The sequence below is a fragment of the Gobio gobio genome (assembly GCF_949357685.1).
Source record: "Gobio gobio genome assembly, chromosome: 4".
NCBI classification, from domain to species: domain Eukaryota; kingdom Metazoa; phylum Chordata; class Actinopteri; order Cypriniformes; family Gobionidae; genus Gobio; species Gobio gobio.
Window position 1 is genome coordinate 42,282,356 of NC_137100.1, and position 130,324 is coordinate 42,412,679.

At 37.9% G+C, this 130,324-nt stretch overlaps 2 protein-coding genes across 5 annotated transcripts in view; both read left to right on the forward strand.

The window, feature by feature from the left end:
• Nucleotides 1–6,725, forward strand: part of spns3 (SPNS lysolipid transporter 3, sphingosine-1-phosphate (putative)) — a 20,490-nt gene extending 13,765 nt beyond the window's left edge. For all 3 annotated transcript variants that reach the window (XM_079814718.1, XM_079814720.1, XM_079814719.1), the window contains 6 exons: nucleotides 1–89; nucleotides 398–587; nucleotides 1,361–1,426; nucleotides 1,728–1,826; nucleotides 2,103–2,274; nucleotides 5,997–6,725. The exon at nucleotides 1–89 is cut by the window's left edge and continues 64 nt beyond it. In XM_079814718.1, the coding sequence (XP_079670844.1) occupies nucleotides 1–89; nucleotides 398–587; nucleotides 1,361–1,426; nucleotides 1,728–1,826; nucleotides 2,103–2,274; nucleotides 5,997–6,040 (660 nt within the window). In that variant the 3' untranslated portion in view covers nucleotides 6,041–6,725. The remainder of the gene's footprint in view (nucleotides 90–397; nucleotides 588–1,360; nucleotides 1,427–1,727; nucleotides 1,827–2,102; nucleotides 2,275–5,996) is intronic.
• Nucleotides 6,726–34,069: 27,344 nt separating this feature from the next.
• spns2 (SPNS lysolipid transporter 2, sphingosine-1-phosphate) lies at nucleotides 34,070–121,472 on the forward strand. Of its 2 annotated transcripts, XM_079816209.1 has the most exons (13): nucleotides 34,070–34,562; nucleotides 56,688–56,753; nucleotides 84,376–84,512; nucleotides 90,775–90,926; nucleotides 95,186–95,252; nucleotides 98,156–98,298; nucleotides 99,210–99,362; nucleotides 99,453–99,642; nucleotides 102,719–102,784; nucleotides 103,301–103,399; nucleotides 113,474–113,637; nucleotides 116,755–116,791; nucleotides 118,579–121,472. In XM_079816209.1, the coding sequence occupies exons 1-13, from the start codon at nucleotides 34,331–34,333 to the stop codon at nucleotides 118,588–118,590; spliced, it is 1,518 nt and encodes a 505-aa protein (XP_079672335.1). In that variant the 5' UTR covers nucleotides 34,070–34,330; the 3' UTR covers nucleotides 118,591–121,472. The 2 variants fall into 2 exon arrangements, 1 of the variants encoding a protein (XP_079672335.1); XR_013816435.1 differs by lacking the exons at nucleotides 113,474–113,637; nucleotides 116,755–116,791; nucleotides 118,579–121,472 and adding an exon at nucleotides 111,281–111,649 and having other exon boundaries at nucleotides 103,301–104,668.
• Nucleotides 121,473–130,324: the final 8,852 nt, after the last annotated feature.

Sequence of the window (130,324 nt, forward strand, 5' to 3'; positions counted from 1 at the left end):
TTCTGGACCCCCACCTTTCTGTCTCGTGCACAGGTTACACAGCGTCTCAGACCACCTTGCAAGGAGGAGCCCTGTAACCCTTTAGACAGGTATAGCAAGCCTCTTGCTTTTTGACTATAATTGAACTGATCTTAAAGGAAAGCAGTAGACTAGTAAAAGTGAGATTAACCAAAGATTGGTTAAATGGCAGACGTCCTCTGCGATAGTGTTCATATCTGCTTGTTTCTTGGTTAGATAGTACACACTGTTTACTTCAGCTGTTTTTGCTCTTGCAATCCTGTCAATATATCTGATGCAGTATGTTTTTCAGCCATTTGTACCTCCAAACTTGAGAGTTGAGAGAGTATGAGGCCAAAATTGAATAATATCACACTGTTTTTTCTTTCTCTTGTGAAAGTTACATCTTTGGAGCAATCACAGTGGTGACAGGGGTTGTGGGAGTGTTTATGGGCACCTACATATCAAAGAAGCTGAGAGTCAGATTGCCCAACGCAGACCCTCTGATATGTGCTGTTGGCATGCTCAGCTCCTCCCCCTGCTTTTTCATTGCCATCGTCCTGGCGGGCACCAGCATCCCGGCCACATACGTAAGCAAAGTTCAGCCACGTTTCTGCAGTTGGCTGGTGATTCAGTATTTATGTTAATATTAAAGGAATAGTTATGTTATAAAACCTGTATGACTTACTTTCTTCTGTGGAAAACAACAGAAGATAATTTAAAGATTTTTTAAACTGTTATTATCCATACAATGAAAGTTGTATGGCCAGACACAAACCTGGACCCTGTCGACTTTGATTGTAAATACAAAACAAAACAAAAAAAGTCATAAAGATTTGGAAAAAAGTCATAAAGATTTGGAAAAAAGTCATAAAGGCTTGAGGGTAAATGTGATGATATATTTAATTTTTGGGTGAACTTTAAAATATTCCTTTTAACTAACTTAAACAATTTACTTAGGGACATAGATTGAATACATATAGAACAACGTATGTCCTGATTTTGCTAAGTTATTTAGCAAATCATATTTTTGTCAACATATTTTGTGGATCCTAGAATGACATTCCTGTCTGAAAATGTTGTCCTAACTACACCTAACCCTAACTATACCTTAGCCCTAAAATCAGAGGGAAATGATGGGTGAATAACACTGATGTAGAAGCACCTAACTATGGTTTTAAGCTTGAACTTGACATAAACTGTAAACTTGTCTCTTAAATTGAATTGGTTGTTTGGAATTTTGTTCCAGGATGCTGAAATCAGGTTCTGTCAAAAGAACAGCACAGTGTGACCACCACCAGCGTTCATTATTTTCTCTAAATATACTGTACTCTATGTTTCTGATGTTTGTGCCATTTTACAGACATTCATTGCGATTGGAGAGACTTTGCTGTCCCTCAACTGGGCTATTCTGGCGGACATTCTGCTGGTGAGAGGTTTACACTTCTCATTACAACATAAAACAACATAAAGAATGTGCAGAAATGAAACACACTCTCTTTTAAATTAGAACAGGGCGACAAGCATGTGGAAACCTGCTAAGTGATTCAATAAAGCTAATAGTATAAGAGTAAAAATTCCATTATGCTTAAATTTAGAAATGTTGAGAACAGTGATGTATTGTTTGATTACTGTTTTTCATTTTCCAGTGTGTGATTTATTAGATTACAATTGCTGCCAAAAAAATTGTGTAAAAGGCATCTTTTAAATTGTATTCATATTATTTGTAGTATGTTGTCGTGCCTACCAGAAGAGCGACAGCTGAGGCATTACAGATTATGGTCTGTCATCTTTTGGGAGATGCAGGAAGTCCATATCTTATTGGTGCGGTAAGCATATTTTAATCCGCTATACTTTCAAAGGCTATGCTGTCACTATCCAGAAGTGATATAGAACACATGGATAAAAAATTGCGAGTAACTATTTTGGCGTAAATAAATGGCTTTTTTCACAGTGTGATTTAAAAGTAGTGCTGTCAGTAGTGCATATAGCATAACATTTTATACAGTATACACACACACACACACACACACACATAAATTATATACTTACAAACTTACAAGCTTAATCGATTTGACTGTTATCTTTTTGTGTGGTTTATTCAGATCTCAGATGCTCTGCGTAAGTATAAACCAGACTCTCTCAGCTGGGACTTCCGTAGACTGGAATATAGCGTTCTTCTGTGCCCCTTCATTGGGGTCTTGGGAGGCCTGTTTTTCTTAATGACCTCTCTGTATATCAAAGAGGACAGGAAAGCAGCAGAACTGCTCACTTCAGGTAATAACAGGTTATTACAGACTGTCCAAATTGCTTGTCTTCTTGGTACCTTCTGATAATGCTTGTATATTCTTGGACATAATTGGCTGATTCGATTTTAAAAATGAATAAATATAAAGCATTTAATGAATACAAGACATAAATCCAGTAGTAGGCAGATTTAAAAAAAACTGTAAAATATTAAGTTAAAAAGTTACATTTATTTAAACGGCTGGTTGATGATGATTTAACTTTAGTTAGTGTGTAATGTTAGCCTGACGTTGTCAACTCAATTCTAGTCTGAATATGAGTCTGATACCGCTCCGTTGGGCTGTGATTATGGGGTGTGTTTCAACCGAACCAGGAAAGACCTCAATTGGATAGACCTACAACCAATCAGAGCAACAGAGCGACACATAATGTTAGTTGCCAAATGTCAACAGAACTCAACTGCACTGTCTGCACGCATGCTGGAAGAAGTAGAGGAAGAAGATGAGTGTAAACGATCTTTGCCAGTGTTGTAAAAAAGAATTTAAGGATACACAGAGAACTTCCCAACACGATCATCATTTCTGAGAGAAATAGTAAAGGTGAACGCATAGACGAACAAGTTCTCCGTTTAGGATTTGAACAAATTCAACCCAAGCGCTCTTTGGTGACGCTTACGTTACTGTTTATCATCTGTCCATTATCGTCTAAAGCCCGCCCTGACAATTTCATTGGTCCGAACAGCTCCTGTTCGGACATAGTTGCTCCACAACGGATCAATTCCAGACCGAACTGCCCGACCTCAAAAGTTGTTGGCGGGGTTAAGTTCGGCTGGCATCCAGGCTAGTGTAATGTTGCTCTTTGAGCATAAACAACATCTGCAAAGTTACAACGCTCAAAGTTTAAAGCAAAGGGAGATATTTTCTTTGAAAGAAATCGCTTTTTAAAGACTACAACAAACGGCTGGTAGGGACTACAAAGAGCTTATTCACAGGTTAGTGACATCACTAACCCTAAAATTTACATTAACCCTGCCCCCGGGAACACACAGCAAAGAGGGTGAGGAAGGCCATATGGAGAAGAGGAAGAGTTGTTGTAGTAGAGCACATTTGAGAGTCTGTAACACGAATGCAATCAGAGGCGGACAGTAGTGAAGTATTTTTACATTCTACTCAAGTACATTTTTCAAGTATATGTACTTTATCATTGTTTTTCTTTGGAAAACTTTTACTTCACTACATTCCAAATCATAATGTCGTACTTTTTACTGTACTACTACTTTTTTTTTTTTTTTTACTTTAATAGCTACTTAAAGGGTTACTTCAGTGATTTAGCATTAGGCTTTGTATCAGTAGAAACCCAGTATATTCAAATTATGGTACTTTCCCCCCTCATGTCCCCCTGAGACGAGAGAATTATGCATTTTATTTCTGGAAAAATGTTCCATTGCCCTTTAATTACATTACAAATTTAGTACTTTCTTACTTGTCCTCAAGTAAAACTTTGAATTACTTTTACTTGAGTAAAAGTATACAGTACTACATTTTTTATGTAAATAAGTATTAAATGATATTCAATATGAAACGTTGTGCAGTAAAAATGATAATATTATGTTTTGGAATGTTGTGAAGTAAAAGTTTTCCAAAGAAGAACACTGTCAAGTACTGTACTGTAAAGTACATATACTTGAAAAATAAAATTACTTGGAAAGTAAAAATACTTCACTACTGTCCGCCTCTGAATGCAATAGCATGTCATAAAAGTAAAATGACAACATAACTTATAACTGTTATTAAATTGAACTATACCTGTTCTATCTTCATGCAGCATATATTCTCTGACTCTGTAGGCATTTTACAACAGTTCCCAAGCGAGCGATTTAAAGATTATCATGACAGAATATGCCAATCAATGACTGGAAGATAGTTAACTCCGCATCAACTAACCATTCAGAAACATCCTGTTGCATTCTACATGTTGTCACTTCTTTTTTAGTCTCTCCATCATTGTCTGACTCCAGTTTGAACATGAGGCTGACCAGTTTCTGACATTTTCAGTGAGTGTCTGAGTGAAGTAATCAGAGTTTCGAGCTCTTCTAGAAAGGGGGCCGTGAGCAGCATCTTATTTGCATTTAAAGGGGGACACACAAAAACAGCGCATTTTTGCATACCCCTTTAATTGTTTGATTAATTGTTGAAAACAAAAGCTGGTATGTCAAGCTATTAAATGATCAAATCCACAAGTTTATTTAAATGTGAAAAATGAATTGTAATTTAAGTTCACAAGCTTTGTTGTTTCCAATGTGTGTTTATTCTAAACACGCCTTATGGCATCTATTAGCTAACACTCTTGGCACAGATAATAAAATCTCCTAGCTAGTGACAAAGTATAAAAGATTACACTGTAATCAAATCTTTGGCGAAACGTGATGGAATTTTCACGCAAGGCTCAAAGTTGAGTCTGGGACAATGGTCTCTTTTTAAATTATTATACTGTAGTCGTCACATGAATGAATTAATTTTTTTTTAAATATAATAAAAATGGAAAACTGTACTATTTCACAATATTACTGTTTTCAGTGTATTTTTGATCAAATAAACGCCGTCTTGGTGAGCATAAGAGACAAAAACATTTTAAAATCTTAAAGGGTTAGTTCACCCAAAAATGAAAATTCTGTCATTAATTACTTACCCTCATGTCGTTCGACACCCGTAAGACCTCCGTTCATCTTCGGAACAGAAATGAAGATATTTTAGTTGAAAGCTGATGGCTCTGAAAGGCCTCCATTGGCACAATGGCACGGTTCTCAAGAATCTTAAAAGGTACTAAAGACGTCGTTACAAAGTCCATCTCACTACAGTGGTTCTAAAATAACTTTATGAATCGGCGATAATAGTTTTTGTGCGCAAAAAACCCCTAAATAACGACTTACATAGTGATGACGATTTCAAAACAAGGCACCATGAAGCTTCGAAGCGTTATGAATCAGCGAGTCGATTCAGCGGTTTGAATCGCCAAATTTCAGCAGTTTGGCGGTTTGAATCGCCAAATTTCAGCAGTTTGGCGGTTTGACACGCGATCCGAATCATGAATCGGCTCGCTGATTCATAACGCTTGAACATCTATTCACTTGGAAATTGTGCTAAATGTAGGCTACCTGTACTTAATTATTTGCAAAGATTTACTGAGACATTGAGACATGTACTGGGACATTTGCAATTTGATGAAATGAATGAGTAATGCTATTCTGTTGTGAACAATTGCTTGGTTTGGAGATTTGTCCATGTTGTTTTGAGAAAGTAATTTTTGTTTCAAGAAATGAGCCAAACCAATGGAGAAAAACTGTAATGCACAGTGTTTCTTTGTTTTAAGCTTACAAAATACTGTATATTTTCATATTTTAAGTATAACAAAGTACTCCCATATATCTATAAAGACAGTAAAAACTATTAGCAGGAAACTGATGTAAGTGAGATTAATTAGAGATAGGTTAAACGCCTGCGTGCGGTTTCCTCTGTGTTCATATCGGCACATCCCTTGTTAGAACAGAAGATACTGTTTACTGCAGCTCTTGTCAATATTTTCGTTTTACTGAGGGTCGAACTCTAATATCAGAGTCCAAAGCTCCCATTTTAAAATGTGAAAAGCTGTCACATTTTATGCCAGCTTGAAGCTGGTTTTGGATGTTACTCCATAGCGGTACATAAATGCATGTATTTGAATAATTTCCTTCCTTTCTGTCTTCTTCAATTCAGGTCAGGCTCCTGCACCACCAGAGACATCCGCAGACTCATTGTGACCTTTTACACACCAACCAAGTCCTTGGATGAGCTTTGCTACATCAATCAGACACTTGTAAATGCATGTGAATGAATAGAGAGAGACATGGACAGATTTGAGAAACTTTCAAATGACGATGAGCACACGTTGTAATAGGATACAAGTAATGTATAAGTTTACATCACAAAAACACTGGCCTGCATCTTACTAAGAAAAAACAAACAAACTCATTAGGCTGCATTTTTATGTTTTAACATTTTTGAATTAGTCATGACTCACACCTACATGTGTGAGCGACTTATTGTCTTGCTTACATATTTTCCATTTGGGAAATTAAACTGCTTGCTATGATGTCATTTTCACCCATTTATGCCAAACAAAAAGTTGGTAGACAAAGCTTGGCATACCATGTACGTGTCATTAGGAACTTTCGTCCTGCTTTCTTCTCTCGGCAGCTGTGTGCTACTAATGAGAGCCTCAGGGGAACAAGGGGAGAGAACGTCCCCTCCTGGACTAAAACTCAAAGCTTGAAATACTGTGCGCAAAATGAGTCCTCCAGTGTACACCCTGAGACTGGAAATGTGTAGCAAATGAATAGGCCATTTAAATGTCTTTTTTTTTTTTACAATTTTTTTCTATTGTTTATGTTTTTTTAATTTCTTTTTGTGCAACAAAAAACATTTAAATAAATGTATATGCTTTTATTTGTATGCTTTGGCTGCAATTTAATTTCCACATACAGTAGTTGTTCAATTCTGTCATACCCTTAAGCAACAGTAGGTGGCAGAATATACTAATTTAAAAAATAAAAAAAAACACCAGCGCCTGTCGACTACAAAACATTTATGACCTGAACAGATGGAGTCTTACTGAGTCAAACCATGAATCTTTTATTCAACCCTGTTTTCAAAATATAAGATACAAGTACAAATTAAAACCCTGAATTGTTCGATTTACACCCAACAAACAATAAACATTAAATAAACATCAGAATTTAATTGCATATATATATATATATATATATATATATATATATATATATATATATATATATATATATATATAATTTACGATATTATATGATTGCAGAATGGGTTGCCAACGTTGTTCTTTTTTTACAATAAAAAAATTACTACTTGGGTGTAATTTTGCGGTAACAGGATTGCACACAAATAGTATACAACTAAATGTTTTTTGAACGTATTTACTAAATTATAGTTTGACTATAATGAATCGGATTTCAGGAGAAGTTTAAGATCTCTGAGGTGGGACAAAAGAATAGGTGTCATACTGAGAAAAAAAAAAAAGTTAGCCTATATTTGTGCCAAGAGACACCAAAGTGCACCATGTGCCATTACTGTTGAACGTGTGGTAATTGCCTTGGTGGTCATAAGAGAGAGGCTCATTAGTACACCTGATAAAGGTAATTAAAAATCTATTCCAAATATTAGCAAAGTCCTGTACTGTGTGTTAAGCAGTTTCATGAGCTACCTGTACAAGACATATCATGTCATCTGATACCAGTAGAGTCATGAATGTTCATTTATTGATTATTGCTTTAGTGGGACTGAATGACTGGTGCTGATGTGCGATAAGAAGTGTAAAGTCTTCATGAACCTCACCGTTTACGTCCCTTAGGGTTAGGGTTAGAAAACAAACCATAAGACCAATCCTATTTATGTCTCCGTGTCTATCTGATGCCTGTAAGGCACACTGCCTGTTTTGAAACAGGGAGCTGTCAATCATCCAGCTAAACCAGTGTCATTCACTCAGTGCCACTTCTAATGGCATGTTACACATCAACACGCACACAAACAAGCCCTAACACGCCAAGCCCCCAACCCCTCTGACACAGAAACCATAAAATATATTCCGGCATTTAAAAATAATACAGATACACAAACACAGACCTCCAAACATAAACTGAGACACTTTCTAAAGTTACACAGTCATTTTGTCATCACTTACAGTATACAAATAGACATACTCAAAGCTCACTCCTATGGTTTAAAATTAGTTGTGAGCGTAATAGATGTTAAGATGTGTAACGTTGCTGTTTTCCAGTGTTGAAAGGACAGATAACATTGTTTTCCATTTATGTAACCAGTAGTCCAGTGCACACCCTTTCAAATACTTTCCTCAAAACACTGAACTTAAACTCGGAGTGCTATTGACCGCAAAAGGTCAAGGTAATTGTATTTAAAGCCATTGCCGCTCATTTTTTTGCCTTTGGCTGGAATCCATTTCCTTTACCCTGTTTTGTTCATCTCATCCGCGCTCTCTTGTTTTTTTGACCTTGTGTTTGGAATTTTTAAGCCCTTCTAGCGACAATCTTCATTCTTCAGCTTGGGTGGATAGGGAGGTGCATACGTAACCACACTGAGAAAACATGGCCACACGTTTATAGACACGAACGTACACGCATACCTGAAAAACATTCCATTTGGGGTAATACTTTGACCCGCAATTAGGACACAATAGGTATTGTGTGCCCTCCCTTTATCTGAGCAGTTGTGTGTTTCCCCTGATTGCCTGCTGAACCTGGCAGGAAGCTGTCACAATGGCTAATAAATTTGCAGGGCGATCAATGAGAAGCATTATGGTGTGCCAAAAAGAGAGAGAGAGAGAGAGAGAGAGAGAGAGAGAGAGAGAGAGAGAGAGAGAGAGAGAGAGAGAGAGAGAGAACGGACATGGTCAGTGTTTACTTACTGGTGTGCATTTCATAATCATAAATAAGAGGCACACACATTGGCGTAGGAACAATATTTGAAAATGCTGCATGTGTCCCACCCAAAAATTTGCCTGTACCGCAGGGACAAAAAACTGTACATTTGGAACTTTTATTTTGAAAGCGTGAGTGCAACAAAGATGATATTCGGTTTTGCCAGCAAGTCAAAGCCAGAGTGATAGGTCCCATTTCATGCTATACAGTATTTTAATAATCACCATTCGCCCACCAGCTTCATATTCTTCACTTTTCACCTATAGTCGGACTCGGAGCATCTGATTGGCAGAGAGAAGTTAAAGGGTTAGTTCACCCAAAAATGAAAATTATGTCATTAATTACTCACCCTCATGTCGTTCGACACCCGTAAGACCTCCGTTCATATTCGGAACACAAATGAAGATATTTTTGTTGAAAGCTGATGGCTGAGAAAGGCTTCAGATAGGCCTCCATTGGCATTCAGTACATTAATACTCCCAAGACCCATAAAAGGCACTTAAAACGTCGTTACAAAGTCCATCTCACCACAGTGACTCTACAAGAATTTTAGGATGCGACGACAATAGTTTTTGTGCGCAAAAAAAAAATCAAAATAACACCTTTATCCAGCTTGTTAGTGTCTTCCGTGTGTGCCTCCATGATGCATGCGCGAGAATATGACGTAGCGCCAGCGTCCGGGAATCCATGAAATGCACACTTAAGCCCCATTTTCAGAACTACGCTGAGACCTAAAGCACGATCAATGTAGAATCCAACAGCTTAGACATGCGCGTCTTCCTCTGCTTGTAAACAAATCGCTTCTGGGTCATGTGTCCGAGCGCCGGATTTTTTACATTAAATCCTTAGACCTTTCTAATGATTTTTAGTCATATGCTGTCTGTATATTAACAGGTAACCCAGCAGTTTTCTGTAAAATATAAATGTTATTATTATTAATATTATTATATTGTTTTGTTTGTTTGTTTGTTCAATATTTGTATTTATGGAATATAATAATAATTATTAGTCTCATTAATATATAAAAATGTATATATAAAATGTTATATGCATACATTTTTCATTTGTAAAAAAAAACAAAACAAAAAAAAAAACATTTTAACCAGAATAATCGCAGTTTGGAGTAGCCTGTTCAATCTCTATTAGGCTATTAATATGCTGTTTTTTCTATATCTATTCTATTTGAGGGCAAGGTTGTTTTAGCCTATTTTCTGCCAACAGAATAAAAGCCTATTAACAAAGATTGCATCATTTTATAGTTAAATGGCAATGGGATTAAAAATTGCAGTTTTAATGGGTTCCAATGGTGACATTTTTTGTCCAAAAGACGCTGAGGGGAAGTATTTTGTGTACGTAGTGCAAAATAGATTTTTTTTTAAAGGAAATGGGGGTGAAATAAATGAGCACTAACTGCACATTTCAATATGCAGAATGTTGTTTTCCCGTTACATTATCACATGAGCAAAACATACATGTTGTACCATGTCACCATACTGTATGTTACTATTATGGTGGGATGGACGTTGATTCATAGTGGCCAAAATGTCCCCCCCAAAGTCAAAGTCGTTCCTACGCCCCTGGGCACACAGTGTGAGTACCCTATGCACAAACAGCTCATATGCTCATACTTTCATAAACAGTACTTATCTGGAACAATATGAAAGAACAAAGTGCCTTACAGTAACTCTCTGGGTGAACAAGGGGTAGGCCTGTGCTATTTACCTTTGTAATTTGCTGCGCTGTTTATTAAAATGCCCTTAGCTTTGCGTATATGTATAATTATGATGATACTATGGCCTTTATAACTCAAGTTCTGCTTTACAGTTCTGTAATTATTGTTGAATTGCATTTTGCCGTGCTGCTCTAAGCTATGCAGCATCATGCTCAGTCATGTTAAGTATAATGTTGAATAACTAAATAAAAGGCATGATGTTTTTCAGTAAGCTTGACCACATAGCCTTTTCTGCTTTTCCATTAATGTGCTACTTTTTTCAATAAGCCGCGTAGCACGACCGAAAGCTACATTGCTCTTTGGTCTTATCTTGTTAAGCTTGTCTGCCTGTGTGTGTATATATATATGCTTGTGGTTCACTTGTCTTTTGTCGGTCGTTGTTTGCTGTTAACCTGTTCGTGTCTTGGGTCTTGAGTTCCTGGATGTTCCTGAATAGTTTCATTATAGTTGTGCGTGCAAGTGGATTCCATCTCTCTGCTTCGTCTCTCAACATTCGTAACATTAGGGTAGTTTAGTGAATTTGTCAGGCCGATCCAAACTGGTCACTTATCTTTTTGAACTAGGCTATTCATTAAACCTGCTCATGAGTCATTTTAAAGGGAATAAAACACGCTCATCTCTAAGGTCATATCTTGCTCTCTTTCTCCATAACTCAGCATTATCAGCAACGATTTATTCTAGTGAATCGGTTCATCCTAAATTGTCCTCTCTCTCATTTGTAACACTGTAAAGTCAGAGTTATTTCAGTGAATTGGTTGGTTCCTCTCTTTCTTATATGCAGTGCTGGAAAGTTTAATCCACCGATTTGACACCCTGCAAGCATAAGGATTTGAGCGAGTTTGACAAGGGCCAAATTGTGATGACGACTGGGTCAGAGCATCTCCAAAACGACAGCTTTTGCGGGGTGTTCCCGGTCTGCAGTGGTCAGTATCTCAAAAGTGGTCCAAGGAAGCAACAGCTGTGAACCGGTGACAGGGTCATGGGCGGCCAAAGCTCATTAAAGCACATGGGGAGCGAAGGCTGGCCCGTGTGGTCCGATCAAACAGACGAGTTACTGTAGCTCAAATTGCTCAAGAAGTTAAAGGGTTAGTTCACCCAAAAATGAAAATTCTGTCATTAATTACTTATCCTCATGTCGTTCGACACCCGTCAGACCTCCGTTCATCTTCGGAACAGAAATTAAGATATTTTAGTTGAAATCTGATGCCTCTGAAAGTCCTCCATTGGCTCAATGGTACTCTACACTCTCAAGACCCTTAAAAGGTACTAAAGACGTCGTTACAAAGTCCATCTCACTACAGTGGTTCTAAAATAACTTTATGAATCGGCGACAATAGTTTTTGTGCGCAAAAAAACCCTAAATAACGACTTACTTAGTGATGACGATTTCAAAACAAAGCATCATGAAGCTTCGAAGCGTTATGAATCACTGAGCCGAATGATGATTCGGATCGCGTGTCAAACCGCCAAACTGCTGAAATTTGGCGATTCAAACTGCTGAATCGACTCAGTGATTCATAACGCTTCGAAGCTTCATGATGCTTTGTTTTGAAATCGTCATCACTATGTAAGTCGTTATTTAGGGTTTTTTTGCGCACAAAAACTATTGTCGCCGATTCATAAAGTTATTTTAGAACCACTGTAGTGAGATGGACTTTGTAACAACGTCTTTAGTACCTTTTAAGGGTCTTGAGAGTGTAGAGTACCATTGAGCCAATGGAGGACTTTCAGAGGCATCAGATTTCAACTAAAATATCTTAATTTCTGTTCTGAAGATGAACGGAGGTCTGACGGGTGTCGAACGACATGAGGGTAAGTAATTAATGACAGAATTTTCATTTTTGGGTGAACTAACCCTTTAATGCTGGTTCTGATAGAAAGGTGTCAGAATACACAGTGCATCACATCACAGAGCAATGGAAGAAGGAAGAAGGCCTGGTCTGATGAATCACATTTTCTTTTACATCATGTGGATGGCCGGGTGCGTGTGTGTGGCTTACCTGGGGAACACATGGCACCAGGATGCACTATGGGAAGAAGGCAAGCTGGCGGAGGCAGTGTGATGCTTTGGGCAATGTTCTGCTGGGAAACATTGGGTCCTTCCATCCATGTGGATGTTATTTTGACACGTACCATCTACCTAAGCATTGCAGATCATGTACACCCTTTCATGGAAACGGTATTCCCTGATGGCTGTGGCTCTTTCAGCAGGATAAAGCGCCCTGCCACAAAGCAAAAATGGTTCAGGAATGGTTTGAGGAGCACAACAACGAGTTTGAGGTGTTGACTTGGCCTCCAAATTGCCCAGATATCAATCCAATCGAACATCTGTGGGATGTGCTGAACCAAAAAATCTACGGAGGCCCCACCTCGCAACTTACAGGACTTAAAGGATCTGCTGCTAACATCTTGGTTAGAGATACCACAGCACACCTTCAGAGGTCAGGGCTGTTTTGACAGCAAAATGGGGGACCAACACAATATTAGGAATCATAATTGGTCAAAGGAATCATAGGTCATAAAGTTATGCCTGATCGGTATATATACATATATATATTTATATTATTTTAATGTACCTTCCCCAGCACTGGGCCATAGGCTATTTGTCTAATACCAGCTACTGTGTTCAGCTAGATAGGCCCCAGATGGCACAAGATGAAACACTTCTTATCAGTGTCTCTCAGGGAGGAAGAGGCCACTCCCTGTCTTATCACTCTCGTCCGGAGGGGTTATTGACATCAGAGAGGGCATCTACACGCATTTGATTACTAATGTGTCTTCATAATACTGACTCATCCCACTGTCTGTCTTTTCAGAGCACAGAGCATGAATGGAGTTATGCCAATGCAAATTTCAGTATCTATTTTTATAACTTGTGTAAATCGTACAGGCCACACACATGGGCTGACACACAAGAAAAGTTCCCCTGACACATGCAATAAAAAGGGAGTATTAAACAAACTAAAAATGGTCAACATAAAATGAACACTGGCCCCATTTATTTTTTATATACACATTTCGTGGCCTGTTTTTGATTGTTTCATTGGTGCAAAAAAAGGTCTCCTTTTATTGCTCTATATTATTTCGTGGCTTATGGATTTGAAGTTTTACTATACAGACATATATGAATAGTCCAGTCAGTGTAATATATTCAGTAGTGTAGTGAGCTATTTTCGACCTCTCCCGCATGTATTAGAGTCTCTTCTGCTACTCTAGGACCTGTTGTGAATGTGTTGATTGGGTTGCTTACAATTTGCTAATGAACTGCAGATCACTAAAACTCCTGCCAGGATTCACTGAAGAGCGCTGGTCTCAGATCAGCCCTCAGCACATGGATTCCTATGAACACTGGAATAAGGCAGCTTAGCAAACTGCTCTCAGAAAAAAGAAAGTGTTTATTGTTTTCTTCACAGATTTGCTTCGAGAAAATATAAAATGGGGAAATCGCAATTCCCAAGATTTTGGGGTTGCTTTTATATACTGTTTAATTATGTTTTTGAATTAGGAGCTTGAAAGTAAATAAATACAATAAAAAATATGGATTACACAAATTATAGAAAATGTATATAGGCTACAATACTGTGTTGCACTCGGACATATGCAAGGAAGGAATAGGCCAATATCTGAATTCATTACAAAAAATGATGAATGTCAAATGGACAATCAGTAAGTTTACAGACACAAAACATTTCATTTTGGCATAGACATCACTGAAAATAATGATAACCTCAGTGATTTAAGTGAGTCAGGTGTCGATTCAATAACCACTCTGATAGTTAGTTGGTTAAGTGTCACATGACTTTTACGTTAAAGTGTTTCCTGTGCTTTATTTTGTAGTTTTTCATGTTGATTAGTCTTCCCAGGTGTTTTCCCATTTACCACACCGCTGCGCCTTGTTATCTTGTTGTCTGCCTGTGTGTGTGTGTATATATATATGCTTGTGGTTCACTTGTCTTTTGTCGGCCGTTGTTTGCTGTTAACCTGTTTGTATCTTGGGTCTCGAGTTCCTGGATGTTCCTGTTTTATTTATGCAATAGTTTCATTAAAGTTGTGTGTGCAAGCCGATTCCATCTCTCTGCTTCGTCTCTCAACATTAGGATAGTTTAGTGAATTTGTCTGGCCAATCCAAATTGGTCACTTATCTTTTTGAAGGCTATTCATTAAACCTGCTCATGAGTCATTTTAGACATCACTGGTTGCGCTGTATGCTTTTGATTTACAGTTCTAAAAAGAACCAGACCATGGATTCATTAGTTCATGAATTAGACACTACTCATGTCAGGGATCGGACTCCTAGATCCAGTGAAATGATGTGGTTTATTGAGTTAAGGAGTTAAAGGAATAGTTCACCCAAAAATAAAAATTTGACGTTTTTCTGGTTACCCCCAAGGCATCCAAGATGAAGGTGTCTTTGTTTCTTCAGTAGAACACAAATGAAGATTTTTAACTCCAACCGTTGCCATCTGTCAGTCGTATAATGCATGTGAATGGGGTCTAATTCTATTAGAGTAAAAAAAACATGTACAGACAACTTCAAATTAAACCCTGCGGCTCGTGACGACACATTGATGTCTTAAGACACGAAACGATCGGTCTCTGCGAGAAACCGAACGGTATTTATGCTATTATTTCACCTCATATCAGACGAATGTCATCAGCTCTCCAGACCGCCATCACTTCCTGCGAGTAAGGTCAAAATACCGGAAGGGTCATAGATATATACATAGATACCTCATTAGTGCCTGCGCGGATCGCTCGAATGAGGAATCTACGTATCTATGACCTGGCCGATATTTTGACCTTACTTGCAGGAAGTGATGGTGGTCTGGAGAGCTGATGACATTCGACTGATATGAGGTGAAATAATAGCATAAATACCGTTCGGTTTCTCGCAGAAACCAATCGTTTTGTGTACATTCAGTACAGACCCTGAATTCACACCAACATCTGATTTTTTTCCCAGTTCAACATCACCGATAAGCAGCATTATAGAACATTATTGTTTACCTCGAAGCCACAACTCTGACACTCCTAACAAGCTGAACCCCCTAAATGACCGGTTAGGTGCCTCCGATACACTTCCTGATTTGCTAACAACTGCAATGTGAGTGATACAAATTCATTTATATTTAGGCCTACACAGGCACGGATTTAGAAAGCAGAGGCCCCTGGGCACAAAATCGGAGGCCCCCAAGAACTCGTGGCCCAAACTCACACAGCTTAAAAAACAATTTGTCCTAAACATGACACAAGCTTATATTAAGGGCTTCAAAATAAATGGTAACACAGTTAACAAGTTTTAAGCAGTTTGCCCTGTGTAAAAGATTTGTGCTGTTTAATGCGTTTGAGAAAATCAAAATTACAAAAATTTCTCAAAATTACATTCAAATATAGGCTACATTTGTTTGATTTCATTAAATAAAAAAAGTTAAAAAATTAAATTAAATTTTTTTTTTAGGCTATATATATATTTTTTTTTTATAATTTTATATATAAGAACATTTTAATATAACCGTAGAAAGAAAAGGCTTGCTCCCCCGAGAAAAATTTGATTTCTATGATCTAGCACATGTGCATTTTAAGTTGTTCTGAACGCCAAAAAATTTGATATAGCAAAACCTTGAAAACCATGTTAGTGGGTAGATATGAATGATAAAGTTTTTCCATTTTCGTCAGTGAAGACAGTAAAACATATGTTTTACTGATATTTATATGTGTTATGAATCATTTTCATAGACATATTAATTTACTGAAGGCTACTAGGAAAGCTAGGTAACTAAATGTATTAAATTAATTCACAATATGCACACATTCATTATTAATCTGCCCAATACAGGCTGTGAAAAAAGCAGAACTTTTTTATTTACTGAATGCTACAAATGGAATGATTAATTTACAATATGCACACACAATATGATTCATTACTATTAATCTTATGCCTAATCGGATGAAAACGGCTTTGTTAATATTTCTTATTTGTTAATTAGCTATATTTTAAATGACATTACATTGGCCAATTCAATTGAAAATATCGAAATTAGACAAAAGTTTATTAATTTGAGTGAACATTTCTGACTTAGAGAAGCAGCTGTCAAATATGAAATGTTTAGTTTAGCTTCATATCTCGCACTTGACGTCAAGTCGTGCTGCCAAAATTTGCGCTCAGCCTCAGCAGCTTCTGTGTGAACATAAAGCCCGCCTACTCTGATTTGATTGGTTTTCTCAAATATTTTGAAGCCCCCCTAAAAAGGGCCTATGCCCATGGACTAAAATATAGGCTACATATTACTAAATTATTTGTTGGAGAATTTTAAACCTACATGTATATTTTTTATAAAAGTGACCATTATAATGGGGTATTCAAATGAAGGCTAATATTTAGTTTGTGCTTTTGTTTTATTTTAATTTTTACTAAAGTTTAGCCTTTAGTGAATCTAAAAACAAAAGCATTAACCACCTTTTTGCACATAATATATTGCATAGCCTACATTCACTATATTTGTTTCCATATCCTTCAATATCAAAATTGTTTAGGCTATCATTGGGATTGATCATGTGAAATGATCAAATAGTTTATGTAAAATGCATAAATAAGCGCTTTGTAATCACATAAAATAATGATTTAATTAGCCTAACGATTAAATATTAGCTTAAAGATTAAAAACAACAAAGCGATACTTCTGCAGTGATCTGACGGGAAAAGACGAAAGATATAATTATAGAATTATAGAAAGAAATAAATATGTGAAATATTAGGCTACGTGAATAGGCTACCCTCAACTAGAGAATGAGTCCTACATATTAGGCTTTGCATTGATAACAGCCTCGAACGCGTATCAGGTCATACAAAAGAACAGTCAACATTAATACAACAACGTTACATGATTATAAAGCAACATATCGTACGGGGACAGATGGGTGGTGAAATCTTATGAAAAGTTTAGTTTATGAAAGGTGCTGGGCTTGCCTCTAGCTCGCTCTAAATCAGAAAAAAATATTTATTTAGGAGGTGGGTCGGTGGACGCAGATTCTGAAGGCTTCTGCGCCGATCCGGGCATTTAATCAGGGTTTTTAATAAGGGGGAAAAGTAATAGATGCCTACTGTAATGTATAGCCTACGTTAACCTACCAGTCACCGCCGGCGCGCCGTGCAGGCTCTTTATCTGCGTCGAGCCGACTTTTGAAAAAAGTGGAGATGGTTGGAATAATGCTAATTAAATCCTCTCTGGTATCCTTCTCCCTTTTTTACTTTCCGTTTTGTTGCTCCACTGTTTTTTTATCCATGTCGTTTGTTTTTTCGATGTCCTCAACTCTCTTTTTTTTCACACTTCTACCGCCTGTCTTGCAGCTATCAACAGTTTCCGCAGTAAGCTCATCAGAAACAGCCGACACTGGTTATGATACTTTTTTTTTGTGTGCAAATAAATTATTGTTAACACAAATACACACACACTCATTCATTCATTTTATTTTAATAAAAAAAAGAAGAAAAAAAAAGGAATGAAGCCACACCATTAGTGGGGTCTTGGAGGCCCCCTAGAGGTCGGAGGCCCCCGGGCACCGGCCCAATCGGCCCGGTGGTAAATCCGGCCCTGGGCCTACATCGTGTCTGCATCTTGTCATTAGTATTCAGTTTTCCATATGCCAGTCTTTAGCAAAATAAAAAAAAAAGCTAAAAAACCCAAAAGAATGAGACCAAATCTGAGGTCAGGCTCTTAATCACACAGTATATCTGTGGTGTGTGTTCTCCCATGTATTTAGCATTCCTGCATGCAAGTTGCATTTCTCTTTTCTGTGTTTCTCTTCTCTTTCCCTCTGTATGTAAGACAGACAGGCAATATAAAGGAATGCTTGTTGCAGTATCTATCTATCTATCTATCTATCTATCTATCTATCTATCTATCTATCTATCTATCTATCTATCTATCTATCTATCTATCTATCTATCTATCTATCTATCTATCTATCTATCTATCTATCTATCTATCTATCTATCTATCTATCTATCTATCTATCTATCTATCTATCTATCTATCTATCTATCTATCTATCTATCTATCTATCTATCTATCTATCTATGTCTGTCTGTCTGTCTGTCTGTCTGTCTGTCTGTCTGTCTGTCTGTCTGTCTGTCTGTCTGTCTGTCTGTCTGTCTGTCTATCTATCTATCTATCTATCTATCTATCTATCTATGTCTGTCTGTCTGTCTGTCTGTCTGTCTATCTATCTATCTATCTATCTATCTATCTATCTATCTATGTCTGTCTGTCTGTCTGTCTGTCTGTCTGTCTGTCTGTCTGTCTGTCTGTCTGTCTGTCTGTCTGTCTGTCTGTCTATCTATCTATCTATCTATCTATCTATCTATCTATCTATCTATCTATCTATCTATCTATGTCTGTCTGTCTGTCTGTCTGTCTGTCTGTCTGTCTGTCTGTCTGTCTGTCTGTCTATCTATCTATCTATCTATCTATCTATCTATCTATCTATCTATCTATCTATCTATCTATCTATCTATCTATCTATCTATGTCTGTCTGTCTGTCTGTCTGTCTGTCTGTCTATCTATCTATCTATCTATCTATCTATCTATCTATCTATCTATCTATCTATCTATCTATCTATCTATCTATCTATCTATGTCTGTCTGTCTGTCTGTCTGTCTGTCTGTCTGTCTGTCTGTCTGTCTGTCTATCTATCTATCTATCTATCTATCTATCTATGTCTGTCTGTCTGTCTGTCTGTCTGTCTGTCTGTCTGTCTGTCTGTCTGTCTGTCTGTCTGTCTGTCTATCTATCTATCTATCTATCTATCTATCTATCTATCTATCTATCTATCTATCTATCTATCTATCTATCTATCTATCTATCTATGTCTGTCTGTCTGTCTGTCTGTCTGTCTGTCTGTCTGTCTGTCTGTCTGTCTGTCTGTCTGTCTATCTATCTATCTATCTATCTATCTATCTATCTATCTATGTCTGTCTGTCTGTCTGTCTGTCTGTCTGTCTGTCTGTCTGTCTGTCTGTCTGTCTGTCTGTCTGTCTGTCTGTCTGTCTATCTATCTATCTATCTATCTATCTATCTATCTATCTATCTATGTCTGTCTGTCTGTCTGTCTGTCTGTCTGTCTGTCTGTCTGTCTGTCTGTCTGTCTATCTATCTATCTATCTATCTATCTATCTATGTCTGTCTGTCTGTCTGTCTGTCTGTCTGTCTGTCTGTCTGTCTGTCTGTCTGTCTGTCTATCTATCTATCTATCTATCTATGTCTGTCTGTCTGTCTGTCTGTCTGTCTGTCTGTCTGTCTGTCTGTCTGTCTGTCTATCTATCTATCTATCTATCTATCTATCTATCGTTCATTGCAATATGGAGGTAGACATCAGAATTGAGCACACAGATGTGAGTGTGATTGTGGCAGACTCTGAGACTGAAGCAGGGTTAGAAAAGGACAGTCAGTGTCTCTATCTCGCAGGCTGAAGTAGTCTGGAAGCAATGACGAACACATTACCATGACTGAGCAACCTCTCTGCAATGAGATGGAGATGCTTAATACATTATTAAACTCACTGATAAAAGACTCTCTCTATTCCTATCATCTATGTATCTCTCTCTCTCTCTTCTTCTGCAGCTAAATTTAGTGTCTTTGTTCCAGTACAAAATGTGAATAGTCCAGATGGGAATCTGGGGAGAGAGATGTCAGATCTAATATATCGGAACTAAACAGCTTTGCAGCAAAGAACACAGAGTGTGTCAATGTTTGCATATTTTTCATGCGTGTCTGTGTTTTCGGCAGAGTGTGTCTGTATAGAGAAAGGATAAAAAAACAAAACAAAGACTCAACATAAACAATTTTTGAGGGGCACTAGTCAAGTCAAGTCACCTTCATTTATATAGCGCTTTCTAACGCAGATTGCTTCAAAGCAGCTTTACAGTTATTAGGAATAGATCATTGGAAATTAATTTTGTTTTTGAAGAAAAGATTTTGATTAATTTCTGTTGTAAAATTTTTTTTTACTGTCACTTTTGATGAATGCATCCTTGCTGAATAAAAGTATTTCTTAAAACAAAATTGTACTGACCCCAAACTTTTGAATGGTAGTGTATATATATTTCAGTCTTGACAACTCTCAGAGTGGACTATTTCAACCAGCATTTATTGGCGTGGGGCATGGAATATATGGGCTACATAGGCTTGAATTTGATGGACGAGATCTGCTATGCTGCTGCCGAGCAAATACAATAATTTGTTCAGCTTAGTCAAAAAATAACAAACAAAGGAAAGGCTGCAGCAAGAAATGGTAGACCCCCTGTTGCAAATCTCTACAGGTGGCGCTTTGGAAGAGGAGGGATAACAGAACCTTTCATAATCTATGGTACGATATATATCATTATGTGGATTTGGAAGTACTTCTGATTGGCTGGTGCCACAGCGTTGGAAGAGTTTCATGCCTGAACTATGTATATGTGCGTGTGTGAAACATGACTCTGTATGCCTTTGTGTTGTGTGTGTCCTTACTTTGACCATGAGTGTGTTTTATGTGAGTGTTTTGCTGTTTTTTCTGATGCATGGTTGGTGGCTTGACGGTCTTGCCTATTGTGCCCCCTTAACGTGGTCACACTTACATCCTAAAACAGCAGGGATGAAGAGGTCAAAAGTCATGGAGGTCAGCTGTGACATGGTCTTTACCTTCCTGCACAGCACTCTCTAGACGTCTCCTTGGTTCCAAAAACAATAACAAAAATGTGTGTGTGGGTGTGCATATTTGTGTGTCCATGCCGGTCTTTGTCTAAAGCTTGAAAAAGACATGACCTTATATGCTTTATTTATTTCAGCTTCAGACATGCTCATGTGTATTACATGACAAATTTAGGTAATGCTTTAGATTATGGCCCGGAAAGTACTGTGTAAGTAAAATTATGTTACAGTGTAACTTCCGGTAATTATAAATTATGTATGTGTAGGAATAAGGGAACAATATGTAATATTTTTGGGGAATAAAGGGGAAACTACCAGGAAAATGAACAAATTATTTATACTGTAAGTATTTTTTAATTAAGGGGTAATTATTGGTGTAGTTACAGGGTAAATACCATACAAAACACGTACACAATATCACTGATATCACTCAGAAACATTTATTTAAAAACAGATTTATGACACTTCTTATTCATATAAAAAAAAAAAAAAAAAAAAAAACACCTTTTCATTTCAAATACTACGTCCTTAAAGAAAAAAGCATGTTTTGTCCCTTTTTTGTTTCTCTTGCTTGGCTTCTCCTCTTCTTGTTCTCCTTCATTTTCATTATTTCCACTGAAGGAATCCCATGTCTTTTACTATTGTGTATTAATATTTATTTAAATAAAAAGTAAACCCAGAAATGCTCTCATAATTGACTTATATTTTTCGCTTCTGACCAACTGTTACCAGCTCGTGCAACATGAGTAATGTGAAGCTTCAAGCCTTCAACTTTTAGGAACCCAAATGAGTTTTCATTAGCAGAGATTATTTATTTTTCTGTGTTCATCTGAAGAAAGAAAGTCGTATACATCTCGGATGGCATGAGGGTAAAAGACGAGTAAACGGTGTGGATATTTCTGGTGTTGTAAATCTGTTTTGAAAGTTGTTTTTCAAATAAAGATTTCAGAGTGATATCATATTGTGTACGTGTTTTTGTTTTTGTTGTACTTACCCTGTAACTACACGAAACAAGAGGGGAACAAGCACCACTTTAATTTACAGCCGCAGATTTACACTTACCCTGTAACTACATGGATAATTAACCCTTAATTAAAAAATACTTACAGTACAAATAATTTGTAAATTTTCCTGGTAGTTACCCCTTTATTCCCCAAATATTACATATTGTTCCCTTATACCTACACGTACGTATTTTATAGTTACACTATAATTACAGAAAGTCAGGCTGTAAATTCGTTTTAATTACACAGTACTTTCCGGGCCGTAATCTAAAGCGTTACCAAAATTTACAGACAGAAGCTAGCATTGTTGATTTGATTAAAACCCCAGAATTCTGCCATTATTAGTACCCAATGTTGGTTTTAACTTCCAATGTATGAACAAAACAATTGAAATTCAAAATATGGGTTCCACAAAAAAATAGAACCTCATACAAATTTGGAACTATAGAATTTTCATTTTTGTGGGAACTATCCCTTGAAAAGAGATCAGGGCAAAGAAGCAAAAGAGACCTAACATATTCAATCCACCTCATACTGACTTTGTGAAACCCACAGCCAAAAGTTCTATTTTCATTGGCCACTATGCGTCCTTGTGGTCTGGAAATGACCGACCTGGCCTGGAATATTGTATTCAGTCACTTATCTGTGTGACGGCATTCATTTGTATGGTCAATAGCTAGAATAACTCTCTTCAACGTGACGATGTAGTGGGAATGAAAAACAGTTTTGTGTTTACGTGTCCTGGAGTCACTCGGAATGACAAACATTAAGTGGTTGTGGAGGGAGGTACAGCAACAAGGAGTCAACTCAATGAAGATCAGCTGCCTTAATACTGATACTGACCTCTATGAGGCCATGGACAGGACATGTCCTGTCTGTTTGAGCAGTTTAAGTCATCTTAGAATTCATTTCAAAGTTCAAACCAAAACAACTTTGCCAAACTCAGGATTTTTTTCTTAGAACCACAGACATAGCGATTCACAGAGAAGCCTAATTCATTCAAATAGACTGAGATAACAGGGACTTAGGGACCTGCGAAGTGTCGACAACACATGCATTTTGGAATGTGCATACAAAATTTCTATTATGATTTTGATGTTTGCAGGAAAGTTTGCATACTTTCACTGTTAAAGGCAGTTATATTTTTGGACTTTTTTCCCCTTTATTTAGATAGTACAGCATGAGAACAGACAGGAAATCATGGAGGGGAATTAGAGTGGGAAAGGACCTTAAGTCTGGACTCTAACTCGGGTCAACTCGGGCCGCTCTGTATGTCGGAGCACATGCCCACATGGCAATGGATGTACAGCTACCCTCTGAGATTATTTACACGTATGCATTTGGCAGATGGTTTCATCCAAATAAATTTACACTGCACTGAAGGCATACACTTTTTATATACGTAAATGTATGTTCAGTTCACTGGGAATGCACTGTTCTTATTCAGGAAAGTGCTTTTATACACTTTATCTGTTTGAAATGGTAATTTGAAAAGATAGTTACTGTCTATAATATTCACAGTTTGTGACGAAATTTGTTAAAAAAAAAAATGCTGTTAAATACATTTTAAAATAGATGTTTGTTGTGAGAAGTATTACTGATTTTACCTGATTCTTTTTGATTTTTTCATAGTGAGTCAATTTGTCCCCCACCATAATGATCGTACCCAAAATCTCTTTTCTTTTTTTTTTGATCGTACCCAAAAGTTGTTCTGCTCCTCAAAAAGCAGTGTGAGCATCTGGAGGGAATGTTAAGCACAAAACCAGCAAAGCTAGATATGAAACTTGGTTTCAGCTTCGAACAGAATTTCAGTATAGGGTGTCGTGGCAAGTACTAAATAAATTGGCTAATGACACTGGTGGAAAGAGCTGTTAGCGATTAGCTTTGAAAGGGATGTTCTCAATCTCTGACACATATATCTTCAAACTGGAATTCATGGAATGCTTTTCCCCAGAGCAGGTGCTTCCCGAAACCTCAGCCAATTCATGTGCTCCTAATTGAAGATCATCTGTGCATGGGACAGTAAATGCAAGTCTGTATATAAAGAGCAAAACATAGTCATTATTTATTGTGTGTGTGTTTCTTACAAGAGTTAACAGTTGTAAGAGAGTTATCAGAACACTATTAATTTTAATGTAATTTTATTTGCCCACAATTGAGTTTTTTCCAACTAAAACGTGATAAATGGAACACACCAGAAGCCTCGTTATCAGGTTCATACATGGATGTGTTTAAAAGAAGCCCCAATTTATCAGTCAAAATGCACTTTGGCCCAAGAAATGATAATGTATTATCTGCCATATACAGCTCTGTGGCTCCACCACACAGGAAGGAAGGCATCAATAGGACCCCCCCGCTCTGTGGAATACTTGATTATGACTGGTTAATCATGGCATTTATTTGCCGTCATTCATGGCAATGCTGTACATCAGTCCATCATCGGAGTAACTGGAGTTACTTTCATGTCTCTCGTATCATGTACAGATCTTGTTTTATATGCAACTTCTATATGTTATTGATAGTAGTGAAAATGACCTTAATTAAATGTTAATATTACTGTAATATTGTTGCAGCATTCATCTTGTTGCTCGTTTGATTTTCTTTTTTTCTTAGCGGGAGCTTAAAGATAATATACAGCTAAGATTTAAAAATAACATTTCATGATCGCACATTTGTTTATTTAGGATCGAATAATAAGTGAGGCTGGAACACTTGCTGATACTTAAATCAACATGTGAACTAAAGGAGCATGTAAATATAATGTGTGTGGAAAAGTCAGCACAATTCAAAGAGATAAAACAGACTAGGAAAACTAGATACTTGTCTGTGTTCTTGAGTTTGATCTGCAAACACAGAATCAGAATGAAAAGAATAAACAGCACCAGCTCGAGCTGAATAAACATGGCCAATGAGAGAAAAAGAGACACAGAGAGAGGATCAAACAAATAAACATGACACGATGAATAAGCATTAGTAATAAGTATGAAAACAAAATATTGGAGGCTGGATCATACTTTTTAGTCTTTGCAAAGTCTTGGGTTTAAGCAAACACACTGTGCCTTCACCACTGTGACCTATTCCTTTTCTTTCCCTTTCTGTTAATCAGTCCTCCCCACCCCCCAAACCCCTCCAGTTTTATGCACAGGCCTTTTTAGCTGAGTCAGAGGCCATTCACCACTTGGGGCCATAACGCCCTGTGACAGCTAAAAAGCCTGTAGTGTCCCGGCTGCCAGAATCCTCTTTTTCACTGCACTGGTCTGACCCCCGCCCCTCTCCCGCTCTCACCATGGATACAGTCACCAGAAGCATCATCAGCCAGAGCTGTGCACAACTCGACCTCGACCCAGCGCCGCAGATGAACTATTAACTTTGATCCATTCCACGTTAAAAAATATAGTGCTTTAAAAAAAAAAAAAAATGTTGATTTTAAGAATCTGCTCTGGCATTATCCTTTAAATGACTGATCTACTGAAGGCCGAATTCCCTGTGTTGGAAAAAATGAAACATGAAATTGAGAGATATTAATTGTTATCAGGGGCCCATTTATCTTCCCACTGCAGTAATTGTGCAATTTAACTTAATGGGGAGAACATTTGGATCAAATCCTTTGAGGCACATTTAAATTTATACTAATACTTACATTGATGGGCAACTATGCAGGAAGTAATGCTGGACAAATGAGTAGTACTACATTAACACTTGAGCTACTATTAACTAATATAGAAACAAGCTTAACTAATCAGTAAGTAATATGACATGACTGAGATATTAGGTAATCAATCAGAATGAGATTGGCTTCATTAGGAATTAATAACTGTGACAAATTATAAAGAATTACTAATGAATTACTAATCACAACAATAACATGTCTGAGATGTGAGCATCTGAGATTACTCTCAACATGGTCATAAAATGCATACTTACTCAACTTTTTAAAGTGAAAAAGATGTTCCTGCAGAGTGATTAGTGAAGCATTTTATAACTATATTCAGAGTAAAAAAGATTGTTGATTTGGTCTTAGACACACAATAATGTTGAGATTAGTAATTCACTAGTTCTTTATCATTTGTCATAGGTAGTTGATAGTTATTAATGATGTCAATCTCATTCAGTAATTATTGATTACATAATAAGGAACTATCTCAGTCCTACATTTGATAGTACTTATTAGCTGAATTGTTAATGTAGTACTACTCATTTGTCCTGCATTACTTCCTAGAGGTGTAAAGAGTAAAAACCATACTTGAGTGAAAGTACAGATACCTTGCAGTGAAAATGACTAGTTACATGTCACCAATTCCAATATGGCTTGAGTAAAAGTCTATTTTTTAAATGATTGTTATAACACTACTTAAGTATTTTACTCGCGCTAACTGTTGGCTAAAAAATGCACTAGTCCTCGACACGCCAGTGAAAATAAGAAACATTTGATTTGTAAGATAAGAAATCATATTTATTTTCTAAAATCACATTAAAACTGAAAAACTCAAAAATTCAATAAATCACATTCGACACAACGACCTCTTAAACGTCTACAAACTCAAGTCTCAGTTAAGCTCAAGTGCTCAAAAAGAGCATAATAAACCAATATCCTTCTAAAAGGTCTCTTCAATATAGCATATAAATCAAACAATGTTAAGTTAAATTAAATAGTCAAAGTACTGGATGTGCTGGTTTCGACCTCATGACCGGCTGCAGTCATGATGATTCAGCAACTGCTAATGCACTCGCATTCGCATTCACGTAAAGTAGCCTTGTTGACATGTTTGGATGAGTAAAGGCAAAACACCCAAGATAATGCCCTTAGATTGTGAACTGGTGCAGAAAAAGTTAGGTGCCCTGCAAAATGTAATGTGTAATTGCATTACTCAACACAAATGTATTGGAGTAAAAATTACATTTACTTATTTAAAATTGTAATCAAGAGAGTAAAAGTTGCTAATATCTTTGATACTCAGTGAAACTGCCAAAAAGTAGCCAAAAAGATACTTAAGTACAGCAACTAATTACATTTACTCAAATACTTTACACCACTGTTACTTCCTGCATAATTACCTATTAATGATGGACCATTATTCTAAAGTGTTACCTTATACTTCACAAGTTCAACTTTTTCTTTTGTTCAGAGGCAATTTTCAACAATTACGGAAATGTTGTGATTTTGATCATGACAGTTCTTAACTACAGCTGTGTGCCACTAATATTAATATCTTGAAATAAAAACGCTGTTGTGCAGACAGTGAAAGAATCTGTATCAGGATTCAGGACCTAAATTCAATACAATTTCACCTTTGGGACACATTTTTTGTGATTCTGGCAGATGTAGATAGACACCATCAAAACCACAACCTGGCTTTCTGCCATTATTTTTTTTGGGGGGGATAATTGTTATGAGGAGCATATTATGTTTAATACACATTTGATACAAGCATAAAATAATAATTTGTTTCACTGTGACAATTATAATATTCTTTCACTCATATTAACCCCCTGACATCAAATACAAAGTATGCCATGGCTGTAATTCCATGAGGAATAGACCAATACAAATTAGTCAGTTCCCCGCTATGTTTTTCAGTGTACCACGGATAGGACTTTAAATGCCATTTTGACTGTTCAGGGTTTAATGATACATCCAAACATGGGTTATTACATCTGACCCTTTCTAATCATTTTGTATGACTGTATTTATCTGTCATTGTGGGCTTTTTTATTTTATTTATGACAACATAAAATCAACATGCTGACAAAAGCGGTGCAGCTTTACCTCTTTTTTCAGGGCACCCAGACAGGTAAAATCACTTTTATTTCAAGAATTTGTGTATTTGTTGTTTACATTCCACAACTAAAATAAACTGAAGTGGACACCATACATGTGTATTCCATTCAGTGTTTGTGGTGATAGGAAGGTGGCTATGCACCTCTAATCATTATTCAGTTTCTTCAGTTATTTAAAAAAATCATAACAACTGTAATGTAAGTTACTAGTATAACAATTTATAATTTAAATGGCCATTGACTTACATTACAACCCTAATTGTATGGTGTCCTCTACATGTGTAATTCTCTCAAAATGCATAATTTTGAAGGGGGAAAATGGTAATGATTATATAATTGTTTTGAAGTAAAACACAATTAAGATTTATTTGCGCTTAATGAGGGATTTTACCCACAATGCTTTTTTATAATCAAATGTCAACATTCAAACACAGTCAAAAAGCTTTGTTTCTACAGTTACACAAGTGAGCCTTGCATCAACATTGTTTGCTTAGGAGAGTCACCAGAGTTCATTCTTTTACATGAATTAAAACTATTGTTTTAACCTCTTCTCTCTCTCCCCTACATCTTCTCTATTTGTCATTCTTACTTGGTTTCTAACAGCTTCCCTATAGCAGACCAGCAGGTCATTACACTTCTCCATCTGTCTCCATAGTCCTACTCTCTCAATGTTGTCCTAATGCCTCAACGTTCTCTCTTTTTTCATTTCTTTTCTTTTTTTACTTTCTGACTGCTTGCCAAAGCACAGTTAGGCTATATGTTGTCTCTCTCTTAAGTGCTCTTGCTATTAATTCAATTCAATTCTATTCTGTTCCATAATCAGTTTTTCCTCTCTCTCTCTCTCTCTCTCTCTCTCTCTCTCTCTCTCTCTCTCTCTCTCTCTCTCTCTCTCTCTCTCTCTCTCTCTCTCTCTCTCTCTCTCTCTCTCTCTCTCTCTCTCTCTCTCTCTCTCTGCAGCTGATCATTCCATTGCATGGATTAGCTTTTCTCAAGCATGTTCTGTTTTTTTCTGTGTCATGGAAATTCAAACTAAATAGCTTGAGTGTGATCTCCTTCTTCTGATGATGCATACTATGCAAAAACGTCTGCCGATACTTTTTTGTTTATCTCTGATTTTGATGAAATCGGTATACAACAGCTTGCTTCTTTCATCTTTATTTAGCAGGGATTCTGTTGATTATTTAGTGCATTTAAAAAGTTCTTGAAATGAAACACACACACACACACACTTTTCTCTGTAAGTCCGAAGTTCAGCTGCTTAACAGCGAGGAATGTGAAGGAAGATAAATGAAATTGTGGAAGTCAAACAGGACTAGGCCCTTTCTGCTTATCACGTCATTATTTGGGGGACAGGAGTTACAGGGGCTTCCTTTAGTGATAATAAATGATAGGAGCCACAAAAACAAAATACCCACACGACTAGCCTATTCTTTTTCTCTGACTGTGTGTTCCTTTGATTTATCAGTCTAGGCATACAGCATACAAATACTGATAGCCCATGCAGTGCAGAGCCAAGCCAACCAACAGTGGAGGACAAAGATGCATTTGGTTTGTTTTACTTATCTGTGATCCAGCCTTTGCTAGAGAGCAACTGATATACAGCAGGAGGCAGATAAAGGATGCTTGGTTCCTTATTGCACAGCCTGTGACACATGACATTTGCTGGCATGCTGATCACTCAGAAGACTGAAGACCACAAGTACATTTAAACTGGCAGTATATTCTGATAGAATATTGCACAGCGCCACAAAAGCATCATGTATAAACGCATCAACATGTGCAAAAGTATCACTGAAAATAAATCTCGTTTTAGTCTCATTAGCCCTCTTCTAATCATGCACTGGGGCATGCATCAATTGACCATTTTGGTAGTTTTATTACAGTTTTTCTCGATTGCTAAGACACATTTCTTGAAAGCTGCTCTCCTTTTTTCTAAACTGTGAACACAAAACCCAATTTTCAAGCTACATTCACAAAACCTCAGACTCTTCTTGCGAAACCAAACTTTCACCTCAAAACAGTTCAATCTGTGCTCAAAACTGAACTATGTTGTCAAATCGTGCCCCGCGTCAATCAAAATTAAAAACACTACTGAACAGTCACTAAACACTACGTAGAAAAATAGAAAACGCAATGCTCAGGACATGAAGCTGGAGAAATAAATGTTTATTGTTCACTGTAGGCTAAATGCATGTTGCAAAAAAAAAAAAAAACCTGTTCATTTAGCACTTGTACAAAAAGACAAAACAGAAATCTTATGCATTTGCCACTTGTGTACAGTAAGCCCATGTGAAAATAAAGTACAAAAATATACATGGAATACTTGGCCTACGAACAGTTAGACCAACCCTCCATTACAATACTACAGTATATGGTACAGTGATGTACTGAAACATATATTTACTTACAGTATACTGTGGTACAGTATATAGTATGTCATACAGTAATTGCTGTCAACATTTACATACTGTACTATAATGTCAAAAAAAGGTAATTACCTGTTCTCTTGGACACAGTGGACACAGTGAATCTACTGATGTTTGGTTGTACCCTTTGTCCAGCCTCCCTCATGCTCATACCATGGACAAGAACATGGTCAATTACAGTAGCTCTAATTTCATCAGGAATTACTGTTCTTTGTCTTCGCTGATCACCTCGACCACCTTGACCTCCTCTCACACGAACTCTTCCTCTCAGATTTCTATCCATTGTAGGGCCTCACAAACCAGTGCTCTCTGAACTGGCTTACTGTATATGTTCCCTCACATCATTAGCCACAAGTGTGATCAATTTTGAGTTGTTGTGTTCAAGTGGTGACATCTGTGCTTTAATTGTGTTTGACTTTTGTCACCTGTGCTCACCATTTTGCAGCATGGGTGCATCACAATGAAAATGTATTGGCAAGTTGTGTCTAAACAGGTGAAAAGTGCTTATGGTTTTGCCAAAAGAGTGATTGATTCAATCAGTGGGTTCAGGCAACTGAGCATTTGGTTCAGACAATAGGGTTTAGTGTTTTAGCAATTGAGAAAAACTGTAATTTTTTTTAGTAGTTTTAAGGTGTTAAAGGGTTAGTTCACCTAGCAATGACATTTTCTCTCTCAAGATCCATTAATGTACTAAAACATATTTAAATCAGTTCATGTGAGTTCAGTGGTTCAATACCTGTATTCCAAACCTGTATAAGTTTCTTTGTGTTCAGCGGAGCAAAGAAACTCATACAGGTTTGGAACAACTTGAGGGTGAGTGAATGATGACATAATTTTCATTTTTGGGTGAACTATCCCTTTAATATTATAAAGCGACGAGAATATTTTTGGTGAGCCAAAAAAAACTAAATAACGACTTATATAGTGATGGCCGATTATCAAAACACTGCTTCTTGAAGCTTCAGAGCGTTGTGAATCAGCATGTCGAATCAGCGGTTCAGAGCGCCAAAGTCACGTGATTTCAGCAGTTTGGCGGTTTGACATGCGATCCGAGTCATGATTCGACTCACTGATTAATAACGGTTCGAATCTTCATGAAGCAGTGTTTTGAAATCGGCCATCACTAATATAAGTCGTTATTTAGTTTTTTTTGGCGCACCGAAAATATTCTCGTTGCTTTATAATATTAATATTGAACCAGTGTAAGAACTGATTTAAATATGTTTTTAGTACATTAATGGATCTTAAGAGAGGAAATTTCATTGCTGACATGCAGGCCTCACTGAGCCATCGGATTTCAACAAAAATATCTTAATTTGTGTTCCGAAGATGAACGGAGGTCTTACAGGTGTGGAACGGCATGTGGGTAAGTAATTAATGGGTTGGGTGAACTAACTTTAAGATGTAAATTTGAATAGAACTTTTGGACCCACATATTAGGTGGCCTTAACTACTATGTACTAACACTTTAATTAATAATTTGATATTACGATCACTTATTGTGTACATACATGTTTTACATTGTACTTACATTTTAAAAAATACCTGCATGTAGTTACATCTGTAATTAATTTCTGTAGTTACATTTGTAATTACACTGTTGACCCTTCCCTTACACCTAACCCTACCTTTAAACTTACCCGTACCACCACACCTGTCCCTAACTCTACTCATATCCCACCTCAATATCAGCAAAAGTGTTTTGCAATACAATTTGAACACAGTAAGAACATTGTACTTATTTTTTTTATGCAAGTGCATAGTACTTAAGGCCACCTAATATAAAGTGGGGCCGAACTTTTAAAGTGTATGGAATCACGGCCCCTTAAACCATTAACGTTAACTTAAAATAATGATTTACATTAATGCAGCTAAAAAAGCCATGAAAATCGTTTTTTTACGTTTTTAAGCTGTATGAACACTTCTAAGTTACTAAAAGAGGAAAAATAATTGAATAGGAATGAATGACTGGGTTATATTTACTGTCTAAAGTGGCAGTGCAGAAAAACATTAAGCTACTTATGACCCCGTTTAGTTTGATTTGTTCTGAAGTAGCATACCCTCTGATCTGGGATGAAGATGAAGGGAAAAATAACAAACGAATAACTTCCTTCTTTTCCGACAATTTATCTAGCATCTTTCAGCCTCTTCTCTCATGAGAATGACCCGCGTACTTCCTAACAGACTCTTCTGCGATCGAGATAAATCTTAACTAGCTACAGTAAAATCCCCTTTTTTGACATTTCCGAAACGATATTCAGAGCCTTGGGGAAACTGTTTATTTTATCAAATAAATGTTACTGTTTAAAGATGGGGCTAGACACGTCGCTGTCCTCCAGAGTTTCATTATATTTTAAGATAGAAGTGATTAGGGCATAAACAAAAGGAGGGGGAAACTAAGACGTAACATAATGACGTGATTTGATCTAATCTTCGCTAATTGATGGGTTTCGGTAGCCATGAAATCAAAGAGTCAAAGAGTGCTTGATAATATCCTTAATTAGTAATTAATCCCACACATAGGCCTGTAGGAAGTCTGTCTATGGTTACCTTATTCAAATATTAGCCTATACCAAAATTTTATAAGTCCGATTAATTGCATGTTTCCTAGTAGCCTACATATTTTGGAGAATATTAATTATCTAATGCAGTAATTTAAGTGTAATATATAATGAGGTGAAACAGTGTTTTAGATCTAGTAGACTAATAATGAGCTGTCCAGAGTGCTGAAGACCACGATCGCTTTCAGATGAGGTCAATTACTTCGTGTTACTTGAGTCCAGCTATTTTAAACCATGCAAACCCATTCATAAGAATTAGGATACTTAACTATTGTGTCCTAAATACGCTACTTTGTGTAATAAAACACTATACGATTTGGCAGCTAACCGCAGTGCTCTCTCAACTAACGGGTATCCGATTCCAGATGTTTTCTCAAACATTTAAAGAGGATATTTCATGTTTACGATACTTTTTCATTTTCATATCATTCATGTCAGCATCACTATTCTCATTTTCACCATTTTTCCTACTGACTTCTGCGAATTATACAATGAATTAGGCTATACCACGTAATAAACGTGTGAATGTCAGTCTGCAATAAAGTAATAAAATAATGACAGCAGGCTACTTATTTGCCGATGTATCCGTTTGATAGGCTATACTTGATCTTAACGCATTCTAACGATCCAAAGCCCTCGAGCGGCGTTCTGTTGCCATGGTTACCTTCCTCAGTCGAATGACTCTTCTCTATTTGTCGACAAGTGAGAATGTGCTTACTAAATGTTGTTGAACATGCCCCTTGTGTACAATTATAGAGTTAACCCTGTTTAATGTACTTTGCAAGATGCCCAACAATTTGTTTTGACATCCTTTGGAGGGCTTAAAGATTAGTGGGGAGGGTCAGACTCAGACCGCCCCAAAGCCCCCATAATTCGCACACTGCCATGAGTCCTGATACCATGAACTGCTGCTACTGTTTAGCTACACCTTTAGAGGAAGTTTCACGTCTGTCGAGTTTACTCAAAGAATTCTTCACGGCAGAAATAAACAACAACAACAGAGACAAAGCAACTCTGGGTGCGCTCTGTCACTGCTAAAATTCCCTGTTTCACATGAGCATTCCGTGCACACTTCAGTTCCTTCATTCGCTCAGTGAGAGGGCGTGACTTAACGCGCATCCACGCCTCCCTCCCTCACACACACACACACACACACACACGGTACGGAGTGAGAGAAAAGCGCGTCCCGAGCGCTCAATCCTGTCACTGTACAGACATGAACCGAGCTCAGCGAGCAATAATCACATCAATGATTTTTATTCTTAGCGATTAACCCTTAGTTTTTTTTTTTTTTTTTCGTTTTCCGCTCAAAGGTGCTACACTTTTCCCGTCAGAACCGTCCTGTCTCTGTTCAGAAATCGTTCAATCGGTTGCGCTGGAACTGTCGTGCAAGAAGATGTGCGTTGAGAGCGATGGATGTGAAATCGAGGGGTGCAGCAGTTCGGATGAGGTGCACACGCTGTCTGGAAGCATGAGCCCGACTCTTAAATCCAGTCCAGACCTGCATCCCTGCAGACCTGGGCAAAAATTCCGTGCCGCATTACTCCGATGCCGGACTCCACTCGTTGCCGCCGGGATTCTGAGTTTTGGAAATGTGCTCAATTACATGGACAGATACACCGTAGCAGGTAAGGCCAGTATTTCCTTAGTGTATAGACGTTTCGTAGAGCAAAAACAGCGATTTGCACTGTCTAATGTTTCACTTACAAGGAGGTTTCAGTTCAACACACTGACCAGTTTATGATCATCTCATAAACATTAACTTAAGCCAAGTGATCATTTGTAATCTCACTGCGCACGTGCTGAGTTTTATTGAACGGGTTAAGACCATAAAGGTTTTCCTGCAGTTCGTAAACTGTGATTTAATCAAACCATCCGGATAGGTAACCCCGTTGTGCTAACACTATATTGATTAGCCTACTATTGTGAGTGATCTTGGATCAATCTAATCTGACCCAATGTCTCGCAAAAGAGTCAAAATCCACAGCCTCATGACAAGTGGTCCCATGTAACGCTAGTGTAATTTTATGTCATTATGAGTTTTCCCCCCTTCAAATCAGGCTATCTATGTTAGGGTCCTATAATAACAATGTGACAATACAGCAGCTCCACACAATAATTAGCAATACAGATGTAGGCTATTATGTGCGTTTTAAATGTGATTCAAATCACAAACGTATATTTATTAGCTAATCGATGAATGAAGGCGATACAGCTCATGGACACTGCGTCCAAACAAGCCTTATAGCCTACGTTACAAACATACACAGACCTCATTTAAAGCGCTATAGCTACTCGAGGATATTACAGTCCAAAGTAATTTAGAGCAAACTTCTCGAGGGACACATCTTATATCCATGGTTTTATAAATAGCAACCTCAATAGCGCTACACACAAGATGCCCTTGAATCAAGTTAGTCAGGAATAAAGGCAGAGCGCAGCCGCGGTCTCACATGTTTCCATAGAAACTAGAAGAGATTTAATCTACTAGTTTTTATGTGGTCAAAAATTTAGCATCCCTCAAAAAGTGCGGATTAATTCGTCTTTTTGTTTGGGTACTTGGTGATCTGAGGCGACATGTCAGCTGGTATTTGCTCCAGCACACTCTGAGAGGGGTAATTTTCATGAATAACTAATGATAAGCGATTAGAGATTTGGAACAAGTCAAGAGTGCGCTATTAGCTAGGGATTTCTGGGATGCGGGATTTAGTATGGCCATCAATAGTGGAGATACGGCTCTTGTAATCCATTTCCCCTCTTTGCTTTACTTGTAAGGCTATATAACATTTTTGTGGGTTCGGTTTTCATTGATATGATGTAAGTTGCCTACTAAGAAATGTTCTGCACTGGCTTCTTTATCAAGTGGAGCATGTGAAAATATTTTTTAAATATTTTTCATTTTAATTAAATACTCCTATAGCCTATATAACATGATATGTAGAACTTGTCATTCATTACAAGCAATTATTAATTGGAAGAAGAAGAAGAAAAAAAAGCATTTTTACGTTATGACGATTCCATAATTGAAATGGAGATGTTCGCAGTGTCTGTTCTTTCTGCGCTGAACATCACGTTCTCTCTAGCGCGCGCTTCACAGATACTTTTGACAGCGCGAGATGCTTGAATGGCGCGCCTCTGCAGCATAGGCTACTTTATTGTAATGGGGGGGGGGGGGACTCTTCTCTCATCCTTTCATATAGCACTATACGTAAAAGGTGCGTTATTTTGCCAGAGGGTCGCGTGTTACATCACATTCGTGAACAATTTTAAGATGTCAGGTGTAATTAATGGTGTGAAATGTGGAAGACCTGAAAGGAGAAAATTAGACAAGGCAACGTTATCGGATCATGGCGGTTTGTGGCGCACGATTACTACAAGGTTCAGTAACATTACATAAGACACTCGAGCTTTGATAACATAATGAAAAATACGTGTTTCTGCGCGGTATAGGTATCTCATCTAATCTCCACATCTCTAAATCTCGTTTCTTTCAAAGGTTATCCTGAATAAACAGATTTATCATCCTCTTTCATAGATAAAAAATATCAATGTAAGCCAAATTCCATCCGTTTTTACTCAAGTGAGTCAACAGATACACACTTCTGTCTATGAAAAAGGTAGATTCTTTATCATGCTATAGAACTACTCATGTGAAATCAACCTCTTGGCTTTTGAACAGTATAGATGCTTGAATAGAGGGAAATTGAGAATATATATATAGAGAGAGAGACGTATGAGATGAATGTTGCAGGGAGATTGCAGCAATTCTCTGGAGAGGAGTTTTGTAAATGTTTAATATGTGAGTGTTGCACCAGCAGACTGAATGTTGTTGAGTTTAGCACAGATCTCTTCTACACCTCAGTGTCTGATTGATCATGCATTATTGGAAGTGTGTATGTGAGGGTGAAGCCCCCTTCATGGGTAAAGAGGAGAGGCTAGAGTTGACGCAGCCATCCTGCAGTGGTGACGGCCACTCTTTAGTATGTGAGTGTGTGTGTGTGTGTGAGAGAGAGAGAGAATGATCCACATGGTTGCTGAGACCTCCTCACCACTGCTGTTCAGCCATTTGTACTGCAGTCAGGCTGACACAGGTATTATATTAATGATGTTCAGCAGTGGTATGTGTGTGAGTGTTTGTGTGTGTCTGAGGGAAAATTCGAGATAGTACACCCAAAACAAAATTCTGTCATCATTTACTCACCCTCATGTCATTCCAAACCTGTCTTGACTTACTTTCTAATGTAGAACACATACACATATATTGGAAACAATGTCTGTTTTTTTGTTCGTACAATGAAACAGTGGGGTCCAATGTTGTTTTGACTTTCAAAATTCTGAAAACATTTAAATAAAATCAAATTCATGTAGGTTTGGAATGATTTGAGAGCGAATGATTTGAACAGCATTTTTTGTTTATGAGTAAACCATCCCTAAAGCAAACACAGATGTTTTGCCATAATTTAAAAGTAATTCATTAAGCCATGATGCTTTAGAATTTGCATTGTCCATACTTAAGTTTTAGTGCACACACTAACAAAATTTAATCAAATGTGCATGCAGCAAACTTAACATTACATTCTCAGTCTCAGTGTCTTACATATAAAATAATTCAGTCCCAATGACTGAAATCGGGGCTAATAAATACCGTCACTGTGAAAACACTTAATTTGAGTTTTTTTGCTATTTAAGTCATATCCATTTACTGCCAATTTCGCTTTTTACAAGTCCTCCTTCCAGGCTGTGGTTGTCTTGGAATCTTTTAGCATCAACCAAAGTCTCTCATCGCTGTTATCCAGAACCAAATGTTAATTCTCTAAAAAGAGGGAGTGTGTCTCTAAAAAAGCAGTGCGTGTCATTTTTGCCTTTTCTGTCTTATGTTTAACCGATTGATATTCTTGTGTGTGAAAGAGAACAGCAAAGCTCTAATTTGGCTGTTTTCTCCACCTAAACAAAACTGGTGGGTGTGCAGTTTTTATAGCAGAGGAGAGACAACCAATTCCTCATGAGGAACCACAGAGCAAGAACGAAGCATGGAGGAAGAAAACCATGCTAGTGAATGTGTGCTGAATCATGGGGAAAAACTTGCTGTGTGAGGTGTGAGTGTAATATGGTCACTATAGGCTCATGTCGCGAATTCTTGGTGGCTCATATCTGGCTTGGCAAAGTCAAAGGAGACTTTATTCTTCTTAATGTTTAGCCCAAGGTGCATATGTGCAACATTGGGGCTGATTTGCCCTCGTCTTTCTCTCCCTATTGGCCCATTATAGTTGTCCACTATCTATATCTGTCTGTTTCTGTCTCCAACGCAGCCTCCAGTGGGACCGAAAGATCAGATTGATGGGACTGAGGTTGTGAACCATTTAGTTTGATTAAATTTGTGGTTTGGCTGTGATGGCTCAGACCCAGGGAGGCTGGCTGGCAACAGTCCCTCCAGCAGACAGGCTGAGCTCAACAACAGATTACGGTTAAGACAGGGATTAGGAGGCGCGGGGAATACCACTGGGACGTACAGACGGTGGCCACTTAACATTATTTGATCTAAGATCCTCCGTTGAGCCACTGGCCTGACGCCTGCTCTAATGAAGGCAGTTTGACTGGTAATCTGGATTATGAGGTGCAGCAGACACTGAAAGGTGCAGTTTTTTTCCTAAAGGCATCTGAGGTATGAGAATGTCTAATCTCAAGACAAGTGCTTAATTAAGTGTGATGGGTAATCCAGCTCCTTTAGGGAGAATAGGCATGTCTGCACATTCAGAACACAGGCTCACAGTTTATGAGGGGAAGTGGAGACTATAGTACTGTACTTTTTGCTGCATTGCTCTTCTGCACTAGATGGTCCAGTCTAGCTGGCTCAGCTCTAGTTCTGCCTGGACACACTCCTTGGCAGTACCTTTTTTGAGATACACATACACACACACACCCGCACACTGTCATTTCCAGTTGTGCCCCTTATGGTGTGAGTTGAAGGTGTGATAAGGCCTATCAGCAACAAAACAGTATGCTGTACTGAAGGAGGACAGCAGTAGTAGCACGTAGCACATGCGCTACACATACAGTAATGACGCTTTGTGTGCAGCGCATGTGCTAATAAATGTGTATATTATGTTTTTTTTTTTATATAATTACATATTTTTACAATTGTCCAGTCAGTTGGTTGCCCATAAGGGAGCCTTTTATTATGATCGGACATGTTTAGAGGCATTTGCATAAAGGTGCCATCACATTTACCATTGTTCAGCAAAGTTTCGCAGGTGCAATCCAATTTAAAGGTCCTGTTCTTCGTGATCCCATTTTTCAAACTTTAGTTAGTATGTAATGTTGCTGTTAGAGCATTTATAATACCTGTAAAATTATAAAGCTCAAAGTTCAATGCCAAGCGAGATATTTTATTCAACAGAAGTTCCCTTTCAAAGCCTACAGCGAACGGCTGGTTAGGACTACATCCTGGTATTTCCTGCTTTAATTACGTCAGTAGAGCAGTATGTCGAAGACAGACGTTACCTAGCAACACGCACCAACACGCCCCCTTTCCTCGGATTTTGCCGCTCGGAAGTTTGGACAACCGTCCAAAAAGGGTCCTGTACCCGCCTTTTTCAAACTGGCGCAGCGCTGACTCGCGGTAGGTAACGTTAGAAAATGCATGATTTGATTTGATAACGTTAACCTAGATTATTGTTAGCTATTATTAGGCGCATAACCAAGTGTGTGTGCGGAGTGTGGAGCGCGCACTGCATGACGAGGCGCCGTCCATGTTTTTCTCCGACTCGGACACGCAAAACATACCAGAACGCTTGAAGTGTGGAAGTGACGTCATATCCGAGGGCCGAGTCGGATCGTTGACCATAATGGAACGCGCGAAGAGGGGGCGTGGTCTTGTTGCTCCCGCGTGGAGAATAGGAAGTGTTGCGTTCGGTTGCGTTCGTATAGTTTGTTTGTTGCCATGTCGTCGAGACGCTGTTATTTTCATCCCGGAGTCAAGTCACCTTTGTTTGGCTTTCCCAGGGACGCTGTACTTAGAGATCATTGAGCGCATGCATCCCCGTTATGGTGAGAGGCGTGACCTTTCCGGTAACGTGCGCTCTGCGTGTGCTAAGCTGCTGTCCAATCACAACACGGGAACCGCTGGCACAATCAGAACTCGTTACGTATTTCTGAAGGAGGGACTTCATAGAACAGGGAAATCTTTCAAGCCGTTTTGAGGACAGTGAAAACAGCGGTATACAGATAAGTAAATTGTGTGAAAAATACTGTGTTTTTTTACACGCGAAACATGAACACATGTTATATTGCACACTGTAAACACAATCAAAGCTTTTAAAAAAACACGAAAAACGGGACCTTTAATAGGAATTGACGCAACCTAGAATTTCGTGTGAAGACGAAAGATTTACCCACACAGATTTTGCAAGAAGTTCACAATTCCTCTCCATGGCCATTGTTAGCTGAAAACTATTGATAAGGTTTATACCTTTAGCTTAGCCAAAGCTAATTACTATGACAGAATGTTAGCCAAACAAAAGAAGGCAAATGTGACAGGAAAAAGTGTTTATTTGTGAAGGAGCTTTTAGATATATACAGTATGTGGGTAAGTATCACAGCGGTTCATTTGAAATATACCTGCAACAAATTGTCTGTCTGTGTTGAAATGAAACTTTGAGGTTGGCTCAGTCACTTTAGGCTTGGCTGTCGTCTCTCTCCCCTTCCCTCACTTCTTTTACTGTGTTCCTATTAAAGGACTCGCAACAACAAAAACATGAAAGTAATGAAAAACTCTCAGTAATTGAGTTTATAAGCTTGTCTCACTCTTCTGAAACCCTCATGAAGAACAAATGGCTTCCATTTCTCCCAACGTTGATTCCCATATGCACTGTAATTGTTCCTCGTAGAGGCAGTTATATAGCTGTTGTGTTTACTGATGTCTTTCTCAAACCTGAAATTTAAATCCATTAAAGTAAAGTCGTTAAAAGACGATTACAAGTTTAGCTCTTAATACTGAAATGTATTGATGAAGCCACAGAGTATTTAATTTTCTCCATAACCGTGCAGTACAATATACATTAGTGTTTGAGAAACGATTGGCATACTTTAATCCTCAGGGTGTTCGCTATTAATTGAACAAATTTCTCTCCTATTCAGATCCCTTTTTGGCACGTGTGTGTGTTTTTGTGGGATTGTATTTTGCTGATGTACAGTATGTGCTGTCTGTGATAGCAGTGGCTGGAATTAGACAGCAGCTCTTTCTCCTTTCGACAGTGCTTTTCATGTGGTCACGGCATCTATTACACAAGCACTAAAAGCCATTTCTGTCACGGCCGCTACTTCCCTAAAGACAGCTTGGCTTCTTAAGCCTTGACCTAGCCCTAAAGTTGGGCAAGAAAGTGAGTGAAAAGAACTTCCAGCCTTCCTTTATCGTTTATTTTCATTCATCTGCCTCAGCAGTTTCCTTATAAAGAGCACACAACCATGACCGCCTATCTGACCTCAACAATAAGGTCAGTGTATAATATATATATAGACACGAATGGTGTTCAGCGGGACAAATTCTCATCTTGCTCCGGAGAGGCTGTATTGGGTGAAGCAGCCTGGTGACTCTCAAAATAAACACTGACACAATCATGTCCGTTAACAGCCTCTGAGAACCGGGATGCGATTTGTTCGGTTTATTTTTTAACGGGCTTGTCTTTCATTTGGCCCATGTGATGTTCATTTAATGTAGCATGGACGATCCAAACAAGGCACAGCGTTTGTTATGTTTTTCCACCAGAGAGACGGCTGACGTGCTTGTTTAAATGGCATTGACCCTGTTAATATAATTGGTGGCCCGCATTTAGCTCATTGCGTGTCCAAACAGATGCGTGGGTGTTTGTCTGTTTAAAAAAGGGATTCACTGTGATCCTCAGCCTCAACATGTGTCTTTTTGATCGAGTGTGTCTAAGGGATTAAGGGCGGAGAGTTTGACAGACAGCTGTAGAGGAGGGTGGAGGAAGTGGGGGGGGGGCACCTAAGGGGGGAGCGCACCTGTGAGATTGGAAGTCTCAGGTATGTCACTGTGTATTAGATCAAGATCATTCAGAGTGTATTAATATGAGTGTGAGAGACATCCTCAAGCTGGCCCATGATGGCCAACACGTACATTTATATTTATTCAATTAGCAGAAGCGTTTATATAATGCTATAATCATTCATATGACCATTATTTTACAGTAAAAGTGCATGATGGTACATATAATACAGATTTTCTTTCAACACTTTCTTTTTTTACAGACATTTTACATTTTTTGGGGGGGTCTGTAAGATTTTTTAAAAATCCTTTGATACTTTTATTCAGAGAGGATGCATGTTGTGTATCTGTACTTTCTAGTCATCAAAGAATAAAAAAAAAAAAGATTCATGCTTGCCACAAAAATATTAAGGAGCGCAACTGTTTTCAACAATGATTATCAAATTAGCATATTAGAATGATTTCTGAAGGATCATGTGACTCTTAAGACTGGCGTAATGATGCTGAACATTCAGTTTTGCCAAATAAATTGCATCGATGAGAAAACAGTTTATCCTAAACGTTTGAACGGTAGTGAACAGTACCACTAAATTTATGTTTTTACACACTGTAGCATTTTTTCATTCATTTTCCATTAAAGCGATGAATATTTTTTATACCGGACACAAAACCCCGTCCTCCATATCTCTACGCACAGAGAGGGACAAACACAGTGATCCTGACATTAATGTTTCTGGATGCATCATAACAATGGCTAAATCATTCTGAAAGCAGTGCAAATCCCCATAGGTGCTACAGCATAACTGAGAGATACCGATCTAGATATGATTTAATAGTTGTTCTAGTTATATGAGGATAGATCATATTCATGGATTAGGCTGATAATCTGTTCTGTTTTTAGATAAGACTTCTGAGTAAATATTGACCTAATAAAATCAAAAGAAGGGTCAGTAGGGTAAACTACTCTACTAAAGCTTAGCTTTGTCTGTAAAGTAAGCCTTCGGAAGCGCTTTATATTGCCAGGACAAATATTTAAACTGGACTTTACTGCAAGTCTATATTTGTAGAGTCTTATTAAGGAGGAAAATATGTCATATTTCCCTCTATTCAATAGTGATTGAGTAAATAATCAGCCACAGGTATTATGTAACATGTTATTTCCCAGATTATAGCCTAAGCGTGTATGTGTGTGTGACTACACAGTGTGACACACTGTCAGTGTCTGTAGGTAAATAGATGCTCAGACCGGTGACTGTATCTGTCTGTTTTGTGATATCTCTATTAATGCAGGGATGAAAGGACAGGCCTACTGAAATATCATCTCGTATTTGCAGCATTCTTCCAAAGCTTGCAATTTAGCACATCTGTCTTATATTGTATGTGTCTCATGTGTCATTGTATGCAATCTATTTATACTTGAGAACATATGGTTTTGATTGTCACCCCGACACATTACATGGCAGAAACACTTTCACCTCAGCAGGAAATCTCGCCCTGGTGTTTCAGTGCGTGTGTGAAGTGTAGATGTCCAGAGTTTAAAGGCTCAGGTGTGCACAGAGGAACCGGCTGTGTTTTCTCAAAACCTCAGGGTGACAGTCACACGTCAACATCCTACCTTGTGCATGTTTGAATTCCAGTGATTCTTAGACCCATTCATTTCTTAGAGCCATTCACCAGTCCTAAAAATAACCCCTTGCACACTATGGAGACAAGTATGCCTTTATTTATGCTGTACAGAACGCCGGGAAAGAATGGTCATAGGGAGCCCCGGGACTTTTCCTAGTGGCCTGGTTGACTTGTGGTTGGCTGTTGAATCCAAATTTACATAAAAAAAAAAAGAAATTAATACTTTTATTCAGCAAGGATCAAAACTCACATTTACGTTGTTACTAAAGATTCCCATTTCAAATCAATACTGTTCTTTCAAACTTTTTAGTCATCAAAGTAGGGTGAAAAATTGATCACAGTTTCCACAAGCATATTAAGCAGCACAACTGTTTTCAACACTGATAAAATGAAATGTTTCTTGAGCACCAAATCAGCATATTAGAAGGATTTCTGAAGGATCATGTGACACTGAAGACTGCTGGCTGAATATTCAGCTTTGCCATCACAGGAATAAAATATATTCAAATAGAAATTTTGAATGGTACACTATGTAACCTTTGACACTCTGGCGGTCACGCAGCTACTGTGCTACTCCACAATGATTGTCGTCCAGCTCAGCCTGAAATAGTCTGAATATAAACACTTATTATAGGCGTACCATTGTTATTCAGATTAAGACAAAAACAAGGTTTGGAAGATGGATTCATGACGTACTCACTCATTAAATTTCGAACCAATTTTTTTACATAGTATACCTTTCATACAATTTCACAATATTACAGTTTTTACTGTATTTTGGAATGTTTTCAAAAACATTCAAAAGAAATATTACAGGCCCCACACTTTTAGTTATACACATTAAATATAGAGATTTAAAAAGAAAGAAAGTTCAAACATTGTAAGCCCATAAGCCACAGCATTGCAATTGTAGGATAAGTCAGTGTCGTACAACATTACATTTTATTTAACAACAAAGAGTAAAAATGACTGTACATGAACTAGATAATAGAGCTATAGTTGTTGTTAAACTGACGTAAGTCCCTGGCTGTTTCAAGCACAGTCCATTACTTGCTGTATGATAAATACTTGAAGACCTTAGTTTCCTTTAAGGATTAATTTGGCATTCTTACCAGGTTAGCACAATAGTTTGAGTTATTTGGCCACACCAGAATAATTACCTACAACTAACGCCTAAAATACCCGTGTGTATGGGAGGTGTGTGTCTCCACCTCACTGCTGTGGAATGTGGAGGTAGAGCTGGAATTCCAGTGATGCGGTTGTTTTGTTTTCCCACAGTTACCTTCGATCTATAGTTACCCACGAAAGGTGCTTATCATAACAAAATCAATACAAAGCATCTAGATTTAAACGGCCAAAACCACTTCTTTATGACTCTTATAATCTCACACCCTTTTTATTTCTTGAATGTTTCTCTTGGGTTTCTTTGGCGGAACATTTTAGTGGGACAATGTTTTTATTTGTCTGCAGGATAAAATACAAATCTACGACATACTGTATCCTGAACGTGTCTTCCACTGTTCCAAGAAATGAGATTTATCTCTAATTCATGAAGGAGAAAGTGAGATGGATTACTATTCTGGAGACTCTCGGCTGTTCTCAATGAGAGTGGATGAAAATAGTGCTTTGCATAGCAAGAAAATGGATGTAATAAAAGACACTGGGACAGATAAAAATGATCTGCGTGATTGCATGGGTTTGTGTCTGCATATTGATTGCATAGAATAGAAGTTTTTCTGGGGCTACAGTCGATTACAGACTACAGTAGCCCTTGAATACATGCCGCATGTGGATCTCTGGTAGCTATTGATTTCAAGCAACCCAGTTCTGATGCTTTCAATGTGTTCATCACAGGGTTATATGACAGGGTTATGTACCTTTTAAATTCTAGTTTAGTTACTAAATGTAAATTGAATCGACTGTGAATTTTCCGCTAAAAAAAACTTCTAGAAAAGTATTCTCCGATAGTTAACTGTATATGTATTAACTATTGTAAAAAAAAAAATTTTAGTATATGAGGTCCAGAAGCTTTAAATACCTTTAGTATAATGGTGGATCATATCAATACTGCTTTGTCCAGCTGTGGGACGCACTTTTTGGTTAATTGTCTCAGAATTTTCATACTTTGCACTGCATTGGAAGTCCAATTGAAAGGAGGTTGAAATTTGAATCAGATAGATAGATAGGTAGGTAGGTAGGTAGGTAGGTAGGTAGGTAGGTAGGTAGGTAGGTAGGTAGGTAGGTAGGTAGGTAGGTAGGTAGGTAGGTAGGTAGGTAGGTAGGTAGGTAGGTAGATAGATAGATAGATAGATAGATAGATAGATAGATAGATAGATAGATAGATAGATAGATAGATAGATAGATAGATAGATAGATAGATAGATAGATAGATAGATAGATAGATAGATAGATAGATAGATAGATAGATAGATAGATAGATAGATAGATAGATAGATATGCTGTATGATATGACATAGGAATAAAGGTTGCACTAGGTGTCTCACCATAGGTGTCCAGTGAGAGATCAAAAAGCAAAGCCTGTCCATGCTGAGTCAAGAGGGGTTGATGACAACTTCCCTAACATATATAGCACTTATAGTTATTATTGTCCTCTGTATGGTTCTCTTATGCATGTTCTATTTCTTCTGAATCAGATTTTCTGATTTTGACCCTTTGGTATTAAGTTGGATGAAGAATCTTAGCAAGTAGCAAGGAGTCATATCTTCTTTAAAGTATAGCTAAAACTGGTCTGTACAGCATAAATCAAAAGAGAAAACCGTGAAACATTTATGTGTGTAGTTTTACACTCAATTGGTTATTATAACTGACTGAAAATATCATTTTTTTTCTCATCTGTCAGTTGTCTAAAGCTCATGGCCACTCACACAGAGCAGTATGGCTACAGTCTAATGCTAAATTGAGCTTGAAAGACCAGCTCTCAACATAGGCCTTTTCAGACCAAAGTGTGCTGAAATGCCCCATCCAGTTTAGCTCTCTCCTTTTCTCCCTCTCCCTCTTTTCCCTCCGGTTTTCATTTACTCAGTCTCATGACACCTCTTGACTCTCTTCTCTCTGTTTACTTTCACTCTAGGTTGAGAGTGAAACACTGTCAATTGGTTCATTGAGAATAGTTGGGCTCGTTGTGCTGTTTGAAGCTTTATTGATTGAGCTCTTCTCCTTAGACATTTTCTGAACAGCTTCAAAGATGTTTCGCCCAGAGTAGACAGTGAATCTTTTTTGTGCTCAAATGCAATTAATGGACACAAACTTTAAAATTCATTAAGAACTATGTTTGGGATTAACATGATGCTTTAAATCAAAATTTTTGGGTAACACTTTATTTTAAGGTGACATAGTTCAATGTTACTGCACATACTTACTATAGTAATAACAGTAAATTATGCATAATTACAACTAGCTAACTCAAAACCAAACCCAAACCGTAACTCTATAGTAAGTGGTACATGTCGTTATTTGAGTAAGTACAATGTAACTACGCCACTTTAAAATAAAGTGTAACCAATAACCATTGGTTAAGACTAAGAGATTCAGCTTACCATCTCAACATGTTTGTCAGAGGGATATGGGCTAATTAATGATGTTTCACTATAGGTTTACACTTTGAATGGGAATGGCAGTAATTAAGAAAGATAATCAAGCACTTCAGCACTTTTATTCAGGACTAATTATTATTCACAGAATCGGGCACTGTTGACACCCCCCTGGGTGAGACCCACCCCACTCCTACACAGCTCTTAGAGAACAAAGAGAAGAAAAGGAGAATAAGCAAAAGAGGCATAGCGAGTGAGAAAAGCCAAATTAAATCTCGTTACAGGCAAAAAAAAAAAAAAAAAGCCCCCATAATTACAGTAATCCCTTTCTGTGTTATGTAAAAAAATACAAATAAAAACAAAGCATCAGGATTAGGCTACAAATGAAGCTTGTCTAATGTCAGTCAGCAAAACGTTAAGCCAGTTAATGGCTCTACGTCATCAGATGATGTTGGTCTTAGTGTATCTGCTGTTCAAAAGTTTTGAGTCAGTACAATTTTGTATTGTTTTTTTAAAGAAGTCTTGCTCACCAAGGCTGCATTTTATTTGTTAAAAATGACAGTAAAAACAGTAATATTGTAAAATTTTATTATAATTTCAAATAGCTGTTTTATATTTTAATAACTTTTAAAATGTAATCTATTTCTGTGATGGCAAAGTTTAATTTTCAGCAGCCATTACTCCAGTCTTCAGTGTCACGTGATCCCTCAAGAAACATTTCTCCCTATCAATGATGAAAACAGTTGTACTGCTTAATATTTTGTGGAATCCATGATACATTGGATGAATACAAGTTCAAAAACAGACATTTTTGTGACAATATAACTTTCTTTACTCTCATTTGATCAATACAAAAATGTAAAAAGAAAATCTTACTGACCCCAAACTTTTAATTAGTAATTGTATATGCAGGAGTATGTGGAGTATATGCTGGTGGTAAGTTTACAGTATATTCACGTAATACCACTTGCAAATAATATTTATGGCTGTTTTAAAAAATCTCCATCCCAAATCTAGTTTCAATTGGAAATACGTCAACAAAGGAAAGAAAACTGCTCGTCAAGTGACTTTTCATTAGAATCTGAGAGAAGGGAAGGTAATTGAAGCTTCTGGTTGGCAGTTAACATTAGCATCCAACAGGATGGTATCAGATCAGGCTGATTAGTAAGGGTGGCCATAATTGCACTCCAGCGTCTGCCAACTGCTTTCTGTCCAGCTAAATGTGATCCACAAAATTGCTCAGTGTAGTCAGTAGCTCATTTAATGAAACGAGCAGCTCATTTAAAGCCTCTGTTGAAATATCCCCTATATAAATTTAACGTGAACATTACTGCCAATGTCTGCTGTTGCTAAACATCTTTACTCATGTGTCTCAGAAAACCACTCTAGTTCTGTACCAGTGTGTAAGGAGTGAGTGTACTGATATTTATCTGCTACCATACATTTACTGACCATACTCACTCCGACAGTGATGTTGAGTATCTAAGGGGGAATCAGGCAGCCTGGAGATTTTTCTACGCTCCAGTGCATTCTGACCACTGCACAGCTATACGTCTGACACATGGGCTCACACTCCAGAGGATAATTCTCTTATGAATTATTTATGCCCAAATACTATGCTGTTTCTGCATAGCACCTCCGGACGAGCAATATTTTTATGCAATATTTAAAAGCAGTCTAGAATAGCTGTGTTTGATGAAGACGCCGTGCAGTGCTCAGTGTATTTACACTCTTCGGGCAAGTATTTATGTACACAGGGAATGTGTCTGGGAAACATTTTCTGTCCATTTGCGATTGCATATTCATACATCCTTCCATTTTTTTATGCACACACACCTTAAAACCAGTCTCAGATCAGCAGTGCAGTGTACACCACGATACTCTGACAAGGAACGCTGGCAGCCAGCCTGAGGGTGAGGCAGTAATGAGGAACTACTGGTATAAAATGGTGAGGGAATTCCAAAACACCCACACCCGCAAACGCCCGCTAAAACACACCCCCGCTCCTCTGACATCTGCATTGTGTTTATACGGACCGTGTGGTGGTTAAAAGGCTGAGTGGAAAAAGCATCCGTTGCTCTGCGGGATATCAATGGACCCGGCGGTCAGGAGCTCGCCAAGAACAGACAGGCATATTTGTGGTCAGCTCTTACCCGGCCACTGCACTCTCAAAGGTTTGGCTCGGTGTAAGAGGGCAGACATTTTGCAGAGACGCTGGGAAGGGTTAACATGGGAACAGTCTTTTTCTCGCTTTGGCACATGTGCAACTTCTCAGAGCTGAGGTGTTGTTACATCGATTCCTGTGACACTTTAAGAAGGATCACCCCTAGTTGATGAGAGAAGCAGAGAAGGGGATGGGAAAGGAGGAAAAGAAAATAGGAGGAAGAGAGCTTCAGGATGTGTCAGCAGCCGAACAGTGTACCAGTGGTTTGGTAGAATGAAAAGAATGAGGGAGAGAACTTCATAACAGAGCGAAGAGGAAACATTCTCTTACCGCAAAGAGTAGCATTACACAGGATATGGAAATGTACATTTGTACTGCAGTTTCACCTACCACACACACACACACACACACACACAGGAGCAAATTAGAAACAGTTGTGCCACTTTTAAATGCAGTACTGCAGCGCAAAACCCTGCATTTTATTTACTAACCATTTGCAATCTAGTTCAAGCAGGTACTCAATTATAACATTTAAAGTACATTTTCTTGTTTTAGTTTTTGTCAACATTTTGTATACATGTATATTAGCCTTATTATAGATGTTACAAAGTGTTAAAGGATCAGAAGGAGGCCGGAACCGGTAAACGGTCAACACTTCAACATAAAATAAACAAACACGTACACGAAAGTACGGACGACTGCCAGACACACGTAAACAAAACATAACATAAATGTCCCAGGCCTGGTCCTCACTCATCCTTTACTGTCGTTGCTCTTCCAGAAGCTTCTGAAGCTCCTCTGCGAGAAATTCGAGACCGGTGCGGCGCACAGGTGATGCTCATTATCAATCACGCCACCGGCCTCGCCCCGTTCTCACGGCCCTCGGCCTCATTCTGCTTGCCACAATAGATTTAGCTTTTTCTGCATTGTCTTAAACTGCGTTTCCTTTAAAGGAGATGTTGGTGTATCTATTGTATCTATTGACCATGGCAGCAGTGATTCATCAAATAGTAATCAAATGATGGAGGATAATATGCATTGTCCTTTGAATTTGATCAGTTGCATCTTTCTTTAGTTAATTGCAGTACTGCAATGCAAAACTCTATGACTTATTTACTAACCATCTGCAATCTTTTGTAATGTAAATGTACATGTATTATGCATTTGGCAGACACTTTTAACCAAAGTGAATTGCATTCAAGTCCTTTTATCAGGTCCCATGACCTTGGTGTTGCTTGCGCAATGCTCTACTATTTGAGCTGCATGCATTTATGTCTTACTATACATTGACCATTACTTACTAAAACGTCTCGGTTACGTATGTAACCCTCGTTCCCTGAAGGAGGGAACGGAGACGTACGTCGGAACTGACCGACTGAAAGGGAACTCACTATGTGTCTGGTGTTTCAATTAAACTACATTTAATTGAAAAGATATGTGTATACATTTCTGTTGATCATGGCGCCAGTTGTTTATCAAGTGAGGATCAAATAATGGAGAAGAATGTTATAACTTGGCATAATACAAACATAAAAACCTATTTCAGGTGTCTGGATTGCAGTGGTGGAGTGTGCAAGTAAACAGCGCTACAGAGCAGACGCGGTTCATTCTCAGTAAAATTTCCCCACAGAGTTCTGAATATGCTGTCCTTACAGTTGCCTTTCTTCTCACCTATCGTCGTCTTCTCAGTTACATTATATAGGACGGCCGGCCTCTGTTGCTATGCCGTTATCCTAACCTACTTCTCCTAGCCCTGAAATAGCACCGGGGGTTGCTCAGGTCTTTCGTCTCTCTTTTGGGGATTGTAAAATGAGGTCTGTCCTACGACTCAATGATCCTCGTTTTCGTTCTCTCTCCCCAGACGACCAGACAGTCCTCTGGGTCTATGCGGTGACGTGTCTGTGTGCAAAAATAAGAACAGGGTGTTGTGTGCATTAATGCAGTATCCCCACCTTAATGCAGTTTTGTGTCTGGATTCTAAGAAAAATGTGTGCCATTGTCTTAGCCTCTGACAGATGAATAGGTGAGCCTTTTTAGAATTTGAACGTATTGGAATTTCAGCCGGTGAACCATTTCCTGTTCAAATGAATGTTGTGGTTTATACATAAAGACTGTTTCTCACACACTCAAAAATGTGTTTACATATCGCCAGCTCAACTTAGAGAAGGTTAGTATATCAAAACTCAAACCTCTTGGTCTTTTTTTTTTGGCATGGATGAGCTCATACTCTTTAAGAACACACTCTCTACCCAAACAAGCACTTAAACTCACAGACTGGCTTCCTCTTATCAGATCAGATGAAAATGGGTCCAAACAATGTATGTCAAAGATAGCATCAAACGACTTGTGTAAATCAAATGCAGGAGGGCTGCTCCTCCAGCTTCCAGGATCCATTAAACAGCTTCACTTGAATGGACTCCCCTGAGATTTAAAATAGCTCTAGACGCATTAACAAAAATGATTTGCTCATCCTGACCCACAGAGCTTTCATCAAACATGCTATTGGTCAGTCCACTGGTCAATGTCCAGTGGGTCTCCTGGGACCGTCACTTTGAAAGCATTATAGCATAAAGCATCATTCATATGCTCTGCATCTTACGCAACAGCGTCAACATTAGCATATCGCCATTTCACTGCTCCAATCAGCTGATAAGATGGAGAGCTACATGAACGGGTCAATGTTTCATTAGCATTTAGGATAATGAAACTAGTGTGCTAGAAAACAAAAGACGCTTTTTCTCACACCACAATCTGTTTGCATTGCAGTTTTACCATGTGATTTGTGAGCAAATCTGAATGGGTTTAATCTATTTTATTTCTAATCCAAGACTTTCTATTTCTAGTCCAAGAATTAGCATTAGGGACGTTTGCATTAATTATTTTAAAGCTAGGGTGAAATAACAATAACTTACATCATTCAGTTTCTACCCTGCAGTATCATTCTATCTATCACCAACACATTACATTTCAAAATTATTAATGTAGAACATAATTATTAATTAGATACACATGCACACACACACACACACACACACACACACACACACACACACACACACACACACACACACACACACACACACACACACACACACACACACACACACACACACACACACACACACACACACACACACACGCGCACGCACAATAAACTAGTAAACTAAGGTTTGGTCAGGACAAATTTGTCCCCATACAAATAACTGCCTCCATAAGTACATTTAGCAGTTATCAGGTAAAGCAAGTTTATTTATTTTAGATGATCAGATTTCTTTATCTAGAATACTGATTATATCTCAGCCAATTTTATGTGGCGTTGTGCTGTAACAGAATTTTACACTCAATGGCTGTTGGCTTTTCAGTGATGTGTTTTGAATGCAATAGATCAGTCACAACAGGCAGGACAGCATTCTTTTGCCGCTTAGTATCTGTTGCGGTTTCTGCATTTTAGTAAAGCAATCATAAATAAGCTGCAGAAAAATGCTTTGTAAGTGACCGTATCAGCCAAACCTGACATATATCAGATAACGTTTTGCTAAGCAAGACAACTGCAAATGTGTGTGTGTGTGTGTGTGTGTGTGTGTGTTTTAAATCAGTTTCATATTTTATAGTTTTTCCACCTTGGTCAGCAGACCTTTCCCTCCTTAGTGTGTGCGCCCGTGCCGTGTTACTATGGCAACACCTCAGGGCTGGCGGCATCAAGGCGGACACTAGAAGGTCGATGATTTTACTGGTACCATTTGGGGCATTTGCATCACCTTGTGTGGCATCGCCTACCGTTTTACAGTATGATGCAAGATGTAGTCAGAGCTGCTGCACCTCAGATGCATAATGACAGCTCTTTCTGAAAAGTTTTAAGGTGTTGCCATGTTTTCACTGAGCAGTGTATCTTTATGAGAGTGCCAGAAGACAAGATAAAGAGAGAAGAATTTAGGGCAAATCGCACATGGACGGTATCGCTTGCCAAACACAGAACATAATTTACTAATATGACAGTTGCTCTAATGGTTCAGCATTAGGTTGTGCACACACTGACCTACTAGTACCAGTCTCTTCCAGTTAAAAGTCTTGCCTTTATTATGTTAAATATGGACGTACTTCACAAATTAAAATCAATCATATTTCCAAACAGTCATTGCATCAGTTGTGCTTGTGGGAGTTTTGGTGGGAAGAGCGTGGTGGTTGAGGTTGTGTCTTTGGCAGGCGTGAGGGTGGGCAGGTGCAGTCTCGGTTGAAAGAGGAGAAACGCAGCACCATCTGGCACAGGGATCCCCCTCCCAGTGGGAGGAGAGGGAGAGATGGAGGGATTGAGGGATAGGGGGCAACGGAGGAGTGTGACCAAGGTAATTAGTACACTGCCTCAGATTAGACTAATGGAAAGAGGGCGGGACCACCCACTCCTTAGCATAGAGATGGACAGCGGAAGCCAACACCTCCGTATGCAACCTATGGCTCAATGGAAAAACGTGCCTCTAACTATATTTTTTACAAAATTCCAAAAACTTACCTATGCATACAATTCACTACAGTTTCTAGCTGAAATTAACTCTAGAGGCAGTAAAACACCAACAACTTTTATGACTGTTCACACAAATTATGATTAATAAAAACTTATTTTCACACAGTTCCTTGAACAGTATGTTATGAACTAAAAAACACTTTTACCATATAGTGCATGATTTGTAGACTAATACAGTTTGACACAACCTTTTGATCAGGGCATTACTCCCTTTTTAGTGTAATTGCAGTGCTGCTGCCTTCAAATCATCAGTCTCTCATCTCCACATTCCTTTGACACAACCTTATCCATATCTATGGCTTTTCTGACATAGCAAACTACCAAGGTAACTCACGAGTGAATCACATTTTATGATAAAAGATCTCCAAGTGTTGTAGAAACAAGCTAAAATGGTTATTGCTATCGCTTAGGCTTACTGTAGGTGGTATGCTATTTTCAAATGCGATGGAGCATCACTTTTAGTGTCACCCACTAGGCATTTAATTTCTGAACTGCCACGGTACATAAAAAAACCAAGATAATAAAACATTGCCAGATTCACATGTATCTGTTTTGGATAAAGCTTAAGTGTGGCGGAAGCACAATGTTGCCAAAGGCACATTTTTTCCAATGAACCCTGGCTTCTCATATCTGCTAAATCAAGATTCTTTGCTAGGAACTGAAAAGAAAAATCCATCATCTTTCAAAGTACTTCAAGTTCATTAGCAGCTTTTTAAATAGCAAGACAGCTAAACAAAATATATGACATACAGCTAAACAAAAAATTGTATTGTGTTTTTATTTATAATGATTTCTTAATTTTAATTAAATATTTTCATGATTTCATTAATTATTAGCGTTTCATAAACTCCCTGTTTGAAAACACCTGTTATTAAATTATTAGTTGTTTCTTTAAGATGAACTTTTAGTGAGCGTTACATGATAACAAAGGTTATCTAAATCTCCACAACTGATTTCAATCAATTCAATAGTGATTTTTTTTTTTAAAGATTCCTTGTGCCTATGTATCGTTTGTTTAATCTTGCTCTATAGTTTGTTGCTGTAGTTATGTGTGTGTTGGCCAGGAATCGCTCGTGATCAGGGCATTACTCCCTTTTTAGTGTAATTGCAGTGCTGCTGCCTTCAAATCATCAGTCTCTCATCTCCACATTCCTTCTTTCTGATGACTTTAAAGTGAGAAATGAAGCCTCCGGAGCTCTTTAACTGCCTAACTCTTCTTAGACAAATGCTTTGATCTTCCATTTGTGAAAAACACACAGCATTTAGACACTTCTCAATGCAGGAGAGGCTGTAAACAGAGTCTGTGACTGACAGCCAATGGAATTAGACAAGAGCGATAGAGATCAAACATGCTTGAAGTTATCTCTGATGTTACATCTTTCTAAGTCACTGAACAGTCTTGTACGAGCAGAGGTAGAGAGAAAGACCTCCGCTTCACAGGCTTCCCGCAATTTACACGCACCCAGATCAAACAGCTAATGCCGCAGAAACGTCTCTTAATTAACTTCTCAGAGCTGCCTGGCTAATTACGTCATGCTTTTTAAGGTCTTGTACAAACACAGACACATAACACAGGAGTGGCTGTGAGAAATAAAAATAGCAATTTGTTTTTGTTGCTGTGGTAACTTTAGTCATCTTTGAGTTTCGTCTCGATCGCTTCGCGGTTTCCCATCGCCACCCGTTTTGACTTGTCACTGGCATGTTGTAGCAAAGACGTACCGAGAAGAAGCACTTTGGCAGGTGCAGACTTGTCCGCACATAGTGACATATGTAACATTCTTGTCACACGAGTCACGCCACCTGCTCGCATTCCAGTTCAGCCAGTCTCTTTCCTTACTGTCTGTAAATCAAGGTACATTCACACTGTTTCTTTCTCTTGTCTTTTTTATTCAGAGGACATACAAATGCCGTTGTTACGCTTCAACGGGACATTTCATTTTTTCTTTTATATTAGAGCATATTTTATTTATATTTGATTTGATTTATACACCATTTGATCGGACCACATGGGCCAGCCTTCGCTCCCCATGGGCACCACTGTTCCTTCCTTGGACCACTTTTGATAGATCCTGACCACTGCAGGCCAGGAACACCCCACAAGAGCTGCCGTTTTGGAGATGCTCTGACCCAGTCATCTAGCCATCACAATTTGGCCCTTGTCAAACTCGCTCAAATCCTTACGCTTGCCCATTTTTCCTGCTTCTAACAGAGCATCCACTTTGAGGACAAAACGTTCACTTGCTGCCTAATATATCCCACCCACTAACAGTTGCCGTGATGAAGAGATCATCAGTGTTATTCACTTCACCTCATAATGTCATGCCTGATCGGTGTATGTTCATTTTTATATTTTATTACATTAGATTAAATTATTTATTTGATTCATATTTGATACTTTTTAATATAATCTTTATCAAATGTCAAAATTAATACATATTTTTGCATACTGTACATTAATGTTTAGATTCCTAAATGCACCTGCAGCATTTCAAATTAGCCCCCCCCCCCCCCCCCCAGTGTTTTATTTTTCATTTATTTAAAATAGCATAGAAATTTAATTTTGGCTATATTGCCACTATTAACTTAAAAAGAATTAGCAGTTTAACGTTATGGCCAGAATTGTAATATCAGTGCATTCATAATTTTGATGAAAGATTACAACTCAAACAGTCCAGAGTAGAAGTGCGTGTGTTCATCCATAAGCCTTTGATTGTTTGGTTATTGAGCATCACAAGGAAATGCAATAAGAAACACTTGTCAATAATATTTTTAATTCTTTCAATTTCTTTAAAGAGACTCAAATGCTCTACTCAACTCAAATTGTTGCGCTTAAAGGCCAACATTTACATCAGAAAACAAATTCTAATCTCTCTCTCTGTCTCTGTTTCTCAGGCGTCCTCCTTGACATACAAAAACACTTTGGCGTTGGTGACAGCGGAGCAGGCTTGTTGCAAACAGGTAAGTCTCTCATAATCCTATAATTACGTGGTTTTGCAATCATGCAGCGTGAACATGCAGAGCAGACTCACTGACTTATATCACTGACACCAGGTGTAAGAGAAGACTAAAATCCATTAAGCTTCTTGCAGCCGGAGTGAAAAGGGAGTGAAAAAAAAACTATAGATGAGGTGGTCCAGCTACACCTCCCTCCTCACCAAAGCCAGTGTAATTGACTGTGCTTGAAGCACTTGTTTGGGGTTAACAAAACAGAGGACAGCCACAGTTGTTTGGATTAGATGGAGACCCACCCGTTATTCAACAGTGCAAGGAAATTACATAGATTTTCCTATATTTCTATTAAGGAAAAAGACCATAGTATATGGTCCACTGAAACTGTTCAGGGGAAGCTGTAAATGTTTTTAGACTGGTTGTTACAGGAAACTGTAATAGTACTGCAGTGGATTCCCAACATGCAAGTCCACTCTCTGGTTTCTTTTAATGGGAGGAAAAGACTAGTTTATTCTGGAAAACACACAGAGCTGTTGTTAGCTCAGCGATGCATGTGGTTTTTTGCTAACGTTTATAACAGCTAAAATTAAAAAAATGACTAATAATCGTCCACTCATTATATGCAGAAGACAGTGATGTGTAGCGCATTATGACATCATTAAAGGTTATTTGTGGTGGGTGAGGAATCAGTGGATGTATACGGAGGGAGGTGAATGAGAGGTTTCAGTGTTCAAACAGCAGGTTTGCGCTTGGTCAGGTGGGGGGTTTTGGAAGCTGTTAGGTTGGGCTTCCTGAACTGGGCTGGGTCCACGTCAAATGGCTTTTGTGAAGGAGAGCACTATTGGAGTGCTTAGCGGCTCTCTGAACGCTAGAACACACAAACTGTACTCGTGTGCATATTCACACACATACCTGAGTGTGCACACAGAGACACTGTCAGACACGTCATGTGCAGAGGCAAGAATATACAGCAAGCACACATGCTCACGCACACACACATGCTCACGCGCACACACACACACACACACACACACACACACACACACACACACACACACACACACACACACACACACACACACACACACACACACACACACACACACACACACACACACACACACACACACACACACACACACACACACACACACACACACACATACATATATACAGAGGCTCATTGAGCTGCAGCATAGTCGGGGATGTCTGGGATTCAGATTCAGCTCAATGTTTATCTATTGCCCCCATTCATTTGGTTTAAAAATATTAGAATAACTGGTTCATAGAGACCTCAGCACATAAATCTTTCAGTATTTAAGAGTGGGATGTTTTGGTTCTGGGTAAAATAAATCAAAAAATCTACACCTCTTTAAACAAGATAAATTTACTTGAGAAGAACAATGAAATGTTTGTTTAAGATGAGAAAAAAAGAAAATGAATAATTTATTTATATTATTATGTATATACACTACTGTTCAAACGTTTGGAGCTGGTAAGATTTTTTCATTATTTTGAAATACTGCTCACTAAGGCTGCAGTTTTTATCTATTTACAAATATTTTAAGCATGTTTTAATATCTAAATTTGATTTTAGTTTGTAGTGTTTTAGTTTAAATTTAGTTAAAATAGTATAGAAAAGGGGGAAAGGTGAAATAATAAGACTTTGTTGGTACTTTGGGACTTTCTAAATGAGACATCTAGCTCTATTCAGCTTAATTATATTATATAACTGACTGTAGAGATGAATGAGGCGTACAACAGAAAACTTTCATTCATTCAAGGCAGTAAGCAAGAATTCTGTTTTTGCTTAGCTGACCAATTTATACTGTACTGTCACTCACCGAAGAAAATGTGTTTTTGATTAGCCTGTAATTGGTAGCAAATAAACATTACAATTCTGCTTGGCTCAGGCTAACCTTAAAGTGAATGACTGGTTGGAAACTTTCTATAGGTTGATTCTCAACAGGGAATTGGTGCTTCTTTTCATGCTTTGACAGCATGGCAGCCAATTATTGGTCTATATGCTAGAGGGATGGCACCTCTCATGCTGTGAAGCTGTCACAAGATTCTCTCTAACTAGGGGTTAAATTGGTACATTTAAGGGTGGGGAGCCCAAAAAGCAGCCAAGATACAGCCCCACCAAGACATACAAATAAATGTACAACAAGGTTTTTTTTTTCTTTTCATTTGCTAAATTTAGATGGAATAATGCACTGGACTGGAGCATGGAGAAAATGGAATGGAGTGATCATTTATTTTCTGCAAATGTGTTATTTTTTTCATAGCACAAGGGTTGCCATATAGACATTACTGGTCAAGTTTTCTTATTCTGTTTTTAGCAGGGGTTTTTTGCTGCGCGCATAAAAATGAAATAACAAAACATCAAAGCACAAAGCACAAACCACATCCTGAACCATATCCTATGCCACCTAGAAAAATACGAGCAAGGTAAAGTCCCTTTGTTAAGCATTGCATGTGGTCAGAGTTTAGACTATAGAGAAAGTGTCTGTGGTAGGTTTAGTTTGGCCTCTGATCCCAATCTGACCTCATTCTTCACACTGCGCAACGAAATTTCAGATGCTCTGGTCACTGGCTGAGAACCTCAGTGTGAAAAGTTGGTTGAAGGGATGGCATGAGATCAACTGGAGTGTGACCTATTGTGATAGGTGTGACCAGTGTGCTTTTAACTCACCTTAATGAACAATTTTTGATATATTTACTGTGAAACAAGATAAAAAGCCTGTATTTTTTTTCAGTGTTCACCTCTCTTAGACACACACACACACACACACACACACACACACACACACACACACACACACACACACACACACACACACACACACACACACACACACACACACACACACACACACACACACACACACACACACACACACACACACATCTGTTAGTTTGACAGAGGAGCTAACCTTCCCAAAATCTACAGACTATGGATGTCTTAAAGTGCACATGGCATGAAGAGATGTAGAGATTAATGTCTTAAGGAATAGCTGACTAAGGCAGTCTACCATAAAACAGGAGGTGAAATACACTGACAGTTTGGGAGGAGGAACCTTTTCGTAATATAATTAAACTCAAAGGCCAATTCTATGAGAGTCGATCTGTCATGACGTTGTGCCATTGTCATAACAAAAGGAAGTAAATATACAGTAAATCAGTGAATGATGGCCTGTGGGAAGACTGGAGTATCCAGTACCACATGAGGTCATATACCGCAAGCCTTAGCTCTACACAGGGTGATTCAGGCCTCATGCATCAATTGATCTAATGCGGTGAGTACCAAATCACTCATATTAACAAATCAGAGTTTCAGACTCAGTTCCTGAAAACTCCCAGCAAAAATATTTCACATATGTAAAATATTGATTACATGATACATGTCTGGTTTGTGTCCTTCAAGTGATGCCCAGTGTCATATTTCCTGACCAATGTGTGTCTATACTTGATATTGACACATAGGCCCCTCACATGTAACCTTACCAGGGCAATATTGACTGTACCGGGCTTTACACGATGTGCTTCTGCCTGTGGCTCTCATACCTGTCAATCACCTCCATATCAACAAAGACAAGCCTTCTAGATCTGATCCCACTCACAATACTCTCTCATGCTTCATTTCTTTTTGCCCTGGCTGAGTTTTAACCAAAACCTTTATCAGACTAAAAGATATGAATTTCAGATTAGTGGGAAAGAGCAATTATTGTCGACACAAAAAAAGAATCGACTGTTAGCTAGCCACAATACCTGCAGGCGGTCCTGGATGTCTGCAAGATTGAAAATGGAAATAATGAAGATGGAATGAGGAAAGAAGATAGGGTTAACTTGGATGTTATTACTGTCCCGAGGGCCTCCTCCTGCTCTTTTGTTTGTTAGGTGACATCGGCATTTTAAGGGTGGGTGTGGGGTATCTGGATGGTCTCTCTGCATCCAAAAGAGAAATATTTGCTGAAGATGGATGGATGGAGATGAGCTTTAGGCTGGTGAATGTTACAATTTCCTGTGGTTAGTGACGCAGTGGTGGGTGGTCTTCAGTCTCACACAATCTAAAACCTGCACTTGTTTTGCGGGCAATAATACTGTAAGAAACTAAATAAAAAATAAAAAAAACGTGTCTTGCTTGACAGTGGAAAACATGCCACCACAATGATCACATGATCAGGAGTGTGTTTCCCAAAACCATCGTTAGTCAACCTATGGTCGCAAGTTCTTTCGTTATCAACATAGCTGAAAAATGTGTAGTTTCCCGAAACCAGTTCCAACGAACTTTCACAGCCTCACAAACTTACATGGTTCGAACAGTTGTGGTACTATGGTGCGTGTTAAGCAGTGAGTTATGTCGTTGTACGGGAAACGCACCCCTGGCTGGTTGCCAGGGCATTGCTATGCAGTTACTAGAGGGGTTCAGAGCAGGGTTGCACAATTTGTGGAAAAAAGTAATTGCGAATTGTCTGTTTGTAAAGATTGCTATTTAAAATGCGGTAACAAAAGTTTAAGGTTTTCTGTGCTTTTTTGTAGGGTTAATTGCACGATTTGGACAAATATTTTGTGATTAATATTATATGTCAATATGACTATAAAATAATAATGATTATTATTATTAGTAGTAGTAGTTTAATATGTTTTTAGTAGAATAAAAATTATTATTAGTTTAGTATTGTTTTTTAGTAGAATTATAATCTTTTTAGAGTACACCTGTCATAATTACTTAAAGCTACACTGTGTGATATTTTCCCCCATCTAGCGGTGAAAAGGTATATGACCATCCAGTGAATATTAGTTTCTGTTCCTCTCAATTCCGATTTCGTTTTAACTCCTACAGTGGCCGATTTAGTCCAAGATTAACATGGCTTCCAGTTCGACCTCGTCCACATTCGACACGGTGCCATCGAGTGTTAAAACGCGAAAGGCAAAGCTTGAATTTACGGGTATGTCCCTCTTTGGCTAATGTACTTTCAAGATGGAGGGGCAACATGGCGACCGGCATTCGAACCCCTCAACCGTATGTATTTTCAATGGCATATTATAAACTTACGAGAATACTTTATTACTTGAAAGAAGTAAATATACATTAATGAGCACATATATTTTTGAAAGAACTAAGTGTTTTTAGCTAAGAATAAACTAAAAAAGTTACACAGCGTGGCTTTAATTTTCTAACGTTAAACCATCAAGCTTTAATGTTGGTGATAAACCACAGGGAGCCCTCTAAGCTTGACAACAGCAGATTTATGAGCGCTTTTCATAACAAGTTTGGGAAGATGGTTGATACATGTTGTTCACAAGTCATATCGCGATTTCTGCTTTATTTTACTTAATCGTTCAGCCCTAGTTCAGAGTGGCTGTTAGTGCGTCCACTAGATAAATAAGCCTTTATAATAGCAAAAAAAATACAAATAAAAAATAATAGCAAACATGAAGTATCATGCCCAAACTTTAATACTCAAGGTTATGGGGTTGGAGTAAGAGTATGAGCAATAGTAACTAATAATCTTTTTCATGAGGAGGAAAATATGATACGATATGTTTCATACCTCTGACTATACGGTAGAGACTCTAATTAGACTGTACTGCTCTAAAGGTCAAAAGGTCAGTGCCCTCTGGTCAAAGATGGCAGCTCTTGTCTGCATGTTAGGTGTGCGTCTGCCGTTGCCTCCAATCCCATCTGTCACTGCAGGAGCGAACACTGCTTTTGAATCCTGACATGACTCCGCTGTGTCCATGTCTCTGTCTAGCCACTCCGTCTGGGGCATGTGTCGTATATAGCTGCAGTCTGTGGCCAGTCAGTCTGTAAGTGAATGACTGCAGCCCAGGTGCACGACTACATCCACCCAGACAAAGAATGCGCTATATCGAGAAGAAATTTTGTGACTTTTTTGTGACTGTCAGGATATAGGCTTACATAGCCATGAGCCATTAAAAGACATTATTTAAAAAAATGAAATGTCAACCACCGACACACAGGCCTCCTGTAGTACAGCACTTCCCCTGTATGTTTACACAGCCACAATTGTCCCCTTCTCAGCTTTCATTTTAATGGTGGATCTTACAGTTTCTGATTTCTTTGGCCTAGACAGCGAGGAGCTACTGTATCTGTGTATCATCAGCTGTTCACACTCAGACCACAGCTGTACTATGATATCCCTCCTTCCTTCGTCTCTCTGTTTCATTAGGTTTCTCACAAAACACATTGCTCTGGAGCAGGTTTTGCTGCACTGTCAATTTGACAGGCGTCTAATATTTAAAAAGATGAATAAAATGGATTCCACAGCAGGAAAAAAACAGTAGGAGATGTGCTTGAAGGATAGGGATGGAGATCCCAGCACCTGTTTATCACTCCCACTGTCTATGGCACAGAGATGTAATGATCCACAGCCGTGTCAATGTGAAAATGGTGGGAAAAAATAAAAAACAATTTCTCTCTCCATCAGCTTGGCTCTGACACTGGGTAATGAGCAATCAATACACCAAATCCACATCTCTGCACATGCTATGAATAGATATGTAGGTCTTACAGCTTGAATCTGCTTTATATCAGCCCGATGGGTGAATCTCACAAAGAAATGTCAGGGTCATATTTCAGCCTAAATATTAAAAAAGAAAGAAAAAAAAAAAGAATATATACATGTCATTTTATATTATTATAATTATAATAATAACAACATTATAATATTCATTCTTTCTTTTTTTATTATTTAATCCTGAAATTCTTTATGTCCTTATTTATTTATTCTGTGTTTTGTAATGAAATGTGTGTTTGAATAAGATAAAAGCTGGGAATTTTTAGGCCATGTCTCAAAGGGGAAAGGGCTTCATTGATCCCTCTTAAACCCCACCCTGATCCTCAGCTCACTCTCAGAGCTTCATGTCAATCAAAAACCTGCAGCCAATCACAGCAAGCATTAACCCCAAAGCCAGTGAGTGGCCCACCTCGTTCATATTAGATTCACAAAGGCATCCTCTCTTAAAGAGTCTGCTTGGACGGTTTCCCTCTCAGGAACGGAGAGTGCGTATAAAAAGACAAAAACTCTTCTGAAACTCTCTCAGTGATCAACAGAACAATGCATTTTTTTACAACGTCCCCAAATCCCTCAGACATTAGAATTAGATTAGGCATTGCACATTGCAGAAAATTGTGTATTTTCTTGTATGATGAAGACATGAACAAATCAATACAAGGCGAGGGTCTATTCTCTGTCCCCTGTGGACAGAACCACCCATCCACACACAATACGTCTTCTTCTCTCAAGGTCAAATCATTTATTACAGTACACCCAGAGAGGGAGAGAACATGGGTGTGATCCTATGATATATTACATGTGTGTACGTGAGGGTTTGTGTGCATTTAGACTTACCAATTGTGAGTAAATTTGTCACATTGGTTTAAACAGCTTTGGCAAGGACCTCAGCATAGACACACGCACATTTACACACTCTGTCATTTATATGCTGGCCTATCATTAGATGTACAGCTCTGGGCTGGAGAGGAAAACTCCACACCCACTGAAAAAGCCCATATCCCACGCTTCTCACACACCAGCTCCCAGCTATAACATGGAGTCTAACCAGCCGTAAGCAAGGAAATTACAGGATATTATCTTTTCTCGTCTCAATTCTGCTTTCTAACCAAGGCCATTATAAAATACAGTTAAAGCTCCATTTCCCATGTGGCTTACTTTTTTCCTTTAATGTCATATTGAAAGAATCTCAGTGTCAGGGCATATTTCCTGCACTATTGGGAAGTAATTGACTAAGAGTAGTGATGTAGTGAAAGTAAAGGGTGACAATGGCTCAGCTCTTTTCACAATAATGTAGCTTATTCAGTAACAAGCTATTTTTCCAAAGAGCAGCTGTGTAGTGTGACAAGTGTGATGTTTATTGTCCTTTTTTGTGTCCCATTGTGTTTTGCGTAAAGCTGAGTGAAATGAGACAGGAATCACTCAATCTCCTGAACTGTCCCGTCTCTCAAGTAGTTTTGAGAAGTCTGATTCATTTCAGTAAAACATTTTGTTTTGACAGTTTGTTCAGAGAGTTAATAAAAAACCTGTCAGAAGAAACAATTAATTTCTTCACACGATTCATTTGAGTAACCCAGTTCGTTCAGAGAGTTAATTACTTATTCATTTTTTAAGTCCTTGTCTTTTTGTGGTGAAATACTTAAATGTCGCCACTATGTTTTCATTTTATAAATCAGTATGTTTCTAGTTTTATTTGTTGACGTTGTTAGTTGCTTTAATGTAAGGAATCAAATAGAGCTAAACAGAACTACAAAATTATGGTTATCTGGTAGCTTGGGAAGCTAGCTTCAAAATAGCTTCTCCAAATCAGTTCCTGTGCACTAAACCGATGACAATTTTTAATATAAATCTTCATCTGGATTCAATTTAAAACCTCCAGTGAACATTTTAAACTAGGCTGTGGTGTTGTTATTCTATGTGTAGAAGGTTGTAAAAAGTGCAACTGTGTTTCTTCAAAGAAAAGTGTGTTTCTGTGCATAATGTGTGCCTACACACCATGTAAAATGTCCCACACACACTCTCTGCTAGCACTATTCATCTGTAAAGTGTTGAGTTGATCTTCCTTTTATCAGCGGCGCTCCTCTTCTCCCTCTCAGATCTGTTGAAAGGCACGAGTGCAGCTGAGAGCTAATAGCGAGTGGTGAAAAGCGTAACAACCTAACACCATTTACCACCACTTCCACATGCGGGCCATACAATCGTAAGGGTTCACCCCAGAACCTTGGCAGAGCTAATAGTGGTGTTTAAAAAAAACCTAAAGTCATTGCTACATTCTGGTGTGCTACAAACAGTGTGGCCTATTTCAGGGAAGCTTTACCCAACAACTTGCATATAATATGACAAGAAACATATGTGCGTTCACACACAAAAATCAAACACACCCACACCGGTAAGCAAAGACTACTGAAGCCTGAATTCGTTTCTTTGAAATGGTCTGCAATGAAGTAAACCAGAGGAATGCTGATGATGTTCAGCGGGTAGGCAGGCCTGTGTTTGTGTTATGGTGAAAGCGTCAGCTAAGCCCTTCATTGAGGGGGAATTCTGACAGCAGTATGCATGAGTGTGAAGGTTAGGTGAGAAAAATCCAAAGGTGGAGTCCCTGGGTAGATGCTCAGATACATCCTTCATAGGTATGACAGCAGCTTCTATCTGGATGCCAAATGCCACCGCAAGAATCTGACAGAAGCACTACAAAAATGGGCTGTAAAAATGTTAAGCAGTTCACAATAAGTGTTTGCAAACTAGTTTTCAAGACATTTGAAGTATCAACAAAGAATGTTTAGCACTAAACTTAAGCACACAAATTTCCTTGAAGACATTCCCTTGAAATCCTCTATAGAGTTTTAAAGAGGAAGCATCAGGTTTTACTTTAAAAATGTTACATAATTTTAAGAGGAATTGTTGGGGTAATTCTACACAGAGAACAGAGCGTCTAATACCTCCCTGACAGTTTTACAGCAAAGAGGAGAATCCAGGCAGAAAGCGGGAATATCTTTCATACTTTTGACTGTGTTCTCTTCAGCAGTGGTATGACGCAGGTGTATGTGTTTATGGGTCTTTATGTCTTTAAGCTCAGTCATTGTGTTATTTAAAATAGAGTTGTCAGTTTCAATAACACTTTTCACAATAGAAATTGTTCCGAAGCATATTTAGAAAGATTAGTGACTTACATAGTTTTATGATACATCATTCATTGGGCATTTGGTCTGAGTAGCTAGGTTTTGCTTTACAAATACATTTTGGCTGCATTCTTTGTGTTATTATGGAGATCGGAAAACCTTTACCATAAGCGCTCTGCTGCATTAACATTATCTTTGTCATTTGTATCCTACTGTATATAAGACCTATACAAAGCATGAGCACAGCCAATCATATCTCTAGTGGCAGGGCTCCAGACTAACTTTTTTCACTAGGAGCACAGTGGCCCCCAACTGAAAATTTTAGGGGCACAACCAGAAATTTTAGGGGCGCACACCATAAATCAACATGCAAACCAAATCTACTAATTTCCACTGTATTACTAATAGGGATGGGTATCGTTAAGGTTTTAATGGTATTACTACTCTTACCGATACTGCTTATCGATCCGGTACTTTAACAGTATTCTTACCAGTTCTTTTTATTATACTTTTTTTTTTTTTATAAAAAAAATTAAAAAATAATTAAGAACATAATTAACATGGCTTTATAATCTGAAAAGTAAAATATATAGAGCAAAAGAAACCGCAAAGTTTGAACAAAAATATAAAACATCTATTTGTAAATGGACCAGTGTGCAGGCATTCGGAAGGTCTGCTAACATTAATATTACTGTAAAGAACAAACCTACAAAGAAATCTAATAAAGTAATTAAATGTAAAATAACACTTCATAGTTTTCACTGTATAAATTGATAGATTAATGCTTATAAAAGCTAAAGTTATTAATTCAAGAGATGTGAATATTTTCTATTTGCCTTTTGTTCGATTCGAATGAATGGCTCAATCGTCAGCAGGTTTATTAGACGCTGCCCCTTTAAGACCGATCGAATGTAGAACTAATAATATCATATTCTCCTATTTCTCCAAACTATTTACGCCCATTTAAGATATAAACTGTTAAAATAACTACTCTCCAATCCGGTCAATTTGACACCGGCTATTTGTTGTTTATTAGATGGTTTAGACGCGCACACGAAGCCTAAAATATTAAGTGCAAGTCGGTCCATTTCGCAGCACACACACATAAGCCGCCTTGAAGTTGGAAACAGCGTCTCTTGCGCGGATTATTGTGCATTTAATAGCTCTTTATTATCAAACACATCCCGCAGTTTAGCAACAGTAGAGACTGCAGTTTACAACAATCACTGAATCTGACGTTTAGTTTAGGTTTAAGGAGAAATGACAGCGCAGCTGTGAAGGGAAGATGAGCTCGACTGAACACGGCTATAGGAATAGTTTTACCTCATATCATCTTTTTATAATTCTTGGAAGCCAAAATCGAAAACAAAATTAGATTAATATCACAGCACATCCCTAAAGTTTAAGCTAAACTTCTGTGTAGTTCTCTTGGCCATCCTCACTCATTAAGCTGACTGTGGTGTTGAGTTCGCTGTAGCTCCACGTGAGTTTGCTCGCTTTCTCTCTCTTCTGGATTGCGAATGGCAAAAATGCATCACGGACAAATCACGGTTTAATATTATCTCATATAGAAACGGCTGACAAAGATAGAATTTGCCAGACATAACGTCTATCAATTATAATTAGTAAGTGTATTTTCTTAATTTCTCCAGTACCGACAGCAGGCAAATTTACTGGTCGCACATGTGCTACTGGATGTCAAATTCAGTCGCACACTCTCAAATTTTAGTCGCAAAATGCGACCATTTAGTCGCACTCTGGAGCCCTGAGTGGGCGTAGTGTATCCTTTTTTTAGATCCCCCGAGGGCTTTTTTTTACCTTGTAGCATTTTTGCTAATTACTAATTTGCCATTTTTGTGTCTAAAAATGACCTGGGACAGGTCAGCCTCATTTACCAGAATTAATCCACAAACTGTTCCCGCTCTTCCTCCCACAAAACAACACACACATTTTTGTTTTTAACCACTTTCAAATAAAAAGTGCAGTTAGCATGGGCATACAGAAAAACAACAGTCCAATTCAAACTGATACTCTATGCTGTAAACCACATGAAAGTGCGTTTTTTCTTTCTTTTTTTCTAGAAACCTCCGTCTTATAAAATACAGTCTATGTGTGTTTAAAAAGTGTAGTTTTGTAGTTAAAAGGAAAAAATCTGAACACTGTGGCCTTGTGACATCTAACTGAAATCAAAAATTGTCACAACTTTGGCCTTATGATAAAACTGCCTCAGCTGTTTGACAAAAATCAGTTTAGCCATGTTCTAAGGATATCTCTATTAAACAAACTTTGCTCAAGCACATTTCTAATGAGGGGTGAAAAAATCTTTAGGGAAACCTTTTTCTCTGTGTAGGAGGAAGTGGAGGGATGGATTATTGGCGGCTAATTCATGGACAGGCTGCCCCTAAGCTAATGGCTAAGCATTTATCATCAGCTTTTGAACAGTTTTGAACAGACAATAGTAGTCACTTAAAAGCTTTCCATCATCACAGCTGTGACAAATCCGTTTTCCTTGCTGCTAGCACAAAACACTGACAGAAGTGTATGAGAAGTGATAGTGGATGGTGTATTTTTGCATGCATATTTCCAGCGGCTATACAGTTATGTAAGTTAGTGTCCATTCCATTGCAGGATTAAGAGTATCAGCTGTTAGTAATGACATCAGAGCAGATCGGTCACAGTCTAGTTTCATTTTTTAAAGATGGATTGTTAGTTGGAGTTACTTAGTTATGTTAGTTACTGTTAGTTCAGAACTGTTAGATCAGCGCCTAATATAAACTATCCAACCTTTTCTCCCTGATTTTATGCATTGCATTTCAGTGTTTTAATAATACAGTACGTTTTAGGACGATTAATGTTGCTGTTTTAACACACAGTGTACAAGAGGTGACCTCTGTTTGTGTTTTACAGTATATCCTTCAAGAAAAGCTGAGCTTTGAATCTCTTTGTTCCCAGTTTCTACTATACTTTCATCTGTTTGTTTTGGCTTGATTCATTGCACTGTCTTTACTCTCAAGCAACTCAACATCCTCTCTTATTCTGAGGCCTCTATAGATTGTAAACACACAATGAGAACAGACACATGCAGGTATTCAACTATCCACATTCACAAATATACACAGGCGTCAGAGAGTTTCCTGTTTAATGTCACTTCCTCAGCATCTGTCGCTCTGCACCTGCAAAGTCCATAGACTGTCTTTTGTCTCAGCACGCTGAGAAATCAATGGACCTGACGTTCATAATTCACTGTATCCGTTTATTCTGTGGTTTCGGACATGTTACTACAGCAAATACTTTACAGCACAGGTTTTCAAACTTCAAAAAAATGGGTCGACAGGATGATTTAAGGGAAAAAAAAAAAAATATATATATATATATATTTATCTATATATATACAGTATATGAATGTAACAAAGTTCAAGACTGATGTGGGAACCCCCAAACGTAACTTTAATGCCATTCAAAGGTGAGAAACAATAAATATTGTACCATACTGCATCTTCCTAAATACGTGTGACATAGCCTACTGAAAATTGCTGACAAAGGCCGCATTTACACTGCAGGTCTTGATGCCCAATTTCGATTTGTTGACTATATTCGAAATATAGTCTATACTCGACTATATTTAAAAGCTTTGGCTGAAAAGGAAGCAAATATTTTCGATTTGCAATGGACACAGACAAAATGATAAAACAAGCTTTTGCTTTAAGTCAGCAAAACATTGGGCTGAGCCTTCGTCCTCTGTTTTTTTTGTATTGAAAAGAGTCATGTGATCGCGGTTGGTCTTCATCTGGGTTGACATAATTTGCTACCGTCGCTTTTTCAATGATGTATGACTTACATTGATCAGAGAATATCCGCTCTGTCCGTTTGCATGACAGACGCAAATGCACGTACCCGATTCATATCAGCTTTATTTCTGTATGAACGAGGCCTGAATCAGATCTGAGAATATTGGAATCCATGTTCTTTTTTCCTGCTTACACATTCGTGGGTCATATGGGAGGGAAAAAAAATCGGAATTTGGTCACTTGAACCTTGTAATGTAGAATGGCTGACTCTTTTTCTTTAGAATGCAGTATCTGCATACCTTCATGCACCTGACTCAGTTATTCTCCAGAGGTAATTCAGCTGAAACAAGATAAAAATAAAAAAATAGAAAGAGAAAGCATTCCATTAATGTTTTTGGTATGTAGAAGATCCTCTTCACACATCAAATCATAACATACAGCACTTGTCATCATGGCACAACTATGCCATTAATTTAGTCTGAAAACTGAATGGGAGGTGGTGTGACATACCTCCAAATGCTTTATTGTGCCGATTTATATAAAAAAACCTGGAGAGTATAAACATCTCAGCTAAAATATTATTATAAAGATCCATAACACCGCAGTTCTTGTATAACATAAGTGCCTGGCACTGCTCTCATTGTCTATTTATATTGGTTGAACATCACAATTGAAGGACAAGGTCTGTCTATTAGATTACCCTGAATGCTCGGCTATAAGATTATAAGATTAAGAAGTTATGAAAACATTTGCAAAGCTGGAGCGAGCCGATAAGAGAAGCATGATGATTTAGTACGATGAACACACTAGCTTGGCTAGCTTTCCTAACAGTAGAACAGAAAGAGAAGAGAGAGTGTGTGTTCTCCATCACGTTCAGATCATGGACTTGACTGGCACATGAACAAATATGTGCGTTTGACATGCATTTTACTCTTTCTCTCTCGATTCCTAAATATTGTCCTCATATGGATGTATCTAAAACCTTCCAAGTTTGAGATTTTTAGTGGATTCGTGTACTTAACACAGCAAAAAACACATCATTTTATTTCTCTAAACATACTTAATACAATATACATGGAGTGGTGCAGGTATGTCGCCACTTTGTAGGCCAACCGGCAATTAGCATCACACAGTTTTTTTTTATTTTCTTTTTAATTTTTACTAATTTTAGTTTTTTTTAGCCCAAACAATTTAGTGAAAGTGTGTGTTTTAAAAAGAAAATGTATCTTTAAGATACCTCCTGAACATGTATGTTGTTTTAAGGAGCAGTTTGGGGGTAAAGCATTAAAAGTAACGCAAGTTATGTAATCCGATTACTTTTTTCAAGTAACTAGTAAAGTGACGCATTACTTTTTCCAAATAAGTAACGCAAGTTACTTTGTTTTCCCCATTTTTGACTAAATGTGAGCATGCATTTATTCATCTACCTTGCACAAAAACATATTCAGTATTCCTCCATATGAGTAAAAGTAAAATGCAAACTCTGAATGTTACGCAAACCCGCATTAATTAAATATGTTAAATAACACTATGTATTTAATCTCACTTTACTAAACAATGTCTTTGCGGCTGACCATCAATGATCCAATTCAGCCATATTAATAATCAAAAATGACTAGATTAACATCACATTTGTGTTTCATTTCTTGTTTTTATTGCTGAAGTAAGAGTGCTGTTGTACTCCTGCGTCTTATTCTTCTGTGTCTTATTTTTCTGCGATCCTATGGCAGCACAGCTGGAAGGTTTGTTTGAGCGGTGCCCTCTACTGTACAGGTGTGAATTTGCAGGCCTGTACACTTCCCAAAAATTGCCAAAAATATATATTTTTTGTTATTAAAAAGCGAACAAGCCAGCCCAGCCCAGACGAGAAAGTAGTAATGCAAAAGTAACGTAATGCATTACTTTCCATAAAAAGTAACTAATTGCATAACTTAAAAAAAGTTTTTAGGGAGTAACGCCGTCCCTAACACTGTTAAGGAGATTTAGGTTTTTTACAGGAAAACAAAAATATAGATTAAAATAATGTTTTATTATATTATTGATTCAAACATAGTTACTAAGAAAATATATAGAAAGAGAAAACATTTTATCTTTATTATATTACAGATTAGATAACACAGAGATAAAAGGGCTCAGAGCATAAGATGTTTCTATCTTGCCCATGTCACAATCTGTTAAGCTCTGCTACAAACAAACTTTTTCAAGTTAGTCCCATTTTGCAGCAAATAAATATCCATAGCTTTGTCTCTACAGATACAGTTTCACATTATTCACTCTTCAAGTGATGCTGCATTCATGATGCAAAGACTTTTTTTTCAAAGACTTTTTAAATCAGGGGTATCCCTGACACTTTCCGGCTAATTTATGATGTCTTTACCGAGCTTAGCTTCCCCCTTATTAACCTGTTGTATAATGCTTTCCATCTCAATGCCGGCAATTCTCATGCTAAATGAACTTGTAGCCCTAACAGTTTTGCCTTCAGACAGTAAAAACTCTTTCTGCGCTTTCAGGTGGTGTGTCTCTATGCGTGTCCTCCTCCTCCTCTAGTCACGATTTTTCTGTGCTCAAACACCCACTCACACACTGCCCGACTGCCGTCCAAAAGAAATGATTAGAGGAGAACAAAAGTCATTGTTGTCAACTTGTCACACAGGTGAAGGCTTCATGGACGAGCGTGTTTCTCCTTGACAGCGAGACAATGCTGGTTAAAAGGATGGTAGTTCTTGACTGAGTCACAAACTGCATAGTGCAGTACAGGTATAGTCCTGTTGTCATAGTAACATGTCTCAAGTCAAGCTTTGGTCTTTGATCAAAGGAAGCAATAGAAGTATCCTTAGATTGAGCCTACACAGCCACTCAAACACACAATTAATTGAATAAGATTTAATCTGATCTGTTCAATTAAAAGGCCTTGAAAACGACCATTGATTGATATAGATTTTAGAGGTGTATATATGTCTTACTATTTTCTGAGGCTACTCCTACACTGATTACATCACTCACTCCTACTTCAGCTGCGATTGAAGGCTGAGTCACGAAGTTGAGGCGTTATTTGAACACTGCAAATAAAAGATATCCAGGCAATTAAATGCGGTGTGATGTCATTAGTTTAGTCATCCACAGCTAGCCCACCACACATGACCCACTTTTGCCTGTTAAATCACACTTGCCCACACTGGCTCAAATCGCCATTGGCTGTATGGGGAAGGCCGTGCTGGAGCTTTGGATGCTTCATTCACTTTGACACAGCCCAAATATGTGTTGTCTAGAAGTGCAAAAAAGCCTAATGAGCCTATTAAGTAGCCTGACGCAAACGTTTTGAAGAGCTTGACATTACAGCACATCACCAGCATAATGTTTCAAATGCAACAGTGACTCTTGGGCACTCTGCCACACCTAATGTTTTTCTGTGATGTGATGTAAGGCGGATAATTACAGTATGTAATTTGCATTGGGCTGTAATTTGCATCAACAGAAGCAGGTTGGGTTTCCTCTGTTTATAGCGGTTTACAGGTAGCAGAATGTGAGCTAGCATCTCTGCTATTTCATCAAGGAGTTCTGTTGTCAAGCATCAGCCACAAATTCGAAACTGAGATGTTTCGGGGATGTGACATCTCAGACACTGGGGTAAAAATCTGGTTGTTCCTTTAGTCAGTACATCTTTATTGGGTCAGACAATTAGACTTAAAGTATGTAGAATGCAGTGTCATACAGATACAGGAAATACAGACAGTTTTTTCAGATATGCACTGTTAGACATTTATAAGAGATTTTACAGTAACTTACTGGCAACACTGTTGCCAGTAAGTTACTGTATTTGAGATTTACAGTACAATAACCGCATTTCAGTTTACAGTAACTACATGTTACTGTAATTTTGTAATACAGTACCGTTACTGTAAACCTTGGTTAACAGTGCATTAATCCTAATCCTATTCAATCATTAATACTTACTGAATTACATTAATTCTTACATTAATCTATCCTACAGAAGTAATCCAAACAGACAATTATTATGAAATATAAAATTCTTTATTTAAAACATTTTAAGTGCTTTAACTTAAACATTTAAATGTGTGGGAAAAGTTCACTTTAAAACATCCTCGAATCAAATCTTATTTTCAGAAAATCATGTATAAAAGTAATCAGATTGCATTCAATATCACTTATTATTTAAATTTACATTTATGCATTTGGCAGACGACTTGCATTGCATTCAAGATACACATTTTACATTTTGTCAGTTCTTGCTTTCCCTGGAAATTGAACCCATGACCTTGCTAGCACCACACACTATTGTTTGAGCTACAATTTTAAAAACTCTGCAGAAAATAGTTGGTAGAATACTGTAAATAGTTGGTTGAAGAATACTGTAACTTTGGTGCAAAATACACATATACATGAATAAAATATAAACAAAAAGCAAATTAATTCTGAAACAAGTTATCACAACACAACACAACACAAACACAAACACAAGTTTCATGTCTGTACCGATCTGTGCCATCTTCCACATTGGATGATTTCAAACAGGAACCAGGATTCTGCTCCATTATGGCAAGAAGTCCCTCTAGATAAGAATGATATGAAGTTAGTCATACAATTTGAGTATACACAAACTTTTTACACTGTTGGAATTTAATAAAAAATAATAATCCCATTACAATTCATCATAATGGTAAAATACTATTTTATAGACAGTTAACACTTTGAGGTACACCTAGCTCAACATATGCGGTCTAGTCTAATCCAGTCCTACAATGCCTTCATGAAGATGTGAAATGAAATGTTCAGTTTTTGTTTTAGCTGGTGATTCAATGTTATGAATATTTTGAAGAATGTACTTTGTAGTGATGCTGAACCTGATTGCATATTAGAGAGGTGTCTGTTATTTAGCTTAACAAAATTGATATTGAGTAAAAAACTAAAGAAAACTGTTAGTACATAATAGTAGCAGCAGCACAAACTATATGCTCCAAAAAAGTAATATTACTGAATCACCTCAACATGATTTCACAAACTATTTAATCAAAAACAACAATGTAACCTTTTATTGCAGGATGGATTACATGTATACTGCATTAGCTTTAGTAAGGTATCCTCAAACTTAATGCTGCATTCACACGGGGCACTGGCGTTAACGCTTCTCATTTACTTTGAATGGTTGACATCATGCGTTGCTGAACTGAATTGTGGGTTCCGTCGCGTCGCTTCACTCACGTTGCAAGCGGCAGAAGTTGAAAGGTGTGTTGGACATCAGCTGTGGCCGGATGCAACCAATCGGCGAGAGTAGCCGCGTGCAGGCGGGGAGGAGCTGCAAACGGAGACGTGAAGTCTGACACTTTCTGCTTCCCGCAGTGACGCTCGCGCGGTGTTTGCACACTTTATCAGCTGAAGTGAAATAAATGCAATATTTGTCAATACACAGATGTTTCAGAGACATTTTTTGTCATGTAATACTTTATGCACTGATTAATACAGCGTGTGTTTGTACAAGAATAAAGTTAACATACAAGCCTAAACTATCAATGAAGTGGGGTCTATGTTTTTCATCTGTTTTATTTTGATAAACATGACAATATAACATCGCAACTACATGAAAAGAGGTTTAACTGTTATAAAAAAGAGATTTGTGCACATTAGAGGAACTGAAGGTTTTAGAATAAACACGAAACACATGTGATCGCTGTCATGCGGAGAATCTGGCCAATCGTGGAACAGCTGTGTCCTCATCAAAGTCTGTGCAGTCGCTCTGGAGAAACTGCACCGGCTGTATTAGCGGCTGCTCTCGAATCGCTCTCGCGGTGCTTTGATGCCATACGTCACTGTCACGTGGCGTCGGCGCTGTGTCAGGTCAGACAAAATTTCTAACCGGCATGACGCCCTGTGTGAATGCAGCGTAAGTGTCTGTGTACATTACATATCCTATTAAAAAAGTGTCTCACCTAGTCCAAGTTTTTCCATTCAAACTCCATTAGGTGGCGAAGGAAGGATGACACTCTGTTGTTGATTACAGTGGTCTTCCTGTTCACAACTTCCCCGGTCTTCCGACTCACTCTGGTTTTGGTGGTGCATCTTGTTCCCTCCTCTGGGTTTTTCCTCACGAAAAAAACTTAAAGCAAGAGAAAATTAAGAGAATAAAGATATTTTAAATTTCATCACCCTTAGTGCCTTTGCTTTAAATGTTTTTGGTAACACTTTAGAATAATGGTCTGTCATTAAACGGATAGTTCACAAAAAAAAAAAAGTAAATTCTGTCATTTACTCGCCCTGTTGTTCTAAACCTTTTAAAGAATGTTTGTAACCAGATAATTTTGAGGCACCATTCACTTCCATAGTAGGAAAAAATTACTATAGAAGTGAATGGTGCCTCAATCTGTTAGGTTACAAACATTCTTCATCTTCTTTTGTGTTCAGAAATGTATTCAGGTTTGCACTTGAGCAACATTATTCTAAAGTTTTGCCATGTTTTTTTCATAAATTATATTTCATCTGCCAAAATCATCCAAAAATTGTCCAGGACTGCTTAAATTCCAGAAAATAAAATTATAATCTGTCAGTCCTGGACAAACACAGTTTTGGATTATTTTAGTATAATATAATTTATGAAAAAAAAACATGGTACATGGCTAGTTACAGCTAAAAAGAGGTGGAAAAACTAAATAATTTTGTGATTCAGTTAAACAGACCCGACTAAAACATACAAGAAAAACTTTGAATTATCAGTAATATGTGGAGAAACAAAGAGGAGTAACGTTACTTACCGTTGTGTTCCAGTGTCGCACAGCACAGGCAGGCTCCTGGTATTCTTATCTAAAATGTTAAATAAATAATGTCAATCCAAATGTAAACTTTGCTTGTTAACGACATTATTTTTTGCAACTAGTGGCCAACGTTAATTTACTAACTAACGTCGTCCTAATGTACGCTTAATATGCTCGATAAACAAAATCTTCACTGTATTGGTAAAGTTAATTCAATAAACTCACTAACGTTAAGTCTTTTTAAAAATAAAACGTTAGGTTTATGTTACCTCAGTTTTAGTACCAAAGCTGAAGCAAATGATAACCTAACGTTATGTAAAGTATGTTGTCCGGGCCGTGAGCTCTCTCCTCGGGCAGTAACGTTACACACGACGCTGGCTGCACTGGTTCTTAATCTAATTCAATAAACTCATTTTTTTTTTAAATAAAACGTTAGGTTTACCTCAGTTTTTAGCAGCAAAGTTTAAGCAAATGATAACCTAACGTTATAAAGTATGTTGTCCGGGCTGTGAGCTCTCTCTCCTCGGGCAGTAACGTTACACACGACGCTGGCTGCACTGGTTCTTAATCTAATTCAATATACTCATATTTTAAAAATAAAACGTTAGGTTTACCTCAGTTTTTAGCAGCAAAGTTTAAGCAAATGATAACCTAACGTTATGTAAAGTATGTTGTCCGGGCCGTGAGCTCTCTCCTCGGGCAGTAACGTTACACACGACGCTGGCTGCACTGGTTCTTAATCTAATTCAATATACTCATTTTTTAAAAATAAAACGTTAGGTTTACCTCAGTTTTTAGCAGCAAAGTTTAAGCAAATGATAACCTAACGTTATGTAAAGTATGTTGTCCGGACTGTGAGCTCTCTCCTCGGGCAAAACTTACAACGCTGCACCGGTTCCTAATCTAATTCAATAAATTCATAAAACGTTAGGTTTACCTCAGTTTTTAGCACCAATGCTGACAAGCTAAAATTGGGGTGCAGACAACCGCGGATAGTACAAATCACACTTACCTTGCTTGTTTGCCGTTCTCACGGGGGATGAAAAAATCTTCGCAGGGTGTCCGGACACAGCTCATAATGTTCTCTGGAACCGTGAGCTCTCTCCTCGGGTGAAACTTTCAACGCTGCACTGATGGTTCCTAATATAAATCTAAAGCAAATCCTGTCGATCCCAATTGTGCCAAATAGGCCGTTGTGGTAAATACAGCATTATACTTTATTTTTTAAAAATACAGGAAATCACTGTATTTGGTGTTTGACGTCATAGAAAATACCCATGATGCAACGGGTATTACAGTTATTTACTGTAAAGAGAATTTACAGTATTATACTGGGTGATATATAGTAAATAACTGTACAAATTACAGAAATGTCTAACAGTGTGCATCCTTAAAGTTAGTGTACCGCAGTGTTTCCTAAAAAAAAAAAAGAATATACACAGTTTGGGGTCAGTAACATTTTTGAAAAATATTACAATTTAAAATGTAATATATATATCGACTCCTATGAATCATTTGTTTGTGAATTGGCCTACACTGTTCATGCTACATTGCTTTCATTCACTAAAAGGAACCGGCTCATTAGAGTCACTAATTTCATATACATTGCATTACAAGTATCTTAAGTTGTGTAATCAGATTACTTTTTTCAAATAACTAGTAAAGTAACACATTACTTTTAAATGTACAACTAAATATCTGAGTTACTTTTTCAAATAAGCAAGTTTTCCCATTTATTGACTGACAGCTCTCTGTTCATGTTGAAAGAAATCGAGAGTAAATGCATAGACGCTGTGTGTGCTGCGTGAACATAATGGTTATTGTAGTTTTGGAATAAATGTGAGCCGGCATTTACTCATCTCACAGATTCAATATTCCTCAAAATTGTTAAAAACAGTGAAATGCAATCTCAGAAAATTACCTGCAATAATTAAATATATTAAATTACACAAATATATTTGATGTATTTAATCTCACTTTATTAACCAATGACTTTGCTGCTGACCTTTGACGATCCACTGCAACCATACTAATAAGCAAAAATGACTTTAGATAAACATCACATTTGTGTTTCATTTTTAAAACATTTCGAACTTTCTTTTGCATCCTATTTGTCAGCAATCTAGAATGGCAGCACAGCTGAAAGGTTTGTTTGAGCTGCGCCCTCTGCTGTATAGGCGTGAATTTGCATTTCCATTAGCCTGAGGCTTATTCATTTCACTTTTGGTGTGAAAAGGCCTTTACATTAGCCAAAAATAGATTTTTTTTGTTGTTATTAAAAAATAAACAAGCAAGCCCACCCAGGTGAGAAAAACGTAAAAGTAATGTAACGCATTACGTTCCATAAAAAGTAACTAATTAACACAATTAGTTACTTTTTTAGGGAGTAGCACAACATTGTAATGCATTACTTGTAAAAGTAACTTTCCCCAACACTGGTCATGTAAGGTAACAGAAGATTAATTTCAGATAATGTGAATTATCCAAATGACTTAATTAATTCCTCATTTAAGAAACATTTGTTCACCGGCCTTCATGCAATTCTAGGCAACATTGTGCATGCAACATTCACCTATATCATCTATGCATCTATTATTAGTATAGTGTGAGTCTCATGTGATGTCTGTTTGCCATAGACAAATAGCTACATTGACTCTCATGAATCATTGCACCACTGTCAGTGAAACCATTTCTTCCACTGCAAACATAATGCAAAGTTTGTGTAAAACCCAAAGAAATATTCCAGGAAAAGACTTTTCCATGGTCTCCAAGATGGTTTACAATATTTGTGTGTATTAGAGGATATATAAAAAATAAAACACAGTAGTGAGCCAATGCAATTCGTTTCTTTGGTTCCTGTTGCTAATACACAGCATGGAAAACAGCAATACTGTTGTGAGGCTAACTATATTATGGAATATAAAATTAAAGAGCTAGCGGGGTCCTGCATGACAAAGACCAAATATAGAGGGTCACCACGCTCTGACAGACGGGTTAAAGGAAGCAAGTAAGAAAGAGGTGATGGTGCAGTGTTTGTCATTCTCTGTCAGAACGGTGAAGGGATGTACTCCTTCTTTATATCATATTTCATCCTTTAAGGGAAAAAAGAGGAGTGTGAGTGTGTACACTCATCTATCTGGGAGCTTTTCTGACAGTTTCAAGGCGGCATGAATTTTAAATAGAAGACAAGTAGCGGTGAGTGACAGAGGAACATTGCGCTCTAAACGAGAAGGAATCCAGAAAGACATTTACAGGCGATGAATCAGCCACTTGAAACACATTACACGGCTGCTCATGTTTTCTTAATAAATCTCCTCTGGAGGTCACATAAAGCAGAAAATTCCCACAGAAGTCACCTGGAAGGACAGGTGAGGTGTGTGACATGCCTTAAGCCATGTCAGAAATACCATTATAAGGAAGTATGTTAATGGGGAATAGCTTCAGGCAAATAACTTCAGGTCAGAGCAATTTGACAAACTATTCACAGCAAACCTTTTCAGCGCACCATCATTTTTTTCTTATTAAAAATGTTCAACACATAATTAGTAATTAAATTAGCAAAGTAAATTTAATTATAGCATTGAATAATACAATTAATCATAGTAATTATTTAAAAAAATCTGTTATAAAAGCACTATGAAAGAAAGAAAGCAGTTGATTGGAATAATGTTCAATATACAGCGTACAGTTTATTGGTCATTATAGAAAAATACTTGACAAACCAGAATTAAGTATTCTAGAGAGCTGTGTACAATCTTTGAATGTTGTTTATTTCAGCATTTATTTGTTGCTGGAATTATAGTGCAGACTTTGTCCCTATGCGGTTGCCTTTTTTCTAAGCTAGAGCATGTAGGAAAAAAGCATGTTGCTCTTTTAGCTTGTCTCATTTGTTTCTCATTTGTAATTTGAATTGGCATCTGCTACATGACTAAACGTAAATGTCTAGTCTTTGTCCCTCTGTCAAGAATCTGTCCTTAATGTGAAACTCACCCTATGAAGAATGAGCATCCTGATCTGTCTACCATGCTAATTCAGAGTGAACAGTTCATCAGGGAAAGATGAGGCATGGATATTTCAGGAGCCATTCACTGCACACGTTGTGTGTATGGTGTTGGTCCATATGTTCTGTCTCTCTTTGGATACTGTGTCTTTCTCTGTCACACACACACACACACACACACACACACACACACAGGTGTAATTGATGTGCAAAGTTATATGATGTGATGAACACAGACGAGAAGTGAGGTCATTAACGGAGGAATTAGCAGAGGACATGGCTTAGATGACTCAGGGTAAAGTGAGGAGATCAACATCACAGAAAGAGGGAGAGGTGTTGATTGCTTTAGTTGAGCTGTGCTTAGATGGATCATAGCCTGTGGGATTTCTGTTCATTCAGTATTTCATTTCTGCCATATTCACCCTGTCTGATTAAATGCACATTGTTGACATACTTCTTCTTTGTTTCTTTATTCCTTGCTTGCTTAGGAGGCCCACACAATTTTTGAATACAAGAATACAAGATTTCACAAAATGTCAAAGTTAAGTTATAATAAAGTCATAATGTAATGTAAGTAATGTTAATATTTATATTAAATGCACTAGTTTTGAACCCATAGAACACATTCAATTTATCAAAACTAATACATTCAAAGTTTTAGTAAGCAGATTTTTGATTTTGTACTCATACATTTTAATTACTCTTAAATCTACTCTGAAATATTTGAGTAAGCTAATTAATTTAACTTAATAGTATCATGTAATCTCAAATATTTTTAGTAGTGGAAATTTGGCTAGCTTTAGATACCTAATTCAGTAAACGCTAACTGCTAAATTGGTTACATAATGCTTTGATAGCATTAGCATAGCTGCATGAGTACAACATTATAGAACATTTAACACATATCTGTTCTCAAACTAAGCTCATGCTCCACTTGTCATCCTGATGGTAACTCCACAAACATTATACACTACTAAATATCCCATTTAAAATTAATCTTGCCGAAAAAAAGGATGTACACTTAAATTTAGCATTTACTCTCCCTTTCGAGTGTCATGGCAAAGCATGCTGGGAAATAGAAATCCCAATTCAGTTTCAGTTACATTTAAGTTTGTTTAAAGGAACAAGTTCATAAAACTCAAAACAATGAAACAATTCAGATTACTTAAAATGTGTCAGTTTTGTGAACTCAAAAGAAAAAGAAAGTTCAAAATACTCATAAAAGTTTATTCGATTGAACTAAATTGTTTAATTTAAGTTTACCTACTCAAACCAATTAATTATTTTGAGCATTCAGGTTTACAGTGTGTTTTGGTCAAATAAATGCAGCCTTGGTGAGTGTAAGAGACTTCTTTCAAAAACATTTTTAAAAATGTACTGCCCCCGAAATTTTGAACGATAGTGTATGTGGGGAAACGTTTGAAAACCCCTGCTCCTACGCAGTGTGTGGTAACAGCTAAATAGTTGACAGGAGAGGACTGTGATGTTGTGTGGTATTACTGGCAGAGAAATGACACGCAAACAGTTTCATTATGAGACTTTTTTTCTTGTCGTGAAACAAAAATGCGACGTTTTAATCCTGTCTTCAGTTTTGCAGGTTGCACAACAGAGTGACAGTTTCACTCTCATCTCCTCTCTGCCATATTTACAGCATCCTCTTTTATCAAATAAGACATGCTGTATGCTTTTGTAAACAAGTCCAGCTCTGACTCAGTTAAATCACACAAACATAGTTTACACACTTTTGTTTTGTATTTACACAACGTTGAGCATTCAGAAGTCTTTTTCACGTTTGGAACGGATTTCAAAGGCAGCCTAATTACGATCACTAAGCGAGAGAACTCAGGGATGAAATAGCAGATCATTTAGCATATAGTGCTGCTATAATTTGTACAGATTTGAGAGTGTGGCGAGAGAGCTGATTTCCCAGCAGGCTCGGTGTGGGCTCCGTGCCTGTTTCTAGAGTGGATATACTCAAGTCGGGTCGAGTTTGGCTTGAACAAGCAGCCAAGGATAACACAGGGCAATGTTTCCGGTGGCTTCAGCAAATTCAGCCTTCCGCAAAAATGGGGAGTTATTAAATACCCAAACATGGCCATTCATCAAGGGTGGGAGACGGCTAAAAATTCAGACTAGACTTTATAGCCTCAGACTTGGACAGATTTATTATTAAATATCACGGCACTGTAATATATAGTATATATGTGCAGGTTTTATAGCAACTCAACGGCACCGCATTTCTCTATCTCTGTTAGCTTACAAACACATCCTCACTTTGCAACATACACAACCACTGCAATGTTTATGCGGATGGCAAAAATCCTCAAAATCTGCAGCTCTGAAGTTTCCAGATGAGCATTAGTACTTCATGCCATCAATGCAAACTCATTACGAAAGCATTTTAGATGCCTTTTTCTGCGCACCCAACTGGAGTTGTCGTCACGTCAGCAACTGCGGGATTAAGAAATCTTACAAAAAAGATTATATCTGGGACTTTTACACAAATGATTTACATTAGCTACTTTTAAGTGTACTTGATTTACTGTAGTTGAAGACTGTTAATAAAGTATGTTCTAGAAGTATGCAGGTGTGTAGTACAGGGAGTAATATCTGGGCATACCACATAAATATGATACTTTCTCTCACATTGCATGAGAAAGTAAAGAGTCTATCAGGTGTGCATATCTGAGATGTATACGGTAACTACAGAAATTATGGGGAAAATACACAGAAGCAGTGAAAAAACTGAAATATAGAAACAGTCCAAAAGAATTCAATAAAAAATAACCTATTATAAATATACAAATTAAATGGGAAAATATATAAATTATCAAAATATAAAACAACATTAAATTTTTTTTAATAACATAAATTACAATATGAAAAAATATAGAAACAAAAAATTTTATAAACTAAATTAAACTCTCAAAATCTAGAAATAATCAAAATATAAAATATAAATGTTCAAAACATTTCATAAATTAAAATATGAAAAGATATAGAAATGATCGGGGGAGGGGCGGGGGGGGGGGGTTCAGCATCAAGCAAATCTACAGTCATATTAAACTGCGTGGTTAAACCAATCTTGAGTTAGGAATACTCTTGTGAGTATATGTTTTTTTTTCTGGCCATTGATGTAATGGGCAGAAGCACATAAGGGGATTGTGGGTAGGAAGTGAATTAGGGAAATAGAAAGTGAATCTTAAAGCTTCCTCGTCATTTTAAAGAATAAGGATGTGGACTGGATTCCCAAGCTGACGGAGACACATGGCATTATCTTTTTAGTTCCCATCAGTGGACTACGTGTTTTTCAGAACTGACCGTGTTATTTCCGTCATGACGTTACAGAAATGCTACAAAGTATGAGATAAATGTGACAAGGAATGTTAAACATGTCTGCTTCTGTTTTTCTTTCCAGTTTTCATCTGCAGTTTCATGGTGGCCGCACCCATTTTCGGTTACCTGGGGGACCGTTTCAACAGAAAGATCATTCTGAGCTCTGGAATTATCTTCTGGTCCTTTGTGACGCTGCTAAGCTCCTTTATTACCAAAGAAGTAAGTGCCATACTCTCATCTTCCTCTACAAGCAGCCTAAACCTTCAAACTCATGTCTGCCCAGAACCTCTCATCATATTAGGAATCATATCATCAGGATTATCATTTTAAAAGACTCTTTAAAATATAAATGTAGCTTGTTTTTGCTTAGAAAGGGTTGGTTCTTGCAGTGCTAGTTGGATATTTTTAGATATCAACAACCCAGCCCAGCTGTAGCATCTCTAAAGCTCATTCAGTTTCTGGCTCATTTGAGAGCGCTTTGAAATGACACTCAAGTCATTCAACATAGCAGGACTCATTTTACATAGGGGAAAAAAAAAACATCTCAGTGTAGTTTATTATTTAGATGTCTCTCTCTCTCTCTATCTCGTCCTTTGCTTTTTTTCTTTTTCCATTTTGCTAAGATGAAATGATTAAATGACATGCTAACTTAGCATAACACTAGGCCTGTCTCAGAAGACCTTTTGTTACAGCTCTATTACTGTGTCATCCTCTTTGTCTTCTGTATCTTACTCCCTGCTTCATCCAGCCCTCACTCACTCGCTCATGTCATTAAGAGATCACAGCTGTTAGCCAATCATGTTGGAGAGTCACAAAACATTTTTAAAATTCAAGGCTCCCCCATTGTCCTCAATAATCAAAAGCCCCATTTTTTTTCTATTTGTTTGTGATAAGATTTTTTTTGTGTGTACATAATACATTTCTATGCAAGTAGAAAATAACTACTTATCACTATTTTACATTGATATTCAGTAGTACCACTTCTTTTCTTAGTCTTCCATTAACACCTTTCTAACTCCACCACATTTTAAGGTTGAAATTTTGAATGGTTCCCAAAATCCATCAAAAACAATATATTTATCTCTTAAAATATGTTATCTTTTAAATTGACATGTGTTACCATTTCTTTTGGCCAACATCCTATATTTTGTGCACAAATTTAAACAAATAAGCCATTTTGCTTGAATAATACATATTCAAATATATACTCTTTCTTTTTTAACAATATCCTAAATAAATTTTTTTAAAAAAAGTAAAGGTGACAGTGAATAGTTCACATCAAGGATCTTCTCTATCATTTCTTTCACACCTTTCCAAATATTCTTGACTTCTTCACCCTCCCTAATGCAATGATATAGTGAACCTTTAAACTCACTGCATCTAAAGCAAGTGTCAGGGGCATTTTCATTATATTTATGCAATACAACTGGAGTTACATAAATCGCATTCACCACTTCTATTGTAGCAGTTTCAGACGTGTGTTCATTGTTTTTGATTGAAGATCTTTACATGCTTCCATCCAGTCCTCCATCTGAATATCCTCATTAAGATCCAATGGTGATAAGAATTCTTACTGGATAAGAATTATTTAAAAAAAATAAAAAAAGTACAGTAAATTTCTACTCAATAACATGCTGTAGAGTTTGGCATAACTAGAAAAAGGTATATTCATCATAAAAATGCCCATGGATAAAAAAAATTTTTTTTTTTTAAATGATTCAAGAGTGACATCTGTTAGTAAATACAGTTGTCAAACCCATACTCTGACTATATGACTGTAGCCTAATTCTCACTCTAAATATAGTTATGTATTGGTGCTTAAACATACAAGTCTTCATACACAATAAACCTATGTTGAAAGGAAATGAGACAACAGTAAAGCAAAACTGGGAACGGCAGGCAAAAAACGTGACAATTTAATTGATGCTTATTGTCTATAATCTCTCATACACCATCTCAATCAAATTGTGTGTGTGTGTGTGTGCGTGTGTGGCCAGTCTCCAGGGAGGTTTTTGCAACAGAGAGAGATAGTGGCAGCTAATTAAAAGGCCATGTTAATAAGAGGAAGACTGTGAAATGACAACGGAGGAATGTTCCTCGTGGCTACGAATAACTGATTTTAGTGATATCTAGTGACATAGTGATGGTTTGTGTGTGGTTTGGTTTCCATTAGCCAGTCAGAGAGTGTGGGGATGTAGAAGATATATGCGTGTGTGTGTGTGTGTGTGTGTGTGTGTGTGTGTGTGTGTGTGTGTGTGTGTGTGTGTGTGTGTGTGAATGATCGGAATATGACGACTGAATGCCACGGGGGTATAAATGCGCTAATCCCTTCGATCTGCAATGCTGAGTTGATACTGACAGGACGAGCCAGTCTGCATCAAAGTCACATGATCCTCCAAGACCGCACACACATGCACATACATGCATACATCAGTGTGGAGACTGCAGATATCCTTTCATCAGTCAATCATCCGACCCACAGCAGTGGGCTGTTATATAACGCTCTTCACCAAGAGAAGTCTGCAGATCATCTCGTATTTATCATCATCACCACACATCACATTAATGTTACTGCAACATTGCTGGAAGGTCTACATTAGTTTCATAAGAATTCACTGAAATGATGAAAAATACTATTACGCCAAGAAAACATTTTATGGGATAAGAAAGTAATTGTGTTCTTGAAAGATGTCCTGCACTTATACTAGGAAGAAAATATACACTAAATCTCTGTATGGCTTAAACTGACCTTGAGACCGCTTGTTGATCTGTTCCTCATCCAAAATCCCTCTTAACTTGTTTGGCTTCATTTAACGAGATTTCTCAGGGCTTTGGGAAGAGACAGTCAATTCACTACACTGTGTTGCTGCAACAAGATTGAAAGACCGTTCTTTTGTTGCACATTAAAGTCATGATCTTAAAAAACAGAAGTAGGGAGTGTAAGTGGCAATTAAAAGAGAGACTTTAAGATGATTCCCATGACCATATTTAACATCATTGTGTCGCTTTTGTCTGATGACAAGAAAACAAAACATCAGGGGGTGTCAGCGGTAGTGGTTTTTAGTTAGATATGCACATATTCATGCAGAATGTATTTGAATGCTCATGTTTATGTATATGATTTTGAGGGATGAGGGAAGTCAGACGTGTACAGTCAGTCTACTACAGTACAGCAAACTCATGAATTGGTTGTGGTCTGGAACAAAAATAACAGGGCAGATGCCTTTGTTGTTCAACCTTGGGGTTTCAACCATTCAACCACAAGCTCAAATAAAAACGGAAATGTGAGTGTTCAAAGAAAAGTAATACCTAAGCGCGTTCAATTTGCATCCAGTCTGTCAAAAACTCCTCAAAGAGGTCTCAGGATCAAATTCTCTAAACAGTTGCACCGCTTTGGCAAACAATCAAGTTCAACCAGACTGCCTGTATACTGTGATTTAAAGGAGAAAGACACCCCCTTCTACTATTTATATTTTCATTTGAAATATTTTGAATCATTAATAATATTCTCCAGACATATAAAAAAATATTACTCGTTTATTTTTGCTTTAGTACTGTACTTTGACAACAATTATTTACAACAATTACAATACAACATTTGTAATACTTATAATACTTTAGAATATCACATTATAGATATAATATATATCTTAATGTAAACACACACACACACACACACACACACACACACACTGGCATTGGGGGGTTCAGAAACCACCAGCTTCTAGTCCCTCCCTCCATTTTACTATAAATCTCTGGATGACATAAGTGTGTGTGTGTCACTTCAAATAACCGCTCTCCAGACGTATTTATGTTCAGCAAATGACAGCCCAAGCATAATTTTTTTATGTGTGTGTGTGTGTGTGTTGGGGTGAAAGGAGAAAAGGTTGTGTAACAAACAACCAGTCGTCCACTCTCCCTCTCCTCCATCACTCTATTCTCTTTTTCCCTCACAGCACTTCTGTCACTAAAAAACTAGCTCATAGCTTTTGTCATTTTTGAGCAGAGTCATGAAAAGCAGGAAAGGAGCCGAGAGGGAAAGGGAGAGGGAGGGATAGAGAAATCCTCTCAGTGCCAGAGGATAACCTAGCTTGCTGCAGTCTCTCATTGCTGATTCCTGTCACGTACACTAAAGAAATTCCCCCGCTGAGAATTATGTAACATTCAACAACAAGTAAAGTTGTTTTTCTTTTGGCTGTATGTTGTGTGGCTGCTGTCACACCAAAGACTGTCAGGTGGAAAAGAATAAAGGATGAAAAGCAGGAAAGGGAGTGAGGGATTCCCAGTAATGAAAAGTGACCATCGGATGACAGAAGGACATGAGGTTTGATGCCTCTGTTTTGAGAGCAAGGGATGAATTAAACGTCTTAAATTATCAGAATTTATCCAAAGCAAATTATCAATGAAAATAATAGAAGCTAAAGATAAGTTGCAATATATTTTTGTCCAAAAATTTGGTTGTACTAATACAATTTATATAAACGTGTGTGTGTGTGTGCGGTCCTGGTAAACCCTACTTAATGGTGACAAAAACAAAATGTGTCTCCAAAAAGAAGGCAATGTAAAAATATAATTTATATATATATATATATATTTTAAGGGCTATAGATACGTATTTAACTATAGCTATATGTTCACAAGCACACACACACACACACACAGAAATCCTTGTCCTTGTGGGGACATTTTTTGGCCCCCATGAGGAAATCCACTTATGGATCATAATAAATTATGTTTTTTGAAAATGTAAAAATGCAGAAAGTTTTCTGTGATGGATATGGTTTAGGGGTAGGGTTAGTGTAGGGGGATATAATATACAGATTGTACAGTATGAAATCATTGTCTATGGAAACTCCCCATAAAACATGAAAACGTGTGTGTGATTTTTTAAAACAACAATGTAAAAGTCTTTACACACTAAACATTGTTACAAAAAGAAATGTTACAACAACAAAAAAAAGTCAAGAATGTGACGTATGTCAGAACGTCACCGACGTACGTTGAACGTGACCGACTGAAAGGGAATCGTTATTTGGAGTTGTAATAATATTTTGCAATATTACTGTTTTTACTGCATTTTTACCCGAATAAAAGCAGACTTGGTGAACATAAGAGACTTCTTTAAAAATATTTTTTAATAAAATATATATTTTTTAAGGGCTATAGATATGTATTTAACTATAGCTATATGTTGACAAGCACACACACAGATCTCATTAGCCTTTACAGGAAGCTTGTTAGTACACAAAAGTCTGCCATAATAGCATCTGGCTGGTCAGGTGGCTTTGTGAGCCCCCTCAGGAGATGGAAGTCTGCTATGACAGATCTGTATATGTGTGTGTGTGCTGTATATGAGCACCATATAATAATGGGATGACCTGCTGTCTCTCGAGAATGCCCATGTTTGCTGCTTTTATTTTCTTTCACTCCATCAGCGTTGGGTGTGGCTAGACTCCCCACTGCTGCCAGACTGAGACCCCCGGTGACATAATAAAAATGAGATATTATGAAGGAGAGTGTAAATCGCACAGAAAAAGAGGTCAAACCGTCAAGAGGAATGGACTGTGAGCACAAGCAACAGAGAAATCTATAACTAGCTTCCTCAGTTGGCCGACTGCCAGGGTGACCCAAATTCTACAGCAGTATAGCTGTCCATTACACACCCACAGTTAAATGTCTTCACATAAACGACTATAGTCTAGGCCATTTCAGGGAAGGGTGGTTTCTTAATCTGGCTTCCTTCCTAGCCGATAGAGGTCAGAGGACAACAGCCACATGTTCCCACTGTTTCAGAAATGTAGGACACATATGTAGGATAATGGATGGATTCATTAGGATAATGAATGTTAAACATCTGAAGAGCCACACAAACCTGAACATGCTCTCAATGTCAATCAACAGATTTATGAAAAAGTTTCGGGGCTCAGTAATCTGTCACTCCTTAGATGCATTGTTTTTTACCGATAGTTATGATCTGTACGGTGACTTAAATAGCTAAAAGGGAAAAAAAGCTTCACAATGACCCTGGAAATCATGACCTATAGTATTGAAATTTCAAGGAACAACAACGAGAGCCATATTTTTTTGTCTATACACTCTAAAAAAAAAGGCTCGTAATCATAGGGGAACCTTTTTTAGTGCTATATAGCACCAATTTTGGTGCTTCAGTGGTTCTTCAGCGGTTCTTCAGAGGTGCTATATAGCACCTTAGTCAAAGAACCGGTGAAGAACCTCTGAAGAACCGCTGAAGAACCACTGAAGCACCAAAATTGGTGCTATATAGCACTGAAGAACCGCTGAAGAACCACTGAAGCACCAAAATTTGTGCTATATAGCACTAAAAAAGGTTCCCCTATGATTACGAGCCAAGAACCATTTTTGGTGCAATATAGAACCTTTTTTTTTTTAGAGTGTATGTTATGAGACAATAGCCAATTGAATTACTTCAAATTGTCTGATCATATGAAATTTTCTTTTGCAGTATTATTGGCTGTTAGTGCTGTCCAGATGTTTGGTTGGAATTGGCGAATCAAGCTACTCATCCATCTCTCCAACCATCATTGGTGACCTGTTCACAAACAACAAAAGGACCATGATGCTCTCTGTTTTCTACTTGGCCATCCCACTAGGAAGGTGAGTCCCAAATTTGAGCAATACCACTGAATGAAAATAAAAAAATCCATTATCAGGTACAATTACATCTATTCATTTTCTAGAATAAATTGGGTAAAGTCCTAGAAATATAATTTAATTTAGTTTTATCATCTAATTTCAGATGTGCAGATGTTCATTAGAGATGGTTTTACAATAGCACTTTATAATAGCACAATTATAATACGATCTGATATCCAACCAGATAATATTATTGCTATTTAACCAGCCATAATAAGAATTGTAATGTATATTGAGACTTTTGAAGTCAGGTTAGGTGAACTGTGGCTGAAGGGAACAGCTTCTGACAGCCAGATAATCACAGATACCATCTCAACTCAGTAAAGGTCAGTTGTGGAGAATTGAGCTCAAAACTGTGGGTTTTGGGTGGTCACAGCCTCAGATAGGCCAAATGGACAATGATATTCTAAATCTGTTTGCTACTGGGAAAGACTTTAAGCTCACCTATTTCGGTCACTTAACACAGGCCGTGGCATTTTCTTTTGTTCACTGAGGTGGAAAAACTGGAGAGAAAAGGGGGGAAACAACAGAGGAAAGGTGATAAATGCATGCATGTACGTGCATAGCATTTTTAGCTGTATTGCGTTCTCATACAGAATCTTGGAATTCAATTGTTAATCTGATGGGGAGACAAACAACAACATAAAATGTTAATGGCCGAACAAATTTTTAAGTTTTGACCATGCATTTGTATAACACAAAGTAGCTGTTCCCCCATTGAACTGAAGAAAAGAAATATCTGAACACAGCAGCTGCCACCATCAGGCCTGTTCTGAGGGCTAGTAATAGTATCGATGAGAGATTGAGTGCAGCTAGAGGAAAGGACGAGATGGAAAAATAGCCAACCCAGGAGAGTTTTGGTATTTGCGGGCTAGCTGGGTTCGGCCCTAACAAAGCGATCGACAGTACGAACAATAAGAGGTGATAGACTGGAGCGCTGCAGTGTGCCGCCTCACTTCCTGTCTAGCGCCCTGTTTATCTACAGTCAGGTTGTTACTGTTTCCAGGAAGAGAAAGGTTTGGCAGGAAATTTGAGTCCTCTTATGGGCATGGAAAACATTTTAGTTGCTAATAAACATAGAGGAACAGAGTAATAACGACAACTTGTGTTACAAATACATATGTACATATAGAAAATGTGGCACCACATCACAAATGCTTGAAATGAGTATCCAAAAACTCTCATCTAATCAAGAACATCAGTAAGGTACCAAGTGGCCATATTCCATTAATGCAGGGTTAGTTGTAACACACATGGTTTAAAACTTTCCACACATGCCAGGATGACGAAACTTAGTGTATTTACTAGTTGCCATACCAACATTATTTAGAGAAAAAATCTTTAGAAGATATCACTAAACGTTTATTTAACCATAGCAAAAGTACATTTCTTAAGTTTAGTTTTCATCTCTGTTTTTTGTGTTTATTTAAAATAAGACAAATCGGATATTATTTTAATCTTATATCTGTTATTTAACAGTTGAGATAGTTCTTAAATGCTGATCTAACCAGCAGAAGACACAAGCCGGGGTTAAATCCCAGTTGCGCAGGTGGGACATGTTGTAACACTGCGTTACAACCAGCCCCTATTTAAAATATGCTATTATATTCTATACTTTTATGAATTCTTTTGAGAAACCATGAGAGTCAATGTTCAGAAATGATTCATTATTATTATGTTTTGAACTATGCTGTAGAGCTGTATTTAGCTATGTGTTTGTTGTCAAACTCAAAAATGTGTATATTTTTAATGATTAAAAAATGCCATTATTTTATTTTTAAAAAGTATAATAATAATTTTATTGACAAAATATTTTAGGTTGTCTTGGATATTTTTTTGATTATATCAGGTAACATTTGAAGCTGTCATTTGGTCAAGTTACATTGTGCTCCTCACATGTTACAATGTACCCCACCTATGGGGCACGTTGTCACATTTCACTTCCATTCTTTCGGGGTAAATCAAGAAAAAAGTATACACTGTATTAATGAAACAAAACCACATAATTGTACTAGACATGTGTGAAATTAATATGGGAAAAAATAAATACTCTGAACCCCAAGTGGATTTACACAAACTGAGACAGTCAAAAAGCGTTAGGTTGTGTCCTGCTCTCCCCTACACAGTTATGTTTAGGCTTAATCAAGGGGTTCTTGACATTGAGGTCCAGTGGTCACTGTAGGCTCATGTTGAGAGCCATATGTTCGTGATGATAAGGTCCTATTGTTTGATGGGTCAGGTCAGGCTGGTCCATCAGTCGGTTATGCCAGGGGCAGTTAAAGGTAAACAATGTAGTTTACCTGCTGAGCGACACCCTGGTGCGAGTGTCTGGGAACACTGGAAGTGTATGTGAGGTTAGATGGTGGGAAGGACGCTCCAAATTTAAACAGAAGGAGTAAAATGCTGCAGTTATGCCAGACACACACACACAAAACAACAGGAGACTACAGTATCAAACCACTCTATAGGTATATAGTGTACAATTTAATATACAATACTATTCAAAAAGTTTGTGGTTGGTTAAAAAATATATTTTTTAAATAATGTTTTGGAAAGAAGGTGTTTAAGATCACCAAGGCTGCATTTATTTGATTTCTGGTATCGAAGAATGTTGTGAAATCAAAAGATAAATTCAGTTTACTTTATGTTTCTGTGGCTTCCTCATGCACTTACTAGTGCACTAGTGACAACATTGTAGGACCATAAACACTTTGAAAATGTGTGTTTAAATAGGTGTAATAATACGTTAAAATAGCAAAAAACTTTTCTTTTTGCTGCCTTTAGCCTTTTACAAACCAGTGAGGGTTGGTGACAGGTGTACAAACATGGGAAAGAGACAGACAGAGAGAGTGACTGAGAATGAGACTAATAATGAACCGGATGCTGAAAATATGGAGGAATACATTCAACCTGAAATTGAGAACTGATGGAAAGGAAAACTCTGAGACGCCCAATCAATTTTTTTTAAACAGACTCAGACTATGACCAAGAAGAGAAAACAATTCACACAACAGCCGATGACAGGCAGCTCAGTCAAATAACATCCAGCAACAGTCTCAAACCAGATAATCAGCATACAGATAGTATACAGAAAGAACAGATCACATGTGCTTCAGCCGTACCGAGATCATAACAGGGCAATTATGAACTTTATCAGACTATAAACAGGATGCAGAGCTGAGAGAGTTTGGTCTACGTCTGAAGAGATGTGACTCACAGATTCCTCAGATACCGACAGGGTCGAAATGATCCCACCTTGAGTGCTCGTCTTCCTCCTTTCCTTGCATCACTCATGTCAGGCAGTCTTGCCTTAGAAGAACTTTAAGGAAAGTTCATGAGACACATGCCGTATCCTACAGCCTCAGACGGGGATTCTCAGAATTAGGTCATCTGAACGTTTGATGTAAGCATTTCACCACAGTCCCCAAATCCATCCAAAACCCCAAGCGACACAGTGTGGGAAGCTGGTGTCTCTCTCAAGTCATCTCTCTTTCTCTTTCCCTCGGAGCTGATCTGTCATCATAAGCCCCTGAGTAATGCTAAGTGGTTGACTCTCTTACATAGCTAGAGGTGATGTTCAGTGTAAAGCCATTATCAGCAGCATTAGTATGCATGCTGAGTTCAGGCAGCCTACAAAGCGCATGAAAGTTTTAGGGTGCATGACACAGCTCTGGGTGGGAAAACAACCAGGGAGAGAAGAGAAAGACTCCAAAGAAAGAGAGAGGGACCAAGGGCACATGGCAAAACAGCTTATAGAAAAACCAGCCTAAGTTGGTCAGGCTGGTCTGGTTTGCTGGTTTTAGAGTGGTTTTGGACATTGACCACAAAATCTACACAAAATGAAAACCAGTTTGGGCTGGCTGCTAGATCAGCTAGTCTAGTTTAAGACAAGCTTGGGCAGGATAGGAGACCAGCTAGACTAGCTTATATCAATGTTATTAAACTGGGAAAAACTGAAACTAAATACATTTCTACATAAACGTTTGAATTTCATCAGTTAGCACAGGAATTTTGGAAGCCCTAATATACTAAAACTTAAAAACTCAAACTCAAATCGAAAAACTAAAAAAACAACAACTAGCTATTAAAAACTTAAATAACCCTGGCTCAGTCAGCTTAAATCATCTTAGACCAGCAAACCAGCTGGAGAGTGGATGTTTATGCCTAGAATATGATGTGTTTGCTTGTGTATAATGACATGTTTTGCTTTCTGTCCGCAGCGGTCTGGGCTACATCCTGGGATCCATTGCTAAAGATGCTGGAGGGGATTGGTACTGGGCGCTGAGGGTAAGAGCAGTTGAAATGTCTCCCTGTTTTTTATCAATATTTTAAAGGAAGCATGCACAGCCTCCACATATACACACGATTTCCTCTCGGCCTGGTCAAAAATATCCCTAAAACCCATGGCAGACAGGTGAATCCCGAAATACCTTCAGCCCGTCTCTTGAAAAAGCAACACAACATTCCTGCCCCCTTGAAGCCAGTGCAGTGAGCACTGACAACCCACAGCTAGCTCAAGTGCATTAATATAGCATTACCTCCAGCTCTCTCGGGTCCCGCTCATACACGCTATCCGTGAGTAATGCAGTAACAAGGTCTTCTCAGTTCTCGCTGCGGTCTTTGTACTGCAGAGACCCAGGAGAAGAGGGGGCTCACTTACACAGACCCTTTTGTTGTAGGATATTCCTCAGTAGCCTTGATGTATTACAGTGCTAACCCAAACCCGAGCACCTTTTAATGCAGCTAAAATTACTAATTTATGAAATGATTGAGTGAGAGGAAGGGAAGTGGTCTGCAACTTTTTGGGCAGCGGAAGAGAGAGAGCAAAAACAGCTTTTTGGAGAAAGTGAGAGGCCTCTGAGGTGCTTTAGATTCCTGTCTTTCTTCCTTCATTAGCTCAGTGCTGTTTTAAAACCAACCGCTTCTCGAGTTCAGTTCAAACTTTAACAGGTGAAGGCTCAAGTTAGCAGGTGGGCTTCATTACTTGTTCCTTTCTTGGGGTCATAAAGAATCGACCGAAGGTCTTATTGTGAACTTGAATTAAACTTGTTGTGTGGCTGCCTCTTAAAACTCCTGCGAGGTTCTGTTGTCGAGCTCTTAGGCCTAAAAGGGGACTTTAAGAGGAGCATTAAACCCTCTCAAGCTTACAAAAACACCTCTCTACATGACAGTTATATGACCCTCAAGAACATAAATGGCTTTATTTGGTAGCTAGTTCTTTTGCAAACAGTAGCGGAGCTCCTTTGTTTGAGCTCTTGGATGCAGTAAAACATTCCTTGAGGAGACAATTAATCATCACTAGCACTTTAAATGAGTATAAAAACAACAGACAGATGAAAAGGGACTCCATATCGGCCATATCCTGCTCTGAGAGGGGGAAAAAACACTGTGCCACTTTCCGCTTGTTTTGCAGGCCCCTGAAGAACTCAATCGCCTTCCGTTCTCGAAAGGGGAGTGTGTTTTTTTGTGGAGTGGAGGATTATATCATAATTCTTGAGAGCCATATCAATCTTCTGCAGGTCGGAGAGGGGAAATGCCAGGAGATATAGCACCTTGATCGCTCTTTCTTCGATTACACTCGTTCTTTGGCGTCCCAACTCTAACCTTAACAAGCACGAAAGAAGCTACAGCACTAGCTTGAGATTAGCAGGAAAGGGCAACGTCTGACAGAGTGCGAGACAGACTGCGAGACAGAGTTCAAGATGACTGATCAACACAGGCTTTGATATGAAACTAAACCAGAGAGGCAGGGAGGGATCTCCACAGTGTGACTGTTAGAAAATAGGTCCACTGCAAAGACCTCTTTTACGGCTGCTGGTTTTTCTAGTTACGGAGGGATAACAAGCCCAAATCCAGGCTTTAGCGAGACACTGCAGCTCTGTATCAAAAGCACTGCAGTGCACACAGAGACACATTCAGTCCACCGAATCACAGTATAGTGCAGGAAACAACAGCATGTCAATGGGACGCAGTGATCCGTTTCACTCTCATGCAGTTCTTTATAAAGATTTATAATGCTGAACACTACAAAAAAACTATACATGTGTATGTGTGTAATTATTCTCCAATATATTCTCAAACTTGTATTTAGAAAATGTATCTTGAATTAAGTTATGTAGTATATAATGTTGAAAACAGATTATTTAATAAACAGAAAGTACAGCATTTATTTGAAAGAATTTCGTTTTTTTGTACGAATTTAAAATCTTAAAGACTACAAACTTTTGAACAGTAGTGTATAATTCTTGAGATAGATTAGAGAGATTTTGCTTATACAAATGAATCTTGTTTTAACTTAATTCATCTTATTTTTTTTACCACAAAATAAGACTAAAGTACTGATTAGGAACTTTTTTTGTAGTGCAGGTGACTAAATCTTTACAAGAACACATATACTGCCATAAGACACAATTTTGAGCAGAGCTTTGCTTTAATGTACTATAAATGATCTCCAGGAGGATTGCGTCTGACAGACAGAATTGCTTTGGCTTTCACAAGCGACGGAGGCGCTTACGCTGCTTCCATGTGGGCGAGCGAACCAACAAAGACATGCACACACACACACACACACACATACACACACTGCTGTGCTGTAGCCATCAGGAAGGATGATAAAAGAGATAATAGCTCATGGCCTGGTGGACTGCAGCTGCTCCCACACAAGAGAGAAAACTGAGAAAGAAAACGAGAGGATGGAGTAAAGAAAAAAAATCACCTAATGGAGTCCACTTCACACTGCAGTCTAGTACCCTGCCAGCACTACACACCCTTATGTAAATATAAATAAAACTCCTCTGTAACATACAAAACCGTAAGCTAATCACAAAATACATAACACAACATTATGGACTCAACGAATAACTTGCTAGACCAAACAGGATGCGAGACAGTTTCTTATTGTTCAGCCCACAAGATTTGTTTAACCGACGGTACAGACTAATACAAGCAAAACTGTTTAGTCTAGTTAAAGCAAAGAGCACTGCACTGAAATGTTTTTTCTTCTACAAATTGTGTAAGAAGACTTATGTCTGGTTCAAGATATATTAACTGAAAATGTCATCAATTCTCAAGTCATTTGCTTCTCAAGTACTTCTTTTGTTTTAAGTATGTTTAGATATTGTTCCTGTAAACAAGGCATTAATAAGTAATACAAAACTCTGCAATATGGTCTTTTTTCCTTCTGTCTCAAGGTTTCTCCAATGTTGGGGTTGATTGCTGGGTTCCTCATCCTCATCTTTGTCCCTGAGCCGAAGAGAGGGAGTGCTGACCAACTCGCTGGACGTATAAAGACACGCACTTCCTGGCTCTGTGACATGAAAGCTCTTGCCAAAAAGTATGCCACTTGTTTATTCTTTTTTTCCCTACCCATCACTCAAGATTTAAATGAACCAAATGTCAAGGATTGGGGCGTACCAGATGCAATCACTTAATCAACTACTGAGTCAGAAATTGGGGCCATCAGTGTCTATTTTTACAGTCCTGCCTTCACTTGAACATGGTGACAGTTTATTGGAGTAGCTGGCATAGAATTTCAATTGCCAAGTAGTTCAAGTAGGTTCTGCTTATACTGTGGCGAGACAAACTATACTTAACTAAATTATAATTATATTCTATCATTTTAATTGATTGTATTTTTAAACACTTTTCCATTTATGAAAAAAAAATACACAATATCTAATATGACATTATCTAATTGTGTAAATATTATATACGCATATTGTATTTTTCCACCACTAGACCAACCATCTTTGTTGTTGTGACAACAAATGGATGTAGGCAATGGGCACATTATATGTCAACTACCCATTTCACATTGGTTAAAATAATTTCACCAAGTAGAACATGTTTCTGGATCAACATCATTGTTGATCCTGGAACAACATTTCAATCAACCAATCAAATTTGAGGGATAGTTCATGTCAAGTTTAGGCTTACAGCAAGGTTAGGGGCTTCTACTCCATTCTTATTCACCTATCATTTCCCTCTGATTTTAGGAAGAAATTATGAGTATGGTTAAGTTTAGGGGTAAGGATATGTTTTGGACTATGTTTTTAGACAGGAATGTTGTTCCAGGATCAACAATAGATGTCTTCCTTGGCAAAATCACAGCGACCATACAGAATACATTACGTCAGAGAGACATAAAGAGCAAAAATAACACAAAAACAGGAAATGCAAAAAAAAATTGTCACAAGGAAAACTCACGAATTATACATATTCATTCATTTTCTTTCTGCTCCCTAGCCGTAGTTATGTATTTTCATCTCTGGCATCGGCCGCAGTGTCATTTGCCACGGGGGCATTTGGGATCTGGATCCCGCAGTACCTAGTCAGAGCTCAGGTGGTGCAGAAGACAGCAGTGAGCTGCACCTATCAACCCTGCAGCAGCAGAGACAGGTCAGAACACACACACTCCACTTAAAAACCTAACGGTCAAACACAAACATTACACTTTTGACAACGACCATGTTTCTTTCTCATCTCCAGTTTGATATTTGGAGCCATCACCTGCGTGACGGGACTGTTGGGAGTGGTGATCGGCGCTGTGACCACAAGGCTCTGCCGTCAGAAGACGGAACGTGCCGACCCACTGGTGTGTGCAGTCAGCATGTTGGGCTCTGCTATCTTCATCTGCCTCATCTTTGTTGTGGCCAAGAAAAGCATTGTGGGAGCATATGTAAGTAGCTCTATACTTTGATCAGTTTCACTTTACTTCAAAAGTCTACACTGTAAAAAATTTGTAGAGTTAGTTATAAGTTAGTCTTTTTGATTTGTTGTCCATTAAAACAGACACACATATGTATATGTATGTGTGTATACTTGAAAAACAACAGATAAGATTATACTAGAATAGACTAGAATATTGGAATTGTGGTGGAACACTGTGGCCTGAATATATCTAGTACAACTCCCTTCTGACTCTCCTTGTATTACAATGAGTACTCTCAGTCAAAGTCTCAAATAAGGTCACATCTATTCAGAGTTCAATATAAGGCTTTAAACGATATAAAGTCTGTTGCATTCAGTGGATTTAACAGCCATAGTTGCTTGGCAGGGTTGTTAGGTCCAAACCCAACACTAAAAGAAAAAGAGCAACAGGCACTGCATACTTATTTAACAGGCATGTAAAGCAGGAAAAGGGAGCAGTTTTCACAGTTACTGCTGTGAAACAATAGACTGTGGCATTTGTGAGTCACTAATAGAGAAAAAGTTATGCTGCATTAGAAAACAAAGAAAAAATTCTACCAGGTCACATTCGTTCTTCCAACAAAAAACAATCAGGTCAGAACAAAATGCTGCACACTCCCTGAAGGGCCAAACTGGCCTGGGAATCTCGTAAGTGTTTATGATGAGAAAGTATTTTTAGAGACTGTTTGTCTTTCCTATGGACAAAAGAACCTGGTACACCGTGATAATGCCATCTCTCTGGTGTTATGTTTGAGAAACTCTAAGCTTATTCAGTGTTTGCCACCTTATCTTAACTATGAAAGACTCACTAACTGTACCCTCAACTGACCTGGATCTGCACCCTCTTGTTCCTTTGTTTAAAGTTGTGATGACTTTGAAAAGGTCCAAGCAAACAGTCTGACCTGGGGTGTCATGGACTCGTACCAATTTTGGGCTGGATTTTGATCTATAAATGGCAAGAACAAGAATAACAATTTATAGAATAATATATGAACTAAAGTTCAATTAAAAAATGTACACTGGCATTCAAAGGTTTGGGTTCAGGAAGTTTCTTGAGCAGCAAATCAGCCTATTAGAATGATTTGTGAATGATCATGTGACTCTGAAGACTGGATTAACGACTGCTGAAAATTCAGCTTTGACATCCCAGGAATACATTACGTTGTAAAATATATTAAAACAGAAACCAGTTATTTTAAAATGTGATAATATTTCACAACATTACTGTTTTACTGTAGTTTTTAATCAAATAATTGCAGCCTTGTTGAGCATAGGAGACTTAAAAAAACATGACCTAACCTAACCCTAAACATTAAAAATAAATTAGCTATCTCACTAAACTCTTAGGAAACAAAAACTTTGTGTTATTTAACATTCAAATGGAATATCACTCTATAGAAAATTGGAAAATGTGCAAATGAAAACGTGTTTCTGTCAATCTTACCGAGAGCAACAATCAGTCCAGATTTTACAGTATATTTCAAATGTAGGGTATTTATAGAAATGACTGACACATAATTTAGACACAGGCCCTCATGACATCTTGTCAAACAGGTAACATTACAGTGGCAGCTATATCCCAACTTAAGACATGAGCACCCCTTCAATAACCTGTCAAAAGGCTTCTGTAATTACATCCAAATGGAGCATACGAAAAACAAGGAATCCAAAACTTTAAGGAGGGAAAATATTTGGAGTGAGAAAATTTGATAGTGACAGATGTGCAGTCTGAGAATGTGACAGCACGCTGAAGCTCTGTCAGGGTCTGTTCCAGCAGGGACAGCTGCTGTCTCGTCAGCATGTTGGCTGATCACAGTTCAGTCCTTAACCAGAGTCCTGCTAGGCTTTACAGTTTTAGCCTGTCTGTCCGTCACGCTGTCTGAGCCTCAAGTCACTTCGGGACAGAGTTTCATACATGTCCAAACACACGCACAATTTCATGCTTTCATTTCCTCACCTTCTATTCAGATATTCTCTCACACTGGCATATAAATGGAAGGTTCTAGACCCAAAAACTAAAACCATTACCTCCAGTTTACACCCTGAAGTTATCTCTCTTTCAGCCCTGCTCAACATATCTCTCTGAGCCCAACATAAGACCCTGTCAAAGTCAGAACAGCCACTTGAATGATCAAATTCCCTTGCAACCTACAGTTCTCCTCACAATCCCGTCTGGTTTGACCCCAGCAGCTGCCGTCAGTCGTATTCTAGCCTCAGAGTTGTGGAGAGACCATCTACTTTCTGCCAAGTCACTAAGATTAGTGGAGATATTCAATGCTTGTGTCTCAGTCTGCCATATGCACCTTGAAAATCCAGACCAGACACTGTGGGATATCAGTTAATTTATGTGGGAATGCTTAAATCAGTTCTCGTGGGATTGCACAAATCTGTTGAAATAACTTGTTAAACGCGACACGTTTTCAGCCTCCAGACATTTTGAGTTCCACTCTAGTTTAATGCTAACCGCTTGTCTCTTTTTTACGGTTTGGAGCACAACATGGTTCTGTTGCCCTCGAATCAAAAATTGCATGTAACATAACCACAGCGTAATGACAGGTTTTCATATTCCACAACATTTATTGGGGTTTTTTGATTTAGTAGATGAGCCGGGTTAAGTTAGTCTTTGACCTACTGTAAGCCCTGCTATCTGTGTGTGTGTCTATATCTATCTCTATATACTTTGTGTGTGTGTGTGCGTGTGTGTGTATACAGTCACACTTTAGATTATGGTTCAATTCTCACTATTAACTACGACTTTTGCCTCAATACACTCCTAATTACTGCTTATTAATAGTTAGTAAGGTAGTTGTTACGTTTACGTACTGGGTAGGATTAAGGGGTGTAGATTAGAATATGGTCATGCAGAATAAGGCATTAATATGTGCTTTATAAGTACTAATAAACAGCCATTATACTAGTAATATGCAACTAGTTAATTGTGTGAATTGGACCCTACACTAAAGTGTTAGCACATATATACTCATATATACTGTATATATTCAAGAAAGAATTAAAATTGACCTTTTTTTCTTCTATTTTTTCCCTCTCGCTCTCTTTCTCCTCAGATCTGCATTTTCATCGGAGAGACGCTGCTCTTTTTGAACTGGGCCATTACAGCGGACATTTTAATGGTTCGTATTGAAAGCCTGTATTTATCTGCTGGTTCGAGTGGAAACTTTAAAGCCTTTAACTGTAACAAAAGTGGTCATCTTCTCAGGCTAGTTTCTTATTTTGAATTGTGAGATGCATGACTACGAGGTTTGGCATAGCCTGGGTGGGGCCCAAGACAAAATTGCTGCCTTTGATTGCACTTAATGGAAACGCCACTCATGGAAAATAAAACGGAATAACATTTTCAGTTTGGATGTTTTTGTGCGAAGGAAGTAAGTGAGTTAGAGAAACTCAGAGAGAGAAGCAGTAAACAGAGTGCATGTACGGTAGAGTGAAAGATTTAGCAAGAAAATCTATCATGAAGTTGAGTCAGCCAAGGTCTTACTGCATACTTACTGAACTCCAGTCAGCCTGGGTCAGTGTAAAGCGCTCTGACAGTGTCTGCTTAAGGGAGCACTCATGGTGCTTTCGTTTTCCTGTTTTGTTTTCAAGTGATTCTCACTGCTGTTTTCCTGTCACCTCTTTTCTTTCTCCAGTATGTTGTCATACCGACCAGAAGAGCCACTGCTGTTGCCTTCCAGGGCTTCACCTCACATTTACTAGGGGATGCTGGGAGCCCGTACCTCATTGGCCTGGTAAGAATGTCTCACACACAGGGTAGTGAACTGCAGTGCTTCCTGCTACAAGTAGGGACCGCGTGCGAATTATAGGGTGATTTTGGAGGGTCTGACCAGGCTAATGAAGGTTTGAAACCTCTAAAGGAAGTCTAAACAAAGATTGCAAGTGTATTTTTACATAAATACACCGGGCCTACAGCCTTTTCATACATTTCAAAACCGACAAAAGTCATGAAGAAGAATCAGCTTATTGACACTCAAGCTCTTTTGAAAGATACAGTACACAAGCTAACACTAGCTTTGAACATTTCTGACTTCATCTTTCTATACACAACATGATGTGTGGCTCTTTTTCTTGAGTTCACAATAGCAGAATTACACAAAAGCCCTCTGAAGGTTTTCCGTTCCTCATGATCTGCGTTTCTTTCCAGTAATACCTTTCCCCAGGAGACATCCTGTTTGTATATATGCCAGTCACCAGCTCATTCAAGGCTACATTCATCTACAAGTGTTCCCTTCGGTCTCTTAAACTCTTGTGTGCAACAATAAGCTATGCCGCTTTGTGCCGTGTGACATTTTGCTCTATGATTTTATACGCTGACCGTGGCTCCGTCTCCATTTTCCGATTTCCACTCTTGTTCATGTTAACAAAACAAAGGCAAACTGATCACAGTGCAACATAAATTCATCATTCTTCTTAACTCCGGAAAAAGCACACTGTGGTTCCTAGACTTCCGACTCCTGTAGACATTCCTTGCATTCCGAACAGGAGTCACTGGAGTTGATCCAATCTAAACAGTAAGTCCTGTGCGTGCTTTTGACAGGTTCAGAGCCCCCTGTCCTGTAGGGCTCAGGGCTCAGACCCATTGTTCACTTATTCCATTATCACTTTCAACCTCTTACAACAAAAGTGCATTTGCAATGCGTTTGCTCTTTATCTGTCTCACACATACAATATTCTGCAAGAGTGTGTCTTAAGCACACAGCAGGAAGTAAGAAGGGTGTCTAATCTGGCAGTATTGTTTATACAATATTTGTTTTATCTCTCCATCATTTGGTATTTGAACCACATGTCTAGCGCATTATTGATTTAATGACTTGACATAGAAAGTTCAAAGAACAGAATTTATTTGAAATAGAAATAATTTATAACATTACAATTTAATTTAATGCATCATTGTTTAATAAAAATATAAATTCTCTAAAAAAAACACTGACCCCTTCAACACTTCACTTTGTATTGGGTAAAAGTTTCTCCTACACGAATAAATATAAATGTAAAATATAGCTGCAAGCAGCAATACCGGGGCCAAGCGCAAAGAAGAAGACAAGACATGCCAAAATGGCTGGCAGTGTCAGATCAACTGGAGCAATGAGCAATTAATCACGTTTTAAGATGATTTTAAGCAAAAGGCTGAAAATGCATTGTAGTCTGAGAGTGTCAGACCAACTGCAACAATTAACAATTATACAGTTTAACAAGATTAGGCAAAATGGCTGAAATATCATATATTGAGTCACTGATAATGTAAGTTAATGGTTTATCACTTTTGACCAATACTTTGACCAGTTACGAAATGTATGTGGTGTGGTCAGAATAAGGGAACAATGACACATGCAAAGTTTGATGCCAATATGTCAAAGCATTGCAGAGATACAGCCTCAAGAGTCATTTTGGCATAATGGCTCAACTTCGTCACTGCGGTTTACAAAAATGGTTTCATCTATTGATGCAAAATCCATAACTTTTTGTTGACACAGTCTGAAGATGATACGATTCGATTTTGGTGGAAATTGGACAAACGGTCTAGGATGAGTTTGAAAAAGTAGGTTTTGATCAAATAAGAACATTGAGGACAGGATGTTTGACCAAATATGGAAAAATTAGTATCTCTGTTCTCGGCATGAGCCAATGACTGTATTATGACCAGTTTCATTAAACTAGGCTAATTTAATCAAAAGTTATTAGCATGTTTGTAAATTTTGTTATAACCTCTGACCACAAGGTGGCACTGCCCCAAAACGTTTTGAGTACCTTCAAAGCATGGTGCGGAAGACATGATTTTTGGACAAACAGTTCAAAAGTTATAAGCAAAAATAGCCATTTTTTGTATCTCCGGACCAGTAGGTGGCGCTGCGCCGAAACGCTGCATGTTGCTTCAGGTCATGCTTGTGATGACATATACCAAGATTGGTTTGAATACGATAAAGCATTGTGGAGATATAGGCTTATGAGTGTTTTTGCAACCGCTACGCAAATTTTGTGTGCGCGTTTATCGAAAACGATTTGACAAATCAACTTGATTTGCAAGATTTTTTGTCAGCATGGTCTGAAGATGATCTGGTTCAATTTTCGTGCAAATCGGACAAACCGTCTAGGACGAGTTCGTAAAAGTAGGTTTTTTGGAAAATTAAAAATGGCGGGGAAATTATCATGACCAAAAATGACATCATAGGTTGCAATTAAATCGGCATGAGCCAATGACTCTATTATGACCAGTTTCAATATACTAGGCTAATTTAATCAAAAGTTATTAGCATTTTTGTCAAGTTTGTTATATCTTTTGACCACAAGGTGGCACTGCCCTAAAACTTTTTGAGTACCTTCAGGGCATAGCAAGGAAGTCACATACCGAGTTTAGTAACAATATACTAATGCATTTGTAAAATATAGCATTTTTTGACAAAATTCAAAATGGCCGACAGCCAAAATGGCCGATATGGTAAAATTGAATATCAGACGACTCGGCATGCCGTCCTGAATGTATCGAGACCACTTTTATGATTTTTGGACAAACAGTTCAGAAGTTATAAGCAAAAATAGCAATTTTTCGTATCTCCGGACCAGTAGGTGGCGCTGCGCCGAAACGCTGTATGTTGCCTCAAGTCATGCTTGTGATGACATGTACCAAGTTTGGTTTGAATACGATAAAGCGTTGCGGAGATATTGCCTTAAGAGTGTTTTTGCAACCACTACGTAAAATTTGTTTGCGCGTTTATCGCAAATGATTTGACGAATCAACTTGATTTGCAAGATTTTTTGTCAGCATGGTCTGAAGATGATCTGGTTCAATTTTCGTGCAAATCGGATGAACCGTCTAGGACGAGTTCGTAAAAGTAGGTTTTTCGGAAAATTCAAAATGGCGGGAAAATTTTTATGACGGAAAATGACGTCATAGGGTGCAATAGAATCGTCTTGAGCCAAGGAATCAGAGGAAAAAAGAATTTTGTTTCTAGCCCTTATGGTTCAAAAGTTATTAGCATAAACATGAGTAAAATTTTGGACTGATGGTGGCGCTAGAGGGATTGAGTTTGAGACTCCAAATTTGCTACGGTGACATTTCAGACTGTCCTCTATTAGTGTGCCAAATTTCACAACTTTTTACCATACGGTTCTATGGGCTGCCATTGACTTCGTGGCGGAAGAAGAAGAAGAAGATGAATAATAAATATAGCTGCAAGCAGCAATACCGGGGCCAAGCGCAAAGAAGAAGACAAGACATGCCAAAATGGCTGGCAGTGTCAGATCAACTGGAGCAATTAGCAATTAATCACGTTTTAAGATGATTTTAAGCAAAAGGCTGAAAATGTATTGTAGTCTGAGAGTGTCAGACCAACTGCAACAATTAACAATTATACAGTTTAAGAAGATTAGGCAAAATGGCTGAAATATCATATATTGAGTCACTGATAATGTAAGTTAATGGTTTATCACTTTTGACCAATAGGTGGCACAGATACGAAATTGATGTGGTGTGGTCAGAATAAGGGAACAATGACACATGCAAAGTTTGATGCCAATATGTCAAAGCATTGCAGAGATACAGCCTCAAGAGTAATTTTGGCATAATGGCTCAACTTCGTCGCTGCGGTTTACAAAAACGGTTTCATCTATTGATGCAAAATCCCTAACTTTTTGTTGACATAGTCTGAAGATGATACGATTAGATTTTGGTGGAAATTGGATAAACGGTCTAGGATGAGTTTGAAAAAGTAGGTTTTGATCAAATAAGAACATTGAGGACAGGATGTTTGACCAAATATGGAAAAATTAGTATCTCTGTTCTCGGCATGAGCCAATGACTGTATTATGACCAGTTTCATTAAACTAGGCTAATTTAATCAAAAGTTATTAGCATGTTTGTAAATTTTGTTATAACCTCTGACCACAAGGTGGCACTGCCCCAAAACTTTTTGAGTACCTTCAAAGCATGGTGCGGAAGACATGAATTTTGGACAAACAGTTCAAAAGTTATAAGCAAAAATAGCCATTTTTTGTATCTCCGGACCAGTAGGTGGCGCTGCGCCGAAACGCTGCATGTTGCCTCAGGTCATGCTTGTAATGACATATACCAAGATTGGTTTGAATAAGATAAAGCGTTGTGGAGATATAGGCTTATGAGTGTTTTTGCAACCGCTACGCAAAATTTGTGTGCGCGTTTATCAAAAACGATTTGACAAATCAACTTGATTTGCAAGATTTTTTGTCAGCATGGTCTGAAGATGATCTGGTTCAATTTCTGTGCAAATCGGACAAACCGTCTAGGACAAGTTCGCAAAAGTAGGTTTTTTGGAAAATTAAAAATGGAGGGGAAATTATCATGATTGAAAATGACATCATAGGGTGCAATTGAATCGGGATGAGCCAATGACTCTATTATGACCAGTTTCAATATACTAGGCTAATTTAATCAAAAGTTATTAGCATTTTTGTCAAGTTTGTTATATCTTTTGACCACAAGGTGGCACTGCCCTAAAACTTTTTGAGTACCTTCAGGGCATGGCATGGAAGTCACATACCGAGTTTAGTAACAATACACTAATGCATTTGTAAAATATAGCATTTTTTGACAAAATTCAAAATGGCCGACAGCCAAAATGGCCGATATGGTAAAATTGAATATCAGACGACTCGGCATGCCGTCCTGAATGTAACGAGACCACTTTTATAATTTTTGGACAAACAGTTCAGAAGTTATAAGCAAAAATTGCATTTTTTCGTATCTCCGGACCAGTAGGTGGCGCTGCGCCGAAACGCTGTATGTTGCCTCAAGTCATGCTTGTGATGACATGTACCAAGTTTGGTTTGAATACGATAAAGCGTTGCGGAGATATTGCCTTAAGAGTGTTTTTGCAACCGCTACGTAAAATTTGTTTGCGCGTTTATCGCAAATGATTTGACGAATCAACTTGATTTGCAAGATTTTTTGTCAGCATGGTCTGAAGATGATCTGGTTCAATTTTCGTGCAAATCGGATGAACCGTCTAGGACGAGTTCGTAAAAGTAGGTTTTTCGGAAAATTCAAAATGGCGGGAAAATTTTTATGACGGAAAATGACGTCATAGGGTGCAATGGAATCGTCTTGAGCCAAGGAATCAGAGGAAACAAGATTTTTGTTTCTAGCCCGTATGGTTCAAAAGTTATTAGCATAAACATGAGTCAAATTTTGGACTGATGGTGGCGCTAGAGGGATTGAGTTTGAGACTCCAAATTTGCTACGGTGACATTTCAGACTGTCCTCTATTAGTGTGCCAAATTTCACAACTTTTTACCATACGGTTCTATGGGCTGCCATAGACTTCGTGGCGGAAGAAGAAGAAGAAGAAGAAGATGAACAAGCAGCAATACCGGGGCCAAGCGCAAAGAAGAAGACAAGACATGCCAAAATGGCTGGCAGTGTCAGATCAACTGGAGCAATGAGCAATTAATCACGTTTTAAGATGATTTTAGGCAAAAGGCTGAAAAATGCATTGTAGTCTGACAGTGTCAGACCAACTGCATCAATGAACAATTATACAGTTTAAGAAGATTAGGCAAAATGGCTGAAATATCATATACAGAGTCACTGATAATATAAGTTAATGGTTTATCACTTTTGACCAATAGGTGGCACAGTTACGAAATTGATGTGGTGTGGTCAGAATAAGGGAACAATGACACATGCAAAGTTTGATGCCAATATGTCAAAGCATTGCAGAGATACAGCCTCAAGAGTCATTTTGGCATCATGCCTCAAATTTGTCGCTGCGGTTTACAAAAACAGTTTCATCTATTGATGCAAAATCCCTAACTTTTTGTTGACACAGTCTGAAGATGATACGATTCAATTTTGGTGGAAATTGGACAAACGGTCTAGGATGAGTTTGAAAAAGTAGATTTTGATCAAATAAGAACATTGAGGACAGGATGTTTGACCAAATATGGCAAAATTAGTATCTATGTTCTCGGCATGAGCCAATAAATGTATTATGACCAGTTTCATTAAACTAGGCTAATTTAATCAAATGTTATTAGCATGTTTGTAAATTTTGTTATAACCTCTGACCACAAGGTGGCACTGCCCCAAAACTTTTTGAGTACCTTCAAAGCATGGTGCGGAAGACATGATTTTTGGACAAACAGTTCAAAAGTTATAAGCAAAAATAGCCATTTTTTGTATCTCCGGACCAGTAGGTGGCGCTGCGCCGAAACGCTGCATGTTGCCTCAGGTCATGCTTGTGATGACATATACCAAGATTGGTTTGAATATGATAAAGCGTTGTGGAGATATAGGCTTATGAGTGTTTTTGCAACCGCTACGCAAAATTTGTGTGCGCGTTTATCAAAAACGATTTGACAAATCAACTTGATTTGCAAGATTTTTTGTCAGCATGGTCTGAAGATGATATGGTTCAATTTTCGTGCAAATCGGATGAACTGTCTAGGACGAGTTCGCAAAAGTAGGTTTTTTGGAAAATTAAAAATGGCGGGGAAATTATCATAACCGAAAATGACATCATAGGGTGCAATTGAATCGGCATGAGCCAATGACTCTATTATGACCAGTTTCATTATACTAGGCTAATTTAATCAAAAGTTATTAGCATTTTTGTCAAGTTTGTTATATCTTTTGACCACTAGGTGGCACTGCCCTAAAACTTTTTGAGTACCTTCAGGGCATGGCATGGAAGTCACATACCGAGTTTAGTAACAATACACTAATGCATTTGTAAAATATAGCATTTTTTGACAAAATTCAAAATGGCCGACAGCCAAAATGGCCGATATGGTAAAATTGAATATCAGACGACTCGGCATGCCGTCCTGAATGTAACGAGACCACTTTTATAATTTTTGGACAAACAGTTCAGAAGTTATAAGCAAAAATTGCATTTTTTCGTATCTCCGGACCAGTAGGTGGCGCTGCGCCGAAACGCTGTATGTTGCCTCAAGTCATGCTTGTGATGACATGTACCAAGTTTGGTTTGAATACGATAAAGCGTTGCGGAGATATTGCCTTAAGAGTGTTTTTGCAACCGCTACGTAAAATTTGTTTGCGCGTTTATCGCAAATGATTTGACGAATCAACTTGATTTGCAAGATTTTTTGTCATCATGGTCTGAAGATGATCTGGTTCAATTTTCGTGCAAATCGGATGAACCGTCTAGGACGAGTTCGTAAAAGTAGGTTTTTCGGAAAATTCAAAATGGCGGGAAAATTTTTATGACGGAAAATGACGTCATAGGGTGCAATGGAATCGTCTTGAGCCAAGGAATCAGAGGAAACAAGATTTTTGTTTCTAGCCCGTATGGTTCAAAAGTTATTAGCATAAACATGAGTCAAATTTTGGACTGATGGTGGCGCTAGAGGGATTGAGTTTGAGACTCCAAATTTGCTACGGTGACATTTCAGACTGTCCTCTATTAGTGTGCCAAATTTCACAACTTTTTACCATACGGTTCTATGGGCTGCCATAGACTTCGTGGCGGAAGAAGAAGAAGAAGATGAATAATAATAATAAGAACGGGAACGGTTTCAATAGGTGCCTTCGCACCTTCGGTGCTTGGCCCCTAATAATAAGAACGGGAACGGTTTCAATAGGTGCCTTCGCACCTTCGGTGCTTGGCCCCTAATTATAGGGGAATTAAGTCCATGATCTTGCTGTTGTTCACTTAAGTCACAGTGTTAGCAGCCCACCACATTCCCTCTGCTCTGTAAAAACACCCTACCTGCGGACAGACAGCTGGCAGTGTGGTAATAATGCAGCCACATGTTTTGTGACGTTTTATGTATGCTTAGTTCACATGACTCAGTTGCTCTCTGGGAATACAATGATCTTCTCAGTTACCTCTAAGATAGAGGGTACATCTTCAGAAGAAGCGTGTGGGCATTCTGGCCTGTCAAATCCAGCAATGTAGGACCGAGTCATGCATCAACAGTTACTTGATAATTTCACTCCGGAGGTCTGGCATGTTAGTGTGATGGTGGCTGTGACGTACTTCTGTCCTAAAAAAAAAAAAAACCCTGCCAGCTCTGAATTATAAAAAGAAGAACAGTTTTCAGAGAAAAACCACAGGAACTTTGACACTGGGAAGTGACACTATAGTTTTTCCAGACATTATACTAAGAGTGCTGTTGTGTGAGAAGGGGCATTCAATAGCTTACTGAAGACTACTGGAAAGAGACTTAAGAACATGTGGCAGGCAGACAACACTTTCTTAAAAGTGAACAATATGTGCACTAATACTGTGAATGAATAACATTTCCTAAATACCTGGTAACGCTTCATTTAACTCTAACTAAAAACATTCATAGTACCTGTGAATCTATACCCTTAGGTATAGTGGGTGGTGTAATTATCTATAAAAATAGACTATCAGTGCAATCTACCATCTTTTTTTTGCAAAAAAAACCTCATTAGACACGCACCACAGATGTTCAACCTCAGCCCTATTTTTATCAGTAGAAATAGTTCAACATTAATGTTTGGCATCATAAAAGCTGAGATATACACATAATGCAGGAGTGTGGTCTGAACACACACACAAACATGTTTACTTAGTTATATAAATGGGGACATTCCACAGACTTCTATTGTTTTTATATGCAGCTTGTTATAACCTAACCATAACAGAAAACATTATGCATTTTTACAATAACATTTTTTTTATATTTATTTTTATAAATTAAGATGCTTTTGTTATATTTAACTTACTTCTGGGGACGAATTTGTCTCTAAAATATGGTTAAGTAGGTGCACACACACACACACACACACACACACACACACACACACACAGAGACCTCACTGTCATCACCCACTCATACACCTTTTAGCGTCAGGCTGTCAGCATTCTTACCCTATCCATGAGACCCGCACGCTAGTGCTGATGCTAACAGATTAGCCATGCTAAAGTGAGTTAGATGGACTCTGAGGAGCCCTGCTAAACATCATTGAATGCTGCTATCAGTGTCTTTGTCAAAATATACATATTTTGCTTTATTTTGTAATAATATAATATGCTAGAATGGCTTGAACAAAGCATTTCATTTTATCAGAGTAGCACTAGAAACATGAGTTTTGTGGTCTTAAGTCCATAAGCAAGTGTACTCTGGTGTACTCATAGAAGTTGACTAAATTAATTTTAGCAGATGTACGCATTTAAAAATGATCTTCCAGGAAAATGGAACAAAAATATTGCTGACTCATCCTGCACACTATTTTTGTACAATCAAATGCTCACTAGAGTGACAATATCCCTCGCTAATATTACATAGGAAATATGTTGTGTGGTTTTTAACATTAAGAACCAGTTTCTGACTGTAAGACTGGAGAAAACTGTAAGAGATGGCAACTCTCTGAGAAAACAAAGGAAATTAACATCTGAACTCTCTCTTGTGAAATCACCATCCCCAACCAAGTTGATCACCCAAGTATTGCCTTAATTTACATTTCATTCCCCTCACCCCCATCTCTCTCCACATGTTGAAATTCACCCAACATCTTGAGGGAGCAAACAGCATAACATTTAATCAGATTATGATAAATTGAAACATAAACGAAATGCCTCCTTAACTGAATCAATAGTTTAATTAATGGTAATTGTATTTTTTATAGATGTATTGACTTCCTATTGAACAGATACCAATTGCTTAAGACAAGATAACACAAGGATTAACCGTTCACCCAGTAACTGATTGACACAGCACAGCTCACGACGACAATATTAGGAAGTTAATTATTGCATTAATGTCGCTGATGGCTAACAGCAGACTTTTCCTTTGTTTGCTAATGAGTTCTCTTTTTTTTGTGTCTCTATGTGTTCCTGCAGATATCAGACTCACTGCAGCAGAGCTATGCTACATCAGCTTTATGGAAGTTCCTGAGCTTGGGATATGCCCTCATGCTCTGCCCCTTTGTCATCGTTCTGGGGGGGATGTTCTTCCTCGCTACCGCCCTTTTCTACCTCGACGATCGTGACAAAGCGGAGAAACAGTGAGTGCCTAAGCCTTTACTCATAACCTTGATAGCTAACAGTAATTCAGTCTAGTCATTGTTCTAATGTCATCGAGGTGATTCCGTTTCAAGGGTCCTCACTTTACATTCCTAAATGGGGCTATCATTTCTCATTTCCTCCACTGACAATGACAATCAGGTTACCATGGTGATTTTGGTAGCCATGGCCATTTCTATGTGCCTGGTGAATAGCCTCAGGTGGATAGATAATCTGTGAGGATGAACGAGGTGAATAGATGGACAGAGATTTAGACGTATTCTCAAACAAAGACACTCTGCATAAGTGGTCTGCCAAGGGGGAAATGACACATCACATGCGTTACATATGACCTGTAGTAGATCAAGTGCTTCCCTCAAATCATTAACTGTTATTTCAGTACACTAGCATTGGGTCGAGACAAGCTAAGCAAGTTAATGAATATAGCATTTACAGAAAGTGTTTGCAAGACTTTGTCCAGTAAAAACAGTCATGGCGACGTGGGAGGAATTGAACGTCAAATAAACCTCAGTGTTGTCTTCAGCTATTCAATCTACCCAGACATGTAATTTAATTTTAACATGTCATACATAAGCCATTATGAGATACTATGTTTATAGTATTAAGCCCTATATATGTATATTTACACATAGACATTTTAAAACAGACCTTTATCTAAAACATATGCTGGTTTGGGTATGAAAGAGTCCCATTCCCTTAAAAGGTAAAGACAAACATGATACCCAAACTTTGCGACTCACTTTCCTTTTTGCGGCAGTCTTTTATCAAGTGGATTTCCTGTGTGTGTTGCCACTCAAAAATGACTTCCTTCCTGTCTGCTTGGGGACATTTTTAGGCAGGGTGGTATGTTGGATTACTGCGGAAGATCTTCCCACGATAGGTCTTAGTGACGGCCCAGGAGGTTGACTTTTCTTCTTGTCTCGCCATTTATTACAACAGGCAGATTAATCATTATAGTCATTCTTCAAGGAGCTACTCAACAAGATTATTTAATGTTCTTTTTCCTGCTATATATCATAAGTAGTGGAATATAATACAAATAGTATACTTGAAACCACAGATACATGTCTTGAATAAATCAATCTTAGCAATGAATAAATCTCACTAAAAAAGTTGTTGGAGTCAAACAGAATAATATATAACTGACTTTTTCAAGTAGGTTTCCCTGAACCCTTCCCACTTCTACTATTGGTCAGACAAACAGATAGCCCTGCTTAAACCAAACGTCACTTCAGATGTAAAAGAAATGACAAAAACACTTTACATTTAAATTTAGAATATGAAAATAAAACTTCACTTTTGAGTTTAAAATAAATGTGACAAAAATACTTCACTTTTAAGTTTAACAATATAACAAGTGAAGGTGTATCCTTAAAGACATTGAAAGCAGTTGACTCCCACAGTTGGTTGTAGATTATACAGGACTTTTACCACACCATTGGCTCTATGTAGCCAACATGGTTTAAAATAGGCACTGAATTGCAGCTATATATGCCATGTAATGATCTGCAATATCATGCATGCCAAAAGCAGCAGCTACAGATTAAAGCAGTTATGTTTGTGGATAAACTATAAGCTTATATCCAGCCGTCATGAGCCTGTGCATTTATACATTAAATCTTTCCAACCAATACTCTTGCATAACACCCTTCTCACAGTTTTTCATAAGCATTGCATCATCACGAGGTTTAATCGAGTCTAAAAATAGCATTGTAACTGTGCTGCTTCAGGCCCAGTAGTTCTTTATTCACAAATATCTTGTTACGTGAATGTAGCGTGTTCGTTTGTCTTCCTCTATTTATAGACGCAACATGCAAAATGAAAGGCATTCACTGGAGCGGAGGAATATATATTGAGCTTGAAGAGTACTTTATTTCTAGGTTGTTAGCTGTTTTGGGCCTAGAGGGAGCCATTTATAGTGCGGGGAAAATACACACACACATGCAATTGTGTCATATCCTTTTCTGCCTGGAATCACTTGGCATTGTGTCCATGGGGACGTACTGAATATATAAGCATCCCTGAACTGTGTGTTAAAGCACAAGCAGTCTGTAGGGAAGACAATCACACTGCCATGAAGTGTCCTCATTGAGTAGATTAGGTTATCTTATAATAGAGCCAAGAAGAAAGTCAAGAAGCTGAGATAATAATTACTTCTCAGAATTAGTGTTTCTTGCATCAAGAATCTCAAACTTAACTAACTTTCATCACTTCAGGTTTCATTAATGTTGCTGTGAATTTGCTTTGTAAATTAAAGCTTGAGTTTTAGGACCCCAAAATATGATATTTTGGTATGATATATTATACTTCTGTTTAACAAAATGGCAGTTATATTAATTCATAATAAATTGATAAAATTCATAAAATGTATGTTAACTTTGACAACCCTACAAAATACATTGAAGAGTTAGTTCACCCAAAAATGAAATAATTGTCATCGTTACTTACACTCAATACTTTTATCTTCGGAACACAAATGAAGATATTTTTAATGAAATCTGAGATTTCTGTCCCTCCGTTGACAGTCTACGCAACCACCACTGTGATGCTTCAAAAAGTTGAATTGAGCGGTTTAGTCCAAATTTCCTGAAGAATGAACCTCATTGGTTCTCACACGTCAAGCAAGCATGCTTCTGTTTACCATATCTGATGTGTGTGTTGATGAATGTTTATATGTTAATGAAAGTCTAAATTCAATCTGTTCATCATATAAAGCATTCATGTGTCTTCAGACTAAAGCTCTCGATTAATATGGATTCATTTTATGACCTCTTTATGAACTTTTTGAAGTGTCAAAGTGGTAGTTGCGTACACTGTCAATGAAGGAACAGAAATCTCTCAGATTTCATTAAAATATCTTCATTGTGTTCAAAAGATGAACAAAAGTCTTACAGGTTTGCAACGACATGAGGGTGAGTAAATGATGACAGAATTTACATTTTTGGGTGAACTAACCCTTTAAGGACAGCCCAGTTTAAAAACCTCTGCATTAAGAGATCCTGCTCATGTGAGTGCACACTTATGAAAAGCATTGCACAAATGTCTACACAATATTTTCCTCCCTCATTATTCTGTTTCTTTTTTCTTTAATTTTCCAGAGTAGACCAGCTTTCCCGACCGCCTTCCACAGTTAAGGTAAGACTTCAAATTCCTGCAAGTCTCCAACAAAGGCCTCCAGGTTACACAACTCTTATCCTGTTGACCTTTTTAAATACAGAATACAATGGTTCAAGCTTATTTATCAGAAAGCATTCAGGACTGTAAGGAGAAATACCAACTTTGTTTCACATATTAACGTAGTAGAGAATCATAAAATCAGTGAATTATGAATAGAATAAAATGGGTGACCAGGTTATTTCATCAGTTAATAATCTCAAATCTGGCTCCTCTTCAAGCCTCTGTTCCTGCCCCCTTCCCCTCTTTCTCTTATCAGCCTCTCACACTCACTGTTATGAGCCTGTTTGTATAATTACCATGACTTGGTATGCCCTAAAAGAAAACATCAAAAGAAAGAGAAAAGAAAACAACATCTAACAACATCGGGAAAAAAGGTTTCTCTGGATGCCAGTTTTTTAGGCGGAGGACAATGTGTGTGGGAGCAACACACTAAAAATAACCAGTCCCCCAAATATTCAATTGAGAGGGCGGATTGTGACCGTTAAATGTGGTCATGTATTTTTGTTCTGCAGACAGGCTTTCCCAAGTTAGCTGTCCTATTGTTCTACTGTACCATCTACTTTCTAATTAGCAAAACTACCGCTCTTTATTAGGTTAACAGCCTAAACTGGCTGCAGTTTAACAGGAAATCAATGAGATATCTCTGGCTGGACGAAGCGCAAACCATAGCCTTGAGGGTTAGCCTTTCAGAGGCACATAAATTTGCATGTGATGGCAAGACATTTTGCCTCAGTCACTTGTATAAATAGGAAAAGTTCTCTAATCAATAGGGGTCAAAGCACAAAGTGGAGAGGAAACCGTAAGTTACATAACAGACGAACACCGTCAGAAAAGGAATTACAGTGATGCGACAGTGAGACTATGGGAAAAATCACTATTGTAACATTAGCCTTGATGAAGGCAGAAGATTTCAGACAGGAATGGCCCTAAACCAATGCAATGAGAAGATAGTAGAGAGAGCACATGAGAGATGCACATAAGAGAAGTTGTGTACAATACTGTTCAAAGGTTTTTCATGCTTACCAAGATTAAATATTTTGATGAAGAATACAGTAAAAACTGTAATATTGTGATATATTATTTAAACTAGCTATTTTTTATTTTATTTTAATGTATTTTAAAAATAGCCTTGGTCTTGAAAACCCCTGGTTTAAAAGACCAAATCCAGCATTAGTCCATAATTACTGAATTTTCACTGTGTATGAGAGTGTGTTACCACACAAAGAAAACAATGTTTTGTTCAATAGTAGAGGAGCTTCTAGGCCAGATTATTTGTGGCATAATGATAGACAAATCCCGAACAAGACCCTGGATGCTCTGTAAACATCACTGATGTGATTATCTGAGCATAATACCCTAGTATTGCATCAGCCAAATATAATCTCAGAGTTCTGTTGTTCTCTGCATTTCCTCACGCTACCATAATAAATTGAGAGTAAATAAAAGAATTGTCAAGTTTGTGACAGACACATATTGTGATGTCAGTGGGGGCAGCTGTGGGAAGCTTGCAGAGCTGGGAAGAAGCTCTGGTTGTAGTGTGTGTGGGGGGGATGGGGGTTGGTTTACCTCACCAGTAGCACCAGACAGATGGCTCATTGGGTGCTGGGTTATAATAATTAAAATGAAAGGTCCTGTGGGGAAGCCAGAGACTTGCATGTTATTGCTCCAAATTTTATTCAACAACTACAAACAGCCAGAGACTGACACTGACACTGACACCTCTTTGTATTTTTCCATTCCCTCAGGTTACCAAATGAGAAGGGGCTGCTGCAATGAAGAAAAAGTGGAATGAAAATATGGGCTGGTGGAGGGGAAAAAAAACAGAAGGAATAAAACTTGCAGCTAACTCGCTATACGCACACTCCGCATACTCTCAGATCACCGCTATCATCGTCTTCTCTGCTTTTTCGTTCCATTCTGTGAAGGCCATTCTGAATTTGAGTCGCACCTTGCTTGCCCCAGGAAACCTGTCAGCCAATCAGCAGCTGGTGTGCAGCTATTAATGATGTATATAAAAGAGCCATGTGGGCTCCGGTGGGTGTTTAGAAGAGGGTGCCCAGCGCGCTCAGTGCCATACTACTGAACACAGCACGGACACATGCTCCCGTCCTGTCACGCTGCCTGTCGATCTGCACCAAGTGCCATAGCATCACATTCCTAATGGGGACCAGCACCAATGATGCTCAATGCCAACAGGGGCTCACCAATACGCCAAAATCCCACCCAAAAATCAATAAATACCGAACTGAAGGAATCCTCACATCCCATCAACTACCCAATAAAAACTACGCGGTGAGTCCTGCCTTAAGAAATCTGGCAGAGGCACAGGTCTGGTCCCCGGTCACTTTTATTTGATAAAGATTATTTTCTTTGCTTATTATTAAATGTATTTTCCGTTCTTTTTCGTAGCACTTACCATTTTAATGCAGTGCCAGTGACATCATGCAGCCACGCATGACACCTTTGAAATCGATCCTTATCTTTTCTCTTCTTACTCTGACTGTGTGTTTTTACAAATGAAACCGGAGGGACTTCATAAACTATAGCTGAAAGGGACACTGGATTGTAAATATTATCTTTTTATAATGAAGAAACAACATGTAAATGCTTTCATACTGAACTTTACTGGACAGTCAGCCAGGATAAATCGCATTGTATACCCAAGAGGAGATCAGAAATGTTCAAAAATGTTGAACAAAGCCAAGGTTATCGTCACTTATCTAGTGATTTTCAGTGCGGAATTCCGTCCGCAGTGCCGGGTTACCCACCCAGACAGGCAAACCTTCATTTTAACTGCGGATAAGATTCTCAAGCTCAGTCTATAAGAATGAAAGTCTTTGTATGTTGGCTTACCTTGCTCATTTGGTTTTACATATCCCTTTACTGGAAAAGAAGAGAGAGAAAGGATGATAGTGTATCGCAGCCAAGTTAATTACCTACATTGCAATCCATCCATTTTCAAAAAGGGAGAAATCTAACTCTGAGGTTAAGCTAAGTCTGGATTGTTTTTTTTTTATTTTTTTGTGCGTGTGTGTGTGGATTCTGTGAATTTTGTGGAAGTTTCCTTTAGCAGAAATCAGATCTTTGAATATGTTGCATACACTAAGAGAAGCACGTTACTTTTGAGTGCTCTTGGATATGAAGACGTACAATTGGAGAAAGTGGATCAGTTTTCGCTGTTATTGGCCTGTGGGGTTTTGCTTCAGAATATAGTTTGTAATATATGCAATTTAAAAGATTTCATCATTAACGAACATGAAAGCTTTGACAGTGGCAATAATTTGTATATTCTCATATTTAGCAAGATTTTCTCAGCGCACACACACACACACACACACACACACACACACCACTGTCACTTTTCTGGAACCTGGTGTTACCAAATCTGTCTGCGTCTGAGGCCGTTCAAATGTAAATCTGTTCTCAAAGAGAAGCGGATGCTTTTTCCAATCTTGAAAAAAGCACCTTGCCTCTAGATTGAATTGAGGGAAAAAGCTAATCTGTGTTTTGAAGGTCTGACTTAACACGTCATGTGAAATTACCGTCCCTGTTTGCCAGTCATATCCTCTTAGCTTTCATCATGCCAGGTGAAAAGCCTTTGAATGTGATTCTGTCCAATCCAATGTGTTTACACATGCAAATTTATCTTAATGAAACTTTTGTATTATTATTGTTATTATTCTTTTACAGATGTCATTTTCTTTCTTTTTAAAAATATGAGTTTTATATATATATATATAAACACTATAAAGATAAACTATTATGCAGCAATTTTAATATATTGTAAACTGCTTTAATGCAATGTATTTATTATTATGTTTTTGTTTTGTTTATTTGTTACCCTTGTTGAGAAGATGGTATAAGGGGAAAATAATGTCATAGATATTGTGTACAGTTTCGTTTTTGTTTATTTTTCTTTGAAAATGCCTCCTCATCGCCATTTGAAGAATCTCTCAGTTGTTCATCTCAGAGAACTGTGTTTTCACAGGAGCCAATTATTTTACTGGTTCACACAAACACACAGCATGATTTACACTTATACAAAAGTACATGTATCGTGTACCAACATGTTTGTTAGACCAATGAACTGATAATTGATTTATTTTGCACAAGCAACTGGGTGTGTGAATAATGTGCTGATCAGGGGGGTTTCTCTTACTGTCTAATCCAATAGTTCTACACTGGCATTTTGCAAGTGCTAGCTTTGAGGGATTATTACCCATTCACTGCCTGGCTACTAGCTTTTTAAAGTTATTTTACATGCTGATTATATGACTTTTGTTTATTTGTTTGTTGAAAGGCTGCGCTCACGATGATCTAGATCGGATGGCTTAATATTTGTAAGACCACGTTCATTTTACCAACAAAACCCGATGCTAATGAGCAGTTTTATGAGATCATTTTAATTGCTGAATCGTGAGAATTGAGTATTTCAGATTGCACATTTTCTTGTCATACAAGAATTCTGTAAAATGTAACCTATTTCTGATGTCAAGCAGAAATTAAAAGGTGATTTTATTTTTTAGAGCAAGTGTGATTATAAAGAAGAAAAGTATCTAGGACGTTTACTGTGATGCTCCCACAGGGATATACACCTTATATGTAACTGATCAAAATAAACTTATTTAATCAAAACAGAGCGATATGTTGTTGTTGTTGTTGTTAAGTGACTTGATATCATTTGAATGACATGAATGATTTTGTTTTTTTGGAAAGAAATTAAAACTTTTATTCAGCAAGAATGCATTGAATTGATCAAAAAGAGAAAGTAAAGACATTTGTATTGAAATTAAATGCTTTCTTTTATTTTTACTTAAAATCAATTAATCAAAAAATGATTAAGCATTCTGTACAAAAATGTATCATGGTTTTTCGTAAAAATACAGCACAACCGTTTCAACGTTGATAATAATAAGAAATATTTCTTGAGCAGCAAATCAGCATATTAGAATGATTTCAGAAAGATCGTGTGACACTGAAGACTGGAGTAATGAGGCTGAAGATTCAGCTTTGCCATCAAACAGATAAATTACGTTATACATTATATTAACCCTTTCACACATAGAACAGAGGACCGCCATTCAAAAAGCTTTTTCTTGCATATGCATGGGTTTTGATTTGGTCATCAATCTCTAGAGTGGACACTAGTGGATCATCCTATACATTGCCACCATGTGGCAAGACATTATAAGGTGAACTTTTGTTTCTCCAAACCAAGATGGCCGACGGCCAGTCAGAAATGCCAAGTTGCTCAGGAATGTCAATCCCTTCTTTCTATCCTATAGGAGACTCTTGCAGGTTAAAATTGTTTTTATTCAATTGTAGATTAGGCGAAAATTCTGATTAATGATCTCTCCACTAAATTGGACATCATGCATCACTCGCTATATTTCAGCTACAGTTCATACTATTACTGTGACTGTTGTTCTTGAAAATATTTGTTCTGCAGTAACTTTTTTGGATGTAAATAAACGCATTTGTGTTATTAGAATGTCATTTGCAGTTATAGAAAATGCATTACTTGTTACATCAAAAAGCATTCTGATTACATTATGAATGGGCTCTAATGTCAGAGAGCCCCATTAGCACATACCTGGGAGGACAGAAAGGAGACTTTCACTGCTCAGGAGCAGGAAGCCCACTCTCTTCCTCTTTTTCAGTGGTAGACAGGGGGGCTCAGCAAAAGGTTTCATTTTCATCGGGCAGTGTAAGAGTCAGTCCGGATTTGGGGGATTGGATGAAGTCCAGCATTGTTTAGAGAGGCACACTGCACCTCTGTTGCCCGGCAACAGTTTCTGTGACACCAGAGACGAAGAATGTAGATGGAGAAGGTCACCAGTGTGTTGACAAGACATGAAACACCTACATAGCCAGTGAGTGTTGCTGAAAATATGAGAAAATGTGCCTAGCAACAGACGTCACATTCATCCCTATTACAGATGAAAAAAAATATTTGCTCATGGTGTGACCCGAACTGCATATGAAAGCAAATCGAGAAAGTTCACAAATATCTGCAACCGTGGCCACAGCTGAGTACAGAATTACCTCATACCCTAAAACAGTGGTTCTCAAAGGGGCGCACAGGTACTGCCTGGTGGGGAAGGAAACTGCCGTTGCATCTCTTTAGCAGATGAAGGGGGGGGGGGGGGGGGGGTTGCATTCAAAACGTTTGAGAAGCACTGCCCTAAGAACTTATGACACGCTCCTGTAGACCCTAACTCGGTCACAAAAAAGCACAAAGAACAGAAGACCCATAATGGCCAAATATCTCTAAAGAGTCAGTCGATAATGATGAGGTGTTTTCCTTTAGTTAAATGCAGAGCTGATTGTCTCAAACGCCCCAAAACTGCTTACTGTGGCTGCATTCAATCAGAAATATTGATCACAGGAGCTTTTCTAATCACAAGTGACCCCGTCTAACCTTTGACAGGAAGGTCCTTATCTAATTTAGAGGAAACATCTCCATGTTTGACTTATTTACAGTCCATTCAATTTCAGTAATACACACTGAAGATGGTCTGTCTTATGACAACCATTTCAATATTTACATTTGTAAATATTAAAGGTCACATTAAAAAAGGATCTTGAAATGAGCAGAATAAATGTTACATTTCGAGGGTTAAACTTAAATCAGAACAAACTGGCATTCAATATGTATACTTGAATTAGATTAGAACAACAAACTCTACTGAAGTGATGAAGACCTTTTCTCACTGGACATTAAACTTGGATAAACTGACAGAAATGCACCAGCCAAGCAAACCAAACCTAATTCTGGCAAGACACCATGAGAAAACACTTTCAAAGTCAACAGAACAGTGGAGATCTGACAGGAAACTCTAGGGTGTAGACAGGATATAATGGTTCCTTATATTCAGCAGGAAAATCAATGTGGTCATTTCTTTTCCATGGAACTGTTAAAACACTCTGTGAGCCAAAGAAACAAACAATAAAAACAAGGGTAATTTAGGGGCATTTGTAGCAAATGTCAATTTTTGCTTATATTAAAGTCAAAATAACTTTATTTAGCTAATTTGATAAATAAGTTATGATGATAGTGAAAATTATGTCATAATTTTTACACGTTCATGTCATTCCAAACCTGTATTACTTCTGTGTAACACAAAATATGATATTTTCATATTTTACATTTCTCAGTTTCATTACATACAATGAAAGTCAATGGGGTTCAATGTTATTTTGGACCCCAATGGATTTTATTGTATGAAGAAAAAGTTAGTTTTTTGCACTTCACAAAAGAAAGAAAGTCATATAGGTTTGAAGGGACATGAGAATGCTTAAATGAAGTTTACTTTTTCGGTGAACTATCCCTTAATGGACATCCTGATTTTGCCACGCTCCTGGGTCAACATATTTGGTTGGTCCTGCATGGAACAACATTCCTGTCCGAAAATTTAATCCCAACCATATCCCTAAACCTTACCCTATCCATAAGTTATCCCTAAAAATCAGAGGGAAATAATGGGTGAAGAACACTGATGTAAAAGGTCCTAACCCTGGTTGCAAACCTATATTAGACATAAACTGTAAACTTGTCCCTCAAATCTGATTGGTTGATTGGAATGTTGTTCCAGGATCAATTCAGATGTTGGTCCAGGAACATGTTGCATTTGGTGTCCTGATATCCCTTTATACATTTAAGGGCACCTATTATGCCCCTTTTACAAGATGCAATATAAGTCTCATGTGTCCCCAGAGTGTGTCAGTGAAGTTTCAGATAAAAAATCCAAACAAATCATTTATTATACCGTTTTGAAAATGGCAATTTTTGAGTAAAAAAAAAAAAGGGCTGTTTTGTGTGTGCCTCCTTTAAATGCAAATGAGCTGCTGCTCCCCACAGCTTGTGAACTCACGTATGAAAACTAAAACATGATACATACATCTGTTTGGTTATGATCATCTCTATCGCGGACAAGCTCACGTGGCATTCCAGTTCTTCATCGTCATGAAATATCATCTGCATGTGTTTTAAAGCCATATCACTCTCAACTTGAGCATTTAATTAAAAAGCCATAACCACAATGACATTTTACTTAACAATTAGTTAATAGTCATGTGCCTCAACAAGTAAAGTCATAACATAATGATACCTTTGCAAATCGTTATCTAATGATCAATTAAAGCAGACAACTGGATGTTGAAAGGCATGGCTTTGACCCATTATGGTAATTAACACATTAATTTACATTATTAGTTAATATAATATGTTATTAGGGAATTAATACATGATGTCATATTTAATTAATAGCAATTCATATATTACTTAATCTATTAATCATATAGAATGTTAATTAGTTGCTGATGCAGTAATAATTAATACATGGTTTAGTCATACATTAACTCATTATTATCTGTGCATTAGTTAAGCATGAATTAATGCAGATCAGTGCATCCGTATTTTAAAGTGTCACAGCAGAAACATTAATCGGATATGACAAGTTGTTGTATCAATATACAAATGTATGACAAATGTAAATCAATATTTAAATAGCATTATAGAACTAAATGTATCTGTCTCACACGTGTCCCGCAAAAATCACATAGACTGTCCTGCAACAGATCAATGGCCAGGTGGTCACCCTAGTGTAATATACAGTACCTACAGTTATGCTGTTAACATCAATCAAACAACAAAACATTCGTCCATCAACATTCGTGGGCGGGGCTTGTAAAATGTGACGTCACTTTGCCAGGAATCTGCAAACGGCTTGTTCTGAGACACTGCTTATGATTTTTGGGGATTAAAAATATATAATATATAACCACCATTGTAGGGTGGTTGTGTAGACACACTTTCAACACACATTTATGTTCAAACAAAGTGAATAAAGGTGAATTGTGAATAATAGGTGCTCTTAAAAAAAACTCTACTCTGGAGGTCTTTAAAATGGGGTCCTTAAATTTGAAGCAAACATAATAGAACTGAACACAACGAAGTACAGACATTACCTGTATCTTTCCCACAGATTTCCACATTGTCTCTCTAGATCAGTGGTTCTCAAATTGTGGCACACAATTCGATTGGCAGGTTAAAGAACAGAGCTAAATAAATGAAATGATAATAATACGTTTATGCTGATACACATCGTCCATCTGACACCCGAATGAATCGAACACCCATGAGCATCTATATAACATTAAATGACTTACATAAATAATATATGATGTGAATACTTGAGGTATGAGGTTATGTAGATGATTGAAAATTGAACACTGGAAAGAAAAACGTGACTGACACTAGAATACTCCAGCAGATGAAAAGAATAAAAGACATAATCTGTGGAGAGCTTCATGATATTCATGCTGTCTGATTATGAATGAAGTCATTCCGTGCACGTTTTAGTGCAGTCAGCTTATTTGATATTCCTCGTCAAAAGCCAGAGACCAATACAAAGGTCAACGCTAAGAATAGCACCCTACACCACAAAACTCAGCATAATTGTGCATTTAAGGAATTGAATAACACATGCTTAGCCTAAAAGAACACTTCATTAAATATAGAGACAAAAAGGGAACCCGCCACAGTCTCCGTCTTCCTTTATTAATATAAAAAGAAAGGACGACAGAGAATAGCAGATGAGAACAGACATATCTCATATCTAAAAAAAGCCCTGGGGACAAATATAGAGGCGTTCAAAAAAAAATCATGCTTTCAGCATAATGGAAGCATCCAACCGTATTTCTCATATGAAAAGAATAACTGCTATTACGTCTGTGGTTTCTGAAGTCAGACAGAACAGCAATATGAATTGTATTATTTATCATCTTTGTCTTCTTGTTGGTTTGTCTGTATAAGCATACTTGGCAATAAATCTCATTCTGATTCTGATTTTATGGGGGATATTAGAAAATAGGATTGACCAATCAGAATCAAGTATTCCAGAGAGTCACATTATAATAAAAGATACCACAATAGTAAAATAATCATAATGAAAGTGAAAAGTGAAAGTGACATGTGAAGGCCAATATGGTAACCCATGTCCTCTGCATTTAACCCAACAAGTTAGTGCACAAACATTAAGAGTAGTGAGTAGTGAACACACACACACACACTGCAAACCGTGGACACACACACCCAGTAGTGGAGCAGTGGGCAGCCATTTTGGGGAATAATTCAAATAAAACCGTAACAGAAGAATACAGGTATAGCAGAACACAGCACTCTCATTATGAACTCATTATCTTCAGCACTAATGCAATTAAGAAGCTTATAAGCTTGGTAATTCAGACTGGCATGCTAAATTAACTGCTAGTTTAAAAATTACTTTTAATTTTCATGCCACCTTGAAACACAATCATCTACTCACGACCACTAGATATAGGACATGGACTGCAGTGTAATGCAATGTGTTGGTTATCTGCAAGACATTTTTGTGGAGGAGTGTGTTTGATAGACAAAGATGTGTAACCTAATTAAATTGCTAATGGCCTCTTTAGCACCAATGCTTAGGACAGATTGAAAAAGTGTGTCTCAATTAAGGCTTTTAAGTTGAGGAAAGCATCATGGAGTGCTTTATGGCCATTTGTGAATTTCCGCTTCCATGCGCCAGCTCTGCTTCTTCGACACAGACTGATCTCACTAATCAGCTGCAGTGCACCAATCTAACAAGGCTCAAGTTCACGTTCTCTGCACTCATTCATTTTCGTGGTTGTTTCCCCATTCATTACAAAGCGCATGCATCTTAATGAACACAGCGTGCTACACGCGAGTCATTCGCAGCACTTCATAAGCCCCTGCAGTGGAATCGACCAACTAGAACATGTATGTAGCACACATGACATATGCGCACAGCTAGAAAAGTGCAGGGAAGACAAATGGTGCAAAACATGTAAGTTCTGTTATTCAGTTGTTATTGTTTGGAACAAAAGCTGATGTAACCCATGTGTGCTGTTTATCCACGATTTCTCTCATTTCAAATGTCTTTAAAGCTGCAGTCCTTAACTTTTTTGGGTTAAGAATAATCCAAAATCAATTTTTGAACAAGTAAACAACAAGCCAGTTTTCAAAACGATCTCCTCCCATTCACAACAGTAAGCTTGTAATGATGTGTTATAATTAGAGTGGTGTGGTGGATTTCCGCTGGAAATTCAAGCATGTCTTTGCGTCATTACGTCACGTCTGTATACATAAAGAAAGAGCCCGGCTAGTAGTAGCCTAGTAACACGTGGAGCATGTTCTTCAGCGGATCATTTATAGCCTTTTCTCACAGCATCTGAATAATTGGCGGATTGTAATCCAGAAAGGCCCAAATGACAATCATCAGTGACAACTGGAGATTCACCCATAGTCAAAAGCAAAAGATTAGACTGTACGGAAATTGAAATCTAGAGGTAACACTAATACACATTAAATACACGTAGTCACGCAATGCTAATGCTGTTGACATTAACAATGTGAGAACAAAGAATAACAATAATAATCATTTGCACGGTTTGATGTTATATGAGCAATCGTTAGATTTAATCACCGTTGCTAGCGCAATTTATTGTAATGTTTTGTTCCCAAAAGTGGCAGACATTGTGGCAGCGAAAATTCTTATTTAGGTTATACTTCAAGATGTAGAATCTGTGATTCTGAAGTACAGTATATCCACACCGGTGCGGTGTGGACAGCAAACCGCTCACTCCTCAAAACATTAGATTCATTCGCGCCGAGGAGACGCGTCGATGCACAGCTCACGTACAGATGATAACTCTGCAAATAACTGCAATTGCAGGGTTTCAAACAGAGATGGCGATACAGAGGAAAAACTTGACTTGACTTGGCCTAAAACGAATAAGCGCATGTGTACACATCAAAAACAATCATCTTATTAAAACCTGACAACACGAGAAAAACAAATTAACATTGTACAGCTTTCTATATAAGCTCATTGCTTCCAGACCACACAAATGCACAAACTCATCTGAAGTTGCCAATCTCACCAAGAAAGAACATTGTAATTCTTTTCCAGCCTTTAGTCGAAATAATTCTCCAAATTCATTTGAATGATGATTGATTCCTATACATTTCAGCAGCAACAGTTCTAGACTTTCATTTCCGAACAGCAGCAACAAAATAAATTCAAAACATCATCATTTGAATGTGCTTGATATTATATGCACAACATTCATGTACTGTAAAGCAATAATCGCACATGCTTCTGTAACAGAATGTGAGTGTTATCAGCACCTGTCATGCTCATTAATCCATTATCCATGCATGTAGTTACACATGGCCCCACTCTACTGATATGATCTTACACAGGTTGAGAGGATCTCTGAAATGCGGAGAGGAGATTTCTTTTTCGGTCACCCAGCTTTCCACACTGGCGTCTCTCTTTGAACTCATTTTCTATCTACACTGTTTAATGCTATAATAACATTCAGAAGAGAAATGTCTCAGTCCCTGGCCATGCCAAAAAAGTTCCTTGATGACAAATTGCTTCCCTCCCTCATGAGGACAGAAGAACACCTCCTCTGTGCGCTGAGGCCTGCTGGGCTCCGACGGATAATATGGCTCCATGCTGAAACTGAGTGTAACCTCATCACCTCAGAATACCTTTCTATATTTTTCTTTATTTGCTCCCCACACAGACTGTGCCAGAACGCAGATCTGTGTCACTGAGTGTACACATAAGATTTAGAAGAAAAAAAAAAGTTTTATAATGAAAGTAACATCTTGAGTAAATCTGCACAGATATGAGAGGGTTTGATGTGGATTACATCTTATCTATTTACACTGCAAGAAAAGATCAGTAGAAAAACAAAAAAGGTACTGGCGATTTTCTGGCTGGACATTATCTTCAGTTTACGGACATTTCCTTTAACCCTAAAACAAAATGCGATGCGAAATTCACTCAATGGTCAATGATTTCACTTTTTCAGACATTTTAGATAAACATCTTACTGTAGAAAATGTATTATTATAAGCATTGCACGCGTTTATTGATAAATTCAATATTATTCTATTTGATAGGGCATTCAGTTTGTGTCATGTTTAACTACTGGTTTTAAGTACAATTTTTGAAGGTGCAAGTTTACTAATCTTTAGACTGAATGTCTAATATTTAATGTAAAAAGGTAAACGAAGACTATTTGAGGCAAATAAGAGAACACATGAACATCATTCATTGCTTCTCACTATTATTCACACAGTCATGTATCTGTGTTTAAATAGGTGCTGAGTTTCAAAGCTGGTTAAGCAACATAAATGTCTCCACATAGCATGATCAGCAGTCTTCACCAGTCCTTGACCTCCTTACACTCACACTAGTGTGACAATCAGAAAAACACTCATTCACAATGAAAACAACTTGTTGCATAACTGAATGTGATTTTACAATCAGGATCATTTGGGTGTCATCACATCCACACACGACCCGGCTATTCAATTCGTGCAATTTGAGCCTGCTTTCTAAAGCGCCATTATGAAAATTGAGTATCATCAGCCTGGGAGCGATGCAACTGTAATGATAATAGAGAGAGTGA

Excerpts from the sequence above, each read along its gene's own strand:
- spns2 (XM_079816209.1), top strand. The coding sequence starts at position 34,331 with ATGTGCGTTGAGAGCGATGGATGTGAAATCGAGGGGTGCAGCAGTTCG. Across the intron at positions 90,927-95,185 it reads TTGGCCATCCCACTAGGAAG|CGGTCTGGGCTACATCCTGG; the intron begins GTGAGTCCCAAA and ends TTCTGTCCGCAG. Across the intron at positions 98,299-99,209 it reads ATGAAAGCTCTTGCCAAAAA|CCGTAGTTATGTATTTTCAT; the intron begins GTATGCCACTTG and ends TCTGCTCCCTAG.